This window comes from Rhododendron vialii, chromosome 1a, assembly GCF_030253575.1.
Source record: "Rhododendron vialii isolate Sample 1 chromosome 1a, ASM3025357v1".
In the NCBI taxonomy this organism is placed as follows: domain Eukaryota; kingdom Viridiplantae; phylum Streptophyta; class Magnoliopsida; order Ericales; family Ericaceae; genus Rhododendron; species Rhododendron vialii.
This window is the reverse complement of record NC_080557.1, coordinates 6099303-6243481: the sequence shown is the minus strand read 5'-3', so window position 1 is coordinate 6243481 and position 144179 is coordinate 6099303. Positions and strand designations below refer to the sequence as shown.

Sequence of the window (144179 nt, the reverse complement as noted above, 5' to 3'; positions counted from 1 at the left end):
AAGGCGGACACTTTGGTGAAATCACTTGGTTTCAACGATATCTACTATATACAGTAGGAAGTCAAGGTTCGGTGTCTTGGCCCTTTATTATGATGAAAGAAATGGCTGCCACTAGTCTCAGTACCATTAAGCCTCTTCCGTATACTTGATACCTGACGAAATTCCTTGAGGAGTTTGGGGTTTCCTTTGAAAATGAACTTGAAGGTCGTTAGCAAGATCCTATCAGCAGATCTTCCATCTACAACATGAATATCCCCAAGGTGAGGTCGCCTGGTATTGTGGTTAGATTTAATAGAGATTTCCTCAGGGGCTCTACAGAAGACAAGAGGAAACTGCATGCTATCTTAACTGACCACCGAGGCAAGGGGGGGGGGGGGGGGGGGGGTTTGGAGTTGGTAAAACTTACCTTGTCAATCCTTTCTCCATGGCTAAACTTAACTGGTGATTTGTTACGGAAAAAAAGAGTCTCTGAGCACAAGTCTTGAAAGAAAAATACGAGGGAGTTGGTCGCAACCATCATAAACCATCCACCATTTCGAGTAGTATGCCCAAAGGGGGCAATACTCTCCAGTCTCCATCCAGAGACCAAAATTCTATCCTCTTTTTTTGGAATAGCAGACTCATAACCTTGATCCTAATGTATTGAATGTAATTAGGAAGATACTCAATTTGGTAGAATCAATTAGGGATTTGATTAGGTAGAATCAATTAGGGATCAGTACCTAATCAATTAGGGATCAGTTAGGGATATGATTTTATTTTATTTTCTTTCCTTATTTTACCTTGTATTTGGTCTATATATTGTACCTCATTGTGAGAAGAATAAATATCAATCAAAGTATTTCGACATGGTATCAGAGCCAGGTTCCAAGAACCTGATTTCTTCTTTCTCTTTTTTTCTTGGTCTCTCGACCAAGTATCGTCTTTATCTTCTTCTTTTTTCAGAGCCAGGGAGCCTGTCTTTATTCTCTCTCGAACGATCTCTGTTTCTCAGAACTATATGAGAAATCCATCTTGTCTGACGAAGTACTCTCAGTTCTCAGCAATACTGAGACTGCCTTCTTCGGCCTTCTACAGACTCCGCCGACCACTCAGTCGAACTTCGGCAACCTTGCTTGAACCCCAGTCAGCAACGTCAGACCCTCATCTAAACCATATCAATTCCGGGTATCTATGTTGCATCCCTACCAGATCTGGTAATATTTGGTTTATTCCTATTTTTTGGTTTGCTCTCGTATTATGGGTGATAAGGATAAGAAAACCGAAACATCTGGCTCTAAGGACACTGTTAGGGATCTATTTCATCGTCGTTCTCTCACCTCAATTAAATTAAATGGAGCCAATTATTTGCCATGGTCACGTGCTGTGACTGTTTCTTTGCGAGCAAGTGGTGAGACTTCCTATATCACTGATGCCCCATCTGAAGATTCTGTTTGGATTCAAAATGATTCATATATTATGACTTTGCTTTGGAATAGTCTTGAACCTGATATTTTTAACAATGTTGCATGCCTTGACACATCCAAAGAAGTATGGGATACTTTACATGAGTTATATTCATCAGAACAGAATCTCTCTCGTATTTATCAGATTTATCAGAATATTTTCTCTTTCCAACAAGGAGATCGATCGGTTGATGAGTACTTTCCACCTTAAAAGGGATGTAGGATGAGTTAAATGTTTATCAACCTTTAACCACAGATTTAAAGGTTCAGCAGAAATACAGAGATGAATTTCGAGTTACCAAATTCTTGTCCGGACTGAATACAGAACTTGCTCCTCTCAGTCCCCAAATTCTTTCCGGCAAGGAAGTTCCTACTGTTGGTGAGCCTTTTGCTCGTATTCGAAGGGCTGCTCCTCAGTCTTCTGTTTTAGAGCATCCAACTCCATCTGCTCTAGCTGCTCCTACTACTGGTCTTATTCCATCTTCTGGGAATTTTAGCCACTCTAATCCTCCCCACAATCGTAGTGGTTCTTATGAACGTGGTGGTCGACGTGGCGGCCGTGGGGGGCGTGGTGGTCGTGGCACCAAGAAGTGTACACATTGCAATGCAACCAATCACACTGTTGAGTTATGTTGGAAGCTTCATGGCAAGCCGGCTTGGGCTAATCAGGCTACATTTGAGGGGGAGCCACCTGGGTTGGCTCCTCCAGATCAGATTACTATCTCTAGGCCTGAGTATGATTCCATGTTTCACAAAGCTAATGCATCTTCGACTTCCATTGCGACTCATGTCTCATCAGGTAATACTTGCCTTCACTCATCTTCTCGTACTGGCAGTGCTCCATGGATTCTCGATTCTGGCGCATCTGATCATATGACAGGTGATTGTCTTTTCTTATTGATGCCGTTACACCTTCCATTCTTTCTTATGTTACTATTGCGGATGGTACTAAAAATCGTGTACATGGCTTTGGTACTTATCGTGCCTCTGGCCTTATTTTTACTTATGTCTTATACTTACCATAATTTTCTTTTAATCTTCTTTCCATTCATAAACTTTCTCAAATTCACAATTGTTCTGTACTCTTCTATCCCTCTCATTGTGAATTTCAGGATCTCAAGACGCAGAGGATGATTGGTGGGGGGTATAAGAAGAATGGTCTGTACTACCTTCAGCCGTCCAATCCTTCCAAGTTATCTGCCTTCCACTCCATTACCACACCTTACCAGTGGCATTGTCGTCTTGGACACCCATCTTCTGCCAATCTTCGCAAGATAGTCCCTGATTTACCTAGTTTTTCTCCTTTTAATTGTGACACTTGTGAACTCAGTAAACATCGTAGGGTTTCTTTTCCTTTACGAGTTGAGTCACCTAGTTTAGAACCGTTTGCTTTAGTTCATTCGGATATTTGGGGACCATCTCGTACCACAAGTTTATGTGGTGCTCGCTATTTTGTTACGTTTATTGATGATTTCTCTCGTTTAACTTGGGTATATCTTCTCAAAGATCGGTCTCAATTATTTTCTGTGTTCTCTAATTTTTATGCTGAAATTGTCACTCAATTTTATGCCAAATTACGTATTTTGCGGACTAATAATGCCCAAGAATATATTTCTCATCAATTTACGCATTTTACTGAAACTCATGGCATTATTCATCAAACTACTTGTGTAACCACTCCTCAACAAAATGGGGTTGCTGAGCGGAAAAATGGATCGATTTTAGCAGTTGCCCGAGCTCTTAGGATTCACATGCATGTTCCAAAACATTTTTGGGGGTATGCAGTTCTTACAGCTAATTATCTTATAAATAGAATGCCATCTCGGGCTTTGAACGGCAAAACTCCTTACCAGATTCTCTTTCCTGACAAGGATCTTTTTTCTCTCCCCCCAAAACTTTTTGGTTGTGTTTCATTCGTACATAATTTCTCTCTAGGTCGTGATAAGCTTGATCCTCGTTCTTATAAATGTATATTTCTTGGTTACTCTCGAACACATAAAGGATACTGGTGTTATAGTCTCTTGCTACGTAAGCACTTTGTAAGTGCTGACGTGACATTGTTTGAGACCGTCCCATATTATTCCCCAGCAGGTGCACGGTTACAGCCACCCATGTTGGCTGAACTTGGTCTGTCACCTTGTCTTCCCGAGATTGCTCCTCGACCACCCATTACACCGATCCGTCCTCCCGAGACTGCTTCTCGACCACCCATAAAACAGGTCTATGTTCGTCGCTCTTCCGCCGCCGCACCACCCATTGCTCCTGCAGACCCAACTTCTTTACCCACATCATCTCCTTCACCGTCTAAGGATCCGGATCTTGACTTGCCTATTGCCGTTCGTAAGGGTACGCGTTCTTGCACTTTCCATCCTATTTCTCAGTTTGTGTCCTATGATCGTTTATCTCCATCTTTTCGCGCTTTTTCTGTGTCTCTATCTTCTGTTGTTGTTCCTAAGTCTTTTTTAGAGGCTCTTTCTCATCCTGGATGGCGATTCGCTATGGAAGAAGAGATGCATGCCTTGTCCATAAATCATACTTGGACCCTTGTTTCCAAGCCTATTGGAGCACATATTGTTGGTTGTCGTTGGGTGTTTAATGTCAAACAAAATCCTGATGGTACTCTTGATCGATTGAAAGCTCGTCTTGTGGCCAAAGGTTTCACCCAAACCTATGGACTTGATTATACTGAGACTTTTTCTCCAGTGGCCAAACTTAATTCTGTACGGATTGTTATCTCTCTTGCGGCAAATCTTGATTGGCCTCTCCACCAGCTTGATGTTAAGAATGCCTTTCTACATGGGGATCTGTCTAAGACTGTTTATATGGCACAACCACCCGATTTTGAGTCCAAGGGGGAGTGTGTGTGTCATCTCCACAAATCTATATATGGCCTCAAACAGTCTCCGCGGGCTTGGTTCAATAAGTTTAGTAATACTATTATTTCTCATGGTATGACTCGGAGTCAGGCTAATCATTCCGTGTTCTTTAAAAAGACCACTCGTGGTATTGTGATTCTTGTGGTCTATGTGGATGTTATCATCATCACTGGTAGTGATAGCATTGGGATTCAAACACTAATTCGCCATCTTGGTTCTAGCTTTCTTACCAAAGATCTAGGCAAGCTTCGATATTTCCTTGGCATTGAGGTGGCTCGTTCCAAAGTGGGTATCAGTTTATCACAAAGGAAGTACACTCTTGATCTCTTGAAAGATACAGGTTATATTGGGTCTAAACCTGTAGCTACTCCCATGGAGACTAACCTTAAGTTAATGCCTGAAGATGGTGAGCTGATTGACGACCCTGAGATGTATCGGAGCCTTGTGGGAAAACTTATTTATCTAACTATTACTCGACCCGATATCTCCTATGCAGTTAGCGTTGTTAGTCAATTTATGACTCGTCCTCGAGTTCCTCATATGGAGGCAGTTGTTCGTATCTTGAAGTATCTAAAAAATGCTCCCGGACATGGACTTCTCTACAAATCATCTGGACATCTTCGTATTGAAGGATATACAGATGCTGACTGGACAGGATCTCCTGCTGATCGTCGTTCTACTACTGGCTATTGCACCTTTATAGGAGGCAATCTTGTGACATGGAGAAGTAAGAAACAGTCAGTTGTAGCACGATCTAGTGCTGAGGCAGAGTATAGAGCAATGGCTCATACCGCTGGTGAGTGGACTTGGTTGTGCACACTTCTACAAGAGTTTGGGATCCTGGTACATGGTCCTACTCCTCTATATTGTGATAATCAAGTTGCTATCCACATTGCTAATAATCCAGTATTTCATGAGAGGACCAAACACATTGAAGTTGATTGTCATTTCATTCGGTCAAAGGTGGAATCTAAAGATATTAGCACTCCTTTTGTTCCTTCAGGTTCTCAACTGGCTGATATTTTCACCAAGGCACTTCCCAAGACTTCCATTGATACTATTTGTCACAAGCTGGGAGTACACGATGTTTATGCTCCAGCTTGAGGGGGAGTGTTGACTGTATTTAATGTATTGAATGTAATTAGGAAGATACTCAATTTGGTAGAATCAATTAGGGATTTGATTAGGTAGAATCAATTAGGGATCAGTACCTAATCAATTAGGGATCAGTTAGGGATTTGATTTGATTTTATTTTCTTTCCTTATTTTACCTTGTAGTCGGTCTATATATTGTACCTGATTGTGAGAAGAATAAATATCAATCAAAGTATTTCGACAAGTATGAACCCTGTTTGCCGGGATTTTCGCCTCCATAAACTCTCCACTTTCCTATGAAAATCCCACAAAAAAAAAAAAAGAAGAGTTTCAATAACATTCTCTCCTTTTTTCTTTCCTTCGCACGATTCCCTCACATATTTTGAGTGGTATCCAAATCCATTAGCTCCTGCTCTAGTCCTGTGCCTTGGATATCCCAGATGTAATGTTCCCAAAGACAGTTATTCCAATTCTTAATTACAACTCTAAGACCTTGTGCAAAAAAAAAAAAATCTTGCAACTTCTTCAACAGCTTAATCCCGGCTAGTGTTTCAGAACTTCTTTGAAAGTTGGATGCAGTAACCACACGTCAATAGACCGAAATGGTTTCACCTGTTTCGGACCCCAACTTCAGTCATCATCAAACAAAAATATGGGGCCAGTGATCTGATAAATTCCTTCGGAGACCCCATAACCAAGACTCTGCCCAATCTAGTCCAAATTTCATTTTCCTGCAAGTTGTACCATGTAAGTTTCCTCCCAAACAATGGAATACATTCTAATGCTACTAGTTACCCTTAATGTCCACGCCCACCTGTAAGTAGGGCTAAATCAGAACTGAAAATTTGAAACCGACCCAAAGCGCCAGCCGAAAAAATTGGTTTGTTTAGTTTTCTCGTGTCATCGAATCAGTATCGATCCAGTTTGGTTTTGGATTCTTTATATAAAAAAATCCTAAATTGGTTCAGTAATGAATTTAGTCGAAGTAAATTAGAAAAAAAAATAAAATTCCACAGCTCAGAATATAAGGTTGTGTGAGAACTGGCTCCTTGATTTCTTTTGTTAAACAATGTAGATAGTTTCTTTGGGTTTTGGGGGGTTGGGGTTTGTTAGTCCTTCTGTTGTATAGGGTTTGCCAGAGGTACGCCTCTGTATTTTTGTAGCTTCTTGCGCTTTTGGTGAAATGAATTTACTTGCCCAAAAAAAATTTAACAAAACCAAAACATGCAACACTAATGCTAATCTTCTTCCAGAAAAACCCATCAAAGGGAAGATCACCCACACGCAAGCGGAGAGATTTAAACTCTTACCTCCTAGTGAGATGCAAGAGATGGCCAACTGAGTTTGCTCCAATTGGTTACATAACTTTTTGAAAAAATTTTTGGACATGGCATTTTGAGCTTAATGCCAATTAAACCTTTGAATTATACAACATTTCATCAATTAAATTCACGCCGTCTGTTCCCGTCAATTGCTAAACGGAGGATGCTTACGTTAAAAGTTCTCTTTGAGGCATATCCAAAAACATAACATTACTGTAGATATTGCAATCGATTTATGCTATTACATAAAAACAGTCATATATAAGTGTGGATGCATACAATCTGATGCATTCAAACTTAATTCGGAAAGTAAAATATAAAGGGCCTACTTGTTAGACGGATTATTTGAATTGGTTGGATAGACTATTTATCTGGACTAATTAATCCGTTGTTTGGTAGACACACGTATCTGAACTATTTAATGTCGGGGACTAAATAGTGCCTCTGTGGCTGGACTATTTGTGGCCATCCACAACCATGCCTATAGTTATTTCCCTTCTCCATTTACAATTATATATCCCTCTGCGCTTTTAAACTTGTGTATCGTATGCAATTTTGAAGGGCAAACAAGTAACTTGTTATCTTTATTCATCATCCTCCCAATTTTATCGACCCATAAAAACTATCAATCGAACCAAAGTATAAAATCATCTCCTCTCGTTAATTAATCTCTCATTATATGGTATCCTCCTCGTACCCGCACTCTTCTCATTATATATATATATATATATATATATATATATATATATATATATATATATATATATATCGGTCCGTCTCCCGTAAGTACCACCTCATTTTAATAAAATGCGGACTTTCCTTTCCCGATCGAATTTCGATGATCCAAGCCGCTCAATGTGTTCAGAACGTGATTTTAAGGGTACCTACGAGAAATTAGCAAAAAAAATGACCGGGAAGGGCTTAATCCGAGCAGTTTTTGTTTGTTTTTTTATCGAACGGTTCAAACAAAAACTGCTCGGATGAAGCCCTTTCTGGTCTTTTTTTTTGCCGATTTCATATGGGTACCCTTAAAATCACGTTCTGAACACATTGAGCGGCTCAGATCATCGAAATTCAATCGGAAAATGGGAGAAATGAGGAGGTCCGCATTTTAACTAAAATAAGGACTCCCTCATTTGAGACTGACTATATATATGGGTGACTTAAAAATTCATTTTTATTGCCCTTTTCACTTATGAATTTATCCTGTTTTTTTCAGCAACTTATGATTTCATCCTTCTCATATTTTTAATATCACTATTGCCCTTTGAGTGTTGTTAATTGTATATATGGATACATTTTAAACCATATATATAAGCCTGATTTTAAACCATATATGTAATACAAGCTTTTCGATTTCATGGTAAATTATTTGTAGTATTTACCATGAAATATGTTTGTATGTTCTTATCATTTCATGATTAATTATTTGGATCATTTACCATGAAACTATGTCATGGTTAATTATTTGAACCATTTACCACGAAATATGTTTGTATGTTCCTATCATTTCATAGTTAATTATTTGGACCATTTACCATGAAACGATTTCATGGTTAATTATTTGGACTGTTTCCTATGAAACTAGTCCGGCGAAATCTGTTAGGCCGCTGCACGGACCAATTCATATAAAGATAGTTTGGGATGTGCAAATACATATGTTTACATCCCAAAATTCTTGTCTTATATATATAGACAATAATTTTGGGATGAAAATTACTTATGTTTACCTCCTAAAATTCTTGGCCTATATAGACAAGAATTTTGGGATGTAAATTACTTATGTTTACATTCTAAAATTCTTGTCTATATAGGTCAAGAATTTTGGGATGTAAATTACTTATGTTTATATCCTAAAATTATTGGCCTATATAGACAAGAATTTTGTGATGTAAATTACTTATGTTCGCATCCTAAAATTCTTGGCCTATATAGACAAGAATTTTGGGATGTAAACATAAGTATTTGCACATCCCAAACTATTCTTATATAAATTGGTCTGCACAGTATCCTAACAGATTTTGCCGGACTAGTTTCATGGTAAACGGTCCAAATAATTAACCATGAAATAGTTTCATGATAAATGGTCCAAATAATTAACCATGAAATGATAAGAACATACAAACATATTTCATGGTAAATACTACAAATAATTTACCATGAAATCGGAAAACCTGTATCTCATTTAATTGCAGAGATTGATATTCATCCCAATCCTTTTAATTTGGAAAATCATAAATGTATATATCTATATAGATATCATAATAAATGGGTAATAAGGGTAATTCACGCATTGAAAGAATGAAAACATAAGCATGCAAAGTGGGCGGGATGAATTCTTACATGACATGGATGAAAAGAATGATTATTTAAAATAACCGGGAAAGGCTTGATTTGAGCAGTTTTTTATTGAACCGTTCATTAAAATTCAATAAAAAACTGTTCGGATGAAGCCCTTTCCGGTTATTTTTTTTGTCAATTTCTCGCAAGCACCCTTAAAATCATGTTCTGAACACATTGAACGGCTCGGATCATTAAAATTTGATAGGGAACTATGAGATTAAGATTTAGGAGGGTTTTTTAGAGGTTTTTTTTTAATGAACGGTTCAATAAAAAATTGCTCAAATCAAGCCCTTCCCGGTTATTTTTTTGGCCAATTTCTCGCGAGCACTCTTAAAATCATGTTCTGAACACATTGAACGGCTCGGATAATCAAAATTCGATCGGAAACTTGAGGTTTTCTTTTTAGATGCGCATCTGTTATATAATGTATAAAAAAAAAATGTAGGACCGACAAACTTATACAAACTTAATTAATTTTTCGATATTTGTAAGATATAACCATTATAAAGAAAATTTGAGAACTGGAAGAGCGATATTGCTTCAACTTATCCGCAGTCTGTCCTTGTGATGTGTGGCTATGGATTCTTCTCAACTAACACAAGAGACTCCATTATTGCCTCTCTCTCTCTCCCCAATGAGAGTGAAATTTCAAGGAGGAGGGTCATGCATTATGCTTTTCACACTGCCATGCATTATGGACTTTTACTCTCCTTTCCTATGTGGAAGTTTGCTAATTGTATCTTTCTCTCTCTATGGTAATTAATTTCTAGGAAAAAGAAATGAGAAAAGTTCATTTACTGGACTCGAGTCTACTACACTTTGCTAACAACCCTCAAATTGTTACATCCAATTCATTTCACTTCTCCTTTTCTATCTTGTGAAACCCCTTTTTCATGAAATAGCAAAACTCCATTCGGTGAAACATCAGCATTCAGGCATATGAGCTGTTGTTTCTCTATACAACACAACTAATTCCTTTTCCACAGAGAAAAAAATGGCTGAAATATTTCTTGGTGCACTCATTGAGGTGGTATTTGAGAAGTTGGCATCGGGCGATCTATGGAACTTTGCACGTAAGGAGCGGATTCATACTCTGTTGACGAAATGGAGGAGGATGTTGGAACAAGTTCAGGCGGTGGTTGCAGATGCTGAGGAGAAACAAATCACGGACCGGGGTGTTAATTTGTGGCTCTCCGATCTTGAGGACTTGAGTTATGATATGGATGACGTACTGGACGAGTTCGCAACTGAAGCTTTGCGACGGAAGGTGATGGAAGGGCCTCGAGCTAGCACCAGTAAGGTACGTGCACTCATACCTAATTGCTGTACGAATCTCAATCCAAGCACTCTAGTGTCAGATTTTAGAATGAAGTCCAAGATGGATGAGATCACTACGAGGTTGCAAGACCTTTTTGATCGAAGAATGGTGCTTGGCTTGCAAAACATAGCTAAAGAGGGGTTTGATAGAGCACCACTAAGACGACTCACTTCATCTTTACCAATTGAACCTTGTCTCTATGGTAGGGATAATGATAAAAAGGTGATACTAAAGTTGCTCCTAAGTGATCAATCTAGTAGTAACAAAGTCGGGGTAGTCCCGATTGTGGGTATGGGTGGGGTCGGCAAGACCACCCTTTCTCAAATGGTCTACAACGACGAGATGGTGGACAAGCATTTTGAAATGAAAGCATGGGTCTGCGTATCTGAAGAGTTTGATATTATAGGAGTGACTAAAGCGATTATTGAGTCTGTCACTTCCAGGACTTGCAAGTTTAAAGCCTTGGATCAAGTTCAAGTTGAGCTAAAAAAGGCTTTGGCTGGGAAAAGGTTCTTGATCGTTCTTGATGATGTGTGGAACCAAAATCACAGTGATTGGAGCAGTTTAAAGAGCCCTTTCAATGATGGAGCCCTAGGAAGTAAAGTCATTGTAACAACACGCATTATGGATGTTGCATTTATGATTGCTGGGCCCAGTAAATATCACTTCCTAAAGGAACTATCCGAGGATGAGTGTTGGTTAGTGTTTGCGCAACATGCATTTGAGGATAGAAGTATGGATGCTAATCCAAATTTGGTTTCAATTGGTCGGAAAATTGTCAAAAAATGTAAAGGCTTGCCTTTGGCTGCTAGGACACTCGGTGGCCTTCTACGTTGTAAATTGAGAGAGGATGAATGGGAAGGAGTATTGAACAATAAAATATGGGAGTTACCAGAAGAGGAAAGTTATATTCTTCCAGCTTTGAAAGTAAGTTATTATCACCTTCCTTTGCATATAAAGAAATGTTTTGCATATTGTTCCATATTGCCGAAGGATTATGAATTTGAGGAGAATGAACTAGTTTTCTTGTGGATGGCTGAAGGCTTAATTCCGAAGCAAAAAGGGAAAAAGCAAATAGAAGATGTTGGTTGTGAGTACTTTCATGAACTATTATCGAGGTCATTTTTTCAACCATCAAGTAGTGGTGAACTATTTGTAATGCATGACCTCATCAATGATTTGGCTCAGTTTGTTGCCAGAAAAATTTGTTTTAGGTTAGAGGATAAACTGAAAGAGAGTGAGGGAGATGAAATTATAAATAAAGCTCGACATTCATCCTACACACGCGGTTATTGTGATGGCATGAAGAAGTTTGAGGCCTTTCAGAAAGCCAAATATTTGCGGACATTTTTACCATGTGGATCTAGATATCAAGGATTTGCCAACTTGACTAGCTATGTTCCCCTCCGTTTGTTGCCGGGTCTAAGACGTTTACGTGTGCTTAGTTTGAGAAGATATCGAATAGGTGAACTTTCAAATTCGATTGGGGATTTGAAACATGTGAGGTACCTTGACCTTTCATGTGCCTTGATTTTAACGTTACCAGAATCAATAAGCACTCTCTACAATCTACAAACGCTAATTTTGAGAGACTGTAAAAATCTCATGAAGTTGCCTACAAATACTAGTGACTTGATTAGTTTGCGTCATCTCGATATTACCGGTGCAGATTCCTTACAAGAAATGCCACCAAAAATAGGAAAATTGACAAGTCTTCGTACATTATCAAACTTCATTGTTGGCAATGGCAACGGGTCTACGATAACTGAGCTGGGCAACTTGATTCAGCTTAGAGGGACACTTTGCATCTCAGGGTTGGAGAATGTGACGGATGCTCTAGATGCCTGGAGGGCCAACTTGAAGGATAAACAAGGCTTAGATGCGCTACTGATGAAATGGAGTAACATCTCATATAATTCTCGCAATAGGAGTGTTGAATCAAAAGTGCTTGATATGCTGGAACCTCACAAGAAATTAAAGGAGCTTTCCATTAGTGGTTACGGTGGTCTCACATTCCCAACTTGGGTTGGAAATTCTTTGTTCTCCAATATGGTCTACTTGAAGTTCCAAAACTGTGAAAAATGCACTTCCTTGCCACCTTTGGGGCAGTTACCCTCGCTTGCAAAACTCTACATTCAAGGAATGAAGGCAGTAGGTAATGTTGGACTTGAGTTCTATGGCTTGGGTCACTCAAATCCTTTTCCAGCTCTAGAGATTTTAACCTTCAACGACATGCCCAAATGGAAAGACTGGACTCCTTATGGAGTTGAGGAGGGAGTTCAAGCATTTGCTCGCTTATCAAAGCTCTCCATTATAAGGTGTCCCAAGCTTTCGCATGAGTTGCCCAAAAATCTTCCTTGTTTAAGAAAACTGGATATTGAGGAGTGCCCGATGTTGGTGTTTGCGTGGGTTCCAACCTCTACAGAGCTGAATGAAGTGAGGAATACACTTCACTTGGATTCACTCATCTCCTTGCATCTAAACAATGTTTTGATTTCGGACTCCTGTAGTTTTGAAGTCTGTGGTCAAGCAGTGCTTAGAAACTCAAGGTATAGCCTCTTGAGTTCGTTGACTTCCTTGAAAGTGGAAAATATTCGGGGTCACACATGCCTACCCATTTGGTTCTTAGGGCTGACAGGACTCGTAGAATTATATCTCTCTGGTTTCGAAGAACTGACAACATTGTGGGAGAACGAGTTGAGACTACAAGGCCGTTTCCCTGCCCTCCGACGCCTTGCAATTCGAAATTGCCCCAAACTTATCTCCTTGTTTGCTGAAGGAGGAGAAGGAGACGACCTCAAATCTCTTCAAAAGCTTTCCATCTACCGCTGTCCATGCCTCTTCTCTTTCCCAACAACAGGTTTGCCGTCTACTCTGAGAGAGCTGCAGATTGAATTCTGTGATGGTCTGCTGTCCCCGCTTGATTTGACATTGCTGAATAATCTTGAGAAGCTGTATATTTCTTCCTGTCCATCGCTCACATACTTAAGTGCTGGAAGGGGGCTACCGCCTGCCCTCAAAGAACTGACGGTTCATCGTTGTACAAAGCTAAAGTCGCTAATAGCAGAGGGGATGAAGATCATTTCTCCATCTCTTGAATATATTGAGATCTGGGATTGTAAGAGTCTCAAAACACTACCAGATGTTATGCAAAATAATGGTCTCAAGAATCTCAGTCGACTGCAGATATGGAACTGTGAGAATCTAGAGTCCCTTCCGGAAGGATGGTTTCCCACAACCAATTTGACTGAATTTTATATCTTCGACTGCGAGAAAATCGAGCCCCTTCCAAACCACGCGTACAACAACAACAACAACCTCGCTTCTCTCAAAAAGCTAGGACTAAATAGTTCTCCTATGGCTACAGGACTCGCCTCTCACATTCTGGATGAAGGGAGTTCCTTCTGCTTCACAAACATCACTTCACTTGGCATCGCCAACGTCGACATCGGTAAGCTGTGTGGTTTGCACCGATTGTACTCTCTCAGAGAACTCTCCCTTTCTGATTGCGATGGGGTTTCCTTTCCAGAAGATGGGAAGTTGTCGTTTCCCTCCGCTCTGGTCGTTCTTCGCATCTGGAAATTCCCATATCTGGAGAAGCTATCTTTCAAGGACTTTGAAAATCTTGTCTCTCTTGAACAACTTCAAATTGATAACTGCCCCAAGCTCATGTCCATTTCAGAGCTAGGACAGCTTCCCTTGCTTTCGGATTTGGAGATCTGTTACTGCCCCAACCTTGCATTGTTTCCGGAGCATGGGCTGCCTCCCTCGCTTTTGTCTTTGGTGATCCGCGGGTGTCCGATACTGGAACAACGATGCGAAAAGGGTAAAGGCCAATATTGGCGCTCCATTGCACACATTCCTGAAGTCTGGATAGACCATAGATTTGTCTTTGACCCAAGCAGCTAATGGCCCAGGTTTGTTAACTTCCCCTTTGGCATGTTAGTTCAACTGATTTCGCTACATATTTGACCCACTGCACATGTACCACATGATATCTAGATGTTTCGCACCCTGTTTTCGGGATTCGGATCCTCTCCACAGATTTTCCTCCCACATCTACCCCATCTTTTCACCACAACTTGCCACCACATTAATGAATACAACCGACGGCCCATATTAGATCTCAGCCCAACTTGAATAAAATGACTTCGTTCCTTTTACTGTCTCCTAACGCAGCTAGCGTTTTCTCCGTTTGTTCTGAAAAATTAGGAGTTTTTTTTTGTTGTACTGTGATTTGATTCGATTTTTGTTTGTGATACTTTCCATATGGATTTGGATTTTTTTGAAACTTCACATAGTTACACTTTGCAGGTCCATTCTGAATCATGATTTTGATCTTCATCCCAATTGTTGGTTCTTCAAGAAGGAAGGTTGCATGGCACAGTGTTGCTGCTTAAACTATATGTTAAGACATCTATGTCATGGCAGCATTACAAGAGAGTAATGCTCTGTGGGTGGCGAATGCTTAAACAACTTTTAGTGGTGGAAATGCTCATTTTTTTGAATCCCTAGGTTTACGTTTTTGAAGTCTATCTAAATTAGTGGTAGAGTAAGTTGCTTATTTGTTTTGGTTTCTTAGATTTCTACAAGATGAGATGTTAAGAAGAGTGTCGAGGAACTTCAAGTCTTCAGATTGGCCTGTATGCTTACACATGAATCCAGTTAGTCCTTGAAGAAATGGAGTGTGTCTAATAGAGCATTTAGATTGGTAGGTTGTATGTCTGGTTTTATCAATTTTTGTGAGTTCCATAAAATTATGAAGGAAAATAGTACCAAATTTTAGTTTGATGGCAGTTATGGCTCGCGCTTTTTGTGCCACCAATACCGGTGCTTGGCTTGGGACATCTATAGCAAGTGAAGAAAATGCTTTCAGGGTCTACACATCACCGAGATCATCAGCTGCTATTCAAAAACAAGGAGAGGGATTTGAAAGCATTCCTTGGCATTTTCATGGTAAATGACTGATCAAGCATTGTGTGGTTGATACTGAATTAGCCTGGATAACAGATATTGTGCAGTACTTTTGTTTTGTATAGTGTAGTGCTTTTGTTTTATCTTTGATAAGCTTCAAGGCTATTCCCTTGGATTGACTGTTTCTTGGAAGGATTTCATAAATGAAAGGAATGACTTTTCACACGTGGGATGTGTTCTTTTTATCCAAAGCACAATCAATTCATTTCAAAGAAGCCAAACAACATCTACAGATATCCATACGAAAACAATGACAAGGGACACAACCAAACCATCCAACTAAAAATGAACAAGAAACTCAAAACAAGGAAGATGAATGTCCAAGACCAGGAATGACTTCACACTGCCAATAAAGGTCGGGATACGTGGAGTAGGAAATTCAGACAATCAACCCCTAAGGATAGATGAAATCCCAAGCCACCTACAACAATAATCTCCGATGGATATCAAACAGCAGGAGCATGATCAATTGCCTTGGACTGGTGTCCAAAAAGCACACCGGCTGTCTTCAGGCGAGGATGCAAAATGCTGTCAACCAAGGACGCGTACAAGTTCTCACACCGAAGCAGTGGAGGGAATCTCCTAGGCAAACCTACATACACTTGCACGACAGGCTAGTGGTTCGATCCCACAATAGCATTATTGTATATTTTTGCATGTGTCTTGATGATATCCTTCTTTTGCATGTGTCTTGAATCTGATTGCTAGTCCTGGAGTTCATAAATCTACCAGCAACTCATGCATTGATTCATTGAGTTCAATAATTCAACAATAGCTAATTCATCAGTAGCTAATAGAATTCTCCACCAAGAGTACATGGACACAAAAGCTATACATCGTAAGAACTATAGCCCAACTAAAGCTCTGCCAAAAAAGGGCTTTCTTTTCAATATTACGATGTTGTTATTTATTTATTACTCCCTTCATCTATTTTTAAGTGTCCAGTTATTATGAAAACATCATCATTACACATTTCACTTCAACTTTTACCTCCACTTTCTCTACTTACCCTGTATGGAGACAACATCATTACATTTTTACTCACTAACTTTTTAAAATAGAATAAACTTTTATGGGTAAAATAAAAAATGTATAATTTTTTACCCGCTAACTTTATAAAATGAACACTTATTAAGTGACAGCCCAAAATAAAGTACTTGACTCTAAAAAAGGGACGGAGGGAGTACAATATTCTTCAAATTTAAACCACATCTATCCTAAGTTTAATAATTCTCCATGGGTGTAGAGCCGCCAGTGGCTAACAGCCTAACACACATGCTCTATATTTAGGTTGCGTTCTTGTAAACTATAAGTCTTGCAACTTATTTCGGTATTTTTTTACTTTTCGTAACTTTTTATTTAGCTCTTCATCGTAATTTTTAGGGTTAATCATTTGGCTCGACGAGACGAATCGGAAAAATATAAAAATATGGAAGGATGTTGAACAAATAAGACAACTGTTTGATGGAGTACTTTTTTTCGTCTTTACCTTTTAGACAGCTCTTGTCGAGATGGGTGATTAACTCAAAAAATATCACACAAATCTAAGAAAAATTCAGAAAAGACGAATAAAACACACAAAATGAAGAAATAAATTAAGTTTACAAGAACAAGAAATAAATTAAGTTTACAAGAACCCAGAGTGGTGTGCGCAACAATGAATGGCTCTCGATTGTTGGTTGTCGAGATGAGATTCAAGCCGTCGGATGCACGATCCGATGGCTCGGAGGTGCGTAGCATGGTGCTGTACACCTCACTGCACGACACCAACCCGAAGTCCCATATATACAGTCATAGGAGGACAATAATTAAAATTTTCATACGCAACTTGGATGAGCAAGTGTTAGAATTAGAAATAAAAATTGGACAGACAAAACTTATAGGATAATCTATATTATAAAACAGAGCGGTTTTCCATCGAAAATGTCTATGCATACAAACAAAGCTACCTCTATAACCGTTCGATCGTACTTCCTGTTAACTTTGTATCCGTTGGATCGAATGCATATTTCCTAATTATAAACCTACAATCTATATCCTAATTACACATTTCCTAATAAATCCTTAAATATATCCCTTTCCTTAATTTTGTTCCCTTTTTCGAATCGGAGTAAATCAATTGACCCTATTCAACAATGTAAACATTTTGAAACGTTTCCAAAATGTTTCTTTGTTCCCTTTTCCAATTGATTTTCTATTTCCAATTGATTTTTACAACTCACTTCCACATCTCTCTCTCTCTCTCTCTCTCTCTCTGGTTCAAATACAGCACCTCTCGAAAGTTACCACAACCATTGCCACTAGCACCATCGTACACCTCCTCAATCCACAAACCATTGTCGTCGGCAACAACAGCCACAAGTCCATCATCGTCAGTCGTTTTCTCAATTAGGTTTCTTTCTTTATAGATTTTTTTTCTCGAGTTCTCTTACTTCTAAATAATTTCCTATTTGATTCCTACCAAATTTAATTTTTTGGGCGCTTTTGTAGTAATCTGCAAAGAGGGTTTGATTCACTTAAAAATACCCCAATGTAAGTTTTGATATGATAAGTTCAACCTTTTCTTATCGGGATTGCATTCTATTTTGAGTTGAGTTGTGTTGGTTTCATTAGGGATTTATTTTGACTATAGTATTTACTCATAGCAATATTCCTCTCTCATTTACCCGTCCGTGTTTACCAACGTTGGCTCCTCCACAACTGGAGCCGCAGACCGCAGCTCCGAATAAATAGTAACTACTGTGGTATCTATAACATTTTTTACTTATTCGCTGAATCTCACGTTCTCTCTATTTATCTCACTGTTTGTCTAATTTTGAGTTTTGTTTCATTTTCTTTTTAGCTTGGAAGACACTTTACTGATGGTGGGAAAGCTAGCTATTTCACTGTAAGTGTTTATTGTTCAATTAAAGAGGGTTAATAACTCTTACAAAAAGGTTATATCCTTACCCTTTTTTTGGTAGGCAAGTTTTACGACCTTTCTCTACGTTGATTTACCTTTGGCAGAGTACACAGATTTAGTGGTGGCGTTATCCGTGAGGTTTACGCCTAAGTTCTCTAACTCCCTCACTCAATCCCTCTTTGTGACAACGTTGTCCATGGAAAAATCACTCACACTAGATCGATCCATTTGTATACATCATACAATACCTCACTACCGCACTGTTATATACTCCATCAATTTTCTTAAACCTGGATCTAAATGCAAAATATAAAAGTAAAAATGTGACTTTTCGAATTTTTTACTACCCTTGAGACTTTTCGTTACCTTTAACTCATATCGTTGCACCGATTAAAAAAATGCTAAATACACATTTTATTCTTCGTCTACCAGAAACGAATGGAATCTCTTAGTTTGGTGACATTTGCTTATGTACTGCTTCTTGGATGGTACTCAGACACAATTCTTTTGCAAGTGTGTTGGGCTTTTCATGAATGAAAATAAGTTTTTCTTTGATAAAAAGTAAAAAACTACAATCATGGGTTGTATTGAGAATGGTCAGATATGTATTTGGATTCACATTACTCTCCAAAAGGACACGGTTTTCAAAAATAAAAAAGAAAATGGGAAAGGAGGCATCACAACCAACGACCTACAATCCAAATTTTATTTCTGTTTCGTTTTACTACCTGTTAGTATTCCCATGACATATTTGCTTATGTTTGAAGTATTTTTACTACAACTTTTAAACATTATTAAAGGGTGTTTTGAATTGATGTGTGCCATGATTATTTATATAGTTGATTAGATAAACTATGTTTAAAACATATTTAACTATTAGTCGGCTTGGTTGGCGTGGTGATCAGTAACATTCATTTAATATATGAAATTTTTTTCAAGTACTATTATGCATTATGTAGTCGCCATGAAAAGAGTCCATGCATGTTAACCCCAATACAATTTAGGAGCTATGTATATCATTTTGCGAGTGGGGTCTTGGCCTTCAAGAGGTTAGAGGGACAAATCTAAATAATTTGTTGAATATCAAATTCGAGGGCACGGGCATGCATTAGTCTTAAATACATTTTTTGATATTTCTAACACAAGCACTGTAAAAAATTTGAAGAAGTAGAAGACCGATATTGCTTCAACTTATCCGCAGTCCGTCCTTTGTGTAGTGTTGGTTGTGTGGCTATAGATTCTTCTCAACTAACACAGAAGAAGAGGTCACTCTATTATTGACTCTCTCTCTGTCTCTCCAATGAGAGAAATTTCAAGGAGGAGGGCCCTGCTGATCCATTATGCTTCTCTCTCCCATTGCTTTCATCTGTCGGGGCGAGACCGCACAACCGCTCTTTTGATGGAGTTGGGGTATTCTCCTTTTCCTGTCGCAACAATTCAATTTCATTTCACTTCTCATTTCCTATCTTTGTTACTAATTTTTTCCCACTATTCGTTGACTAATTAATAACGTAGTTATTTTTTACTTCTGTATCCTACTTTTTTTTTTTTTTGCAGCCGAGCCACTGTTGGACCCGACTCCGTAATCCAAACCTCGGAGGAGACTAGCTTAGCAACCCACCGCCATGGCTCTGCACTTAAATCATGATTTGTCTCCAAGGGGAATCGAACCTGCTATGTTGCAAGCGCAGGTTCGCCCTTACCTTGTTGACAACCCATAGGTGGGTTCCTGTATCCTACTTGTGTTCATCAATGTGTGAATGAGGTCAATTAGATTAGTTGAAGTTGATAGTAGGGGTGAAAGAAAAACCGACAAACCGAAAAAACCGACTGATCGGTTCAGTTTTCGGTCAGGGTAAGGGGGGTTTGGTCGGCTTCGGCTTGGACCTAATGAACCGATCAATTTTTTGTTCAGTCTTGGTTGCCTGGGAATTTCTTCGGACCAAACCGAACCAAACCAATATACCCCAGAAACATACCGATTTGTAATAATCAATCAAAGCCGTCCATCTTAAACCAAAAATAAATTAAAAAATCTCAGTCGTCCATCTCAATCTAAACCATCCATTTCAATCTTTACGCCGGACTGAAAAACTTGAAAAAACCCATTGGATTGAACCACCCCGAACCGATTTCGGTCCATTGTTTTTTTCGATCGGGGTCAGTTCCCAGCTACATTAATCCGAACCGATCAGTTCGGTTCTGAACACCCAAAAACCGAACCGAACAGAACCGACTAGTTTTCACCCCTACTTTTTGATAGTGCATATTTGAAATTCTTAGTAAAACGCACGTAAAGAAGGAAAATACACTATGGAAAATACACTATAATCAAAAGTTGCAAAAAGACAGCGAGAAACAGAGAGAGAGAGAGGGGGTTAATGTTGTACATGGGAGATAAATTATTCGCAACACCAGTGGGCTATAATATTGAAGGTGTCATTTATCGATGTTCCTCGTTATATTAGCGAAGTATCATTTCGATTCTCAATACAAAACTATGTTGCAAATTTCTAAAAGGTTGGACGGAGTTAGCACCATTTGAACACAAAATTTTAGTATAGTAATTAGACCAAAATGACTCTCTCCGTTAATACTTTGGAACCAGTGGTTAATTTAAGCCTAACACAGGGGATATTTAAGCCTAACAGTAACAAAACATTATTGTAGATATTTCGTTCAATTTGGGCAATTACGAAAATACTGTCATATAAAAGTGTCGATGCATACAATCTTGTGCATTCAAATTCTTTCCAAAACATAAGACATTAAATTGATTGTTAAATTCTTATTTTTTTGATGCATGCAGTCATAAGTGGACGGTTATTAAAAGATTAGGCGAGCAAGTGATAGAATTAAAAGAAATTTTGTATGGGCGAAGTTAATATAAGCGTAAATAATTTTTCAATGTTTTAAAAAATAAAAAACTGCTATTGTTCTAAAGAAATTTTGAGAAGCTCGCTCGCTCGAAGTTATCCGCTCTGTTTGTCGTTTGTGTGGCCTGGCCAATTCGCCTGGGAGGTCCTTCGTTAAATATGTGGCTATGGATTCAACCTAACATAGCCACATAGGGGATCCCGGGACCCTACAGTGAGCAAGCCACTACATGGGTGTAGTGATTATTCGGACTATCCGTTTCTCCAATCAATGGTTCAGATTTGTTGTTAACTTTTATAGATCAGAATTATCTTTTATTGATAAAGATAACAACTATATCTGAACCATTAATTGTTGAGACAAACGACTCGATTACTCCCTACATGGGTTGCTACAGGTCCCCGCTCGATCTATAACATAGGAGACTCCATTATTGACTCTCTAACTCCATTATTTTGATCCCACAACCACATATCTCATGGACTTGCGTATTCTCCTTTCCTACCTTGTGTGGAGTCCTGCTTGCTAAGGGTGCGTTCTTGTAACCGTACATTCTAAAATCTTATTTAGGTATTTTTTATTTTTTGTAATTTTTTGTTTAGTTTTTCGTTGTAATTTTTGGATTAATCATTCGTCTCGATGAGACAAATCGGAAAAGATTAAAAATGTGGACCGATATTGAAAAAATTCAAATAAAATGGCATTTTAGATAAATAAGACAGTTGTTTGTACTTTTTTAGTTTTTAGTAAATTGTTTTTATGCTTTCGGTCATAATTTTGTACTTTCTAGACTCCTCTCGTGAAGACGAACGATTAATCCCAAAAAGTAAGACGGAATTCTAAAAAAAAAAATTATGAAAATTCAAAATATCGAAAGAAGTCTTTGATTATAAGTTTACAAGAAAGAACGCAGCCTAAGTAGTTGTCTCTTTCTCTTTCACTGGTATTTTCAAGGAAGAAGAGGATGAAAACATTTTTTTACTGCACTTGCATGAGTCTACTTGAACTTCCTTAGCGACCCTGAAATTGATTATGTTGATCAATTCATTTCACTTCTCGTGGATAATAAGTGGATAGATATAGATAAATTAATAAGTTCATTGTCTCACATCATAAAAAGTAAAAACAGTAATAAAAAAAACATTACTATAGATATCTTAATTTGGAGAAAGTCTACAATACACCCCATTTAAAAGGGTATACCATATGCAACTATTTTTTGTTCATTCATAACATTTTAGCGTATTTCATAATTTTTATTCTAGAATTCATAACTTTTCAGCAGTACGATTTGTAACATTTTCATTATGATTCATAACATTTTGGTGTATCTCGTAATCTTTATACGATTCGTAACTTTTTAACAATACGATTCGTAACATTTTCTCTATAACTGATAACATTTTGGGGGTGCATATGATAAACACCCAAATAAGGGCCATGTATTATAGTCTTTCCCCTTAATTTGTAGATACTTTTGTTCAACTTATGCAATTCCAAAAAGGGGGCGAACGAATTACTAACTTCTACTCCTATATATAATTCTAGAAAACTGTTAAAAAAAAGGATCGTGTGAACTCATCCGCCCGAAAGTCCTTCCTTGTGTTACTTGTGTAGGTGTACATTTAGACTATACTTCTCAACTAACATGGAAGACTCCATTATTGACTTTCTCTCTCCTATGAGAAAATTTTCAAGGAGAAGGGCCCTCCATGATGCTTATGTGGAGTTCAACTACCAAAACTCCATTTGGTGAAGATCTATTAGCATTCACGCATTAGCAGTCTTTGGTTTCTCTGTACAACACAACTTCCTTTCCACAGAGCTAAAAGATGGCTGAAGTATTCCTTGGTGCTTTCGTTAACGTGCTAGTTGATAGGTTAGCATCCCGTGATCTGTGGAACTTTGCACGTAAGGAGCGGATTGATACTCAGCTGACGAAATGGAGCAGCATGTTGGAACAAGTTCAAGCGGTGGTTGCGGATGCTGAGGAGAAACAAATCACCGATCTGGAGACTAATTTGTGGCTCTCCGACCTTGAAGACTTGAGTTATGATATGGATGACGTACTGGATGAGTTCGCTACTGAAGCTTTGCGACGGAAGGTGATGGAAGAGCCTCGAGCTAGCACCAGCAAGGTACGTAAACTCATACCTAATTGCTGCACAAGTTTCAATCCAAGCACTCTTGTGTCTGATTTTAGAAGGAGGCCCAAGATGGATGAGATCACTGCGAGGTTGCAAGACCTTTTTGATCGAAGGATTAGGCTTGGCTTGAAAAACACTGCTGCAGGGGGGTCTAGTAATGCTTCACAAAGACAACCTACTTCATCTTTGATAATTGAACCTCGTTTATATGGTAGGGATTATGATAAAAAGACTATAATAGAGTTGCTCTTAAGCGATCAATCTGGTAGTAAAAAAGTTGATGTAGTCCCGATCGTGGGTGCGGGTGGGGTTGGCAAGACCACCCTTACTCAGATAGTTTACAACGATGAGATGGTGCACAAGCATTTTGAGATGAAAGCATGGGTCTGTGTATCAAATGTGTTTGACATTGTAGGAGTGGCTAAAGGGATTCTCGAGAGTATTACTGCCGAGACCTGTGATCTTGATGCCTTGGATCAAGTTCAAGATGAGCTACGAATGGCTTTGGCAAGGAAAAGGTTCTTGATCGTTCTTGATGATGTGTGGAACAAAAGCCACACTGACTGGAGCAGTTTAAAGAGTCCTTTCAATGATGGAGCCCTAGGAAGTAAAGTCATTGTAACAACACGCAATATGGAATTTATAATGGCTGGAACCAATAAATATCATTTTCTAACAGAACTATCCGAGGATGATTGTTGGTCAGTGTTTGCACAACATGCATTCGAGGATAGAAGTATGGATGCAAATCCAAATTTGGTTTCAATTGGTCGAAAAATTGTCAAAATATGTACAGGCTTGCCTTTGGTTGCTAGGACACTCGGTAGCCTTCTACGGTGTGAATTGACAGAGGATGAATGGGAAGGTGTATTGAACAATAAAATATGGGAGTTATCAGAAGAGGGTAGTAATATTATTACTGCGGCTTTGAGATTAAGTTACTATCACCTCCCTTCGCATTTGAAGAAGTGTTTTACATATTGTTCCATATTGCCGGCAGGTTATGAATTTGAGGAGAAGGAACTAGTTTTCTTGTGGATGGCAGAGGGCTTAATTCCGGAGCAAACAGGGCAAAAGCAAATGGAAGATCTTGGTTGTGAGTACTTCCGTGAATTGTTATCGAGGTCATTTTTTCAACCATCAAGTAATGGTGAACTATTTGTAATGCATGACCTCATTAGTGTTTTTGCTCAGTTTCTTGCAAGAAAAATTTGTTTTAGGCCGGAGGATAAACCAATGGGGAGTGAAAGTATCAATAAGGCTCGACATTCATCCTTTAGACGTGGGTATCGTGATGGCATAAAGAAGTTTGAGGCTTTTCGGAAAGCCAAAAATCTGCGGACATTTTTAACATGTGGATCTAGACATCAAGGATTTTCCAACTTGACTAGCAATGTACCCCTCCGTCTATTGCCGGGTCTCAGATGTTTACGTGTGCTTAGTTTGCGAAGCTATGGAATACGTGAACTTTCGAATTCAATTGGGGTTTTGAAACATGTGAGGTACCTTGACCTTTCATGTGCCTTGATTTTAACGTTACCAGAATCAATAAGCACTCTCTACAACCTACAAACGCTAATTTTGAGAGACTGTAAAAATCTCAAAAAGTTGCCTGCAAACACTAGTGACTTGATTTGTTTGCGTCATCTCGATGTTACGGGTGCAGATTCCTTAAAAGAAATGCCACCAAATATTGGAAAATTGACAAGTTTCCAAACATTATCAAACTTTATTGTTGGCAAGGGCAACGGCTCAACGATAGATGAGTTGGGCAACTTGATTCATCTTAGAGGGACACTTTGCATCTCAGGGTTGGAGAATGTGACGGATGCTCCAGGTGCGAGAAGGGCCAACTTGAAGGATAAACAAGGCTTAGATGTGTTATTGATGAAATGGAGGTACATCTCCAATAATTCTCGCAATGGAAGTGTTGAATCAAAAGTGCTTGACATGCTAGAACCTCATGAGAGGTTAAAAGAGCTTTCCATTAATGGTTATGGTGGCCTCACATTCCCTACTTGGGTCAAAAATTCGTTGTTCTCCAATATGGTATGCTTAAAGTTCCAAAATTGTGAAAAATGCACTTCGTTGCCATCTTTGGGGCAGCTACCCTCACTTGCAAAGCTCTACATTCAAGGTATGAAGGCAATAGATAATGTTGGACTTGAATTCTATGGGCTGGGTTGCTCAAATCCTTTTCCAGCTCTAGAAATTTTAACCTTTGAAGACATGCCCGAATGGAAAGACTGGACTCCTTTTGGAGAGGGAGGTGAAGCATTTGCTCTCCTTTCAAAGCTGTCTATTAAAAGATGTCCCAAGCTTTTGCATGTGTCGCCAAGAAATTTTCCACGGTTAAGAAAGCTGGATATTGAGGAGTGTCCGGTATTGGTGGTTGCATGGGGTCCAAACCCTACACAGCTGAATGACGTCGATGAAGTGAGGAACACGGTTCCCTTTGATTCATTCGTCTCATTAAATCTAAAAAATGTTTCGATTCCGGACTCCTATATTCCAAAATTCGGTGATCAAGTAGTGCTAAAAAACACAAGGCATAGCTTCTTGAGCTCGCTGACTTCCCTGAAAGTGGAAAATATTCGGGATCGCACATGCCTACCAAGTTGGTTCTTTCAAGGGCTTACTGGACTCCAAGAATTATATCTCTTTGGTTTTGAAGAACTCACAACATTGTGGAAGAATGAGGTGAGAATACAAGGCTGTCTCCCTGCCCTCCGACGTCTCACTATTGGATGTTGCCCCAAACTTAGTTCCTTGTTTGCAGAAGGAGAAGAAGGAGATGAGTTAATATCTCTTCAAGAGCTTTCCATCGACAGGTGTCCACATCTTAAATCTTTCCCAAAGACAGATTTGCCGTCTACGCTAAGAGAGCTGCGGATTAGATTCTGTGATGGTCTGGAGTCCCTACCTGATTTGACGTTGCTGAATAATCTTGAGGTGCTAGAGCTTTATCATTGTTCATCCCTCACATACTTAAGCTCTCCATGCAAAATGGTGCAGAGTGGCCAATCATGTCAACAAGGGCGGCTCGGATTGGATTTGAGCGCATGCAAACCGTCTATTACTCGGTGCAGATCTGAGCTGTCGATTGCCGAGATTAAAAGCTGGACACCATTCCCCATAAGTGGGCTACCGCGGACTCTCCGAGTACTGAATGTTGATAATTGTGCAAAGCTAGAGTCGCTACTAGCAGAGAAGGGGATGAAGATCAATTGCCCAGATCTTGAATTTATTTCTATCTCGTCTTGTAGGCGCCTCGAAACCCTACCAGATGTTATGCAGAATAACGGTCTCAGGAATCTCAGTCAACTGGTGATAAGATCCTGTGATAATCTGGAGTCTCTTCCGGAAGGATGGTTCCCCACAACCAATCTCACAGAATTTGATATCATCCGCTGCCAGAAACTCAAGCCCCTTCCAAACCACGCGTACAACAACAAGAACCTCGCTTCTCTCGAAAAGCTGGGACTATATAGTTCTCCTGCAGCTACTGGACTCGTCTCCCACATTCTGGACGAAAGAAATTCCTCCTACTTCACCAACCTCACTTCACTTACCATCGCCAATGTGGATATTCCCATTGGTGACGGTAAACTGTGTGGTTTGCAGAGTCTCAGAAAACTCAACCTTTATGATTGTGATTGGGTGTCGTTTCCAAAAGATGTGTTGCCTTCCTCTCTGGTCGTTCTGGACATCTGGATATTTCCAAAACTGAAGAAGCTATCTTTCAAGGACTTTGAAAACCTCGTCTCTCTTGAACAACTTTGCATTAAAAATTGCCCCAAGCTCAAGTCCATTTCAGAGCTAGGACCGCTTCCCTCACTTTCGGACTTGTTGATCTCTGACTGCCCCAAGCTCGCATCATTTCCGGAGCAAGGGCTGCCTCCCTCGCTTTTGTATTTGCAGATCAATGGGTGTCCGAAACTGAAACAACGATGTGAAAAGGGGAGAGGTCAATATTGGCGCTTCATTGCAGATGTTCCTCAAGTCATGATAGACGAGGATTGACCCAAGCAGTTAATGACCCAGGTGCGTTAACGCCTGCTTTGGCATGTTAGTTCAACTGATTTTGCTGCATAATTGACCCACTACACCTGTACCACATGACATCTTTATGCTTCACACTCAGTTTTCGTACAAATACGCTCTCTTTTTGGTCCTTATGTGTGCGAATTTTAGAACATCCTCCTTTGGATTGTGGAGTTAGAATTTTCCATTTTCAACTTGTTGAATGCCCTGCCCACTTACTTGGAATTACTAAATACTTGCGCATTATTGTTGCTAGGACATATTATAATCACACCATTATGCAACGATTTTTTGAAAAATGAAAACTTGTTGAGAGAAAATATAGAAACCGTAGAAATCATACCAACAACAAAGCAAACTTCTCCCATAACCATTCTTTTTTTTTTGAACTGCCCATAACCATTCTTGACTCAGAAGTTTAGTGTTGGAAGATTCCATTATTACATATGGATAAGCATGATTAATAAATATGTCCTTCAATTTGAACCTTTTTTACTGTCTACACAAGAAATTTTATTGGTGCCACCATTGATTTAGAGTAAACTTTTAGTGACTGATCAAGTTATTATGATTGATCAAGTTGTTCCTGTTAAGTGTTTGTTTTCATAATTCATAACAAGATTTGACAGGTTAATAGAGTTCTGCAATTTGATTTGGTCCGATGTTTTCAGTACTGCATTCATGAGGAGTGAAGATTCAAGAATGTGTTATGCTTCTTCATAAGAAGATTTTCTTGAGTAACCCTTTGCAACAAGAGGAAGAAAGATGGTATCAAATGCTCCAAACTTGTGGTGGTGTCATTTGTTTCTGCTCAAGTGTATTATATTTATTAACCTGGAAATTCCTCAATGTTTGTGTCTTTTATCCTGTGATTTCAAGCATGCCCTAGTGTGGTGTTGTTTTCATGGTCGCTTTTCCCATTCCAATCTTCCTCTTCCTTGGCTCTGTGGATGGATTCAGCACAAAGAGTCGGCCTTGTACTTATGAGAGCACCAGAATGTATTCATACAATGGCTCTGTTGAGGTATTCATACAAAAGCTGCTGATGTTGGTGCTGATCTTGTGTGCAAGGTTGAGCAAAACATCCCCGAGGATGACTCCAGTATCGAGTGGTATGATGCAATATGCTTTAGTGTCTGTTTGGTTAGCCAGAGAATGGTAGAAAGGGATGGCGATAGGAAAAACATTAACTTTTCATATGTTCTCTTAGCAAGAGAAAGACAGAAAAGTGCAGGAAAACAAAAATTCTGGTATAAATTACTTGTGCATCTAAAGATGTCTCTTTTTTCTTGCAAAAACAAAAGAACAATTAAATCTACTCATGTGAATCGGCAATGGTGTTTTAAATTTCAGATTTATCCCACTTTGGCACTTTCCCATGAATTTAATCCAAATCTTGTTTCAGTGCAAGTTGCTCAGATTTTGGATATGGAAGGTTACTTTCATGAAGGACCAATTTTCTTGAGACTTTCATGGTATCCAAACTTAGCTTTTCAAAAAATGTCCCATGCAAATGTTTTATGCTAGCGAATTGCATGCAAGAAAATAAATGATATCTTCTTTTTCCGTTCTGTCACTTCACTTACTACCATTTTCACTCTCCGTCATCTTTTTATTCCTAACAAAATTACGGAGGCTAGCTGATGATTTCTCAATTTGTTTCTTTCTTTTCATCCAGGTGATAGCTGACAACCTTGGTGATATTGCTGGTGTGGGATACGATCAAATCGCCTCTTGCAGAATCAACTTGTGCTGCTCTTGTTTTTGGCTCCATCTCCTCATTTGGGATCAATCATAACTGCAATGCTTTACCTCTGCTCATCAGTTCTGTAGGTATCCTTGTTTGTTTGCCCACCAAGTGAGTGTATATTTGTGTGATTGTGTGGGCTCACCCTAAGCATTTGTTTGTGAGTGTTTTTCTTCTTGAGAAATTTTATCCTAGTGATATGCTATTTGTACCCAAAAACCTCTAAAGACACACGCCCTTGCACAGTGTGTGCTTGCATAATGGGTATGTCTAGCAGCATTGTTGAAATGCAAAAGTTGCTTTAATTTGTTTAGTTTTCTCGTGTTATTGATCCGGCTTGGTTTTGGATTTTTTGTTAAAAGAAATACAAAAGATTCGGCTACGATTTCAGACAAAGTAAATTAACAGAATTGAACCAAAACATAAAACACTAATGCTCTTCTTTTTCATTTTTTAGTTTTACTACATATGTTGTTGTATGTTTTTCAATTCTGTGGGGAACTTGAATTTTAATTTTTATGTGTCTTCTTGTTGTCAATGCTATTGATTCAGTCTTTTTCAAATAAGTTTTGATGAATATATATATGTATTTGGGGTAAATTAACGGTTTTATATAACAAAACCAAACATTACAGGTGCAGAGGGGCATACCCCTGAGAAAAAGATGGACAATCAGTCCCATTACCAATCACTAATCAGACTCTACCAAAAGAAAAACAAAACAATTTTATCTCCGAGGACCAAACACCTGGTTTCCAATGGACCAAAGAAGAACAAATAAGCCTATTAAGGCCAGATTTCCAAACAGCTCGCCAAGAGCTGACAGGACCTAACATCATTCTCAATTCTAATCACCAACTGATGTTTATAAGAGTTAATCATCCTTTGGAAGGTCCTAGCATTCCTCTGTCTCCAAATATGATACATACAAGCAGCGAGAGACAACTTGAAGACCAAATGTTGGAAATTAGTACCACCTCTACAGAAACCAACCCACCTTATCTCTTCAGAGAGGGCAAGAATCTGTCTAGAAATCCCATTCTTCATCAGAAAAGAGGACCAGATAAAAGAAGAAAATGGGCAATCAAAAAATAAGTGCAAGTGAGACTCAGGCCCAACACAACAGAGAGGACAAAGAGGCAGATAAAAAAAAATACAAACAGAGAGGACAAATAGGGTCTGAAACAATTCTTCACTGGCATAATTTATCCCTAGACCACCGCCAACCAGTAGGACCAACAATAGAAGCAACTTTGGCATTTAAGGATCTTCCTGCATTAAACAGAACTCTGTCCACAAAAAGGTATTAGCCTCATTTCCAATCTCATACTTGATCCATTGCTGCACCAAAGGCCTAAGATGCAGAATTTTCCTAATAGACCAGGATACATTTTGAGGAAATTTCATGAACCAGAAACTGTGATTTTTGATAACATAATAGTGAATCCACTTCACCCAGAGAGTATCAGACTTTTTGGAGATAGCCTACACATACTTGACTATAGAAGCTTTGTTCCAATCTCTGAGCCTTCTAAAGCCCAAACCACCCTCATCCCTTGGCAAGCAGACATCTTCCCACTTCACTTTAGCCATGAGAGATTATTTGTAAAATGGCTCCGTTGAGTCTTGAGAACTTTCTCAATACCTTTCAGCACTTTTTAGGGTAAGATGAAAGTAGAGCTCCAGTAGACTTGGAGACTGAATAGTGTAGAGTCTATGAGTTGGATTCTGCCACCATAAGAAAGAAGTTTTTCTTCTTTTGATGAATTTTGATTATATGGAAACTATTTTCGGACAAAAGTTTAGAGTTGCTCATGCTATTTTATGCTAAAAATTTGGTTATTCAGACAATTGGTGAGTACTTAGTCGAGTCACATTCCTCTTTAGCATGTTGTGTGGTTCCATCCTTGATGACTCTATAATAGCTCCCATTTTCCCAGTATGGATCACCCGGTGGTTTTACGAAACCCTTACATTGCCACACTTTATGAGTTCAAGTTGCTTAACACTGCACTGTCAAGCTCTCTATAGTGAATTGACAACTGGTTTTCGAGAACAAATTCTCCCATGTAATTTCCCCGTGCGATCTTCTCAATTGATCAACACGAGGAGAATGGGACCTTACATGGTCCATATTGAATAGTTTGAGCTGTTCCTTTTAAAATGTACCGACGTTTATGCAATTCACATATTTAGGTCATGTGGAATTCCATAATAGTATATCTTTAATACAACAGGCGTTACCTCTTAGCTGCACGAAGCGGAAGCGGGAGCACGAGCGAAAGCATGGGAGCGGGAATAAGCAGAAGCTTCTATACTTGGGAGTGCCAAGAGGAGCATATATACTACTAAATATACTTTCATTTCTATTTTTTTTAATCAAAAAAATATGTTATACCCTATTCTCTGTTTAGCTTTAGGTTCAATTCTATTTAATGTCAGCCTTGTAAGAGCCCAAACTGAATAAATAAAGCTCAACCCCATTACAATAGCCCAAGTGCAATACAAAAGAAGAAAAGATGGACTCCGCGCTTTATATTGGGCCCAATTTTGTGAGAGGAAACAGAAGTCTTATGTTCCCTGTTCTGGCTTCAACAATTTCGATGAGTGAATGCCATTGTTTGTTGCAGAAATCATGCGCTGGAGGGATCTTTCTTCCAGTGTAAATTTAGCCTGTGAACTGTCGTGCTCTTCGCTTATGCCTGTACAAAGTTATAAAGGAGGTATGGTACTCCGAGCTCGGCAACTAAACCCCCCACACCTTTTTCACAATTGATTAGTGCACGAAACAGGTTGAAGCAATACGACATACAAAACTTTAAAACATAACGCCTGACACAACTGTGTTTGGAACTTCCTCCGGACACAGTTGTGTGTCCGGAATTGTGTTTTAAAATGCATTTGTTCCTGGACTTTTTGTTTCACGGGGAAAAAGAGAAGCTACTAAAGTGGTAAGCGCTATGTACTACCTTGCATTTGCAATGGTTCGGAGCTCACTAACAGCATCAAACAATACTGATTTAGACCGAATAAAAAAAGAGAGGAAGAGATAGAAGTAAGAAGTAGTTTCACTTGAGCCTTCTTTTTGACAGTAGGAATACTCCTTATCACATTATCAAAAGTCACAATTGCTGAAGATGCATAAGCTGAGGATGAATAATCAAAAGTTGACCTAAATAATGGAGCCCTTTTTATAATGGAGCATTAAAAACTTGATTAGTAAATAAATAGTTTACAGGAAATAAAAGGCAACAATACAGAACAAAGCTACCGAGGAATATTCAGATCTGCACTAGCACTACTCAAAAGATGTTGTCCGCCTGTAAACTGCATGAGTGACGTCCGAGCCCTCTTATCTAAACATGGCTTGATGAACATTCTTGCGCTGAACCTTTGAGATCCTACAAAGAGAGAACTTCATATTCTCCTCTCTGATATTGCGCAATAAAGTATTTATCAGCAAAGTGATCCTTAGTCTGCCCTCCTATGTGGATACATCATTTAAACATTACGAAGATACTATAATCAAAAGTTGAAAAAGACAACGAGAAACAGAGAGGGTTAATGGTGTAAATTGAATGAGAGATAAATTATTTGATAAAACTGGTTGGCTGATATTCAAGTTCATTTTATCGATGTTCTTCAAAATATTGGCGAAGCATCTTTTTGTGCCGTAAATTTTGAAAGAGGTTTGGGTATAGTACCTTGTAGCTGCAAGGGCGGACACATAATTGCAACTTGATTTTCTTCAGTTTTTTTCTCCAACACACATCTGGATATATATTGTTTGATCCGGAGATTAAATTAGTCTCTTTGGAGTGGGACTAATATTTATGGTAAAGGGACTATTTATGGCCACTCCAACCTTGTCCAGCAAACAATTATTCTGCATAAGTTAGTCCCCTTTGCCCATTATCCATTTACCCCTCCCCACCTTCAAACTTGTGCTTTGAAATGAATTTTGAAGAGCAAACAAGTAAGTTCTTACCTTTATATTACCATCCTCCCAATTCATCTAGCCATGCAAACTACCAACCAAACCAAATATATAATAGTCAGCGCTCTTTGATTAATCTCTCATTCTATGATATCCTCCTCTTATTTGCTCTTCTTATTCGATCCACAATGATAAGAGATTGACAAACGGACTCTATGTTTAGTGTTAATTTTTTTTGATGCATTCAATCATAGGAGGACAATAATTAAATTTTTCGAACACAAATTAGATGAGCAAGTGTTAGAATTACAAGAAATGCAGACGGACAAACTTATATAAACTTTTTTTTTATTTGATATTTTAAAAATAGCCACTATAAGAGCATCTTTATCAGGCAAGGCAAAATGTCTTTTAGGCTAATTCAGCGAGTCAAAGACACAAAATGGCCTCAAAATCAGCCTCAGTACTCTTACTCGCTTGTCTGCAAAATTTTACAATTGCTACAGTTCCTCGTCAAGGTTGACGAGACACTGTTCGGCCGCTACTAAATATTTTACTACATTTCGCAAATGCAAAGCCAGGTTGTCTCTCGTGCATCCCAAGTGCCAGATGCTCTCCTTTTACATTGAATTGGGGAGACTGAGTCCTCATAGACTCGGCTAAATAAAGAAGAAAAAAATTAGTTTATTGGCTTATTTTCGTCTTTATTAAGAGAAATTTTGATTTTGATAGTAATTTTTTAATTTTTTTAGATTCCTCTTGTCATGACAAAGTAATAATCCACAAAAAATGACAAAAAACTAACAAATGTGAAAAAAATTTGAATAAAGACAAATTTCTGGTGCTGTCATTGATCCAAAGTAAACTCGTAGTGTGCATGATCATGACTGATCAATTTGTTTCAGTTTAAAGTGTTCATTTTTTTCGTGTGTGTGTAATTCATTGCAAGATTTCATTATATATTTGCAATACTGCATTTAGGAGAAGTGGTGTTAAGCTTCTTTGTAAGACGATTTTCTCGAGTAATACTTTGCAACAAGAGGAAGAGAGACGGAATTCAATTTGCTTTCCAAACTTGTAATGTTTTCATTTTGCTCCTGCCCAAATTTTCAGTCATTGGAAATAATTCCTCAATCTTTGCATCTTTTATCCTGTGGGATGATTCAAGACATGCCCTAGTAAGAAGTTGTGAAACGAAAAGTGTAAGTCGGTTAAGAAGAAAAAAAAGAAAGAAAACAGGGGTTTTGTTAAGTCGGCAACAGGGGAGAAAAAGGGTTTTTAAAAGACAGCGGTTCGGAAGAAAAACAGAACGGAGAACGCGGGCGCACGCGTAACAGGGAGGAGAGAAGAGAGACGCAAGCGAGAAGAGAGGTTGCCGCCTCTAGTTTTGCATGTCAGATCTCAACTGAACGCCGATGGGTTCAACTCCGATGTCCAGCTAAATTCCTTTTCTAGGGTATAGATGAAGTTTGAACTCTGAATAACAATATTTATGCTTTGATCTTATGTTCTGTTATTCGAATTGTGGTTGTATGATTTGAGGATTTATATGTGATGTTAATTTTTCGTATTTGATCTTGTGTATGATTTTCTAGATTTCATGCACGTTTATGCAACGGTTCATAATTGTTTTGTGATAACCGGATAAGATGGGTTATGCTCTGTAAGACAAGCTGTGCTATTGGATGATTCGAGCTATAGAGACGAGTCGTACTAACAAGACGGTTTATGCTAGGCGGCGATACCCCATGCTATTCGGGGATTCATAAAAATCCTTCGGCGATACCGTGAGGGCCCGCGAACCCTAATGATATTTGGATTGATTTGAGTAATTAACATTTATTATTGCATAAATACTGTTACAAGGGGTCGAGTGGATTCGAAACCCTAGAAACTTTTCTCACTTGTTTCTGCAAAATCAAATTTCTTTTGTTTTCTTAGTTTAGAATTTAGAACCAAAACTTGAAACTCGTTTTTGAATTGAAGTAGAAATTGATTGAAACCGATTCAATAATGTACTCTTGTCCTTGTGGAATGATACTTAGACTTTTGCTGCTATTCTACAGAGTAGTTATAATAGTTGTGTTTTAATTAATAACTTTAATACGGTAATGACACAGTCAATATGTGTCTATTTTGTTGAGAATTTTTGTCCCAGTGAGATGCTATTTGTACCATAACAACTCTAAAGACACGCACATAGTTGCAGCGTGCGCACATAATGGTTTTGTCACTAGCATTGTTGATTTGATGTTTGTGTTATCGTAGAATTTTCATTGTTTATTCACAACCCTCTATTTTGTCGGTAATGGCGCTGCTGTAAAAACTGACAACCGTCAACTAGCCTAGATGGCGACATCTCGACAATTAGATAAACTGAAGGCCACGGTTGAATAACCGGAAAACAGTCTACTAACCTATCCATTCCGATATCCAAAGCTCGTGAGTAGAAATTTGGGTTCCCTATCCATATCTCCAGTCGTGATCCAGCTTTGTCTCACCTATTTGTCGCAGATGATCTCATTCTTTTCAGGAGGGCCGATGATGATTGTTGTCATGTGATGAAATCTACTGTTGAAATTTTTGCAAAGAATCAGGGCAAAAAATTAGTTATCTTGGCTGCCCTTTCCTTCTTGAAAGGCCCTCTAAGCTATTATTGATAAAATCAATAGTAGGCTCTCTGGCTAGGGAAAGCAAATCGCTTCCCTTGGCGCCTGATTGACTCTGATCGAGGCGGTTAACACGTCCATCCCGGCTCATGTTATGCAAACCATGTTTCTCCCTAAGTCAGTTTCCTGTATGTTAGATAGAATTAATAGAGATTTCCCCTGGGGCTTTACAGAAGACGAGGAAACTGCATGGTATCTTAACTGACCACCGTGGCCAAACCTAAACTTAACTGGTGATTTGCTACGGAAAAAGAGTCTCTCTGAGCACGAGTCCTAAAAGGAAAATACGAGGGAGCTGGTCGCAACCATCATAAACCATCTACCATTTCGAGAAGTATATTCAAGGAGAGCAATACTCTCCTTCTAGAGACCAAAATTCTTGTGAAAAGTGGTGCCAATACTTCCTTGTTTTGGGATATCGGCCAAAATTCTTGTGAAAAGTGGTGCCAACAATTCCTGAGTATGACTTCATGGTAAGCGAGGTGTGGGATGGCTACCAATGGATACTGTTCAATCTGCTTCAACTGTCAATCTTCTTCTAAGTTCTCTCTAAACCATATTTCCTTTTACACGCTGGCGCATTTGGCTGAACAGAAATCGCGGAGTGTTTGACAAAATTACTATCAATCGGGATAGCATTCGTAACCATATCATCGCAGCTGCACAGGAGTGGGAATCTACAGCATGCCAAATTAGTGGTTCAAATCGAGCTCACTATTGGTTTTTCATGGGTTGGAAGCCTCCAAAACCAAATTGGTTCATGTGAAATATAGACTGGTTCACGCGACCATAACACTGATGCAGCGGCTGGGGGTATTATACATGACCACCACGGCATTGTGTGGCTTTCTGTCGGAAAATAGGGGCAGCAACAAGTTCGGTAGCAGAATTATATATGGGGATTGCGACATGGTCTTCAGCTAGCTGCTAATTTAGGAGTTCATAATTTGGAAGTTAAATCAGACTCAAGAGTCATGATTTGCTTACGTTTGACTACATTTGCGGGTACTCATCATCTTAGCATCTTATTAAACGATTACAGGTACCTTTTTGAGGCTTTTTGATGTAATGGAAATGAACCATAGCTTTTGTGAAGGAAACTGTTGTGCAAATCGCTTTACCAAATCCAAATGGACTATGACATGTCTTTGATTTTATGCTTAGTTGTATTTCTTTTCACTCATGGGCAGATGCCGTGACAGTGACCTACCCAATACTTATGTACTCTTCCATTTTAGTTAATTAGATGCATCCCTTAAATCAAAAAAATAAAATAAAATGCCCACACCCTGTTTTTTCGATAAGAAGAAGAAAATTCAATAACTCGAGTAAAAGATACGACAAGCTAAAAATGAGAATCAGCTAAAAAAGGCTTTGACAGGGAAATAGTTATTGGTTGTTCTTGATGAGATGTGGAACAAAAACCACACTGACTGGAGCAGTTTAAGAGCCCTTTCAATGGAGCCCTAGGAAGTAAAGTCATTGTAACAACACGCATTAGGGATGTTGCATTTATGATTGCTGGACCCAATAAATATCACTTCCTAAAGGAACTATCTGAGGACGATTGTTGGTTAGTGTTTGCACAACATGCATTTGAGGATAGAAGTATGGATGCAAATCCAAATTTGGTTGGTCAAAAAATTATCGGAAACTGTAAAGGCTTGCCTTTGGCTGCTAGGACACTCGGTGGCCTCCTACGGTGTAAATTGACTGAGTATGAATGGGATGGAGTGTTGAACAGTAAAATATGGGAGTTATCAGAAGAGAGAAGTCATATCCTTCTGGCTTTGAGATTAAGTTACTATCACCTCCCTTCACATTTGAAGAAGTGTTTTGCATATTGTTCCATATTGCCAAAGGATGACGAGTTTGAGGAGAAAGAACTAGTTTTCTTGTGGATGGCAGAAGGCTTAATTCCAAAGAAAACTGGACAAAAGCAAATGGAAGATCTTGGGTGTGAGTACTTCAAAGAATTGTTATCGAGGTCATTTTTTCAACCATCATGTAGTAGTGAACTCTTTGTTATGCATGACCTCATTAATGATTTGACTCAATTTCTTGCAAGAAAACTTGTTTTAGGCTGGAGGATAAGTTGAAAGAGAGTGATGGAGATGAAAGTATCAACAAGGCTTGACATTCATCCTACACACGTGGCCTTCGCGATGGCATAAAGAAGTGTGAGGCCTTTCATAAAGCCCAAAAATTGGGGACTTCTTTACCATGTGGGTCTAGAAATCAAAGAGATTGCTACTTGACTAGTGACGTTCCACTCCGTTTGTTGCTGGGTCTTAGATGTTTACGTGTGCTTAGTTTGCAAAGATATTGAATAGGTGAACTTTCGAATTTAATTGGGGATTTGAAACATTTGAGGTACCTTGACCTTTCATGTGCCTGATTTTGACGTTACCGGAATCAATAGGTGTTCTTGATCTACAACCAACAAATGCTAATTTTGAGAGACTGTAAAAAACTCAAAATGTTGCCTGCAAACACTTGTGACTTGATTAGTTTGTGTCATCTCAACCTTATTGGTGTAGATTCCTTACAAGAAATGCCACAAAAAATGGGAAAATTGACAATTCTCCAAACTTTATCAAACTTTATTGTTGGCAATGGCAACGGGTCTAAGATAACTGAGCTTGGCAACTTGATTCAGCTTAGAGGGACACTTAGCGTATTAGGATTGGAGAATGTGGCGGATGCTCGAGATGTGAGGAAGGCAAACTTGAAGGATAAACAAGGCTTAGATGTGCTGTTGATGGAATGGAGTAACATTTGGGATAATTCTCGCAACGAAAGTGTTGAATCAAAAGTGCTTGATATGCTAGAACCTTACAAGAAGTTAAAATAGCTTTTCATTAAGGGTTATGGTGGCCTTACATTCCCAAATTGGATTGAGAATTCTTTGTTCTCCAACATGGTCTGCTTGAACTTCCAAAATTGTGAAAAATGCACTTTCTTGCCACCTTTGGGGCATTTACCCTCACTAAAAAAACTCTACATTCAAGGGATGTAGGCAGTGGATAATGTTGGACATGAGTTCTATGGGTTTGGTTGCTCAAATCCTTTTCCAGTTCTAAATATTTTAACCTTTGAAGACATGCCTGAATGGAAAGACTAGACTCCTTCTAGAGTTGAGGAGGGATCTCAAGCAGTTGGTCGCCTCTCAAGGCTCTCCATTAAAAAGCGTCCTAAGCTTTCACATGAGTTGCCTAAAAATCTTCCTTGTTTAATAGAGCTGGATATTGAGGAGTGCCCGGGGTTGGTGGTTGTTAGAAATCTGATCTTCAAGATGATGCAAGTGATGGCGTCGTTTCTTCAAACTTGGAATGGTAGAAGCATTCGAGTCATGTTAGGCGAACGCTTTCCTAAAGACAGTATTTGCCCCCACCAAAAGGTGTGCACCGGGTTACAGCAAATTCGCCTTCAAGATAAATCGAATTCGAACTCTAGGTTCATTCTGTTTGCGTTTGCACAAACGAAAACAGCAAAATATCCGCTAAGCAAATACAAAAGAACCAAGAACTGATACTCTATTTTGAGATACAACAGAATATCAGTTTGCTATTTCTAGGAAGAGAATGTGTAGAGAGATAGAGAGCATTTCAGTAAGGAATTTTTCGGTCCATTGAATGACTTTACAAATAGCCTATTTATAGACTTATAAGCACCCTTTTATGAAAGGTTGTTACTCTAGTAAACAACCATAAGAAATGGTCATGTCCTTTGAAGACACCAATTGGGAAAGATCATGTCTTTCAAAGACAATTAATAGAAAGGAACATGCCTGCTAGTAGACACCCTTTAAATAATTAATTAGGAAGGGTCATGCCTCTTGAAGGCACCCATGATTCACATCATTTTCTAACAATCACATATTTCCAAATGAACACATCCCAATTTAATTGGTGTTACAACTATTTACATAAAGTCACGACTCATGTAAAAAAGTGTAGCAACCTTTCACAAAATCCTCGTTTAGTACCTTTCCGAAAATTCCAAACTAAAATCCAATTTTATTTTGAAAAACTCCATCAGTGGTTGTGTGGGTTCCATGCCCTACAGAGCTGAATGAAGTGAGTACTTTGATTCACTCGTCTCCATGCATCTAAACAGTGTTTCAATTTCGGACTCCAAGTGTAGTTTTGAAGTCGGTGATCAAGCAGTACTGGAAAACTCAAGGCATAGCCTCTTTCGCTCGTTGACGTCCTTGAAAGTGGAAAATATTCTGGGTCACACATGCCTTCCTAGTTGGTTTTTTCATGGGCTGACGGGACTCCAAGAATTATCTCTCCATGGTTTGAATGAACTCACAAATGTGTGGGAGAATGAGGTGAGACTACAGCACCGTCTCCCTGCCCTCCGAAGTCTCAATATTGCAGGTTGCCCCAAACTTATTTCTTTGTTTGCAGAAGGAGATGATCTGAAATCTCTTCAAAAGCTTTCCATCTCCAGGTGTCCACACCTCATCTTTTTCCCTGTCTTGCCGTCTACCCTGAAAGAGCTGCGAATTAATCACTGTGATGGGCTGGTGTCTCTACCTGATTTGACGTTGCTGAATAATCTTGAGAAGCTCTCTCTTTCTTTTTGTACATCACTTACTGTTGGAAATCTGGTCTTCAAAATGATGAAAGTGATTGCTTTCTTCTCTTCAAACTTGGAACGGTAGAAGCATTCGAGTCACGTTGGATAACGCTTTCCTAAAGACAGTATTTGCCCCCACCAGAAGGTGTGCACCGGGTTACAGCAAATCCGCCTTCAAGATAAATCGAATCCGAACTCTAGATTCTTTCTGTTTGCGTTTGCACAAACGAAGACAGACAGAATATCCGCTAGCAAATATAAAAGAACCAAGAACTGATACTTTACTTTGAGAAATAACAGAATATCAGTTTGTCAATTCTAGGGAGAGAACGGGTAGAGAGAAAGAGAGCAATTCAGTATGGAATTTTCGATCCCCGAATGACTTTACAAATGGTCTATTTATAGACTTATAGGTACCCTTATGTGAAAGGTTGTGCCTTTAGAAGAAACACACAGTAGAATAGTCATGTCTTTTAAAGACACTAGTTAGGAAAAGGTCATGTCTATTGAAGACATTTAATTAGAAGGAACATGCCTCTTGGTAGGCACCCTTTCACGAAACATTTAATTATAAGGGCCATGCCTCTTGGAGACACCCCCACGTTTCACATCCTTTCCCAAACGAACACACCCCAAGTTAATGGGTGTAACAACCAATTCCATAAAGTCACAACTCATGTGAAAAGTTGTAGCAACCTTTCACAAAATCCTCATTTAGTACCTTTCCGAAAATTCCAAACTAAAATCTAATTTTATTTTGAAAAAACTCCAACAATCCCCCACCATTTTCGAAATAATGAAAAAGAGTTCTTGGTTCTCTCAGAAGGCTTGTGCATATATGAATAGTGTCTCACGACTTCAACCATCCACTTAGTGAACCATGTCAAAGCTAGTCAGGGCAGCATAGTAGACGTATCTTTGAACTAGTTGTCCTCTAGTGACTAACCGGACATGTCTCACACACAATCCTTCAAGTAATGCAGATATCCCAATCGGTTGACCCGTGAACTGGCCTTGAGTCTATATCTTGATTTCATGAGCGCTTTAAGGTCTAGCCCCCTTGACCTATAGAAAGCGGCACCACTTCCACGCTCACATAGGTAGATTCTTACCAGTGCCCTTGTAACAACAGCACCTAATAGATTCTAGCCCCGGTTGCTAGAATCTCAACAATTAGAGTTTTAATTGCTCTTGCTTCTATATACAAGTTTGAGATACACCAAATGGATGTTAAGACTGCATTCCTTAATGGTGAGTTAGATGAGGAAATCTATATGAAGCAACCAGAGGGGTTTGTTGTGCAAGGTTATGAGCACAAAGTTTGCAAGCTTATAAAGTCTCTTTACGGACTTAAGCAAGCACCTGAGCAATGGCATGAGAAGTTTGACAAAGTGATTGTGTCAAATGGTTTTACAATACACCAATCTGACAAGTGCGTGTATAGTAAATTTAATGGCAAACGAGGAGTCATTATCTGTTTGTACGTAGACGATATGCTTATTTTTGGTACAGACCAAGGGAGCATTCAGAGTACAAAAGATTTTCTTTCTACTAATTTTAGTATGAAAGATATGGGTATTGCTGATGTAATATTGGGTATACGAATTAAAAGAAGTGGTGGTCACTTGATTCTATCCCAGGAACATTACATTGAGAAGATTTTAAAGAAGTTTAATCACTTTGAAAGCAAACCGGTGTCTACTCCGTATGACTCTCAATCACCATTGGATTTTAATGAGGGGAGAGCTGTGTCACAACTAGAGTATTCTAGAGTGATTGGCAGCTTGATGTATGCCATGACAAGCACAAGACCTGACATTGCATATGCGGTGGGGAGACTTAGTAGGTATACTAATAATCCTGGGCATGTGCATTGGCATGCAGTATATAGAGTGCTGCGGTACCTCAAAGGGACTATAGATTATGGAATAGTCTATAGTGGATATCCTTCGGTTCTAGAAGGATACACTGATGCTAGTTGGATTACTGAGCGGAATGATCACTCGTCAACGAGTGGTTGGGTGTTTACACTTGGTGGAGGGTCAATCTCCTGGGGATCTAAGAAGCAAACGTTGATAACAGACTCGACCATGGCAGCCGAGTTTGTAGCATTAGCTTCTGGTAGTAAGGAGGCAGAATGGCTGAGAAATCTGTTGCTGGAAATTCCAGTGTGGCCTAAGCCTATGCCACCTGTATCGCTGCATTGTGATAGTCAAGCTACGTTGTCACGAGCTTATAACCAAGTGTACAATGGAAAGTCCAGGCATATTGGACTAAGGCATAGCTATGTGAGACAATTGATTGTTGATGGGGTGATAACCATTGATTTTGTTAAGTCAAGTCAAAACTTGGCGGATCCTTTTACGAAAGGCCTTGCAAGGGATTTGGTGTTGAAAACATCAAAGGGAATGGGACTTTTGCCCAATTAGCTTAATCACTCCTGGTGGAAACTCAACTCAACCGGTTGATACTCTCAATCTCTTGAGTTCAATGAGAAACTACACCATATGTCGTGATTGGAAACACTTTAAAGCTATTTTACACATTCCAAGGTAAAGTGTTTTGTACCTATAATGTGAATACAAAGGAGGTTGAACTACTTAGTTCTTAATAGATTGTTTTGTGCTAATGTTATAGGAGCACGGATAGCAATCTACCTATATGAATGTGGAGGTGGTGCCGCTTCCTATAGGTCACAGGGGCTAGACCTTAGAGCGTTCATGAAATCAAGATAAAAGACCCAAGGCCAGTTCACGGGTCAACCGATTGGGATATCTGCATTATTTGGAGGATTATGTGTGAGACACGTCCGGTTGGTCGACAGAGGACAACTAGTTCAAAGACACGTCTACTATGCTGCCCTGACCAGCTTTGATATGTTTTCACTAAGTGAATAGTTGAAGTCGCAAGACACTATTTATGTATGCATAAACCTTGTAATAAGAACCGAGAATATTTCATCTGTATTTCGAAAATGGTGGGGGATTGTTAGAGATTTTCAAAATAAAAGAGTCGTCGGTTTTAGTTTTGTAAAATTCCTTTGTTTCCTTAGAATGCTTGTTTTTCCTCTTTGTGAGCTTTGTCCCACATTGGTAAGCTGAGAGATGTTGGAGTGGTATATATTAGGAAACATTCCTAATGTAAGTAACTAATGATCTAGTGTGGTGCAGCCCTTTGGTGCTTTGCACCATACCGGCAGAGCCGGTACACACTCACACACGCACGCGCACGCGCGCGGCGTGGGCAGTGTGGCGTGGGCTGTGGTGCATTGTGGCGCTTTAGCGGCGCACTTTGCACTTAGCGCTAGGCGCCTTATTGGCGCCATTTCTTATTGCGAGTTGGCAGTAAGGTGGCGCTGACGTGGATGACACGTGTCACACGCGTGGCAGGTGAGTCACTCGGAGCGGTTCCGATCGGGTGCGACTCATGCGTACGGGTGCACCGGTCTGTGGAGTTACAATCGCAGCCGTCAGTTGCGAATGGGCTCGATCCAACGGATTGGATCAAATCCGATTGGGTGTGGGTGAAACAGCACACCAGTTCGGTGTGACTGGGTGTGACTGATCGATCTAGACCGTAGGATCTGATCCAACGGTCAGATTAGAACGGATGCATACCCATTCTCAATGGGTGCGTAGTGGCCTATAAATAGACCACTACTTAGCAGAATCCAGTGCTAGATACACACATATAATCCGAATTTCTCCCACATCTCTCTCTATATTTTCTAGCATTCATTCTGCATTCTGTTTTGCTGCAGAAAACAGAACGCAGTGGTTCTCGGTTCTGATTTCTATTCAGCAGGTATTCTGTCCGTTTCGTTAGTGCAAACGAAAACGGAAAGAACTTCAGTTCGGGCTTCGATTTATCTTGAAGGCAGGTTTGCTGTAACCCTTTGCATACCGGAATTGGTGGGGGCAAATACTGTCTTTAGGAAAGCGACATAGTCGTGACTCGAAGCGTTTTTCAGTATTTGTGGAGATTTCGTCAAACAGTTCAGATTGCAGCGGCCAATTTTTCCAACAATCATCCTTTGTTTACACATTACAAGTATCAAGCACTCTACCTTGGGATGAATAAAATAACATTTTGAGTGCTTACAATCACGACGTGTGGTGTAGTTTCTCATTGAACTCAAGAGATTGAGAACATCAACCGGTTGAGTTGAGTTTCCACCAAGAGTGATCAAATTAAACGGGCAAAAGTCTCATCCCCTTTGATGTCTTCCACATCAAATCTCTTGCAAGAATAATAAAAGTATTACTGTGAAAGCAATATTTTCCATAGCTATGTCACCATAGTTTATGACGTGATTCACTTGTCCGGACTACCACCACAGTCATAACTATCAACCCTCTTTCTTGAGTGACTTACTGAGAAATATATCCGTGACAAAATACTATGTCACCCCATCTCATTATAAAATCCTCACTTTATTTCAAGAGAGAAATCCCCTACAAAAATAGACTTACTGTTTATCCATGGTATTTATGCTTCAATTATATCAGGCGCCTTTGTATCCATCATAATTAATGGATACCAATTACAAGCATATAAACCAACTCCACCAAATATACTCATTTGGATTTAATTAACTTGTGGGCCATAATTGTTTGGAACAACTATGCAACCAAGATAATAGGAATTTGTCATTCCATTCCATATCTTTGTTTAATCTCCAATATACACAGGAGAACATGTGACCGATAGGCCACATAATCAACATTCCTTCCAATGAAAATAACATTTCATTTAATCTCCACTTTTAGGAAAAGTTAGGACTCTTCTTTTAAATCCAAACACCACACCGCTTTATTTAGCCTCCAATGGTTACACCATTAAGGTTAAATCCAAAAGCCACACCTTTCAGGTAATATCACTGGTTAAATCCTTAACCTTCACATAAAATACATTAATATGTATACGTCAAAGTGTATTTTGGTAAAGGGCAAGAGAAGAGTCCCGTCCGTTTTATTTCCTCATAAAAACAAACTCATCCATGTAATGAATTCAAAACACATACCATTTTGATTACCTTATGCACAGAACATGCATATAAACTTACGAACTTATGATGGTATGTTCAATTTGGAAATGTCATCCAAATCAAAGATATGAAAATTACATATCTAGCATTTGCGTAAAGCAAAACATTTGAGATAAGCCACCAATTTGGTTAACCACCAACCACGTGTTCAACAATACTGTAACCTTGTACTTTCCTAACACGATTCCATCAAGGCCGTCAAATACCGCACATCAAGAGTCACATAACACATTTTTGTGTTACCGAAACACTACCATGACACAAATACCATGTCAGGCATCACCTTTGACCGGCCACATAAACCATTGGCTATATAAAGTGATTTCTGACACTAAATATGGCAAAAGATTTCATCAATCAAACCTTTTTTATGCTCATAAAAGAAACATTTTAGAAACATGATCATTCCATAAAAGCAAGTGTCAAGAAATCTCACTTGGTAGAGAGATGCTCCACATATAGAGAATAATAATAAACCGACGCACTTGTTCCGAAACGGCATCTAAGTGAGAAGTTTCATTGACCCGTTGCCTACCAATAACTAGCAGTTACATGCGAATAGTTGCTACTATTCAACTCCAACAGTCTAACTTTTGTGCACCAAAGACCACAAAATAAACCATATAACTTAACACTCGTACCTTGTTCTCTCGTATTATTATTCTCTCCATCTGGTACATGAAATGCAACAAAATTCATTGCAAACCATTTTGGTTATAAGTAGCCGTGTAAATTCACGTATCTCTCTCCACTTTCCCTTCTCTACTGTCTCCATCTCCAGCGAACAAACTCCAATAATTGAATCTTATCAAAGGGAACCAAACTAAGAAATAAGTTCTCCTTACCAACCAATAAAATACATTTAAATGTAATAAGGCATTATTGGAGAAGGACGAAAACAAGGAATTATATCACATGTATATTACATGCCAGGTAAAAATGGTATATTAAGTACCATGAAAATAAGCATCTAGAATTATCTCCAGCAATACCCATATCAAAAGATATGACCAACTCCATAATCGAGAATTACTAAACATCCTTTATTAAAGCACAAGAGTACACAACATACATCTCCAAAATTAAAAGAATTGTAGATAAAACCTACTTAGCATGTGGAAACATAAATCAAAATCAATATGATAACACATATTATAACACCCTAATCAACCGAAAAATTGATCTTCTTTAAAGATCCAGGACAAGGAACGCTCTTGCGCGCTGTGCGAATAATTATCGGCCCTTTGTGACCAAAAACATCATGACATTTCTTTCGCACCATTTCCCTTGTCCGCAAATGACACAAAGGAGTCGAAGTATAAGCACACTCGCTCACTCCTTCAAATGCTGGCGGAGGAGACAGTTCACGGTTGACACCGTCTGGCGAACCTCCCATTGCCGCAGTAGACTCATCGGAATTCTCCATAATTTCCAATGGAGCCATCTCGTTTGGACTATGAATATCATCATACGCGGATGAATCTTTTCCAATTTCCTGAGACCCATGTTCCGATATTTCCTTAACTGGATTAGCCGCAACATTTTGGATCATAAAAGAGTCCTCTTCATCAGATGAGATATCAATCATCACCGGTTGATTCTCATCCAAGAGGCCTCGCCTTGCAAAGACCTCTTTCCATTCTTTAAACCAAAGAATATTATCAGGACTTGGATGTGAAGAATCTCCCAAAACAATGTTAAACGGTGGAAGAAAAGAAGCTGAAAGACGTATGATGTTCAAAAGGATTTCAGAAGGCATTTCGACTAAAATAATGTGCTTCAAAAAAAATAATAACACAACCGAGAAACCGAAGAAATTAAATAGATAACGAAGTGGTCTGATATAGTATGCTTTCTTCGGACTGTTATAGAATGCTTTGTTTTTTAGACAGATTGAAGCAACAGTGCTTTGTTTAAATAGGAAAAAACAACCGTTTCGAAAAGTTGCCAAGGTAGTTATAGCAAACACAAAGCCACCGATTAAGAACGCAACGGTTCAACCAAACTACTACCTCCAACCGGTGCTCACTTCAAAAAATAGTTAAATAACGGTCGAAGCCACCGTTTCACATGAACCGGTTAATCATGTACCAATTAAGCACTTCAAAGAATAATTGCAATGACATAGATAGCCACAAACTATGAGTTCATAAGAGGACAAATATTCAAACTCAAAATTATGCTCAAAAATTAAAGTCTAACACACTTTATTCTATTGACACACATGCATCCATGTGTACTGCAGCCAACGTATTATAAACAATAGAGAACTTGTCCAGTACTACCCCATAGACTTGGGTCTAAATGATTTAAAGCCATTTCCGAAACACAAACTCGAATATGTTATAACTTAAGCACTAGATTTTGTATATTGCATTAGGCAAATTCAATCCAGTGCCGTAACCGTCCACACCCATCCGTTTCACCCGAACGGGTACATAGACCAGCACCATCATGGATTGTCCGATCACAATCGATAGCAGCAATTGGATCATTCTAACCAGCGCAACATTTTGAGAGTATCAAAAAGAACCCGTGTGACTTACCCGTCACACATTCGCCCGCGACGTCCATCTTAGTGACACGTCACTACCAAGTCTCCAGGTTATTGGATGAGCCAAAACCACAAAGTCTAATTGCCTTGTTTTAAAACGTGCCCACATAAATGTGTAAATATGAGTTTGCATTTTAAAACTATATTCTGTAGCCATGAGATAAAAGAATTAATGGCGTACCTTTTTACTTGAGACTATATATGATGAGAGGCAACTTACTCAAAACCACAGCACCATAAATTGATTAGATTACCCTTTTCCAATCACATCTATCCATCTACGTTTTAAGGACCCATATCGTAATCCATCCACTTTCATCTTTGGAAATACTGTCTTTAGATTGTTGGAAATCTGGTCTTCAAAATGATGAAAGTGATTGCTTTCTTCTCTTCAAACTTGGAACGGTAGAAGCATTCGAGTCACGTTGGATAACGCTTTCCTAAAGACAGTATTTGCCCCCACCAGAAGGTGTGCACCGGGTTACAGCAAATCCGCCTTCAAGATAAATCGAATCCGAACTCTAGGTTCTTTCTGTTTGCGTTTGCACAAACGAAGACAGACAGAATATCCGCTAGCAAATATAAAAGAACCAAGAACTGATACTTTACTTTGAGAAATAACAGAATATCAGTTTGTCAATTCTAGGGAGAGAACGGGTAGAGAGAAAGAGAGCAATTCAGTATGGAATTTTCGATCCCCGAATGACTTTACAAATGGTCTATTTATAGACTTATAGGTACCCTTATGTGAAAGGTTGTGCCTTTAGAAGAAACACACAGTAGAATAGTCATGTCTTTTAAAGACACTAGTTAGGAAAAGGTCATGTCTATTGAAGACATTTAATTAGAAGGAACATGCCTCTTGGTAGGCACCCTTTCACGAAACATTTAATTATAAGGGCCATGCCTCTTGGAGACACCCCCACGTTTCACATCCTTTCCCAAACGAACACACCCCAAGTTAATGGGTGTAACAACCAATTACATAAAGTCACAACTCATGTGAAAAGTTGTAGCAACCTTTTACAAAATCCTCATTTAGTACCTTTCCGAAAATTCCAAACTAAAATCTAATTTTATTTTGAAAAAAACTCCAACACTTACGTACTTAAGTGCCGGAAGGGGGCTACCGCCCGCTCTCAAAGAACTGAAGGTTATACGGGGTGAAGAGCTAAAGTCACTAATAGCAGAGGAGGGGAATAAGATCAATTGTCCATCTCTTGAATCTATTAAGATCTTGAGTTGTAAGGCGTCTCAAAACCCTACCAGATGTTATGCAAAATAGTCTCAGGAATCTAAGTCGACTGAAGATAAGTGTCTGTAAGGATCTGGAGTCCCTTCCGGAAGGATGGTTCCCCACAACCAATTTTACGGAATTTCGTATCTTCGACAGCGAGAAACTCGAGCCCCTTCCAAACCACGCGTACAACAACAACAATTGCGCTTCTCTCGAAAAGCTGGATCTAAGAAGTAGTTCCCCTCTGGCTACTGGACTCCTCTCCCACATTCTGGATGAAGGAAGTTTCTCCTACTTCACCTACCTTACTTCACTTTCCATCTTTGATGTCCACATTGGTAAGCTGTGTGGTTTGCACCGATTGTACTCCCTCAGAGAACTCTCCCTTGTGAAATGTGATTGGGTGTCCTTTCCGGAAGATGGGATGTTTTCGTTTCCCTCCTCTCTGGTCTTTTTGGCCATCCGGAAATTCTCAAATCTGGAGAAGCTATCTTTCAAGGACTTTGAAAACCTTGTCTCTCTTGAAAAACTTCATATCCGTTCTTGCCCCGAGCTCACGTCCATTTCAGAGCTAGGACGGCTTCCCTCGCTTTTGGATTTGGTGATCTCTGGCTGCCCCAACCTCGCATCGTTTCTGGAGCAAAAGCTGCCTCTCTCGCTTTTGTATTTGTCGATCGAAGAGTGTCCGATGCTGAAACGACGATGTGTAAAGGGGAAAGGCAAATATTGGGGCTTCATTGCACACATTCCTGAAGTCATGATTGACAAAAGATTCGTCTTTGACCCAAGCAGCTAAAGGCCCAGGTTTGTTAACTTCCTCTTTGGCATGTTGCTTCAACTGATTTCGCTACATCATCAACCAACTGCACATGTACCACTTGATATCTAATATGTTTCACACCCAGTTTTCCGTCGTTACATGCGGTAAATTATAAGAGCATCTCCAATCCTTACCCCTTTTTTTCACCCTAATTTGGATTGAAATTTAAGTCAAAAGCTTGATTTTGGTTAGGTATCTCTAATGCTAAACAAATATTTGTACTCAAATCTTTTATTGAATGACACATTTGTAATTAATGAGTGACACACTTGTAATTAATAAGAGTGAAAATAGGCTTCGAAAAAAGATGGGTATGGGTTTGAGTCCCCCCAAATTATTTGGGTAATGAAATGGGTAGAACTCAAAATGTGTAGGCAAATGAGGATAACATTGGAGATGAGTTTTTAAGTTTTTTACTCAAATTTTGGGTATGGATAATAAAATGAGTGAGGATTGGATCGAGATGCTCTAAGATCCTCTTTCATCGTCGATTAAGTGTTTCAAGAAATATTACACCACCACACAGATTCACAGCTTGACGTTACGAGGATAGGAAAAGAGCGTTTTCGTACAAACGGGAATTCAGGGATTGTAAAATGTTGCAAACACTTTTCATGCAATTCTTTTTCGGGAAAGGAATTTCATATATGGTGGTGCAATGAACACTAAATTGATCTTATTGCTTTACTGAGCAAAAATAAAACATATATTCTGGTCACCTCGCCAAGAAGGTAGAAGAAGTCTTCATTGGCGTATCTGCTTTACTAGCACATAATTGTTGCTTCGACATATTATAATCAAGTTTTTATGCAAAGGTTTTGAAAGATGAAAACTTGTCGGGAGAAAGTTGAGAAGTGTGTGTTTGTACTTATGTATGGGGAAATATTAGTTCTAAAAGTGCATGTAGAAACCTGATCTGATAGATACCAATTATCTATACTACTTCTTTTAAATGTACGAAGATGTTTTCTCCTTTTTGCTTTTCACAAATGCCCCTACCACTTGCACCTAATACCTGTCCTATCATACATCTCTTCCAATAGACATCATACTACTTTCTCTTTTTCAAAAATACCCCTCAAAAAACCCTCAAATAATAACCCAACCAATTGGAAACAATACATGCTGCCTCCTACACCCCCGGCCACCGCATCCTGCCTTTCCGAAATTCCGATGCCTTTCAGAAACGACGGAAAACCCGATACGCCACATTCCAACGGTTGCATCTCTCAAAAAACATATTCCCCTGCCGTGGTCTTCTCTACGAACCGTGTTCTCTTCAAGCATACAACAACTGTTGCATCTCACACAACTCTCCCAGACCATTTGAAGAGCCTCACGAATGTCCTTCTTCCTCTCGACTGTGCGACAGTCGAGTTTTTCCTTGAATTAGCCTCTCGATTCTCCTCCATTCTCATCTCAAGACTGAATTATGGGGAAGAAATTGCCAGTCATCCAGCCGATTGATTTCGAAATTAAAAGTTCAATTCGTTAGGATCCACCGGTAAGTTTCCAAAAAAATGTGTATTGCTCTCCCTCTCTCTCTCATGGTGAATCTACGTTGAAGCTTTTCTTGCTGGTATGTTTACTATCATGCTCAGGAGTTCGATAAATACTTATTGCACTTAAGGTGTTTGATGAATTACTCTTGTTGCACATCCATTTATTCCACCAAATGATACTTCATGGAATATAGAGAGTGGATGTTTGAAACAAGGAATGTACAGAGTGGATATCCAACTTGGGAAAAAAATGGAACTAATATAGTAAATGGAATATACGGTTAATGTTTGTGATGCTTATAGGGATACCGGGCTTATATATTGTAACAATTGCAGAGAAAATTTAGCCAATCATATTGAACCTTTGCTTAGCCTATGTCGATATCTAATTTTCCGAAGGATACTGGCCCGTTCAATGTCAAATTAGAGGGTAACTTTTCATCACTTAAATTCTTTTACGAAGATTTCTCTCTTGCTGGTGCTTTAACTCAAGGATCTAAAACGAAGTTGAGTTTGATAATTCATCTTCCCATTTATTTGTTTGATTTCTGGAAAGAGTATGGTTCAATTAGTTTTAGTTACGGATACCCTTTGTAACTGAATTGAAGGCGGCCTATTTTGTGAACCACTAAATAGAATTCCACGCATTTGTACTATCTAACTATTTTGCCTTTGTCCTAGATATGTGTAATCCTTCCACTGAGGAGACAATTCTACTACCTTAGGGACTCCTTAAGGTATAAAGCTACAATGTTTACAATCCCCTCTAGGCAGCAGAATCTTTGACATGTTGAAAATGAAAATGATTTTCTAAGTAAGTGTTTTAATACAGAGAATTATGAGTTTTATTGGCGGGGATTCAGTCTTCAGGAATTCGCAGATCAATGTTTTGGAAACAAAACTGATTATGGAAAAGGCAGGTAGATGCCTATCGATTATGGGTCCACTAAACACAATTATGTCTACGTTTCATCAATTTGCATAAGGTATACAATGCTGTATATTTGGAAATTGGCACATGAATATTGTAGGGCTTTTTATTGTTTGAAAAGGAAGGCAACAAAAAATGTTCTTTGTCTTTCTTGCCATGCTTGTTAGACATATATATAACTCCATCCATAGATCCATGGCCTAAACACAATCTATGTGCTCAATGTAGGCATAAGGGAGGCTCAAACCATTCTAGATTTTGAGAATTGACAATTTATTCATGGTATAGGGTCGGAGTTTTCATGATCTAGAGAGAATGTGGACCTCTATTCACCCCACACTCAGACAGCAAACTCTTCCAAATCCAATTAGAATAAGAGCAGTGGAAGAAAATATGGACGGTTCTAAACATTGTGATGCACGAGATCTTAAATGAGGTAAAAAAACAATTATGTGATGTGATTCCTAGGAGTGGTTACTAGCATGCACACTTAGGTGTGAATTTTGTCACAGCCTTATGCATAGGGTAATGCTTTACAAACATAAATTAAATTCGACGGTTTCTGTCTGGATGAGTTGTCACCGTGTCAGTAACATGGTCAATTTCGTCAAATTTCAAATGGTAACATTCATTTAGATATGCATAACACTCCTTAAAATTAGAATAGGCGGTTTACTCATCTCATTTTTTAGTTGAAGTGAAATTACCAAATGTTCCACAACCATTCAGTTAGGCGACCAAAATCACCATTCAGTGGTGTGCTGTGCTCGCTATGTACCTTCAATGGTTTAGTATAACTCTAGGATGAATGCCTTGTGGTTGGCTCTTCCAAGGTATACTTTCATGCTTCCTTTTTCAGTCATAGTACAACCTTGTTGCAATGGCATGAGACCATACCCAGTCACTTCTTTGAGCTCAAATGGCCCTGGTTATTCTTTTAGTTTCCCCTCCTCGCTGCTAGAATGGCTTTTCTTTGGACTTCAGAAGAACAACAATGAGATTCTACTATTTTAATTTGAGGGAGATGCTCAGCCTACTCACTGCTCTATCCTTTCTCTTTTCTCCAGTGTAATGGATAAATTTTGAGCTCTTAGCATGTTGGCATATACTCTATAGCCTTCAATTACAGACAAGTGGATCCTTTGTGGTAAATGATCGTCGTTTTCATTTATCTATTCACAAGTGAATTGAGGATGAATGATCATGAACAGATGTGTATTTATTTATTTATTTATTGTTTTGTTACTTTCTATTGGTTTTTTCGAATCTTCTTGATATCTTGTACTGGTTTAGGAGAAAAAGATTATCATTTTTTGCACTTGTCCAAAATGTTGAGGTATATATATGAACATCGATCAACTTGCATCAAAATACTATATGAACAACTATGTTAGCTTCCATTGTGACCTTTGTTACTAAATACTCCTATATATACTTGACTCATTTTCTTTTTTCATCTTTAAAGCATCACCAGTACCACGTATGGATAAGCTATGTATGGTTATGGGAAAGGGTTGCAGGTATTGAAACCCTAACAATGAATTATCTGAACTTTGTGACTGTTTTAATTTATTTTTTAATCATGTTATGATTCACGATATTCATGAATAGTTTTATGCGTTGCAGGTTTGTCTTTTATTTTCTATTTTCTGAGGGGCCGTAATAGTGCGACGCACAAACCGCCAAAAGGTTTCTAACATGGGGTGACTTGGGTTATTGGGTACAGGTTGCACTATTTTGGTCTTGGGGTATCTGTTGTGGAAAGTGATGTCCTATTTGTTGATGTATTTTTGTTTCTTATTCTCCTATTGTCATGAATGAACCCATCTTTTTTGACAAACACACCCCCCCCAAAAAAAAAAAACCTTTCGTTTCAAGGAATACAGCTATTTTTTGGGGGGAATATAGCAACTCTAAAAAAGTATGAAGTGTCCAAATTGTCATCCAAAATAAGAGTGAATTTTATACGTACCAGTGACATTTGTGAAGGCAAGGACAAGTCAAATTCTAAAGAAGAAAAAATTTCACTGAAGTTGAAGAATTCCACGTGCAAAGCACATGCACTTTTACTAGTACCAACAATAAACCAAACTTCTCCCATGACCATTCTTGAATCACAAGTTTACATCATATTGATAAGCAAGATTTAATACGTATGTTGTAACATTTGAAGCTTTCTAATGTTTATATGAGAAAAACTGCTGGTGCTGTCATTGATCCAAAGTAAACTTGTAGTGTGTGTGATCATGACTTATCAATTTGTTACAGTTGAGTGTTCTTTTTTGTGCGTGAGTGTAATTCATTACCAGATTTCATTCCATATTTGCAATACTGCTTCTATATTTGCAATACTGCATTTAGGAGGAGTGGTGTTAAGCTTCTTTGTAAGACGATTTTCTCGAGTAATACTTTGCAACAAGAGGAAGAGAGACGGAATTCAATTTGCTTTCCAAACTTGTAATGTTTTCATTTTGCTCCTGCCCAAATTTACTTGTCATTGGAAATAATTCCTCAATCTTTGCATCTTTTATCCTGTGATTCACGACATGCCCTAGTAAGAAGTTGTTTTCATGTTTGCATTTCGTGTTTTAATCTTCATTCTCCATAGTTTTGTAGATGGATTCAGCACAAAGAGCTGGCATTGTACTTATGACAGAACCAGAATGGTCCTTCTGTACATCTGGGAATCCGAAAATCGGGAGAAGCTATCTTTCAAGGACTTTGAAAATCTCGTATCTCTTGAACGACTCGGAATCAAATATTGCCCCAAGTCATGCCCATTTCAGAGCTAGGATGGCTTCCCTAGCTTTCGAATTTTGGGGATCTATTCCTGCCCCAACCTTGCATCGTTTCCAGAGCAAGGGCTGCCTCCCTCGCTTTTGTATTTCCGAAGCAAGGGTTGCCTCCCTTGCATCGTTGGCTCTTTATTGCTCACATTCCTGAAGTCACGATAGACGATAGATTCGTCTTTGACCAAAGTATCTAATGGCCCAGGTACGTTAACACCCCCTTTGGCATGCTAGTTGAACTGATTTCACACCCAGTTTACGTACAAATACGATCTCTTTTCAGTCCTTACTTGCCGAAATTAGTTACATTCTCCTTTCTATTATCGGCAGGGGCAGAGGTATTAACTTCCATAGGAGAGAAGTTTCGACTCCTAAAAAGGTAAGAGACGTTCGGTGTTATCTGTTATGGTATATAAGATCACGGCTGCACTTAGGATGGGCTTTCCCTCTCTTTTACGCCAGTGGAGATCTCACTTTCGAAAGGAAGGCCTTTTTGAATCTGTAACAGGTTTCAGCCTTGGTTGGTCTTCTATGGTCCTGTTTGGCAGAGTAGCGCAAAAGCGCGCTGCTGATGTTGGTGCTGATATTGTTGGCACGGTTGAGCAGAACATCCCTGAGGATGATCTCAGAATCAAACGGTATGGTGGAATTTGCTTTATGATCTGTTTGGTTAGCATGAGAATGCTAGAAAGGAATGAAAAGAGAAAAAGTAATGACTTTTCATATGTTTTCTTAGCAAGAGAATGATAGAAATCTGCGTGAAAACGAAAATACCGGTACAAATCACTTGATCTTTCTCTTTTCGGGCAAAAACACAAGCACATTTGAATTTGCTATTGAAATTCGGTATCCACGTTTTAAATTGCACATCTGCCCTTCTTTTCCATCAACTTGCATGCCTGAAGTGACTATATTTTCTCGAGACTTTCATGGTATATATCCAAACCGTAAAATGTGAGACGTTACTTTTAAGAAGTCTCCCACAAATGTTTCATGCTAGTAAAATGCACGCAAGAAAATCAATTTCATTCCTTTATCCATTCTTGTCACTTCACTTTTTGTCACTCTTCATTATCCTCTTTTTCTCAATTAGTTTCTTCTATTACTTGCAGGTGATAGCTGACATTGTTGGTGAAATTGCTGGTATGGGAAACGATCTAGTTGGCTTTTATGCAGAACCAACATGTGCTGCTCTTGTTTTTGGCTCCAACTCCTCATTTGGGATCAATCATAACTGCAATGCTGTATCGTTGTTTGTTTGGCCATCACGACCGTGCATGTAAGTCCTTTGCGTGAGCAGGCCCACCCATCATAAATATTTGTGTATGTGTGTATTTTGTTGACAATCTTTGTCCCTGTGAGATGCTGTTGGAGATTTTTTTAAAATGAAATAAAAGATTGCGGGAGGTTATTTGTGAAAATGTGCGACACCTTTTCACATGGGGTATGACTTTATATGAATAGGTATAACACCTATTAACTTAGGGTGTGATTATTAGAATGAGGTGTGATTGTTAGGAAGGGATGTGATACAGGAGGTGCTTCTAAGAGGCATGACCCTTCCTAATTAATTATTTTCATGAAAGAGTGCCTACTAAAAGGCATGTTCCTTTCTCTTGATTATTTGTCTTCAAAAGACATACCCTTTCTAATGTGTATTTACTAAAGACACATCCTTTCATGTAAGGGTGCCTATAAGTCTATAAATAGGCCAATGGTTAAGTCATTCGATACACCAAAAAAAAATATCTAGAAACTCTCCCTCTCTCTGACTCGTTGTTTTCTACGCTGTTATTTTGTTATTCTGTAGAAACGGAATTAACAGTCCTTGGTTGAATTGATTCTCTTAGGCTCGGTATTCTGTCTGTCCTTCATTTGTGCGGACGCAGGCAGAAGATCATTGATTGGGCTTCGTTTTATCCTCAGAACAGATTCGCTGTAACTCGGTGCACACCAATTGGTGGGGGCGAATACTATTTTTGGAAAGCGACGTCGTAACGTGACTTGAAGCGGTTTCCATCAGATTGTTCAAGTTGCAGAAGGCTTTAGATTTTGAAGGTTCCAGTTTTTGCACCAACAATCGAAAACAGTATTCCTACCATGGTTTCAAAATCGTTGCGAGCGTTGACTCAGGATTTCGTGAAATTGGATAAGTTTGATGGTGGTAACTTCAGGCGTTGGCAAAAGAAGATGCATTTTTTGCTTACGACTCTCAAAGTCGTGTATGTTCTCACCAACCCCTTCCTTGAGGAGGCTGAAGATGAAACATTGGAGGAGGCTCGTGTGAGGAAGAAGTTCGAGAGTGATGACTACATTTGCAAGGGTCATATTCTAAATGCACTTTCGGACGCTCTGTTCGATGTGTATTCAAATACGGAGACTGCAAAGGAGTTGTGGGATTCCTTGAAAGGGAGGTATTTGACTGAAGATGCAACAAATAAGAAATTTCTGGTTAGTCAATTTATGAACTACAAAATGATAGATAACAAGTCTTTGGTTGATCAGTTGCATGAAATTCAGCATATCTTAAATCAGTTTAAGGTTAAGAACATGAACATGGATGAATCGATCATAGTGTCGTCTGTGATTGATAAACTTCCTCCCTCCTGGAAACAGTATAAGAAAACTCTTAAACACAAAACTGAGGATCATACGCTGGAACAATTGGCTGTCCATCTTCGGGTGGAGGAAGAGTCAAAGCATCAAGAAAAGGAGGAACTTGGAGATAATATCTCTAAGATCCATGTAGTGGAGGGAGTAAAGAGCACCAACAAGGGTAAAGATAAACAGAAGCAGAAAGTACGGAAGGGCGATGACCGCAGCGATGAACCAAAAGAGAAAAAGCCAAAAATTGTATGTTGGCGTTGCAGTTAGCTAGGGCACTTCAAGAAAGACTGCAAGTCCAACAAGAAGAATGATTCAGGGGCATCGGGTTCAAAGAATAACTTTGTGGCTGTCATATCCGAGATTAATGTTCTCGAGGATGCTAGTAACTGGTGGATCAACTCAGGGGCAACAAAGCATGTGTGCAATGATAAGAGGTTCTTCACCGACTATGAATCGGTTGAAGATGGTACAGTTCTTTACATGGGTAATTCATCAACTGCTCTTATCAAAGGCAAAGGAAAAGTGGACTTAGAGTTCACTTCTGGGAAGATTCCGACTCTGACTGATGTTTACTATGTACCAGAAGTTAGGAAAAACCTTGTATCTGGAAGCCTGCTTAATAAGCATGGTTTCAAGTTAGTGTTTGAGTCAGACAAGTTTGTTCTGTCTAAGAGTGGTACTTTTGTTGGGAAGGGCTATTTGTACGAGGGCATGTTCAAACTTAACATTAATAACACAATTGCTATTTCTGCTTACTTGATTGACTCTCTTTCTTTGTGGCATAATCGGTTGGGGCATGTTAATACTAGGAAAATGGATTCTATGGTTAAATTAGATTTGATACCTAACTATGATGTTGCTATGGTTGATAAATGCAAAGTGTGTTCGCTTACTAAAATAACCAGAGTTCCATTTCCTAAAATTGAAAGAATAACTACTCTGTTAGAACTTGTTCATAGTGATGTATGTGACATGCATAGCACTCCAACTAGAGGAGGTTAGGAATATTTTGTAACTTTCATAGATGACTATTCCAAATATTGCTATGTGTATCTATTGCATTCAAAAGATAAAGTTTTTGAGAAGTTTATTGCTTTTAAAACCGAAGTTGAAAATCAATGTGGAACAAAGATAAAACGTTTAAGGTCTGATAGGGGTGGTGAATACCATTTCCCTGATTACTGTGAATCAGTTGGGATCATTCATGAGAAAACTGCACCATATACTCCACAGCAAAATGGAGTCGCTGAAAGAAAGAATCGGACTTTGACTGAGATGGTTAATGCTATGCTTAGCAATTCAGGATTAAGTAGTGGTATGTGGGGCGAAGCCATACTTACCGCTGCTTATATTTTGAATAGGGTGCCTCTCAGAAAGTCTAATATAACTCCTTATGAGTTATGGAAAAGAAAGAAACCGAATCTAAGTTATTTCAGAATTTGGGGATGTAGAGCGATTGTTAGATTGCCGAAACCCAAAAGGAAGAAGTTGGGTGAAAAAGGAATTGAATGCATATTCATTGGTTATGCTTTACATAGTAAAGCATATCGGTTTCTGGTTTCTGAGCCAAATGATTCAGTTGGAGTAAACACCATTATTGAATCACGTGATGCAGTATTTTATGAGAATAGGTTCGTATCTATTCCAAAGGTGCCTAATCAAGAGAATGAGCCAGACTCTGTGGAGTCTGACATAGAGGCGGAACCTACGGAACATGATAGATTTAGGAGAAGCAAAAGGGCTCGAGTTGCTAAGTCATTTGGTCCTGACTTCATAGTTTATCTAGTTGAAGGAACTAGAAAGATTGCAGATAATCATTTCATGATTTCGCTTCATGTGGAATCGGATCCCTTGACCATCGGGAAGGCTATGAAATCACAAGATTATGCTTTCTGGAAAGAAGTAATCTAGGATGAAATGGATTCTATTATGGGTAATAATACCTGGGTTCTTGCTGATTTGCCTCCGGGTTCCAAAGCCATTGGCTGCAAATGGATTTTCAAGAAGAAAATGGGGTCGATGGTACAATCGACAAGTTCAAGGCACGGTTGGTTGCCAAGGGCTTTACGCAAAAAGAAGGTATTGATTATTTCGATACTTATGCTCCGGTGGCAAGGATCTCTACAATTAGAGTACTAATTGCGTTGACTTCCATTTATAAACTTGAGATTCACCAAATGGATGTTAAGACTGCATTCCTAAATGGTGAGTTGGATGAAGAGATTTATATGGAGCAACCGGAGGGTTTCGTTGTGCAAGGTCAAGAACACAAAGTATGCAAACTTGTTAAGTCTCTTTACGGACTTAAACAAGCACTTAAACAGTGGCATGAAAAGTTTGATAAGGTGATTGTATCAAACGGGTTTAGGATACACCAGTCTGATAAATGTGTATATAGTAAATTTAGTGGTAATCGAGGTGTAATCATGTGTTTGTACGTGGATGATATGCTTATCTTTGGGACTGATCTAGAAAGCATTCAAAGTACAAAGGATATCCTTTCATCTAGTTTTAGTATGAAGGATATGGGTGTTGCTGTTGTAATTCTGAGAATCAGAATTAAGAGACAAAGAGGAAATTTAATCCTTAGTCAGTCTCATTACATTGAGAAAGTTCTAAAGAAGTTTAATCACTTTGATTGCACGTCGATTTCTATACCATTTGATCCACATGTTAAGTTGTATCCTAATATTGGTAGAGCAATTTCACAACTAGAATATTCTAGAGTGATAGGAAGCTTGATGTATGCCATGACTTGCACGAGACCAGATATTGCATACGCTGTGGGGAAACTAAGTAGGTACACACATAATCCGAGTGATGTCCATTGGCACGCAGTTAATCGGGTATTGAGGTATCTAAAGAAAACTATAGACTATGGGATAGTTTATCGTGGTTATCCTTCGGTTCTAGAAGGATATATTGATGCTAGTTGGATAGCCGAGAATGAAGATCATTTGTCAACAAGTGGATGGGTCTTCACACTTGGTGGAAGAGCAGTTTCTTGGGGATCTAAGAAACAAAGTCTCATTACAGACTCAACTATGGCAGCTGAGTTTGTAGCACTAGCAACAGGGAGCAAAGAGGCAGAGTGGCTAAGAAGTATGTTATGGGAGATACCCATATGGCCAAAACATATGCCACCTATATCTTTGCATTGTGATAGTCAGTCGACTCTATCACGGGCTTATAGCCAGGTGTATAATGGAAAGTCCAGGCATATAGGACTTCGACATAGCTATGAGAGGAACTTGATTACAGATGGGGTGATAACCATTGATTATGTAAAATCAAGTCAAAACTTGGCTGATCCTTTAACAAAAGGTCTTGCAAGGGATTGATGTGGAGAACATCACAAGGGATGGGACTCAAGCCCATTGGAATCTAATCACTCTTGGTGGAGACTCGACTCAACGCTTGAATAACTTCAAGTCTCGGGTTCAATGAGCAAAGTATACCATAAGTTGTGGTTGCAAGCATTTTCCGATTTTATCCATCCCATGGTAAAATGCTTGGTACCTGTAATGTAAACATGGAGGTTAAGCTACTTAGCTTTTAATAGGCTTCTAACGGTTTGTTAGGTTTCAAGTGTTGTAGTTACATGGGCACTTTCAAAGTCTACCTATATGAGTGTGAAGGTGGTGCTGCCTTCTATGGGTTCAAGGGCTAGAACTCTAGAGCGCTCATGAAATTCAGGATAAAGACACACGGCCAAACCACGTGTCGGCAAATTTGAATACCTGAGTCAGGCAAGATGCGTGCGTGAGACATGTCCGGTTAGTCATTTAAGGATCGCTAGTTCAAAGACAAGTCTACTATGCTTTCCGACTTACTTTGATGTGTTTTCACTAGGTGAATGGTTCAAGTCGTGAGACACTTTCATTGATGCACAAGTCTTTTCAAAGGAACCAAGAAAGCTTTTTCTTTATTTCGAAAATGGTGGAGGATTGTTGGAGATTTTTTAAAAATAAAATAAAAGATTGCGGGAGGTTATTTGTGAAAATGTGCGACACCTTTTCACATGGGGTATGACTTTATATGAATATGTATAACACCTATTAACTTAGGGTGTGATTATTAGAATGGGGTGTGATTGTTAGGAAGGGATGTGATACATGGGGGTGCTTCTAAGAGGCATGACACTTCCTAATTAATTATTTTCATGAAAGGGTGCCTACTAAAAGGCATGATCATTTCTCTTGATTATTTGTCTTCAAAAGACATATCATTTCTAATGTGTATTTACTAAAGACACATCCTTTCATGTAAGAGTGCCTATAAGTCTATAAATAGGCCAATGGTTAAGTCATTTGATACACCAAAAAAAAAATCCAGAAACTCTCCCTCTCTCTGACTCGTTGTTTTTTACGCTGTTATTTCATTATTCTGCAGAAATAGAATTAACAGTCCTTGGTTGAATTGATTCTCTTAGGCTCGGTATTCTGTCTGTCCTTCGTTTGTGCGGACGCAGGCAGAAGATCATTGATCGGGCTTCGTTTTATCCTCAGAACAGATTCGCTGTAACCCGGTGCACACCAATTGGTGGGGGCGAATACTGTTTTCGAAAAGCGACGTCGTAACGTGACTCGAAGCGGTTTCCATCAGATTGTTCAAGTTGCAGAAGGCTTTAGATTTTGAAGGTTCCAGTTTTTGCACCAACAGATGCTATTTGTACCAAAACAACTCAAAAGACACGCACATACTTGCAGTGTGTGCGCATAATGGGATTGTCACGGTTAGTGTTTCGGCTCCGAAGTGACTTAAGGACTGAGCGGGCGTGCCAAGACTTGTCGCGTCCAACATAAAGGACTGAGTAGCCCCTTTTCTTACTTCGAATCTGTGAGGGCGATAGTGTTGCAACCTAAGGGCTGGATTGCAGTGAAGGTCCGTGGTTTTGCCCTACGAGCGAGGACTTAATAATTTCCTAACCGTGTAGGAAAAGAAGTAACAACATAAGAATAACTTTATTATATCGTAATAATAAAGTTGGGGATACAACAGAGATAGGGATAACTTTGTTATGTCGTAATAACAAAATTGGGGTACAAGAGAGATAGAAATGAGGGAGAAATGAGATAGTTGCTTCGCTAGGAAGGCTTTGGTTTTAAGCGTTGAGCTTGATTGGTGTGGGAACCTTTTTTTCTTCTTGTCTTCTAGTATTTATAGGCCAAGAATCTTCAATTTTTCCTGCATGCAAGAGCCTTGTTGTCCTTCTCTCGTGGCGCCATGTGTTCGTGTAACCTCTACTTCATGGGATGATGGGTAGTTATCAAAGGTAGTGGGCCATTTTGACAAGTCAAATAGCCTTTAAAAAATAAATAACTACTTGCCCACCTCTTGATCATACGAAAAATGGAGATCATGGGCCTATTCTCCAACTTTCCAAGTGTCCACAGCTTGCCATGTGTCCAAACATCCCATGAGGTCAAATGGTTTCCCAACTTTTCTCGGTCATGGGCAGTTAATAGAAGTTAGTGGGCTTCTCCCACTTCCTTTTTTTTTTCTGGGCATCAGGGAATAATGGACCATTTGACTTGTCAAATGGCCATGTGGCAATCATCTACGTTTTCTTGTACCAGGCTTCTCATGATGCAAAACAAAACACGATAATGGGCCTTGCAAACCAATTAATATGTACAAGGCCTTGTTCCCATAATAAATTAATTGGGCCTCGTTTTCATATTTACAAAATATGATCCAGGAACCATAAACTCGATCTCTCGATCGAAATGGGTTGAAATTAATTGGGCCCAGTCAACATTACTTTGGCCCATTAATTTCAACTCAATATTACTTCATTTTGCAGCCCAATTTAATTAAATAATAATTAAATGGTCGTCCAACGCTTGCCCAGGATTGGATGCCAAAAACGGGTGTAAACAGTTAGATAAACGGAAACAGTCTACTGTCCATTGCAATCTCCAATGCTTGTGAGGAGAAATTTGGGACCCCTATCTGTATCTCCAGTCGTGATCCAGCTTTGTCTCACCTATTTGTTGCAAATGACCTCATTCTTTTCGGGAGAGCCAATGATGATTGTTGTCATGTGATGAAATCTGTCGTTGAAAAATTCGCAAAGAACCGGGGCAAAAAATCATTTTGAGAAATCGAAAGTGCTCTTTCCAAATAATGTGCCAGAAGGGAGGCAGGATCATTTGTGTAATATTTTAAGCATTCCGAAAACCAACCACCTGGGTAGTTATCTTGGCTGCCCTTTCCTTCATGATAGGCCTTCTAACCATTCCTTCCAAGCTATTATTGATAGAATCAATAGTAGGCTCTCTCTGGCCTGGGAAAGCAAATCGCTTCCCTTGGCGTCTGATTGACTCTGATTGAGGCAGTTAACACGGCCATCCCAGCTCATGTTATGCAAACCATGGTTCTCCCCAAGTCAATTTCCTCTGGGGCTCTACAGAGACCACTGCGGCCAAACCTAAATGCCGGGCGGGGGGGGGGGGGGGGGGTGGGGGTGGGTGGGGGGTTTGACCTTGTCAATCCTTGGCAAAACTTAACTGGTGATTTGTTAAGAAAAAGAGTCTCTCTGAGCATGAGTCTTGTATGAGGAAGTTGGTCGCAGGCTCGCAGCTGTCATGAACCATCTACCATTTAGAGAAGTATGCTCAAGGGGAGCAATACTCTTCCTTCTAAGGACCAAAATTCTTGCGAAAAGTGGTGGTAACATTTCCAATGTTTTCGGATGGCTAGGATGTTGGCCAATTCGGTGTTTCGTGGAGGGTCCTCTCTTCCTCCGTGAGTATGATTTCATGGTGTGCGAGTTGTGTGATGGCTAACAATAGGATTTTTCTCGGATCGCGATCAACCTCCCTCCGGAGATTCATCCAAAAAAAAAAAAAATTGTTGAAGGTCACCATCTGATGTGGAAGCACCCCACTTTCGGAGGCTTTACATCTCGTTCGGCTTTTGCAGCAATGTGTAATGGGGATGTGCATGCCCGTGTGTGATGGACAACTTGCACTCTTACGTTTTGAGAGATTGCCCGTGTGGGATATTCATGGTATCCCAAGGGACACGCAGGATTTTTTCGCATCCGAAACTCTTCATCAGGTCAAAGCAAACTTTCAATCTTCTTCTAAGTTCTCTCTAACCAACACTTGGGCGACCATATTTCCTTTTGCGTGCTGGTGCATTTGGCTTAACAGAAATCGCGGAGTCTTCGACAAAATTACTATCAATCGGGATAGCATTCGTAACCTTATCATCGCAGCTGCACATGAATGGGGAATCTATAGCATGCCAAATCAGCGGTTCAAGTCGAGCTTACTATTGGTTTTTCACGGGTTGGAAGCCTCCGAAACCAAATTAGTTCATGTTAACTACAGGCTGGTTCACGCGACCATAACACTGATGCAGCGGCTGGGGGTATTAACATGACCACCACGGCAAATGGGTGGCGGGTTTTTGTCGGAAAATAGGGGCAGCAACAAGTCTAGGAGCAGAATTATATATGGGGACTGCGACATGGTCTTCAGCTAGCTGCTCATTTAGGAATTCATAATTTGGAATTTGAATCAGACTCAAGAGTCATGATTTGCTTACGTTCGACTACATTTGCGGGTACTCATCATCTTAGCATCTTATCAAACGATTACAGGTACCTTTTTGAGGCTTTTTGATGTAATGGAAGTGAACCATAGCTTTCGTGAAGGAAACTGTTGTGCGGATCGCCTTACCAAATCTAAATGGACTATGAGGACTACGTGTCTTTGATTTTATGCCCAATTGTATTTCTTTTCACTCAAGGGCAGATGCCGAGATGGTGACCTACCCAATACTTATGTACTCTTCTATTTTAGTTAATTAGATGCATCATGCATCCCTTAAACCAAAAAAAAAAATGTTCACACCTTGTTTTTCGATAAGAAGAAGAAAATTCAATAACTTGAGTAAAAGATATGTCAAGCTAAAAAATGAGAATGAGCAAAATAGCATCATTGTCAAAGAGCTATATCCCAACTAGATTGGCTCATAGCACTCGACAAATCACGTGCTCCCCGAATCTCCGCACAAAGTTGGTAAGGTACCAACTGAAGAAAAGAAACAAAATAGCATCATTGTCCGAATCACGTGCTCCCTTAGAATAACGGGGCCTTAGTGGTATCCAAATGCATTAGGTCCTCCTCTAGTCCTCTGCCTAGGATATCTCAGAAATAATGTTCCAAAATACTGAGTTATTTCCAATTCTTAATTACAACTCCAAGACCTTGCAACTTCTTCAACAGCTTAATCCCGACCGGCCCGTCCATCCAGAACTCTCGGCCCGGCCCGTCCATCCAGAACTCTGCTTTCCCAAAAATGTTTCTCAAGTACCCCTTCAAAAGTTGGATGTAGTAATAATGGCATATCCACCAACTCCATGGTATCAATGAATTCATTAAGGTTCTCAACTAATGCAAATAAGTAGTAGGTGATATGATTCAGAAAGAGAAAAAGAGACGATTTCGCTACACTCGCATCCGTGCTCGTCCTTACACACTTTATGTGACCTACCGCTAAACACAAACAAGATATACCATTATCCACGTGAGTTATAAAGATTCCAGTAACAAGTTATTGTGAAGAATACCGCGACATAGGAAGATTAGTTTTTTTTTTTTCTTCTTTTAAATTCTGTCGTCGCATCCTCTAGGGGATTTGTGATTTTCACTTGTGCTTATTCCATTCGTTTGGCCTATCTGGGTCTCTACTGGTTATTCTTTAACTGACATTATCCCTGAATCGTGTTTTGTACATATTTTGAGTCTGCTTTGCATTACTCTATACAGTTACGCGCTTGCCTCTACACACTTTATGTGACCTACCACTAAACCAAAACAAGATATACAATTATCCATGTGAGAGGTATAAAGATTCTAGTAACAAGTTATTGCAAAGAATATGGCGACATAGGAAGATGAGTGTTTTTTTTTTTTTTTCTAATTTTGTTGTTGCGTCCTCTAGGGGATTTGTGGATTTCACTTGTGCTTATTCCATTGATTTGGCTGATCCGGGTCTGTACCACCTATTTTTTGCCTCACATTGTTCCCAAATCGTGCTTTATATTTTGAGTCTGCTTTGCAATACGTGCATCTAGATATAGGTGTTTGAGCCTTCTTTTTGAAACAGAGATGCCTTCACACAAAAGGGATTAATAAGAGAAAGTAAGAGATAGAGAATAGTTTCACTTCAATAATTGAGGTCTCTTTTCGACGGTAGAAAGATTTACATATCACATTATCGAAAGTTACTAAAGCTGAAGGTGCATAAGTTAGAGGATGATAATCAAAATTTAATCTTCAACAATGGAGCCCTTTTCTTTTTAACAGTAGGAATTTACCATGCTGTAATCAAAAGTTGAAAAAGACAATGTGAAAGAGAGACGGTTAAATATGGGAGGAAATGTATTAGCAATTTGCAACGATGGTAGGCTATATAGAAGCGTCATTTACTCGATGTTTCCTCAAAGTCTTTGTGAAGTGTCATTTCGATTCTCAATATAAAATTGTGTTGTGAAGTTCTAAAAATGCCTTTACGACGGAGTTAGCTACGAAGACCATTTGAAGACATACTTCAAACTTCAGTGAATAAATAATCCCCCCCTTGCAGAAGTGCCAAAATACCCACCGTCCGGAGGAATAATAATGTAGCTATTTCTATTAAGGGTTTGTGCCGATCAAAAAATTATTATTAAGGACTTATTTGTTAGTTGGACTATTTGGTTGCATCGACTATTTTCTTGAATTGGTTAATCATGAATTTTTTAATCTGATGTTTTGGTTTGAATGCACACACATCCAAACAAGAGCGATATTGCTTCAACTTATCCGCAGTCCGTACTTTGTGTAGTGTTGGTTGTGTGGCTATAGAGATTCTTCTCAACCAACACAGGAGAGGACACTCCATTATTGACTCTCTCTCTCTCTCTCTCCGATGAGAAAGAAATTTCAAAGAGGGCACTGATACATCAATAATTCTAGTGACATATCCAAACTCACATCTAAACACATACCTACACACACTCTCTCTCTCCAATGAGAAAGAAATTTCAAAGAGGGCACTGATACATCAATAATTCTAGTGACACATCTAAACTCACGCCTAAACACATACCTACACTCACATGAGTGGTGAGCCCCGTATATATTAGTATGTGTGGAACCCACCACTCCTGTGAGCGGTGGGTGTGAGTTTTGGTGTTGTACTAGCATTCATACATTATGCTTCTCTCTCTCTCATTGCTTTCGTTTGTCGGTGCAAGACCCCACAACCACTATTAAAAGTTGAACTTGGTAGTCCATATGGGAAAATCTTCGGCGGATGATTTTGTGACTCTCCTTTTTGTTTTTATTAGATAGAATTTACTAAAATACCTTTGCACTTTTATGGTGTTGGTTTCTTCTCACTTTTTAAATGCAAGGGCATTTTAGTAAATTTACCTTAAGAAAAACAAAAAGGGGAGTGACATTAACAAATAGAAAGAGTTGCAAAATCAGCTGTCAAATCTTATAAAACGCACATACAGTAAATGAACAAAGATCAAGTGGAGTCACGGATGAAAAATATTAAGCAGATCCATTTGTGGGCCGCACCCAGCCTCCAAACAGAGATTTACCGGCCGGTCTTAAAAATGTGTGTAAAATTTCCATTAAGGATTAATCATGATTTAATTTACGTCTAAGTCTAGTTACCTCTATGAAGTTACATTAATACCCTTACACATCAAAACAGAAACGAACGGCAACAACTTCATTCAAACGTCGCCCCACCTCATTCCACTTCGCGCGAACTTCACTCTCTCTGCTTGCTGGCGATTTCCTAGGGTTTGTTCACGATTTCCTGGTAAACACACACACACACTCTCTCTCTCTCTCTCTCTCTCTCTCTCTCTCTCTCTCTCTCTCTCGCTCTGTCTCTGTCTGTTTGTTTGTCTGTCTCTCTCTCTAGCTTATTGCATGACATCGATTTTTGTAGAAATCGATTTTTGAAAGCTAATACAAAAAAGCTTATTCTGATTCGCTTTCATTGTTCTATTTTGTTATCCACTTGTTGTTGCTGCTGCGATATAATCTCTGATCTGTATTCCAGGAGAGTTAATTGGGCCCCTATGTTGATGATCTACTAGTCTTTGATTCGATCTGGCTAATTTACGCCATTTAACTAGTGCCTCTGAAACTAATAGTCAAGAAAATTGAATTTCTATACAAAAATCGTTTATCCAAAACACTGTCAATTCTATCATCTTTACATTAGAAACTGTGAATTTTTCAATATTAAATTTGCAAACACTATTTTTTTATATTTTACGAACACTGTCAATTTATATTTTTAAACGCAGACACTGTCAATTTTATCATTTTCACATTTCCAAAAACACTATCATTTGACTGATATGCTTTTGTTTTCCACTTGTTTTTGAAGAACAATATGGAGGATCCTGCTGTATTGTTGTGCAGACGGGCCGATAAAAGTGTTGCTATCATTTTGTCACAGAATTTGGATTTTGAGTCATTGGTTAGCAAGTTGTCTCACAAATGGAAGGATTTGACTCAAGGTTGCTTTGAAATATCTTATACCCTAGATGGTCATCCAAACTGTGATGTTGACTGTGACGAGGATTTGATTGCTTTACGTACTTTAGCAAAGAAGTTTAGAATTGGTCGTATTGATGTTTTTGTTCATGACTTGACTGGATCTAATACTAGTTTGAATGCTGGAGAGTGTGGTGAAAGATCTAGTTCTAGTTTGAATGTAGGAGGGTTTGGTGAGTTGATATCTGAAATTGACAATGGTTCTGAGATGACATTGTCGTTATATGATCAAGAAAGGAATCAGTTGAAGTCAGATGCTTGGCGCATTGCGATTAAGGGAGTTGATCAGGTGTTTGTTGGTGGTGCTGTTGGTTTCCGCGACTCTTTAAGCAAGTATTCGTTATTTCATGGCTTTCAATACATTTATGTTAAGAATGATGCTGAGACTGTGAAAGCACGTTGTCGTACATTGCATTGCACATGGTTTGTGAAGGCCAAGGTAGAGAAGCCAAGTGGACTGTTTAGGATAAAAGAGTTGATGAATGAGCATTCTTGTGGGGCTGCATCGTTGTCGACTAGTAGTTCTCGTAGTAGTTCTGGTTTGATAGGCAGAATATTTTCAGAAGCTATTCGGTTGAGTCCGTTGAAACGTCCAGTGGATGTTAGGAAGGAGTTGAAGAAAGACTATGGGGTAGATGTGACTTATCGAAGAGCATGGATGGGTGTTGAGAAGGCTAGAAGTTTTGTGTATGGGGATTATACAAAATCATTTAAGGAATTAACATGGTTTGTGAAATCCTTCAAGGCTTCAAATCCTGATAGCGCATGCGATTTAGAGAGCGATGAGGCCCGGCGTTTCAAGAGATTGTTTGTTGGGTTTGCAGCTTGCAACCACGGGTTTAAATTCTGTCTACCTCTTCTGTTTCTTGATGGAACTTTTTTGAAGGGAACTCAAAAAGGATGTTTGCTTGCTGCTTGTGCTAAAGATGGCAACCGAGGTAACACTTCTATCTATCTTTTGTACATGTAGTAAATTTGTATTTTCTGCGTGTTTTTATTGTTCTGGTTGCTATAAGAGAGAGCTTTATTTGTATATGCTGCATATTTGTATCTTCTACCTATCTGCTATTTATTTATGATCTTGTATGAAGTAGTGAACTACATTATTCCTGCCTTATGAGTTGCAATAACACCTATGGCTTCCCAATAGTTTGAGACCTTGACCTGAAAGAGAAGTCCCACACATTTCAATTATTAAGCTCGGAATCAGTCCAACAGAAAACTAGTAGCAAATAATTAGTCCTTAGTTGAATACTAAGAATGCTTTGACATTCACAAGTTTGATCTAATAAAAAATGCAGTGCTCCCTGTTATTCAAAATCACATATATTTGCACGTTTTTCAATGGACCCATTCCACCTCATTGGAAAGCATGTGATACACGTTACTTCAAGGCATCAGTATCGTAATTAGGGATACTCACAGCATAATCTGATATTGTGATCTTTATAGATTTTCAACTACTATGTCTAAAGAAGTCACTTCATCCTGAAAAAAACTTTTGACAATGATACATCATACATCACATCAACATAATGATAATGTTAGAGTCATGGTAAACTTAGTGACCTAACTTGCCCACCTAGATTGGTGACCCCACTTCCAGAAAGTGAATTGGCGAATTTAGTGAAAATTTGAGTTAAATAGCTCTATTTATGTCAAATCCACTAACTCAGAATGAGTTTTACTTCAACAAATAGCTTTATTGCCTTATTCAAAGATTTCCTATATCCATGCACGAGAGGCGCAAAACGGATATTGCTTTGTTGATGGTAACTCCTGAATATTGGTCTTTCTTTGGTCTTATTTAAACACATATCTTTATTGCCTTATTTAAACACATATCTGACATTTCATTGGTCTTTATTTTTGGTTCTTGATGGTAACTGCTGAATATTGCTTTGTTGTATGGATGATTTTGGTTACCATACATTACTGAGTAAGAAGGTTTGTGTGAGTGGAAATTCTGAGTGGAAAGAAAGGGTGCCATCACGAAGAATGTAAACTCGATTCAGGACCAAAATTCAATAGGTTTTGGAACCAATTTAAAGAATAGGTCCCGGCGATGGGTTAGGCTGATATTGCTTGAAAACTGGCCTCTTGGCACCCTTCCATGTTACTGCCATGTGGAGAGTTTTAATTTTTAATAAAGGGCACTGTTAGAACGTTCTATTCGTGACATGTCATTGGAAAAATATCCCGTAAAGCTCAACATGTTGTTTAGCCCATATGTTGATGTGGAATAGCTTAACAAGTATGTTTTGATTTGAGTTTACTGCCTTTACTTACATAACCTACTCAGTTCAGGATACAGGGGATGTGAACAAACCTTAATCCTTACATAACCTACTCAGTTTAGGATACAGGGGATGCGAACAAACCATAATCCCTAACATGGTAACTTCAAATTTCATAATTTTGTTTCACAAAACTCTGAAGGACGAACCAAAAAGAAATAGAATAAATGCAGATTATTTACCGTTTCAATTCCAAAGTTGTCTGGTGTATTGTGGAGAACTGTTTCATTCTCCTCCACGGTAATTATAAGTGGCTATACCAAAGTCACAGTTAGTAACATGAAGATATCAGCAACTGAAAGCTAATTTCTTGTGGGAAGCAAAATGACGTATTGTAGGACTACATGACGAGAACAAGTCATCAAGACCAAACTGATTTTTTCAGATTCATTGTAACACTTTAAATTATGATCTTGTATGACGTAGTGAACTACATTAATCATTTCTCAACTTAAATTGATTTCAGAATAATTTTCTGGAATCTTTGAGATTGTCCTCGTTACCTTTTGTTTCTCCAGCACTTTTATATAAAATGCAGAAACTTAAAGTTAAGCAAAGCTTTGCCCAATTGTGTTGTCCATATTTTCATTGGTTTAATGCTTTATCTGCTATTTTTTTACTCCCCCTTTTGTATTAATTGTAGGTCTATATCCCATTTGTGTCGCTGTTGTCGATTCAGAAAATTCAGAAAATTGGCACTGGTTTATGTTGAAGTTGAGAGATTTTCTGGATTTTGATAAGGAAGTAGTGTTTATATCTGATCGCCATGAAGGGTTGTTACGAGCCGTAGCATCTGTTTTCCCGTCTTCACCCCATTCTTATTGTCTACTTCATCTTAAAGCCAATTTAAGAAAACATATGGGGGGGTTAGACACAAAAAAGAAGAAACATATTGTGGCCTTATTCCATAGGTGTGCTTGTGCAGCGAATGTACAAGAGTGTGACAAGCTTTTGAGTAAACTCAAGCAAGATGGTGGAGTAAAAATTACTGAATTTCTGTCAAGATTAGAAAATGAGCATTGGTGTCATCCTTATTTCCCAGGAAAAAGATATGGTGAGTTGACTTCCAATCTTGTTGAGTGCTTTAATAATTGGATAAAAAAGGAGCGTCGATTGCCAATAACTCAACTTGTTGATAAGATTAGATTGAAGTTAATGGACCAAATGTGTGATAGGAGGGAGTTGGCAACAAAGTGGAAAGCTGTTATTTGTCCAAAATGGGACAAGAAACTGGTTGAGTTGTTTGGTCTATCGAAGACATGGAATGTAGTTAGGTCAAATGGAGATTTATATGAAGTGCAGTCTGATCCGCCAGTTGGTGTTGACATTGCGCGTCGTAGTTGTTCTTGTGGAGATTGGCAGCTAAATATGTTCCCGTGCGTTCATGGTGTTTGTGCATTGAAGAAAAGTAAGAAGGACTTAAATGATTACATGGAACGTTGCTTCTTCTCTGAATCTTATCGTGAGGCGTATTCGAAATGCATCAATCCTATACCTAGGATTTGGCAGAATGTTGATCTTGATGCTGCTGATGATATTCTTCTTCCTCCATTGTGCAAGAGACCTCCCGGACGACCTCGGACAGAAAGGATACCATTAACAGGAGCAAAGACCAGAAAAGTTACTTGCAGCAGGTGCGGACAGGTTGGTACACATAATAGGGGAACTTGTAAAGAGCCTTTGGAGAGTTTATACTAGAGGTATAAAGTGCAGCAGGTGTGAGAAGATTGCTAGGCACAATAGGACAACTTGCACAAAGAAAAGTTATTTTTTCATTGTCTTGTTTGGACTTGGTTTTAGGAGTGATGATGCTGTCGACTATTTTTTAGAAGTGCTTAATAAATGTGTTTTTTCATTACTGTGGTTATGTACCACTGATGAATTGAGATTGTCTTGTTGGCATATTTCTGGAACAAAATTACACTCTTCAATTTTAAGATGTTGAAATGGCATGGCAAGATAGTGCAATTTTTGGGAATTGGCATTTCCATGATTATGATTAATGGGTTCCCGGAACTAGTCATTACTGTCATGAAACTTCTCAGAAATAGAGTGTTGCTTTAGAATTAAAGTGACTATTGTGTTGAATTGTGAAGTTCTAAAACACAGGATCCCATTGCCCTCTTGTAATAAACTGACTATGGTTTGTATATCGTAAAAAAACTTTAATATTTTGTCAACTTTAAATGATAGTGTTTGAGTAGTTTAAAATTGACAGTGTTCATGTTTGAGTAGTTTAAATTTTGTCAAATTCAAAAGCAGATTTGTCATCAACAGAACCACGCAGACCGAAATAGCTAACAATATTAATTTTATAATATTTTAAGTAATAAAAACTTTCTCAATTTTATATATTATTTTTATTTAAACACTGTCGATTTTGTCAATTGCTTTAAAATAGTGAACAATGTTATGCCAACACTGTCAATTTTGTCAACTTTTAAACACAAATAATATTTGCGTAGTGTAAAATTGACAGTGTTGTCATAATAAAAAATGACAGTAATTGAAAATGTAAAATCGATAGTGTTCACAGTTAATTAATTTTATTAATTTCGTTTCCAAATACTATCAATTGTGTCAACTTTTAAACACAAACAATTTTGCACAGTGTAAAATTCACAGTGTTGGAATAACAAAAAAATTACAGTGTTTGAAATGTAAAATTGACATTGTTTGGAGTTTATTTTATTATTAATTTCATTTCCAAACACTGTCAATTTATAATTCCAAGCACTGTCAATTTTGACTACTTTAAAATATCTAACAATGTCATGTGTAAAAATGACAGTGTTTGGAAATGAAAAATTGATTGTATTTAGAAATCGAATTAATAAAATTGACATTGAAAATTTACACCGTCAATTTTGTCAACTTTAAACATAAATAATATTTGCGTAGTGTTAAATTGACAATGGTGACATAACAAAAAATGACAGTGTATGCATAATTTAAAACTCACAGTGTTTGTGTAAGTTTAAAATTGACAGTGTTTGCATAGTTAGATAGTTTCGAGAAGCGATACAAATGCTATACTATATCATATGTCCTATATTATTTTAAGTAATAAAAAAACTTTTCTCAATTTTATATATTATTTTTAAACACTGTCGATTTTGTCAACCGCTTTAAAATAGCGAACAATGTTATGTCAACACTGTCAATTTTGTCAACTTTTAAACAAAAAATATTTGCGTAGTGTAAAATTGACAGTGTTGTCATAACAAAAAATGACAGTAATTGAAAATGTAAAATCGACAGTGTTCAGAGTTAATTTTATTAATTTTGTTTCCAAATAGCGAACAATGTTATGTCAACATTGTCAATTTTGTCAAATTTTAAACACAAATAATATTTGCGTAGTGTAAAATTGACAGTGTTGTCATAACAAAAAATGACAGTAATTGAAAATGTAAAATCAACAGTGTTCAGAGTTAATTTTATTAATTTTGTTTCCAAATACTGTCAATTTTGTCAACTTTCAAACACAAACAATGTTTGCATATTGTAAAATTCATAGTGTTGGAATAAAAAAAATACAGTGTTTCAAATGTAAAATTGACATTGTTTGGAGTTTATTTTATTATTAATTTTATTTCCAAACACTGTCAAATTTATAATTTCAAGCACTGTCAATTTTGTCAAATTTTAAAATAGCTAACAATGTTATGCGTAAAAATGACAGTCTTGGAATAACAAAAAATGAATTGACAGTGTTTAGAAATAGAATTAATAAAATTTTGTTTCCAAACACTATCAATTTTATAATTCCCAACACTGTCAATTTTGTCAAACTTTAAAATAGCTAACAATGTTATGCGTAAAAATGACAGTGTTGGCATAACAAAAAATGCATTGACCGTGTTTAGAAATAGAATTAATAAAATTTCATTTCAAACACTGTCAATTTTATAATTCCCAGCACTGTCAATTTTGGCAAACTTTAAAATAACTAACAATGTTATGCGTAAAAATGACAGTATTGGCATAATAAAAAATGAATTGACAGTGTTTAGAAATAGAATTAATAAAATTTCATTTTCAAACACTGTCAATTTTATAATTCTCAGCACTATCAATTTTGTCAAACTTTAAACACAATTAATATTTGCAGTGTTAAATTGACAATGATGGCATAACAAAAAATGACAGTGTATGTGTAGTTTAAAACTCACAGTGTTTGTGGTTTAAAATTGACAGTGTTGGCATAACAAAAAATGACAGTATTTCAAATGTAAAATTAACATTGTTTCGAGTAGAATTTATTTCAAATTCACAGTGTTGGCATAACAAAAAAATGACAGTGTTTCAAATGTAAAATTGACATTGTTTGGAATTGATTTTATTCTAATTTCATTTCCAAACACTGTCAATTTTATAATTCCAAGCACTGTCAATTTTGTCAAACTTTAAAATAGCTAACAATGTTATGCGTAAAAATGACAGTGTTGGCATAACAAAAAATGACAGTGTTTCAAATGTAAAATTAACATTTTTTAGAGTTGATTTTTTTAATTTCATTTCCAAACACTGTCAATTTTATAATTCTAAGCACTGTCAATTTTGCCAAACTTTAAAATAGCTAACAATGTTATGCGTAAAAATGACAGTGTTGGTATTAAAAAAATGACAGTGTCTGAAAAGTAAAATGAACATTGTTTCGAGTAGATTTTATTTCAAATTCACAGTGTTGGCATACCAAATAAAATGACAGTGTTTCAAATGTTAAATTGACATTGTTTGAAGTTGATTTATTAATTTCATTTCCAAACACTGTCAATTTTATAATTTCAAGCACTGTCAATTTTGTCAAACTTTAAAATAGCTAACAATGTTATGCATAAAAATGATAGTGTTGGCATAACAAAAAATGAATTGACAGTGTTTAGAAATAGAATTAACAAAATTTCATTTCCAAACACTGTCAATTTTATAATTCCCAGCACTGTCAATTTTGTAAAACTTTAAAATAGCTAATAATGTTATGCGTAAAAATGACAGTAATTTCATTTCCAGACACTGTCAATTTATAATTCCAAACACTGTCAATTTTGACTACTTTAAAATAGCTAACAATGTTATCTGTAAAAATGACAGTGCTGGCATAACAAAAAATGACAGTGTTCCAAATGTAAAATTGACATTGTTTGGAGTTGATTTTATTAATTTCATTTCCAAACACCGTCAATTTTATAATTCCCAGTACTGTCAATTTTGTCAACTTTAAAATAACTAACAATGTTATGCGTAAAAATGACAGTATTGGCATAACAAAAAATGAATTGACAGTGTTTAGAAATAGAATTAATAAAATTTCATTTCCAAACACTGTCAATTTTATAATTCCCAGCACTGTCAAATTTGTCAAACTTTAAAATAGCTAACAATGTTATGCATAAAAATGACAGTGTTGGTATAACAAAAAATGCATTGACAGTGTTTAGAAATAGAATTAATAAAATTTCATTTCCAAACACTGTCAATTTTGTCAAACTTTAAAATAGCTAACAATGTTATGCGTAAAAATGACAGTGCTGGCATAACAAAAAATAAATTGACAATGTTTTAAATGTAAAATTCGCATTGTTTTGAGTTGATTTTTTTAATTTCATTTCCAAGCACTGTCAATTTTATAATTTCAAGCACTGTCAATTTGTCAAACTTTAAAATAGCTAACAATGTGTGCGTAAAAATGACAGTGTCGGCATAACAGAAAATGAATTGACAGTGTTTAGAAATATTATTAATAAAATTTACATTGTAGTAAATTCTACACCGTCAATTTTGTCAATTTTTAAACACAATTAATATTTGCAGTGCGAAATTGACAATGATGGCATAACAAAAAATGACAGTGTATGCGTAGTTAACTCACAGTGTTTGTGTGGTTTAAAATTGACACTGTTGGCATAACAAAAATTTGGTAGTGTATGCGTAGTTTCGAGAAACGATACAAATACTATTCTAAATCATATATCCTACATAACAATATGAAAAAATTTTGTAAATTTTATCATATGTCCTACATAACAATAGTTTTAAACACAGAAACTGTCAATTTTATCATTTTTACCTTTCCAAAAGCACTATAAATTTTTTATATTTTCAAGAACTGTCAATTTTGTCAATTGCTTTAAAATAGCTAACAATGTTATGCCAACAATGTCAATTTTGTCAACTTTTAAACACAATGTTTGCATTATGTAAAATTGATAGTGTTGAAATAACAAAAAACAAAAAACTCTGTGCGTAGTTTAAAGTTGACAGTGTTTGGATAGTGTCAAATTGACAGTGTTGACATAACAGATTTCAGTCTAGTAGTGAACTACACCCCATTCAATCTCAAAATCCATACCCCTGAAAGCATGCCTCCAACCACTCTAATCCTTAACAGTCCACCAAACCAGCAGAGAAAAAGAACAATAAAAAAATAAGTGCTTGTGGTCTTCCACACCACCATGACAGAACGGAACCTATCTTTAGCGGATATTCTCCCTAGAAGAGCTACCCACAAAATAGAAGACAACATGGGCACATGCTTGTTAAACCAGACCACAGGAAACCACACCACTTCAGAGTGATCGGTTCTAATTGCCAACCAAGCTGACATAGCACTATATTGACCATTAGGATTCAGATTCCAAAAACATGGTCCTCTGTCCATCATGGGGATAATAAGATTTTCCTCAAGGTCCAGGAAGAGTCAGCTGGGAGAACACAAGAATGGTAACTAAAATAGAAATTTCCAAGGCAAGAGAACACAAGAATGAAAATTTTCACAAAGCAAAATTTCCAACGCAACAAATCAACCAGAAAGCAAGAGAACACAAGAATGGTAACTAAAATGTAGGGCTTTCCCAAATAGTTAAAGCTGCCAACAAGAGAAGTAAATCCATGATGTCAAACTGGTTACAATACAAAATTACAAAACAGTTAGAGCTGTCACTTCCACAAAACAAGATGTGTTCTGTCAATTCCATTAGTTTTAACAGATCAACCAGCAACTTAACAAAATCCTTCCAACACAGTAGACAGAATTTTGATATTCAACAAACACCTTCAGTTTCTTGAAAGAGAAATACAAACTGCACAACTTGTTTTCTGTAAATTCAACCTTCAGACAGGCATTAACAAGCATAAAGAGCAAAAGAAGATGCTTGTTTCAACTTAGAAGTGCTCGACTTGCTTTGATCACTCAAAAAAGCAAGTATCATCTCGGCTCTTGTTTTCCTACACTCCTCAATACTTATTACCTTGCTCCGTTCTTGGTTCATCGAATAATGCTTCATCAAGAAGATAACGACGACCCCACAATCAACACTGTAACAAAAAAATTGTGCCATGAGATCTTATTGTTGGAGAGAGAGAGAGAGAGAGAGAGAGAGAGAGAGAGAGAGTCACGATGATTGCGAATGAGTAGATCAAGGAAACTGATAAATGATTACGAATGATCATTTGTACCATTACAGCTATAATGAAAATTAAATTTGAGGGAGAAACTGAGCAACATTCCATATGACTTACTAGCAAATAGGAGTAATAGAAAGAAAAAAAGATGTTCTCTATAGGATATCATTGTCCGAGCAGCTGACCAATTGAGATAAACAAAACATTAAACACAAAAGGGCATATTTTGGTTCATTGATGTTCCTTATGCAAGTCAAGCAGGGTAACCCAACTTCTTTCCCAAGCACAAGCTCTCAGCTTAATCCCCTCCCATAAAAATCTCAGCTAAGTGAAACCCCAACCCAAGCTCAGAAAGTCATAAAGGGCTTTAAAACAAGCATGTAGAAGTCGTAGGATAAACAGGGATCGAAAAGTTCACCCTTGGAAAAGGGAAGGCAGTTTCCCTTAATTACTATGTTTGAGCAGGAAGGAAATTATGAAGGAAGGGAGGTGACGAAAACTCATCACAAGAACGAAACATGGTTGATCCTTCTGTTGTCCATCACTTTATACCTTATCCCACCCTCATGGTCTTACCACGATGCAAGGACAAAAGAAACATCTTAAGAGTTGAGTAGGTAGGAAAAAGAAAGAGGCCTCCTGCTTTGGTTAGAAAGAATAACTGGTATTATTCTGCAGATTGCAGATTGCGGGTGGGGGGGGGTGGAGATTACGAAGCAATTATTGCATTAATAGCTCTGCAGGTTTTCTATTCCATACCTCCAGCGTATTTCATCTTCAGGAACTTTAGGAGTCTAAGTTAGAAAGTGATGCTATTGCAGAAAAGTAAATTTCATTCCCAAGTGTTCTATATTAACTTCATACAAGGGTCTAAAAAAAACTGAACAAATTTTAAAGACTAAGCCAGAGGCCATAGAAGATAAACACGTTAGTAGTAGTAGAATTGAAATAGCTCATGTCAGGTTCCAATTGCATTCTACATTAAAATTGTAACATCACAACTCAGAACTGGTCGAACAGAAATATATACATTTATGTATATACGTGCATATAGTGTAACTAGTCCTTACCATATCAAGAGGAGACATGTCTTCCAAGCTGCAAACAGCATGTACTCCAAGCTCCAGTAACAGAGGGAATGCTCCGAGACACTGGAAACTCTCAGTACATCCCGCATCTAAGTAGATAGTTGCGCCTTCAATGTGCTCTGATATCTGAACAAGATAAAGAAAAGTTTTCAAATAGCCCCAAAAAAAAAGTGAAACTTCAGAAAGCATAAACGTAAATAAGAGAAGAACGCCAATCCCTCAACCACCACAGATTGATTCACGTATACATTGACAATTGGAAAAGAGCCCAAGCGTCTACGGAACGACAGTAGTTATATTTTCCTACAAAGTTACCTGCTGGTGCTGCCCAATAGAAGAGAATTGATATAGCCATAGCATGCAACCTTTCTTGTATTGTTTTTGTTTGAAATACCACTACTGCTTCCCACATCAAAAAAAAAACTATTTATATCAACACAATGGGCAGGGACAGACATTTATCCTAAGGGCTGCCTTGGAACCTCCTTGATTTTGGAAGAACTGAAGAACTAATTGTACGTTGTGCGGGGTAAGCCTCTAGACAACTCACATAGACCCACATCAACAGATACGATTATGGTGATTGCGAATGAGAAGTAATAAGCACCGTGAAGTCACAAGAAAGAGAGAGAAAGACAATAATCACACATGAGACGAGAATATACGGTTAAGTGTTAACTACCATCCATAGGCAGTCAAAATGGCAGAAGGTTTTACTATCAGTGGAGAATCAATGCTCCAAAGAACAATAACGCAGTTTTCTAAGGAGAACAAAACCCTACTTTCCTCTCCTTCCAAGTCTAATTTCACCAATTAGGGGTTCCCAATGTAAATGTTCTTGTATTTGCATCATACGACTCTACAATTTTAACAACCACCTCATCGAACTTTCTACAATGTTCACTCTTCACCTTCTCCTCAATAAATGCATTGATCAAATGCCAAAAAGGTGTTTTTTTCAGCGAATCCTTGAGCGCAGGAGTGATAGGAAACCCTTTCATTAATCTAATCATCACTTGCATGTTACATCTATTAAAAGCGATGTGTTGTGACTCTTCAGTCGCTTGTGTCTCTTGAGTCTCAACCACAATTCTTGGTCTCTTTCTAAGAGGTTGTGACCGAGGAGCAGCTTGTTCTATGTTGATTCCTTGATTTTTTGGCGATCTAACCCGAAGGTCATATTGAGATTGAGCATGTCTTTCATGTGAAGCCTTTGGGACAGAAGATGAAGTAACTTCAATTGGTTTTCTTCCCGCCAATTTTTTCGTCTTTAACTTCTTTGGCGGATTTGAGATTGTGTCAGCTTCTATAATTCTTTTAGATACTTCCTCATCACTTGTTTGTTCTTCTGTATCTTCTTCATCACTTATGGAATCTAACAGCTTCGCTTTCCCTTTTCCTCGAACTACTGCATACAAAAACAACAAGAAAATGCTTGTAACATATGTTTCCAAATGTAAAATTTTCAGTGCATGAGAATGTAAAATTGCTGTAACATTGTCAATTCAAATGAGAAAATCTAAAACTGTCAATTTACAGTGTTTTCAAAATAGAAATGTAAACTTTTGACATTACTCTAACACTGTCAATTTCCTGCAGTCTAGAACATAGACAACAAGTGGGAAGAACTACAAAACCTAATGTATGCTTTTAAACATGAAATGTGGTTTAAAGGGTTACAAGGCACAAAATACTGCCACACAACTTTAAAACAATTGAAAGAGAATATTTCAGTCCCTTAAGAATGCATTGGCAGTTGCCAAGAAATGCAGATACCCATATTGCAACAATACCAATATATGTTAAACCTAGGTAGAGTTTGACTTGAACTAACTTGCATGTCCACACAACCCATCTCGTAATAGAGAAATTTTTTAACCATCCTGACCATACGGATCAAACTTCGGCAACATATTATCAAGAATCCTTTGCAATTTTTTCGTCGTACTGAAAATCCCAGGACCGTTACATCTCTGACTTTATATGTTAGAGAACATATTTTCCTAAATATCCTTGGCAAACAACAAGTGGGAGGAACTATAAAACCTAATTTATGCTTTTAAACATGAAATGTGATCCAAAGGGTTACAATGCACAAAAATACTGCCACTTTGAAAGAGAATTTTTTAGTCCTTAGAAACTGATGGTTTTAAGTTTGAGTTGTATTGTAGAAAGTCCCATAGATTGCTATGTGGCAATGCGAGCAATACTAGCCAAAGAAATATGGAATCGCACCGGGTAGTGATTTCATGAGTAGCTGTCTGCTAAATGCTTAACCGATTTTACTAGGGTTGATGAGAATTAGAGTTGGTGTAAATTCCTGTGACAATGGGGGAAAAAAAACTCATTCATTTCAACATCTCCTCAGTCCTCACTATTGAGAGGAGGATGTGTAAATATAGGATTCTGTTTGTAGCATTGTTCTTCCATTATTGCAGCTTACCTTCTGTTACCATCCTCCATCCATTTTTTGTTAGGCAACGTCTTCTTTTTCGGAAAAATACTAAACCTAATAAATCTGAATCAATCAATTTCATTCTAAGAACCGAATAAATCTCTAGCAAAATCAATGCAAAACCACGGTTCGTACAGTAATACACACAAAATTAAAAAACACATACCTTTTCTCCCCATTACAAGACGATGAAGACGTATTTGGAGTCGGAGGAGAAGTCGAAGGGAGGAGTCTGAGGAGAAGTCGGAGGAAGCGAAGACGATGACGGAGGGAGGAGTCGGACGGTGACACGCGAAAGAGCCGCCGGCCTCAACGACGTCGGAATCGTAAAACACGCAGCAGAGGTGGGTGCGGGAGGCGAAGAGGGGAGAGCTTATTTGAAAAGGCGTATTTCTTTTTTTGATAAGAAAAGGGGGTATTTCGGGTAGGGAAATTAAGGGCCATCCTTACTGGTTCTTTTAGGATTTGGGCTGGACTGCGAGGGAAGTAGGCCAAAAAAGGTAGACCGGCCCGTAATTTTCAGGCCTCCAAACAGAGGTAGAAAACTACGATCTAGAAAAATACAAAGGTGACCTAGTAGAGTGCGTTCCAGCGGACTCTACAAATTCAAAATCTTATCATTCTTTATCAGAATCAATTTAAGAACAAATATGATCAAAAAATAAAAATTAAGAACAAATTGACCCCCTTTCTTTTCCATATTACGTTGTTGTCCTTCATTTATTACAGTATTCTTCAAATTTCAACCACATCTCGCCTGAGTTTAATTAATAAAAGTTCACTCTGTCCTAAGTCCTGACCGACCAGATTATATTCAACTACAAAAGACTGAATTGAATTGAATTGAATACATTCACCTACTCCCTTGACAAGACTGAATTGAATTGAACACATTCACCTACTCTATTCACCTACTCCCTTGACAAGACTGAATTAAATTGAATACATTCACCTACTTCCCTGCTCACAAATCAATTCACTTAATTGAAGTCATTCATACCACTTGCTCTGCCTTATCAAGGAGTAGTATGTACGTTTTGCTTCAGAAGAATATTCTCTTCGTCCCAAATTAAATGTCAATTTTTTATATCCGTATCAATTTTTATTTTTTATATTTTTCAATATAAATCTCAAAAAATATACAATATAGATCTTGTTTGATAGTTCTGGTTTAATTCTATTATACAAAGTTTTTAAAATTATGAAAAACATTATAAATTGAAAGACATAAATGATGAAAAATCACACGAATTTCAAAAATTGTTTTCATCAGAAAGTATCAAAACTAACATAATACGTAAAGTATTTATATATAAAAAAAGAAAAAAAATGTACTCTCTCCATCCCTTTTTAAGTGTCCTGCTATGTAACTCCAACTTATTAAAAAAACATCATCGTTATATCTTTCGCATCAACTTTTTCCTCCACTTTCCCTACTTACCCATCATCATTACACTTTTACTCACTAACTTTTCAAAATAAAATCTACTTTTAGGGACAAAATAGACAATACACTAACTTTTACCTCCCTAATTTTACAAAATGGACACTTATTAAGGGACAGCCCAAAATGAAATACTGAACACAAAAAAGAGGACGGAGAGAGTATTAGGAGGGTTATATCATTCATTGGCCACATTAAAAATTTCTCAGATATAGTGCATCATTATACTTAATAGCCCTAATATTAGCGAAATAAGAAAGAAATATCAAGTTAACTTAGTAGCGTGATTTCTGTTTAAGATTCTTTAATCGAGTATATAGATAATTTATTTTCATAAATCGACTTAATTCTCGTTCCCGAAACTTTTAGAATTATCAAATATGACATAAACATTAATATACTTAAACGAGTTTTTAAAATATTTTCAGAGATTTAAAAATGGGGGAAAAAAAAGGAAATATAGATGAGAAAAACAAAACACAAACGGAAGCGCGTGTGTTCCGAGGAGCGGCGTTACGGTCATCGCTCCCAAGGACCCAGCATCTGTTCAAATCAGACGGCTTTTATCAAAGGAAACTTGACGCCGTTTACTTCCTTCTCAATCGTATCGGTGTCTCCCTCGTTCAGACGTAGTAAGATTATTGGAAGCGAATTTGTTTGCCAAGATCTACTCCGTTTCTGTGGATTCAATCAACTAGACGCCGTTTACTTCCTTCTCTTTTTGTTTTTATTTTATTTTTCGGTATCGGAAAGGAGCTAGTCTTATCTACTACTAGTATTGGGTAATGGTTATACACTTTGCTTAGTGGCCTAAAATCCACTGATTTTTGATACACTTAATAATTTCAAGATAATAATATTTGGAAGAGGTAGTTAATGATATCCGATCGAGCTGATTTTTAATTCACTTGTTCTACTCGACGAATTCTACGAAATGAATATTTTCGATCATCGGAACAAGACTGGAGCGGCAGCGCTTTACCCCGCACAGCATACTGCGCAGCATAGCCCTCAGTCCAACATCCCAAGTCCTATTTCACGTGCCGTAAATTTGGAAGAGGTTTGGTTTGAATATAGCTTGTAGGCTTGTAGCTGGATGGACACGTGATTGCAGTGTTAGGTGAGAGATCATTTTTAAAGGTTTTCCACATATAGCCAAAACAGTAACAAAAACATTATTGTAGATATTTCGTTCAATTTCGGCAATTACAAAGAATTCTGTATTATAAAAATGTAGATGCATACAATCTTGTGTATTTAAAATTTTTCCAAAACATAAAACATTAAATTTTGCGTTGGATTTTTATTGATGAATGTAATCATAAGTGGACGCTTATTAAAATATTCATAAATAAATTAAGCGAGCAAGTGATAGAATTAAAAGAAATATTGGATCGATGAAGTTATATGAGCGTAAACAATTTTTCAATGTTTTTTTTTTAAAAAATTCTACTATTGTTCTAAATAAATTTTGAGGAGCTCGCTCGAATTTATCTACTGTCATTCGTTAATGCGTGGCTATGGATTTAGCCTAGCTAATAGAGGAGACTCCATTATTCACTCTCTCTCTCCGTTGAGAGGAGGGCCTCCGTTATTGTCTCTCTCTCTCTCCATTGCTTTCTTCATTAAAGGGAAATTTATAAAAATGGTCCCTCTAGTTTGCATGAGTTCTCATTTTCGTCCCTCTACTATTAATTGTATCAATTTTAACCCTATAGTTTTCATTCCATCTCAATTTCGTCCTTCTCCCTAACGCCATCCATGAAACAAACGGAATTGAAGGGCAAAATTGTCATTTTCTCTCACAGAGGGACCAAATTGAAATTTTATGCAAACCAGAGGGATTATTTTTAAAATTTTACATTTTACTTTCATTTTTTGCAAATAAAATAAAAAAGACCATAAGTAATGTATTTGACAACTGAATTATTTTTTATTGGGTAATCAAACTATATTGGAAAATTTATATTTCATTACACATTACAAAAATATTAGAAAATGTACAAATCAATCCCTTAGCTAATGTCTTTGTATCATGTTCTTATAATCTTCTTATTTTTTCACCCAATAAAAAAAATGTTTAAAATCCGTGTTTATTTGTTATATGAGTGATCTTATGAGTAAGTCCCAAAATAAATACACTTATACCCATATTTTAATGTATTTGATCTCTTAATATTTAATAGTGTTTCATTGCTTAATTAAACACAATTACAAGATTTCTAAATACTATTGAACAACTTTTTCTTTTTAATCATGTGACAAAAAAAATAACGATAGTGAAAATTCAATTGAAAAAAAAATACAAGACCAAGACAATTAACATAAGGGTCGTTTTTCGAATTTTCTCATATTTTTTGTGATGTATATAATAAAAACTTTACAAAATTTCAACGTATATTTTATTATTCAATATAAAGTGAGATGAGAAATATATTATATATGATGTATTTTAAATTTATTTACAAAAACAAAAGTAAAAAACAAAATTATAGAAATAGTCCCTCTAGTTTGCATAAAATCTCAATTTAGTCCCTCTGTGAGGAGAAATGACAATTTTGTCCTCCAATTCCGTTTGTTTCATTAACGCCGTAAGCGAGAGGGACGAAATTGAGACAGAATGCAAATTATAGGACTAAAAGTAACACAATTGATACTAGAGGGACGAAAATGAAAATTCATGCAAACTAGAGGGACCATTTATAAAAATTTCCCTTCATTAAATTATTCAATGCAAGACCCCACAACCACCAATCTCCCATGGACGGATGGACCTGCGTATTCTCCTTTTCCTACCCTGTGCATGTGGAGTCTTGCTTGCTAGTGGTCTCTTTCTCTTTCTTTTTCTCTTTTATTGGTATTTTCTAGGAAAAAAAGATGAATCAATTTCCTTTCTCGAAAGTTGTTTGCCCAATCACAAAGTCTAGGTATACCACATGAAATGCGGTGACGTTTCATTGCACATTTATTGGGGCCTATTTCAGGTTTCATAAAAATACAAAAAAATATTTATAAATTTCAAAATAATATTTCATGGGATCTTGTAAAAAATCAACTTCAACAGATATTGATACGTATGTTTTTTGAATTTGTAGGAGTGAAACTACTTAGTTTCGCAGTTTTTGCTTCTATAAATTCAAACAGTATGTCTATCGATATCTGTTGGAGCAAATTTTTTACAAGGCTTCATAAAAATTATTTTAAAATTTATGAAAATTTTTCTATATTTTTGTGGGGTCTGGAGTGGATCCCAATAGACGTGCGGTGGACGGTCACCGCACCACATAGGCAGTGAAATTACCAAACTATTCTTTATTTTGTTAGTACTCATCCACTTTCTCACATATAGAAGGGTATTATTGTAATTTCAAATCGAAAAAAAAAAAACAAAAGTAAAGTACCAATGACTAAAAGTGAAGTGCCAAATTTAATTTCTTTTCTTTTACTTTTACTGCATTTGAGTCTACTTGAACTTCCTTCGTTGACCCTAAAATCGATTGCATTCATTTCATTTTGCTTCTCTGGGATAATAAATGAATGATATTGATAGATAAGTACGTGACAGTAATAATAGGAGAGAATACTATTGGGGATTGTGCTAATCGAGGGAGTGGTTCTGAGAAACCAAAGTTAACAAAGTCTAACAACAGATAATTTAGGTAAATGATATTGGCACTCTAAAAATTGATGCAGGCACTCCAAAATCAGTGTAATTCCAAAGCCAATTTCCTTTGTTTTTTGGAATGCCTCCATCAATTTTTGGAGTGCTAATATCATTTTCCATAATTTATTTACTACAATGGTAGGGCATATTGAAGTGTAATTTTATCGATGTTCCTCAAAGTATTAGCAGTGCCAATTTTCTTCCCAATGCGCCAATCAACAAAAAAAATTTGCTTCCCTATACAAAAATTGTGTCGCAGACGTCTAAACACCTTTATGTTAATTGGATGTTAATTGGACAATTCGGACGGAATTAGCTATGATGACCATTAGACACAGAATTTTATATTGGAGAGCAAAATGGCACTTTGTTGATACTTTGGGGCTAATGGTTAGTGTAAGCCACTGGGGAGAGATTATGTTAATTTACTCCTATAACTGGATCGATATGAGGAAATTAAAGAAATTGAACTTCGTGTCAAAGTTTTTATTGATGCACAGGATTATTGACGTTTTTCAAAATAAAAATTAGTTGGGCAAGTGACAAAAACGATCGTGCGAACTCATCCGCCCGCAAGTCCTTAATTTCTTGTGTAGGCGTACATTCAGACTATTCTTCTCAATTAACATTGGAGACTCCATTATTGACTTTCTCTCTCCCCATGAGAAAAATTTCAAAGAGAAGGGCCCTCCGTTATGCTCATGTGGAGTTTTGCTAAGTAATAGTGATTTTCACACTTTCTAAATTAATCACTCCACTTTTATTTTTAGCGTCTGAAGTTACAAATGAAGAGAGGAAATTACAAAAATGATATTTCTTGATTGATTTTCGGATTCCCCTTCCTTGATAATGCATATTAGGAAATTTTATAGTAAAAAGCAAGAACAGTAAATGAACAATGATATAGTGGAGTCACGGACAAAGAAAAAAGGCAGATTCCTCTTTTGGGGGGGGGGTGGGGGCCACACTCATCAGCCTCCACTTTCCAGATAGCAAAACTTCATTTGGTTAGGAGTAATATCTATCAGCATTCACGCATAGCACCCTTTGGTTTTTCTGTGCAACACAACTTCCTTTTCCACAGAGCAAAAAATGGCTGAAATATTCCTTGGTGCTTTCGTTAACGTGCTAGTTGATAGGTTAGCATCCGGTGATCTGTGGAACTTCGCACGTAAGGAGCGGATTGATACTCAGCTGATGAAATGGAGCAGCATGTTGGAACAAGTTCAGGCGGTGGTTGCGGATGCTGAGGAGAAACAAATCACCGATCGGGAGACTAATTTGTGGCTCTCTGATCTTGAAGACTTGAGTTATGATATGGATGACGTACTGGATGAGTTCGCTACCGAAGCTTTGCGACGGAAGGTGATGGAAGAGCCTCGAGCTAGCACCAGCAAGGTACGTAAACTCATACCTAATTGCTGCACAAGTCTCAATCCAAGCACTCTTGTGTCTGATTTTAAAATGAAGTCCAAGATGGATGAGATCACTATGAGGTTGCAAGACCTTTTTGATCGAAGAATGGTGCTTGGCTTGCAAAGCATAGGTATGTCTGATAGAGCTCCACAAAGACAACCCACTTCGTCTTTGACAATGGAATCTTATGTGTATGGTAGGGGTTTAGATAAAGAGAGGATAATAATGGAGTTGCTCATGAGTGATCAATCTAGTAGTAACAAAGTTGGTGTCGTCCCCATTGTTGGTATGGGTGGGGTCGGCAAGACCACCCTTGCTCGCATGGTCTACAACGACGAGATGGCGGATGAACATTTTGAGATGAAAGCATGGGTCTGTGTATCAGAAGTGTTCGACATTGTAGGAGTGACTACAGCGATTCTCGAGAGTTTTACTTTCCTGACCTTTGATCTTGTTGCCTTTGATCAAGTTCAAGCTCAGCTACGAAAGGCTTTGGCTGGGAAAAGGTTCTTGATTGTTCTTGATGATGTCTGGCACATAAACCCCACTGACTGGAGCAGTTTAAAGAGCCCTTTCAATGATGGAGCCCTAGGAAGTAAAGTCATTGTAACAACACGTAGTAGGGATGTTGCAAATACAATGGCTGGAGCCAATAGATATCATCATTTTCTAACACTACTATCAGTGGATGATTGTTGGTCATTATTTGCACAACATGCATTTGATGATAGAAGTATGGATGCAAATCAAAATTTGGTTTCAATTGGTCGAAAAATTATCAAAAAATGTGGGGGCTTGCCTTTGGCTGCTAGAACACTTGGTGGCGTTCTACGGTTTAAATTGACAGAGTATGAATGGGAAGAAGTATTGAACAATAAAATATGGGACTTATTAGAATACGTAAGTAATAGTATTCCAGCTTTGAGATTATGTTACCATTACCTTCCTTCGCATTTGAAGAAGTGTTTTACATATTGTTCAATATTGCCAAAAGATTATGAATTTGAGAAGAAGGAACTAGTTTTCTTGTGGATGGCAGAAGGCTTAGTTCCGAAGCAAACAGGGCAAATGCAAATGGAAGATCTTGGTTGTGAGTACTTCCATGAACTGTTATCGAGGTCATTTTTTCAACCATCAAGTAGTGGACTATTTGTTATGCCTGACCTGATCAATGATTTGGCTCAGTTTCTTGCAAGCAAAAATTGTTTTAGGTTGGAGGATAAATTGGAAGAAAGTGAGGGAGATGTACGTATCAGTAATGCGCGACATTCATCCTACACACGCGGGTATCGTGATGGCATAAAAAAGTTTGAGGCCTTTCAGAAAGCCAAAAATTTGCGGACATTTTTACCACTTGGATCTAGATATCAAGGATTTTCCAACTTGACTAGCAATGTTCCCCTTCATTTGTTGCCGGGTCTTAGACGTTTGCGTGTACTTAGTTTGCGAAGATATCGAATAGGTGAACTTTCAAATTCGATTGGGGATTTGAAACATGTGAGGTACCTTGACCTTTCATGTGCCTTGATTTTAATGTTACCAGAATCAATAGGCACTTTCTACAACCTACAAACTCTAATTTTGAGAGACTGTAAAAATCTCAAGAAGTTGCCTACCAACACTAGTGACTTGATTAGTTTGCGTCATCTCGATGTTTCTGGTGCAGATTCCTTACAAGAAATGCCACCAAAAATGGGAAAATTGATAAGTCTCCAAACTTTATCAAACTTTATTGTTGGCAATGGCAACGAGTCTGCAATAACTGAGCTGGGCAACTTGATTCAGCTTAGAGGGACACTTAACATATCAGGGTTGGAGAATGTGGCGGATGCTCAAGATGCGAGGAAGGCAAACTTGAAGGATAAACAAGGCTTAGATGTGCTATTGATGGAATGGAGTGACATCTCGGATAATTCTCGCAACGAAAGTGTTGAATCAAAAGTGCTTGATATGCTAGAACCTCACAAGAACTTAAAAGAGCTTTCCATTAAGGGTTACGGTGGCCTCACATTCCCAAATTGGGTTGAGAATTCTTTATTCTCCAACATGGTCTACTTGAAGTTCCAAAATTGTGAAAAATGCACTTCCTTGCCACCTTTGGGGCAGTTACCCATGCTTGCAGAACTCTACATTCAAGGAATGAAGGCAATAGGTATTGTTGGACTTGAGTTCTATGGCTTGGGTCGCTCAAGTCCTTTTCCATCTCTAGAGATTTTAACCTTCAATGACATGCCCAATTGGAAAGACTGGACTCCTTTTGGAGTCGAGGAAGGAGCTCAAGCATTTGCTTGCCTATCAAAGCTCTCCATTATAAGGTGTCCCAAGCTTTTGCATGAGTTGCCTAGGAATCTTCCTCGTTTAAAAAAGCTGAATATTGAAGAGTGTCCGGTGTTGGTGGTTGCATGGGGTCCAAACCCTACACAGCTGAACGAAGTGAGGAATATGCTTCCCTTTGATTCACTTAACTCCTTACATCTAAAAGATGTTTTGACCCCCGACTCCTTCTGTATTCCAAAATTTGGCAATCAAATAGTGCTGAAAAACACAAGGCATAGCCTCTTGAGCTCGTTGACTTTCTTGAAAGTGGAAAATATTCGGGGTCACACATGCCTACCAAGTTGGTTCTTTCAAGGATTGACGGGACTCCTAGAATTATATCTCTCTGGTTTCGAAGAACTCACATTATTGTGGAAGAATGAGGTGAGACTACAAGGCCGTCTCCCTGCGCTCCGACGTCTCACTATTGGAGGTTGCCCCAAACTTAGTTCCTTGTTTGCAGAAGGAGAAGAAGAAGAAGATGACCTCAAATCTCTTCAGGAGCTTTCCATCTACAGGTGTCCACGTCTTAAATCGTTCCCAAAGACAGGTTTGCCGTCAACGCTAAGAGAGCTGCGGATTAGATTCTGTGATGGTCTGGAGTCCCTACCTGATTTGAGGTTGCTGGATAATCTTGAGGAGTTGGAGCTTTATTCTTGTTCATCTCTTAGGTACTTAAGCTTTCCCTGCAAAGCGGTGCAGAGCGACCGATCATCACAGCATGGACAGCGCCTTAGATTGAATTTGAGCACATATAAATCTGAACAGTCCATTACTCGATCAAAATCTGAGTCGTCGATCGCCGAGATGAATGGCCGATCCGGCCGTTTTGCACCCGCTTTGCAAGAGGATGCTCGGCAACATCCCCCATTACCCATAAGTGGGCTACCGCCGACTCTCCGAGTACTGGATGTTGATAATTGTGCAAAGCTAGAATCACTACTAGCAGAGGAGGGGATGAAGATCAATTGTCCAGATCTTGTATCTATTTCTATCACGTCTTGTAGGCGCCTCAAAACCCTACCAGATGTTGAAAATAATGGTCTCAGGAATCTCAGTCACCTGGTGATAAGATCCTGTGATAATCTGGAGTCTCTTCCGGAAGGATGGTTCCCCACAACCAATCTCACAGAATTTGATATCATCCGCTGCCAGAAACTCAAGCCCCTTCCAAACCACGCGTACAACAACAACCACCTCGCTTCTCTTGAAAAGCTGGGACTATATAGTTCTCCTGCAGCTACTGGACTCGTCTCCCACATTCTGGATGAAAGAAATTCCTCCTACTTCACCAACCTCACTTCACTTACCATCGCCAATGTGGATATTCCCATTGGCGATGGTAAACTGTGTGGTTTGCACAGTCTCAGAAAACTCAACCTTTATGATTGTGATTGGGTGTCGTTTCCAAAAGATGTGTTGCCCTCCTCTCTGGTCGTTCTGGACATCTGGATATTCCCAAAACTGAAGAAGCTATCTTTCAAGGACTTCGAAAACCTCGTCTCTCTTGAACAACTTTGCATTGAGAATTGTTCCAAGCTCAAGTCCATTTCAGAGCTAGGACCGCTTGCCTCGCTTTCGGACTTGTTGATCTCTGACTGCCCCAAGCTCGTATCGTTTCCGGAGCAAGGGCTGCCTCCCTCGCTTTTGTATTTGCAGATCAATGGGTGTCCGAAGCTGAAACAACGATGTGAAAAGCGGAAAGGTCAATATTGGCGCTTCATTGCAGATGTTCCTCAAGTCATGATAGACGAGGATTGACCCAAGCAGCTAATGACCCAGGTGCGTTAACGCCCACTTTGGCATGTTAGTTCAATTGATTTTGCTGCATAATTGACCCACTACACCTGTACCACATGATATCTTTATGCTTCACACTCAGTTTTCGTACAAATAAGCTCTCTTTTTGGTCCTTATGTATGCCAATTTTAGAACATCCTCCTTTGGATTGTGGAGTTAGAATTTTCCATTTTTGACTTGTTCAATGCCCTGCCCACTTACTTGGAATTACTAATCACTTATGCATAATTGTTGCTTGGACATATCACAATCACACCATTATGCAACGATTTTTGAAAAATGAAAGTGTTGGTACTTTTGTTTCAGGAAATACTAGTTCTAAAAGTGCATGTAGAAATCATACCAATAATAAAGCAAACTTCTCCCACAACCATTCTTGACTCAGAAGTTTAGTGTTGGAAGATTCCATTATTACATATTGATAAGCGTGATTAATAAATATGTCCTTCAATATGAATCTTTTTTAATGTCTGTACGAGAAATTTTATTGGTGCCGCCATTGATTCAGAGTAAACTTTTAGTGACTGATCAAGTTGTTCTAGTTAAGTGTTTGTTTTCAAAATTCATTACAAGATTTGATAGGTTAATTAGAGTTCTGAACTTCGATTTGGTTCGATGTTTTCAGTACTGCATTCATGAGCAGTGAAGATTCAAGAATGCGTTATGCTTCTTCGTAAGAAGATGTTCTTGAGTAACACTTTGCAACAAGAGGAAGACAGATGGTATCAAATGCTCCAAACTTGTGGTGTTGTGATTTGTTTCTGCTCAAGTGTATTATATTTATTAGCCCGGAAATTCCTCAAAGGTCGTGTCTTTTATCCTGTGATTTCAAGCATGCCCTAGTGTGGTATTGTTTTCATGCTCGCTTTTCTCATTATAATCTTCGTCTTCCTTGGCTCTGTGGATGGATTTAGCACAAAGAGTCGGCCTTGTACTTATGACAGCACCAGAATGTATTCAAACAAATGCTGCTGATGTTGGTGCTGATCTTGTGTGCAAGGTTGAGCAGAACATCCCAGAGGATGACTCCAGTATCTAGTGGTATGATGATGCAATATGCTTTAGTGTCTGTTTGGTTAGCAACAAAATGATAGAAAGGGATGGCAATAGGAAAAACATTATTTATAACTTTTCATACATTCTCTAAGCAAGAGAAAGATAGAAAAGTGCAAGAAAACAAAAATTCCGGTATAAATCAGTTGGGCATGTAAAGATGTCTATCTTTTTTCTTGCAAAGACAAAAAGAACATTTAAATTTACTCATGCGAATCGGCAATGGCATTTTACATTTTAGATTTATCCCAATTTCCCATCAATTTGCTCCAAAGCATGTTTCAGTGCAAGTTGCTCAGATTTTGGTTATGGAAGGTCACTTTCATAATGGACCAATATTCTTGAGACTTTCAGCGTTTCAAAAAATGTCCCGTACAAATGTTTTATGCTAGCTAATTGCATGCAAGAAATAAAAATCTTATCTTCTTTTTCCATTCTGTCACTTCACTTACTACCATTTTCACTCTTCGTTATCTTTTTCTTCCTAATCAAATTACAGATCGAGGCTGATGGTTTCTCAATTTGTTTCTTTCTTTTCATCCAGGTGATAGATGACAATGTTGGTGATATTTCTGGTTTGGGATGTGATCAGATTGCCTCTTGTGCAGAATCAACTTGTGCTGCTCTTGTTTTTGGCACCATCTCCTCATTTGGGATTAATCATAACTTCAATGCTTTACCTTAGCTCATCAGTTCTATAGGTATCCTTGTTTGTTTGCCCACCATGTAAGTGTATTAAGTATTTGTGTGAGTGAGTGTATTAAGCATTTGTTTGTGAGTATTTTTCTTCTTGAGAATTTTTATCCTAGTGATGTTATTTGTACCCAAAAACCTCTAAAGACACACGCACTTGCACAGTGTGTGCTTGCATAATGAGTATGTCTGTAGCAGCATTGTTGAAATGAAAAAAGTTGGTTTGTTTAGTTTTCTCGTGTTATCGATCCGGTTTGGTTTTGGATTTTTTTTAAAAACAACTACAAAAGATTCGGCTATGATTTTGGACAAAGTAAATTAACAGAACAGAACCAAAACATAAAACACTAATGCTGGTCTTTTTTCATTTTTTAGTTTTATTACATATGTTGTTTATGTTTTTCAATTTTGAGGGGAACTTGAATTTTCATTTTTGTGTCTTCTTGTTGTTAATGCTATTGATTCAGTCTTTATCAAATTAGTTTTGATAAATTAAAATTTTTTTGGGGGTAAATTAATGATTTTATAGAACAAAACCAACCATTACAGGTGCAGAGGGCTGGGGCATACCCCAGAGAAAAAAATGGACACTCTGTCCCCATTACCAACCAGACTCTTCCAAAAGAAAAATAAAACAAGTTAAATCTCCTAGGACCAAACACCTGGTTTCCAATAGACCAAGAAGAACAAATAAGCCTATTAAGGTCAGATTTCCAAACAGCTCGCCAAGAGCTGACTAATGACCTAACATCATTATCAATTCTGATCACCAACTGATGTTCAGAAGAGTTGATCCTTTGGAAGATCCTAGCATTCCTCTCTCTCCAGATATGATATGTATGATACATACAAGCAGCGAGAGACAACTTGAAGACCAAATGTTGAAAAGTAGTACCACCTCTACAGAAACCAACCCACTTTATCGAAACACAGAAGATAGGAGCACTAGTATCTATGATTACAGAGTTGGTAAATACCCGTCAAGAGGATTCAAGTAACTGGTGCACAAAACTCACTCCATCGAAACACGAGAAAGTTCAAGAAATTGCTCATGCTCTTGGCCTTAAGGTTTTGTTCTCATCTGATACCCTGTTTGAGGTTCACGACGATGTCAACCATGTTGTGGATCTTAATAAATTAGAATATACTTGCTTGGGGTGGAAAACTACCGGTCTACCTTGCCGCCATGCTATTGCTGTATTCAATTCCACTCGGAGGACTGTATATGATTACTGCTCAAAATATTTCACAGTAGATAGTTATCGATCAACGTACTCTGAGTCCATAAATCCTGTGCCTTGTGGAAAGTCTGCTGAAGAAGAAGAGGAAGAAGGGACTGAGTCAGACAATGTGCATGTGCTTCCTCCTTGTCCATCCAGATCACCGAATCAACCCAAGACAAAGAGGCGAAAAAGGAAGGACCGGCGAAAAGGGTAGTCTTTTGCAGTAGGTGCAAGGAATCAGGGCATAATAAAGCTTCTTGCAAGGCTGCCTTGTAGCTTCTGTGCTTCCTCTAGTTTGACATTCTGTATATTTTTGTAGAATTACAAGTGAAATATATAGCTATAGACAGTGAAGTAGTTCATTTACCCAGCTACCCTTTTCCTTTTCCCTGGATAAGTCTTTGTATTGTAGTTTATCTTTGTCCTGAATTTACTTGTTGGATTTCAAGCATTTGTTGGTTTTCAATCCAATCCTAATATTAATCGGATTGAGTATTGGATTGGACTAGTTGCCCACATGGGAGGTATGCTAATATTAATCCAATCCTTCTAATCCGATAAGATGATATATCTTGCGAGATTGTATATTATTCCGCTATTAGCTCCGTCATACAAACGCCTTGCAACGAGCAAAATTTGCAATAGCCGGTGGCTTTCACGGTATTTGATAAAAATAAGGAGAAAATATTATTTCTGGGTGAGGCGGGAAACCGCCTCCCATTGTGGGCCCCACCGCGTATTCGTTGCGGTAATCTGAACCGTTTATCTTATAGAGCTCACAAAATAATATATTCACTCAAAAGATCAGATTTATCGAACATTCATAGGTATATCAAAAATTGAATTTTGGTTTACAAAATAAAGGCCTAGATTTTGTCAATAGTTTAAAGTTAAAATGTGCATGACCATCCGTTTTATAAATAAAATTCAATTTTTGATATACCTAGGAATGTTGGATAAAGTTGATTTTTTTTGCGTGAATTCACTATTTTGCGAGCTCTACAAGATGAACGATTCAGATTACCTCAATGAATGCACAGCAGGGTCCACAAATGGCGGTGGCAGACGCAACTCATCCGGACGTAACTCACTCACAAATTATTAGGGTCATGCTAAGTAGATCCTTTCCATTTCTGTCGGGATATGAGATCTCGAGCCTATTAAAAAAGGTGATCAACAGTTGTCAACGGGTCATTACAAAATCCTTATGTCAAAGCTAAAGCGCTTTAGGAGGTTTTAGGACTCAATAATGATAGTCTGAAGGTTTCTACTCTTTTGTTTGATGTAACATTACTCAATAGGAGTGCAAAGAGACAGTATACAAGTCACTCCAAGGTCTTGGATTTGTGAGACATTATTCTGGCACATGTTGACAAATTGCTAAAAATAGCAGCTACCTGTGTTGCTGGTACTACATTGACAATCATATGAATCCATTTCTTTCACAACAGTGTGTCTTCCAAAAGTCAATATTACGAATGAAAGAAAAGATTAAACGTGGAAGATACTTTTGACGGTACCCAAAAAAAAGGAAAAAGTTAACCGTAGCGAAGTATTTCGATGAGTTGCAAAATTCCAAATGGGTTGTAAACGCTTCAACAATTTTAGCACAAGAAAATAACCAAAATTAGCAACAGAACAACAGGTTCCTATATCCTGTAAAGCATGACCACAGATCGAAACCACCATTGACCAAGAGTTCAACAGAAGACGGTGTGGTTCCAACAATACTATCTTTGCATATCCCCTAGCAGATATTGCATTTGCTGCCAAGGTGATGGATCTAATTCTTTTTGGTCCGGAAACAGCTTCCACCGCCACCTCTGAAAATAAAATAAAAAAAAGGAAGAATATGTTGTCATGAAAATTCACATGACCACAGTTAATTGTAGATATAGCAAAACCATTTTGCATTAGTTTATTTCGTTCTTTTCCTAATAGGTAAGCTAAAGAGATGTGAGTAGCAGGAATGCGACCTAAAGCACACCTAGGTTTCTCCCTTAATTCTTCCATTGACAAGAATATCCCAGAATAAGTTCATTGAATGCTTGCAAACAGACAATTGATATGATTATCAGAGGACAGCTAATAAAATCTAGGCTACCACAATAGTTAGTCCAAGAACAAGTATATGAAGGAACAGGCCAACTGCAACAATTATCCATGAGAGACGAACACATCCTCCTTCATAAAATAACACAAATTAGCTTCCCAAGTTGAGCAGTCTCAAACACCGGAGGATTTCCAAATGGAGCAGAATCAAGCAGAATCAAAAGTTGTGGTACTGTCATCCTGAGAAGTTGTAATTTCAGTCTCCCCCACCTCCAGCAATTTTGCAGGCAACAAGACCCTAAAAACAGCATAGCGATGATTTAAGCTTTTTTGGCCTTGCAGTCTTCGAACGCTTCCCAATGCACCATCATTTGGATTTGGGAAGGCATAAAATATGCGCCTAACTCTTTGATGCACGAGCGCCATTGCACACATTGTGCAAGGCTCCCAAACAACAAAGATGTCATAACCCGTACATAAATAAGGTCTGGCTGAATCTGAAGTAAAACCACTGATATGGGAATCCAGTGTATTATCATCCTCGCCAGTGTTAGGAACTGTCTTCTGTCTTTTTGCTGGTGAACCCATTGACGAGGACTGGGTATGGTCCTTTTGAGTTTGGTTACCCCCTTGATGTTCAATACAAGGGAAAAGATGCCTGTCCCAGGCAACAGAATATTCAATGGCTACAATAGCAGCATGTCGTAAAGGGTGGCAATAACTAGTATGCACTAGTTTCTCAGGCCACTGCCAAGGGTATAGACAAGCAACACCAGTAAACGACTGCCTGACTTCATGAGATGAATAGCTTGAAAGAGAAGTTTTACAGGTTTCCACTCTACTAGCAATGGGTTGGGAAGTATAAGCTTCTCGCTATTTAAAGAAGCATGTTTCCACACCTGTCTGATTTATTAGGGGGTTCTGAGTGCACACTACTTCATCACATGCTTGCGCAATCACCTGCTTAGTTGAAGGATCCACAATTACAGCGGCATTAACAAGCTGGCCATCACCAGAATTCACCATATCAACTCCAAGTTTCATGAAATTGAGAACCGAACAGGAGTCCTCTTCACTAAATCCCGTAATGCCATCAATACTATAAGTTGGTGGGTGGTATGAAGTTGGCCACAGCTTGCATTGTTCTTCCCATTCCTTTTTTGACAATGCAGCATATTTGCAAACCTTTGTGATGAAAGCACTCAACTGGTATGAATTGATAAGCTCTAATATAACATTTGGAATGCTGCCCAGCTGATATCCATTTTCAGACGCTAGACACAAGATCACTGACAACTGGGTATTCCCTCCTTCAAGCCTCTCTTTGTGAACACGCTTTACATGGCGGAGATGTTCTAGTGGAGCAATTTGGTTTAACTTCCTTACAAGAGTATTTGCATGTTTTGGGTCGACCACGGCAGCATAGACATTCACTGTGGGTTGTGAGTGAGCTCGAATACGAGGCTTCTCTGGGATATGAATAATTTCCCACTCCCTCTTATTCATCGGTGCCATCATTTCTAAAGTCCTGCCGGCAGAAACAAATCAGTAGTCAGAGGCAGCAAATCAGCGGTCACTGGTGAGTTGAGAGGTGGTTTGACGGGGAACTCCGCAATTAGCATGCATAAATTATAATGGGTCACCAAGAGCAGAGCAGTGTAGAGACAGGAAAGGTGAGTGTGAATTCAGAGGGTTGATGAGTTTGCTCCTCCAGATTTCTGACTAACACCGTGGTGGACAGCAAAGTGGGCATAAGACCACAAATTTGGTCGCATGGGGTATAAGGATGAAAGACGAATTGAATCCACCGCTACATGTCAAACATTTGCTGGGTCATACCAACGTATCGCAGCACATTCTGACCAACAATAGAATTATAGAACTAATGAGGGATAGAACTAACGAGGGAGGAAGAAATGACCGAACCCCAAAGAAAGTCGGAGGTGATTTATTTGGGACCGAATACACTCACCAACTTCTCAACAATAAGAGTTTTTCAACCTATGGATGTTACTAGTAGCAAACACCAATTCCAAAGCAGCAAAAGTACATGTAATGGAAGCTAAGAGGCAAACTGTCAAACACGTAAAATGCATCCACATTCGAACAAGATTTACATGGCCCATGAGCAAATTATACAAAGACACTGATGGACCAAACCCCAAGGTATGGAAATTGCGATTGACACATATTATCGAGCACTTGAAATGCATAAAAAAAAAAAACCACACAAGGAAAACAAACGAAGAAGTAGAGAGAAATGCACAGGCCGAATCCCACCAAAGAACCCTAGAAAGAGGGGGAAAAAGTATAATATTCAAACAAAACACGCTTGAGATAGCACAGGGACGAGTCTGAGTCTTTCTTCACAACAGGAGGAACTTTGGCAAAGTGAAATCAAAACGAACCCATGTAGCTTTTGATTTTCTTGAATTGTGAACATTTGTTAGGGGAAAAATACAGATGGAGGGTTTTAGTTCTTACCGACATGATTTCGAAATGGGATTTTAATGACTGTTTAATGGCAGTGGTTGTGGAATCTCAATAAAGCCAAACCTGCTAAATCTGGGATGGAGGTTTGCCTGTCTCTAAATTCTTTGACTCCAAAATTATTCGAAATGTGAGTAAACTGACTTGAACATCCGATTATAAAAAAAAAGGTTCTTGGAAATTCATGTCATCGATAAATATTCGAACTTTGGTAGGGAACAAAATTGATGGAGGATTTCTTACCGAGATGTATTTTCTAGAGATTCCTCCGAGAAATTTGGAAGTGGGAATTTGTGGGTAATGGTCGCCGAGTTCGGGATCGAATCTAACTAACGCCAAACGTGCAAAACCTCTGACTCAAGCTCTCTCTGATCATTAACATAAGCATGGCCTGAATACTGAAAACAAATAATAACAGTAAGTAATATAATAAGCCATGCAATTCTAAAAGATTGCTACAGTAAAGAACTTGACATTGAAGATGGTTAGTTGTTCAACCAACGTTTAACACTTAGATTCTTTCTTGCATAAAAAAACATAGACGTTGCAAGAAGATCGTAGACGTGATAATGTACGCACGTGTGATTTTTGTGTGTGTGACAAAAATGAAAAGTTGTATTGATGCAAGTTTTAACGATATCAGTGGGTTTACTGCCTCAAAAGTTGTCTTGATTTTGTGTCAACAAAACAAAGGAGCAATTCGACGTATGTAAAACAAAGCATGTAGAGACTTGTGCCATTCACTTCGATTAAGGTAATCCAACCCAACTCTCAAAAATTGGGAAGACTATACAAGTGGTTTGATTTTGTTGGGCTTTCAAAAATTTCTTTTGTTCCCCAAGGGTCGACCAAGCCAACGGGCTTGTGGGACTTACCTCCGGCTGGCTTTTATGGGAAGTTAGAATAACAGGTTAATTAGAAAATTGAAGTGTATAATCTTTCATCGATCTCTTATATGATACTACTACCAAACTGCCAAAAGAAAGTGATAATAGAGGGAAACTTGTCTTTCACCTAGGGCACAGGCTTTCTGTAAAATCATGGCTACCTCAAGTAACTGTGAGGTCGTTCAAGTTCTATACGGAAAGATCAGATTATGTTGATAACACTTTGTTTTTCTTTGATAGGCTACGTTGATCACACTTTATTTAGGGTTGAAGCCGTTATCAATTTGTTCTTCAAGTAGATTATTAATTATTTCACACTGTAAAATAAATTTACAATTGAAGCTGGCATCTAGATATTGATGGTTGTGATTCTCATCAATCTTTTGTTGTCAATTAAATCTCTTAATTTGTAGATGTCGTATGATAATGTTCTAATCTTGAAAAAATCGAGAATATCGTTTCTCTTTTACCAGCCCTACGTGGCATCAAAGTTTTCACTTTAGTTAATATTGGGCCTTCTTTTCAAAAAAGAAGTTGCATTTCCACTAACGGGAATAAGAGAGGAAGTAACATAGAGAAAATACTACAGTTTAACTTCAATAATGAAGCCTTCTTTTTGAGGGCACGAAGCCTATTTAATCACATAATCAAAAGTTGATCTTCAATAATGGAACCCTTCTTTTTAATTAAGAGTAGGAAGATGCTGTAATCAAAAGTTGAAATGGACAAGAAACAATGTTAATGTCGTATATGGGACATACTGATGGTCTAATATTGAAGTGTCGTTTTATTGATGCACTAGCGAGTTTCTTGTGCCTTTAGGCACTTTCAACATAAATTTTATATCTCTTAATAATTCCTGTGTATGAACACATTTGCCTCCAAATTCACTTTTCCATTTTCACAAAGTATCAAAACCAATTTAAGAGAGAGAGAGATTGAGATAGAAAAATGTGAGATTAAGTTTTCCTTTTTTGTTTTTTCCTAATGGTACGATCATAAATTTTAAAGGAAGTGATCTAACAGTTGTAGAAGTTGCTTTCGTTTATATGCCTAGACATTTTTAACAGAAACTGCTCTGTTTTATAATATAGAATATAGATGTTCTTCAAACCATTAGTGAATTACTATCATTTTGATTCTCGATACGAAATTGTGTCACAAAGTTCTAAAAATACCCGAAGTTGGACGGAGTCTTTGAAGACTATTTAAACACACATTTAAACTTTGGTGACTAAACAGACACAAACTTTATATTAGAGACCAAAATGACTCTCCGTAAATACTTTGGATTGGGGCTTATGGTTAATTAATTTAAGCTGACAAAATCTCATATACGTATTCAGAGGTATTATGGTTCAGATCAAAAATAAAAACAGAGATCTATTTTGATCGTGGAATCTTGTCATGCTACTATATTCTCATTCAAACTACCAACCAAACCAAATATACAATAATGAACGCTCTTTAATTAATCTCTCATTCTACCATATCCCTCCTCTTATTCGCTTTTCTAACTTGATCCCCAAAGCTAAGCGATTGACAAATGAGCTCTATATTTACTGTTAAAACTTTTTTGATGCATACGATCATAGGAGGACAGGACAATAATTAGAATTTCCGAACACAAATTAGACGAGCAAGTGTTAGAATTACAAAATAATGCGGACGGACAAACTTATATAAACTTAAGCAATTTTTGTTCGATACTTTTAAAATAACCACTATAAAGAAGTTTTGCCATCCCTAAACGGACTGCTCACAGGAATCTCGGCCGTCGGATTGATCTCAATCCCGGTCAGGAAATTGTGCTGTAGATACAAGGTCTGTATGTTCGCGGCCAGCAACCGTTTTTTTTATTTTTCCTTCTTCTCCTGAACGGCGAAAAAGGAGATTTTATTAATCGATTGCAAAGATTACAACCTTCCTGGTGTGGCCATAGATTCAGCACATTCTTCTCAACCAACATATAGGAGACTCCATTATGAATAATTTTCCCTCCATTATTGACTAAATTTCGAGGAGGGCACTGCATTATGCTTTTCTCTTTTGCTTTTTTGCAACCACCAATCTCCCGGCCGGCCGGACTTGCGTATTCTCCTTTTCCTACCTTGTAGTATTTTTCTAGGAAAAAGTAGATAGAAAACATTTCTTTTACTTGTAATTTTTATACTAGTAAAATGCAAGTTGATGCAACCACTACTTGCAGGTAACAAAAGGAATGTGGAGTCACGCTGTCACGGACAAAGAAAAGCAGATTCCTTAATTTGGTGAAAAACGTGTCAGGTTAACAAGTATAGCAGCCATTGGTTTCTCCATACAACACAATTTCCTTCTCCCCTGACCAAAAAAATGGCTTAAATTTTTTCCAAAACATAAAACATTTTGCGTTGGATTTTTATTGATGCATACAATCAAAAGCAGACGGTTATTAAAATATTCAAAAATAAATTAGGCGAGCAAGGGATAGAATATTTAAAAGAAATGTTGGATGGACAAAGTTATATGAGCATAAATAATTTTCCAATGTTAAAAAAAGAAACTACTATTGTTCAAAATAAATATTGAGAAGCTCGCTCAAACTTATCCTCTGTCCTTCGTTAATGTGTGGCTATAGTTAATTCCTTATTTTAGAACACTGGCAACAATTGTCTACCATATTGAACTGCCATTTTATCGAATGTTCCTCAAAGTATTAGCTAGCGGTGCCAATTTTCTTCCCAATACGCCAATCAACAAAAAGTTTTGCTTCCCAATACAAAAATTGCATCACAGACTTCTAAAAATACCCTTTATGTTTGAAGGACAATTCAGACAGAATTAGCCATTAAACACACATTTGAAACTTCGGTGACTAAAAATACACACAATTTTCATAATGGAGAGCAAAATGGCACTTAGTTGCTACTTTGGGGCTTATCATGGTTAGTGTAAGCCATTGGGTATATATATGCCCCATCAGTAGCTTAATACGTACAACTGATACAACAATTCGGTAGAGATTATGTGAATTTACTCCTATAACTGGATATCTAAGGAAATAAAAGAAATTGAACTTAGTGTCAATTTTTTTATTGATGCACGACGATTAATTATTGACGTTTTCAAAATAAAAGTTAGATGGGCAAGTGACAAGTGTCCAAATTTTAGAACAAAAACTATATGGCGGGCGAAAAAAATAACTTCTACTCCTATATATAATTCTAGAAAATTGTAAAAAATACGATCGCACAAATTCATCCGTCCAAAAGGTCCTTCCTTGTGTAGGTATGTACATTGAGACTATTCTTCTCAACTAACATAGGAGACTCCATTATTGACTCTCTCTCCCATGAGAAAAATTTCAAGGAGAAGGGCCCTCCATTATGCTTATTTGGAGTTTCGCAAAGTGAGAGTGATTTTTGCACTTCCTTTTTACTAATCACCCCCCTTTTTGTCTTTAGCGTGTGAAGTTACAAAGGAAGAGACTCCCCTTTCTTATTACAAACTTCCTCACAATCCAAATGGGCTTTAAATGTGTACGTGCATGATGTCAAGCAGATTCCTCTTGGGGGGCTACACTCATCAGCCTCCACTTTCCAACTAGCAAAAAACCCTTTGGTGAATATCTATCAGCATTCACGCGTAGAAGCCTTCGGTTTCTCTGTGCAACACAACTTCCTTTTCCACAGAGCAAAAAAATGGCTGAAATATTCCTTGGTGCTTTCGTTAACGTGCTAGTTGAGAAGTTAGCATCCGGTGATCTGTGGAACTTTGCACGTAAGGAGCGGATTGATACTCTGCTGAGGAAATGGAGCAGCATGTTGGAACAAGTTCAGGTGGTGGTTGCGGATGCTGAAGAGAAACAAATCACTGACGGGGAGACTAGTTTGTGGCTCTCCGATCTTGAAGACTTGAGTTATGATATGGATGACGTACTGGACGAGTTCGCTACTGAAGCTTTGCGGCGGAAAGTGATGTTGGAAGAGCCTCGAGCTAGCACCAGCAAGGTACGTAAACTCATACCTAATTGCTGCACAAGTTTCAATCCAAGCACTCTTGTGTCTGATTTTAGAATGAGGCCCAAGATGGACGAGATGGACGAGATCACTACGAGGTTGCAAGACCTTTTTAATCGGAGAATGGGGCTTGGCTTGAAAAACATTGCTGCAGGGGGGTCTAGTCAAGCTTCACAAAGACAACCCACTTCGCCTTTGATAATTGAGCCTTGTTTGTATGGTAGGGATAATGATAAAAAGGCGATAATAGAGTTGCTTATGAGTGATCAATCTGGTAGTAACAAAGTTGGCGTAGTCCCGATTGTGGGTATGGGTGGGGTCGGCAAGACCACCCTTGCTCAGATGGTCTACAACGATGAGATAGTGGACAAGCATTTTGAGATGAAAGCATGGGTCTGTGTATCAGAAGTGTTCGACATTGTAGGAGTGACAAAAGCTATTCTTGAGTTTGTCACTAAAAGGCCATGCGAGTTTAAAGCCTTGGCTCAAGTTCAAGATGTGCTAAAAAAGGAATTGGCTGGGAAAAAGTTCTTGATTGTTCTTGATGATGTGTGGAACAAAAACCATGGTGACTGGAGCAGTTTAAAGAGTCCTTTCAATGATGGGGCCCCGGGAAGTAAAGTCATTGTAACAACACGCAATAGTGATGTTGCATTTATAATGGCTGGACCCAATAAATATCACTCCCTAAAGGAACTATCCGAGGATGAGTGTTGGTCTGTGTTTGCACAACATGCATTTGAGGGTAGAACTATGGATGCAAATCCAAATTTGGTCTCAATTGGTCAAAAAATTACGAAAAAATGTAAAGGCTTGCCTTTGGCTGCTAGGACACTTGGTGGCCTTCTACGGTGTAAATTGACTGAGGATGAATGGGAAGGAGTATTGAATAGTAAAATATGGGAGTTATCAGAAGAGAGAAGTCATATCCTTCCGACTTTGAGATTAAGTTACTATCACCTCCCTTCGCATTTGAAGAAGTGTTTTGCATATTGTTCCATATTGCCGAAGGACTACGAATTTGAGAAGGAGGAACTAGTTTACTTGTGGATGGCAGAAGGCTTAATTGCAAAGCAAACAGGACAAAGGGAAATGGAAGATCTTGGGTGCGAGTACTTCCAAGAATTGGTATCGAGGTCATTTTTTCAACCATCACGTAGTAGTGAACTCTTTGTTATGCATGACCTCATCAATGATTTGGCTCAATTTTTTGCAAGAAAAACTTGTTTTAGGCTGGAGGATAAGTTGAAAGAGAGTGATAAAGATGAAAGTATCAATAAGGCTCGACATTCATCCTACACACGCGGCCTTCGCGATGGCATAAAGAAGTTTGAGGCCTTTCATAAAGCCAAAAACTTGCGGACTTTTTTACCATGTGGGTCTAGAAATCAAAGAGATTGCTACTTGATTAGTGACGTTCCCCTCCGTCTGTTGCCGGGTCTTAGACGTTTACGTGTGCTTAGTTTGCAAAGATATCGAATTGGTGAACTTTCGAATTCAATTGGGGATTTGAAACATGTGAGGTACCTTGACCTTTCATGTGCCTTGATTTTAATGCTACCGGAATCAATTGGCACTCTCTACAACCTACAAACACTAATTTTGAGAGATTGTAAAAATCTCAACAAGTTGCCTGCAAACACTAGTGACTTGATTAGTTTACGTCATCTAGACATTACTGGTGCAAACTCCTTACAAGAATTGCCACCCAAAATAGGAAAATTGACAAGTCTCCAAACTTTATCAAACTTCATTGTGGGCGATGGAAACGGGTCTACGATAGTTGAGTTGGGCAACTTGATTCATCTTAGTGGAACACTTAGCATATCTGGGTTGGAGAATGTGGCAGATGCTCTAGATGCGAGGAGGGCCAACTTGAAAGATAAGCAAAGCTTAAATGTGTTGTCGATGGAGTGGAGTAACATCTCGAATAATTCTCGCAATGGAAATGTTGAATCAAGAGTGATTGATATGCTAGAACCTCACAAGAAGTTAAAAGAGCTTTTCATTAATGGTTACGGTGGCTTCACATTTCCAAATTGGGTTGGGAATTCTTTGTTCTCTAACATTGTCTGCATGAAGTTCCAAAATTGTGAAAAATGCACTTCCTTGCCACCTTTGGGGCAGTTACCCTTGCTTGCAAAACTCTACATTCAAGGTATGAAGGCAGTAGGTAATGTTGGACTTGAGTTCTATGGATTGGGTTGCCTAAATCCTTTTCCAGCTCTAGAGATTTTAACCTTCGACGATATGCCCGATTGGAAAGAGTGGACTCCTTTTGGAGTCAAGGAGGGAGCTCAAGCATTTGCTCGCCTATCAGAGCTCTCCATTAAAAGATGCCCCAAGCTTTCGCATGAGTTGCCAAGAAATCTTCCTCGGTTAAGAAATCTGTATATTGAGGAGTGCCCAGTGTTGGTGGTTGCGTGGATCGCTAGCCCTACGGAGCTGAAAGAAGTGAGAAATACGCTTCAATTTGATTCACTCATGTCCTTGCATCTAAAAGATGTTTCGATTGCCAACTCCTTGGGTAGTTCAGAAGTTGGTGATCAAGTAGCGCTAAAAAACTCAAGCCATAGCCTCTTGAGCTCGCTGACTTCCCTGAAAATGAAAAATATTCAGGGTCACACATGCCTACCTAATTGGGTTTTTCAAGGGCTGACGGGAATCCAAGAATTATCTCTCTGCGGTTTCGAAGAACTCACAACATTGTGCGACGACGAGGTGAGACTACAAAACCGTCTCCCTGCCCTCCGACGTCTCACTATTGAAGGTTGCCCCCAACTTATTTCCTTGTTTGCCGAAGGAGATGACCTCAAATCTCTTCAAGAGCTTTACATCTCACGGTGTCCACGCCTCATCTCTTTCCCTGTCTTGCCGTCTATGCTGAAAAAGCTGTGGATTTATGGGTGTGATGGGCTGGTGTCCCTGGCTGATTTGACGTTGCTGAATAATCTTGAGAAGCTGTATATTGATTCCTGTCCATCCCTCCCGTACTTAAGGTCCGGAAGTGGGCTCCCGCCCGCTCTCAAAGAACTGACGGTTAATAGGTGTGCAGAGCTAAAGTCGCTAATAGCAGAGGAGGGAATTAAGATCAATTGTCCATCTCTTGAATTTGTTGAGATCAGTTATTGTGATCGCCTCAAAACCCTACCAGATGTCATGCAAAATAATAATGGTCTCAAGAATCTCAGTCAACTGGTGATATATGGGTGTGGTAATCTGGAGTCCCTTCCGGAAGGATGGTTTCCCACAACCAATTTTAGGAAATTCGATATCTCTACCTGCGAGAAACTCGAGCCCCTTCCAAACCACGCGTACAACGACAGCCACCTCGCTTCTGTTGAAACGCTGAACCTACATGGTTTTCCTGCGGGTACAGGACTCCTCTCCCACGTTCTGGATGAAGGAAGTTCCTCCAACTTCATCAACCTCACTTCACTTGAAATCAACAACATCGACATCGGTAAGCTGCGCGGTTTGCACCGATTGTACTCTCTCAGAGAACTCTCCCTTTGGAGTTGTGATGGGGTGTCGTTTCCAGAAGATGGGATGTTGTCGTTTCCCTCCTCTCTGGTCGAACTGGGCATCCGGAGTTTCCCGAATCTGGAGAAGCTATCTTTCAAGGACTTTGAAAACCTCGTCTCTCTTGAAAAACTTCATATCGGTTATTGCCCCAAGCTCACGTCCATTTCAGAGCAAAGACTGCCTCCCTCGCTTTCGGAATTGCGGATCTTTGATTGCCCCAACCTCGCATCATTTCTGGAGCAAGGGCTGCCTCCCTCGCTTTCGGGTTTGTCGATCTGTCGCTGCCCCAAGCTCGCATCGTTTCCAGAGCAAGGGCTGCCTCCCTCGCTTTTGTATTTGTGTATTGATCAATGTCCGATACTGAAACAACGATGTGAAAAGAGGAAAGGCCAATATTGGCGCTTCATTGCACACATTCCTGAAGTCTGGATTCTTTGACCCAAGCAGCTAATGGCCAGGTTTGTTAACTTCTTCCCCTTTGGCATGTTAGTTCCACTGATCTCGCTACATCATCGACCCACTGCACATGTACCACATGATATCTATATGTTTCACACTGTTCATGATTCTACTTCTTTTTTTTCTGCTACGGAATTACATATTTGGTGGTGCAATGAACACCAAATTGAGATTATTGGTTCACTGAGAAAAAATGGAACATTAATTCTGGTCACCTTGCCAAGAACGTAGAAGAAGTCTTCATTGGTACTGTATCTACTTTAGGCCAATATTGTATTTGCCCAATCACTCGGAATTACAAATTACTAGCACATAATTCTTGCTTCGACATATTATAATCAAGCTGTTATGCAACAATTTTGAAAGATGAAAACTTGTCCAGAGAAAATCGAGAAGTGTGTGTTTGAACATATGTACAAGGAAAAATTTGTTCTAAAAGTGCATGTATTCCTGATAGATATACCGACAATAAACCTAACTTATCCCATAACCATTCTTGAATTACAAGTTTACATAATATTGATAAGCAAGATTTAATACGTATGTTGTAACATTTGAAGCTTTTTAATGTGTATGCGAGAAAAATTTCTGGTGCCGTTGTTGATCTAGACTAAACATGTAGTGTGTGAGATCAAGCTGTTATGACTGATCAAGTTGTTACAGTTAAGTGTTTTTTCTTTTGGTATTTCATTACCAGATTTTGTTCTGTTTTTTCACTGCTGCACTTATGAGAAGCAGAGTTATGCTTCTTTGTAAGACAATTTTCTTGATTAATACTTTGCAACAAGAGGAAGAGAGACGGGATTCAATGCTTCCAAACTTAATGTTTTCATTTTGTTTCTTCGAACTTGTCAATGGAGATTCCTCAATGTTCATGTCCTTTATCACGCCCAAAAGTTGTTTTCATGGTTGCTTTTCCCGCATTAATCCTCGTTTTCCATGGTTTGTAGATGGATTCATCAGAGAGTCAGACTTGTACTTATGACAGCACCAGAATGTGCAAGCCTGCTCTTTCCAGTGCTGTCTTCAGCACAATATCTTTCTTGTTGGGTGCTGTCACTTCAGAGGTTCCCAGCTAGATACCTATTCAAATTCCAGAACCACCTTAAGAGGTAAGAAAGGTTGTTGGGAAGTCTCTTATCAAGGCGTCTTAGATCTGGTGCAGTTGTGGGTTTCCTTCTTGCTGAAAATGGTCTTTGGTTTTGCATATATGTAGTATGGTGATGATTGGAAGCGCTAAGTGTCAATAACAGCTCTTCCTTGTACAGATTGTTCAGATTTTATAGTGAGATTTTAAAAGAGTGGGTGAATTTTCATTGGAGAGAAGAGTTTTCACTCCGAAAAATGCAAGAGTATGTTGGTGTTATTGTGTATAAGATCATGGCTGGCACTTAGGAGGGGTTTCCCTCTTCTTTAAGCCCAGTGGTGATCACACTTTTGAAAGGAAGGGCTCTTTGAATCTGTAACTGATTTTGGCCTTGGTGGCTTTTCTATGGTCCTGTTTTTGGCAGAGGAAGTGGAGGTATTCGTGCAAAAGCTGCTGATGTTGGTGCCGATATTATTGACAAGGTTGAGAGGAACATCCCCGATGATGATCCTAGAATCGAGCGGTATGATGCAATATGCTTTAGGGACTGTTTTAAAAAGTCTCCCACAAATGTTTCATGCAAGTAAAATGCATGCAAGAAAATAAGTTTCATTCCTTTATCCATTCTTGTCACATCAATTTTTGTCACTCTTCATTATCTTCTTCTTCTTAATTACTAGTTTCTTCTATTTCTTGCAGGTGTTAGCTGACATTGTTGGTGAAATTGCTGGTATGGGATACGATCTGGTTGGCTTTTACGCGGACTTAACATGTGCTGCTCTTGTTTTTGGCTCCATCTCCTCATTTGGGATCAATCACAACTACAATGCTTTATCCTTTGCTCATTAGTTCTATAGGTATCGTTGTTTGTTTGCCTAGTGAGTGCGTGTAAGTATTTGTGCATGTGTATTTTGTTGAGAACTTTTGTCCCAGTGAGATGCTATTTGTACCAAAATAACTCTAAAGACACGCACATACTTGCAGTGTGTGCATTTTTGACTTGAGTTTCGTGTGATCATTGAATTTTCATTGTTGATTCACACCCCTCCTTTCTCAGTAGCTAGGGGCGTTGCTATAAAAACTGACAACAGTCAACTAGCCTAGATGGCGACATCTCAGCAATTAGATAAACGGAAGGCCAGGGTTAGATAAACGGAAAACAGTCTACTAACCTATCCACTGTGATATCCAAAGCTTGTCTCACCAATTTGTCGTGGATGACCTCATTCTTTCCAGGAGAGCCGATGATGATTGTTGTCATGTGATGAAATCTAATGTTGAAATCTTCGCAAAGAATCAGGGCAAAAAATCAGTTTGAGAAATCTAAAGTGCTCTTTTCAAATAATGTGCCTGAAGGGAGGCTGGATCATTTGTGCAATATAAGCATTCCGAAAACCAACCACCTGGATAGTTATCCTGTCTGCCCTTTCCTTCATGATAGGCCCTCTAACCATTCCTTCCAATTAAGCTATTATTGATAAAACCAATAGAAGGCTCTGTCTGGCTTGGGAAAGCAAATCGCTTCCCATGGCACCTGTTTGGCTCTGATCGTGGCAGTTAACATGGTCATCCTGGTTCATTTTATGCAAACCATGTTTCTACCGAAGTCTGTTTCTTGTATGCTGGATAGAATTAATAGAGATTTCCTCTGGGGCTCTATAGAAGACGAGGAAACTGCATGCAATTAGCTGACCACCGCAGCCAATCCTCGAAAACGGGGGGGGGGGGGGGGGGGGGGGGGGGGGGGTGTGGTGTGGGGGGTGAGGGGCTCGTGGTGGGGAGTTAGGAAAACTGGAGAAAAACTGACCCTGTCAATCCTTTCTCCATGGATTAACTTAACTGGTGATTTGTTACGGAAAAAGAGAAAGGAAAACATGAGGTAGTATGCTCATGGGGGGGCAATACTCTCTCTCCAGAGACCAAAATTCTATCCTCTTTCTTTGGAATAGCAGACTAATAACCTTGATCTCATTGAGTAGGAACCCTGTTTGCCAGGATTTTCGCCTCCATAAACTCTCCACTTTCCTACGAAGATCCCACAAAGATTCAATTACATTCTCTCCTTTTTTCTTTCCTTTGCACAATTCCTTCACGTCTTTTGAGTGGTATCCAAATCCATTAGCTCCTGCTCTAGTCCTGTGCCTTGGATATCCCAGATGTAATGTTCCCAAAGACAGTTATTCCAATTCTTAATTACAACTCTAAGACCTTGTGCAAAAAAAAAAAAAATCTTGCAACTTCTTCAACAGCTTAATCCCGGCTAGTGTTTCAGAACTTCTTTGAAAGTTGGATGTAGTAACCACACGTCAATAGACCGAAATGGTTTCACCTGTTTTGGACCCCAACTTCAGTCATCATCAAACAAAAATATGGGGCCAGTGATCTGATAAATACCTTCGGAGACCCCATAACCAAGACTCTGCCCAATCTAGTCCAAATTTCATTTTCCTGCAAGTTGTACCTGTAAGTTTCCTCCCAAACAATGGAATACATTCTAATGCTACTAGTTACCCTTAATGTCCACGCCCACCTGTAAGTAGTGTTGGAGTTTTTCAAAATAAATTGAATTTTAGTTTGGAATTTTTGGAAAGGTGCTGAGTGAGATTTTTGTGAAAGGTTTCTACTCATTTTTCACATGAGTTGTGACTTTATGTAATTGGTTATTGCACCCATTAAATTTGGGTGTGTTCATTTGGGAAAGGATGTGAAACATGGGGGTGTCACCAAGAGGCACGGCCCTTATAATTAAATGTTTCATGAAAGGGTGCCTACCAAGAGGCATGTTTCCTTCTAATTAAATGTCTTCAATAGACATGACCTTTCCTAACTAATGTCTTTAAAAGACATGACTATTCTAATGTGTGTTTCTTCTAAAGACACAACATTTCACATTAGGGTGCCTATAAGTCTATAAATAGGCCATTTGTAAAGTCATTCGAAGGACCGGAAAATTCTATACTGAATTGTTCTCTATCTTTCTACACATTCTCTTCCTAGAAATAGCAAACTGATATTCTGTTATATCTTAAAAAATAGTATCAGTTCTTGGTTCTTTTGTATTTGCTTAGCGGATATTCTGTCTGTCTTCGTTTGTGCAAACGCAGATAGAAAGAACCTAGAGTTCGGATTCGATTTATCTTGAAGGCGGATTTGCTGTAACCCGGTGCACACTTTTTGGTGGGGGCAAATATTGTCTTTAGGAAAGCGTTCTCTTAACGTGACTCGAATGCTTCCATCGTTCCATGTTCCCACAGACGATGCCATCACTTTCATCAATTTTGAAGACCGTATATCCAACAATCTAAAGACAATATTTTTGCAAAGATGAAAGTGGATTGATTATGGTATGGGTCCTTAAGACGAAGATGGATAGCTGCAATTGGAGACTTAAAAGTCAAAAGGGTTAATAATAATTAACTCCTGGGGCTGTGTTTTTCAATGAGCCGTAAACTCTTACTAGTTTTCCTCAAGGTGAAAGGTACACTATAATCTCATTTTTGTCATGCCTCTAGACTATAGTTTTTTGGATTGCAAACTCATAGTTATTTAATCAGTACGTGGGAAAATTGTCAAGGAAGACAATTTTGGCATTGTGATTATGGTTCAACTAATAATCCAATGATTGGGCGGTGATGTGTCACTGACAAAGAAACCGCGGGGCATATGTGTGACGGGGAAGTCATACAGGTTAATGCTCCGGTTGGATGATTCGATCGCTGTTGTCGATCGTGATCGGACAATCCATGGTATTGGTGCCAGTCCATGTATCCGTTTGGGTGAAATGAGTGGTTGTGGACTGTTTCGACACTGATTTGAATTAGTTTAATGCAATATGCAAAATTAGTTCGCATGAATGCATGTGTGTCGCGATGATTAAGTATGTTGACTTTGAGTTTGTCCTCTTTTGCACTCATTGTATTTATATACATATATTTGGGGCCATATATGTTGTTGCTATGATTTTTGAAGTGCTTTAGTTAATTAGTATTTGATCTACCGATTCATGTGAAAAGGTGGCTTCGACCGTTATTTGAAGTGAGCATCGTTTGGAGGTGTTCCCTTGGTTGTTGCTTTGGAACGTTAGTTTTTAACGGTGGCTTTGTGTTTGCTATAACTACCTTGGCAACTTTTCGGAATGATTGTTTTTCCCTATTTAAATAGAGCATTGTTGCTTCAATCTGTCTAAAGAACAAAGCATTCTGTAACAGTCCGAAGAAAGCATACTATATCAAACCACTTCATTATGTAGCAGGCCGAGCAAAATGGCTCGGGCCATTTCCGAACATAATCGATAATTCCGCTCGGCTCTATGTTGTCTTTCTCCCAATGTTCGAAATAACAACCGATTGCCGAGGGTCCTGTAGCCGAGGGTCCCCCGGACGTGAACTTTTGTGAACGCTCCCTTCTGAGTACCCCGTGGATGGGGAACATGATCATTCATACGGCTGCCGAGGTTGAACGGCACGCTCGGTATCAAGCATGTTGTTCCTAACGAATCAGCTCGTCTGTGTTCAAACGATGACGATGATGGTGATGTCATCCGAACGGTTATAAGGATAACGATGGGGGCACGTGAGGGTGCCAGCTCATCTAGGAAAACGGTTGCAAAACCCTAATCGTGATGTAAAAGTGACGTCAGCCGACGCGTGTCAAGCGGAGGTGTGACCTTGGAGATCAAGTTAAGGGTTCTCTATAAATATCCCATTATGCCTCTTGGAGAAGGTATGCACAACAAAAACCCTAGCTCCTACTTTCTAAGTTCTTCCTAGAAAAGAAATTGATTCTTGCACCGGAGGGCCATCCCGGGGAACCTCCGGTGTGGTCCTTAGTCGTGCTTCGTTTTGCAGGACAGAGCTGTCAGAAGCAAAATCCCAAGACCCATATCCATTGAGCGTGAACCACCGTAAACGGAGCCCCCACAATTTGGTGAACCCGACGTGAACCTACTTTTCTCAGATCCACGGCGGCTCCTCCACCTCAACCACCTCTTCTGACCCTAAAAATTCTTTACCCCTCCAGACCCCCACCCTTCTCTTCCCAACAAAATGGGCGGAGCACCTCCCCCTCCTCCCCCTTTTCAACCCATCAGTTCCTCTTTGCACATCACTTCCGAAACTGGTATCAACGCCGCCTCTCCATCTCACCCTCCTGGATTTACTCCACCAGGCGTGAGCTCCTCCATCCAACGACCGGTAGGCTTAAGTGAAGAAGATGCTCTAGCATACGTACAGATGCTAGAGCAGCAACAAGAGCAAACAAACGCTGATGTAGCCATTCTGAGAATGGAGATCGAAAAGATTAAGGCCAAAGAATATCCGATAGCCTCCCGCTCTGAATCTCACGGACGGCGCCGGAGAGGAAACCTGCCTCCTCCTCCTCCTCCAATCAGTGGTGATACAAGGCCACATAGAATATCCGTCCACGACCGCTTGGACCCACCATTGACGGACCACCGCGCTGGGGATAGCGCTCGCTTTAGGCAGCAACTTTCCCCAGTTCATAAACGTCTCGGAAATGGTGCGGGATTGAAAGGGCGGCGAGAAGGGAGCCCACATACGGTTTTCTCTAGTTCATCGGCTGGAGACGAATACTCCAAGGGCTCCCAAAGCTATGATACCGTGGAATTTTAGGACAACGATCAGGCTCTTATTCCCTACAAATCCGAACGGCAAAGAAGCCGAACGCCGAGAAGAAACGGGAAAAGTCCACAAAGCCATCAAAGGCATAATGAAGTCCCTCGGGAAAAGGCCTACGAAGGACGAGCAACAAATTCAGTGAGCACTCGGAAGCTGAACCGAGAAAGAAGCGTAAGTATAGTCGTTCGGCAAGACGATCGCCCTAGCCAACGAAGGGTCTACCGCACTGAAAATCTTCCGGAAGAAGACTACAAAAGGGTCCCCACCGAGAAACGAGAGAGGGGATCTCAACGTCGGCAGGATGAAAATGAAGGAAAACTACCGGAACAAAACTACCGAGCATCAAAGAAATCCCGGAACGCTCGGGAAGGCCTTCCCTCGCGGCCGACCCACGAGTATCAATTGAAAAAACTGACGGAATCACCCTTCTCGGCAAGGATCCAAGCCACATTACCGAAGCCAGGTCTCCACCTCCCAAAATTCCAGAAGTTTGACCCTAGCACAACCGAGGCATACACCCACCTCATCAGTTACAGAAGCACCATCTCATGCGTCACTGACGACGACGCCATTATGTGCAAAGCATTCCCCTCGAGTCTAGGGCGCCTCGGTTTGCTTTGGTTCAACCAATTGGAGGCTGGATCTATCCATAGTTTCAAAGAACTTGAAAGGGCTTTTAACTATCGATTCATCACTAGCAACAAGCAAGCCAAGGAGGAAGATGCCTTGGCCCAGATGAAGAAAAGGCCTGGCGAAACGCTTCGGAAGTATGCCGAGCGTTATTGGCAGTTGTTTAATGAAATACCTGGTGTTGATCAATACTGGGCTGCAAGAAACTTCAAAAATGGGCTGGAAACAGGAAGCAAGATCCTAGATGAGCTGGCAATCCGGGCACCTCATGGAATGAACGAGCTAATGAGGACAGTCGAACAATTTTGCTCCTACGAAGAGTTCCTCGCCGAGCGAGAACTCCAAGGCGGACAAAACTCTGCTGTCCCTCAGAGCCTTCATGTCCCCACACCCCAAATTGCACCCCCAAAGCCAGTGGTCCCAATTCAACCAAAGAAGCAAGTCAACACAGTCAAAATGGCGGACAAAAAGGGTCCCAAAGCCCATGATTATGTAGCCGAAACCACCGTTTTTAAAGAGCCGATCTATTTCCTCCTCCGCACAATAGAGAGGGAACCCTTCTTCGTCTGGCCGAACCCTCCGAAGATGAACACCGAAGAAGGCAATAATAACAGTCGGAAGAGATGTTCGTACCACAACGAGCTCGGCCACTACACCACGGCCTGCGCTCCCTATAAAGCACTTTTGGAAAATCTGGCGGCACAAGGACTCCTTGATGATCATATCGACTGGACAAAAACACCGAGGAGAGCGCCGAACGCCGGTGGACCGAACCCCATACCACGCCCAGTCGGAGTAATCAACGTCATTCATGGCTCAACAACAAAGGAGGCAGCAAAACAACTCCGTCAGGAGCTTGTCAAGGCTGAAAAAGTTGCCCAAATTTTTTCCATCAACCGCGCTCCTAAGAGAGCCAAATTCCTTGAGCGCCCTTGGTCAATCACTTTCACCGAGCAAGATCTTCAGCGTGTCCAAACACCCCATAATGACGCCCTGGTGGTCACAATCCAAATCTCCACTCACTCCGTCAAAAGGGTGCTTATTGATCAAGGGAGCTCGGCTGAGGTTATGTACCTGTCACTTTTTAAAGAGCTCAAAATCCCAGAATCGTGCCTTCTCCCGGCGGAGGTTCCTTTAATTGGATTCAGTGGCACTCCAGTTTGGCCCCTCGGAAGGATTGCCCTCCCTGTTGTAACGGGCTCGGTTGCTTCCAATCTTGAGTTCGTCGTTGTTGATGCACCCAGCCCATACAACGCAATCCTTGGAAGAAATTGGCTCCATTCCATAAAAGCCGTAGCTTCAACCTACCACCAGGCGGTCAAGTACATAGGCGCTAACGGCAAACAGGAAAATCTGTTCGGTGATCAATTGCAGGCAAGACAATGTTATGTCTCAGCCATTGGAAAGTCATCAAGCTCCAAAGGAGTTCATTGGGTCGAAGTACCAGATAAACCAGTCCTTGAAGACGTCGGATCTCTTCCCCAAGAGAAATCCATTGAAGATCTTGTCAAATTCCCACTCAATGAGGATGCTTCACGGTATTTCATGCTCGGCGCCGAACTGCCCCATGACGAGAGTGAAGAAACTTTGAGGTTCCTCAAGAGCAACATTGAAGTCTTTGCTTGGTCACCGTACGATATGCCAGGCATTGACCCAAAGCTCATCCAGCACTCACTCAACGTTTCAAAATCAGCAAAGCCTGTGATTCAAAAGCCTCGACGGTCTGCCACTATTCATGCTGAAGCAGTAAACGAAGAAGTGGACAAACTCCTGGAGGCTGGTGCAATCAGAGAAGTGCAGTACCCCACTTGGCTGGCAAACCCTGTGGTGGTAAAGAAGAAGAGCGGGAAATGGAGAGTCTGCGTGGACTACACCAACTTGAATGAAGCTTGCCCTAAGGACTGCCTCCCCCTTCCAAAAATTGATCAATTGGTAGATGCAACAGCCGGCCACGCTCGGCTAAGTTTCTTGGATGCTTATAGAGGTTACCACCAGATAGCCATGGACCCCGACGATATGGAAAAGACGGCTTTCATCACCCCCAAGGGTCTTTTCTGCTACCTCGTCATGCCGTTCGGCCTGAAGAATGCTGGGGCCACATTCCAAAGAATGGTCTACCTATTGTTCGGAATTCTGATCGGTGAGATCATGGAAGCTTATATTGACGATATGGTCGTGAAAAGCCTCAAAGCCGAGAACCACCTTTCTCATCTTGCCGAGGTCTTTGCAATACTGAAGAAGCACAAGCTACGGCTTAACGCTGACAAATGCGCCTTCGGAGTTAGCTCCGGAAAGTTTCTCGGCTATTTGGTCACTCGGCGAGGTATTGAAGCAGATCCGAACCAGATCTCAGCTATTCAGCAGTTAAAACCACCATCAACTCCTCGGGAAATTCAGAAGTTAACAGGGATGGCAGCGGCCCTTAATAGGTTTATTAGCCGCTCATCGGATAAGTGCCACGTCTTTTTCCAAACTCTCAAAAAGCAGAGCCGACGAAGCTTCAAGTGGACGGAAGATTGTGAAGCGGCGCTAGCCGAGCTCAAGACTTATCTTTGTTCGGCTCCCCTTCTTGTCAAACCAAAAGCCTTTGAAAATCTGCATCTCTACTTAGCTGTCTCCCCTCATGCTGTAAGTTCGGCACTCGTCCGACGGGAAGGCCTTGAGGACCAACCAATTTACTTTACCAGCCGAACCTTACTCCCAGCACAGACTAGATATCTGCCTTTGGAGAAGCTTCTTCTAGCATTGGTTACGGCAGCTCGGAAATTGCTCCCCTATTTCCAAGAACACCCCATCATAGTCCTCACGGAATTTCCACTTAAGAATCTTCTGAGAAAGGCCGACTTATCAAGCAGAGTTTCTCAGTGGGCCGTCGAATTAGCAAATTTTGATATCCACTTTGAGCCTCGAACTGCAATCAAGGCCCAAGTATTAGCAGACTTCATTGCTGAATTCACCCCAGGAAGCCCAGATGAAGAAGCATTGGTCAAGCCTAATTACGGGATGCTAGAGCAACAAGAGGCTCGGAAAACTTGGAAACTCTTCAGCGGAGACGTTTGGAAGTTACACGTTGATGGGGCTTCAAACAGCAACGGCGCAGGGGCAGGGGTTGTCCTTATAAACCCCTGTGGTGTTCTTCATGAAAATGCTATCACAATCAACTTCCAAGCCACTAACAATGAGGCTGAATATGAAGCACTGTTAGCAGGACTCCGAGCCGCGACAAGTTTACAAGTTGAAGACTTACAAGTTTTCTGTGACTCTCAATTGATCGTCAACCAAATAACAGGGGACTACGAAGCTCGGGACCCTAGGATGATAAAGTATCAGGCTACGGCTCTTGAACTAATCAAAGGGTTCAAGGGATTCCAAATTGAGCAGATCAACAGAGAGAACAACGCTCATGCCGACGCTCTCGCAAGTTTGGCCTCGGCAAGTAAGGCGTCAGAATACAGACATATCAGCCTCGGCGAGATAGACCAACCGAGCTTCGAAGTCACCGATGAAGTTTTCAATATTTCCCTCGGCCCAAGTTGGATGGATGAAATTGTTTCATTCCTCAAAGATGACACGCTACCCTCGGACAAAAAGGAGGCCCACCGTATACGCAGTAAAGCAGCCTACTATTGGGTCTCTGAGCACGGCCAACTCTACAGAAAAAGCTTCACTGGGCCGTATCTAAGAGTGGTTCATCCAACCGAGGTCCCAATTATTTTGACCGAACTTCACTCTGGAAGTTGCGGTTGTCATTCTGGCGGGAGGTCACTCTGTCAAAGAGCTCTCAGTCAAGGATACTTCTGGAAAGGAATGAAGAAGGATTGTGAAGAAGTGGTCAGGAAGTGCAAACCTTGTCAGCTTTTTTCTCCTATACCAAGGCAGCCAGCTCAATCCCTCAAACCTATCACTAGCCCTTGGCCCTTTGCTCAATGGGGACTGGACATAGTTGGCAAACTCCCAACTGCCCCTGGGGGCTTCAAGTTTTTGATCACTGCAACAGACTACTTCTCAAAATGGGTGGAAGCTGAGCCATTAGTAACAACGACCGAAGCTGACGTTCGGCGATTCGTATGGAGGAACATCGTTACGAGGTTCGGCGTTCCCTATGCCATTGTTTCGGATAATGGCTCCCAATTAGTCGGAAAGGAGTTAACTGGACTCTGTGCTGAGTTCGGAATTAGATTCTTCAATTCAACACCATCTTACCCCCAGGGCAACGGCCAAGCCGAAGCCACAAACAAGACCGTCTGCGCCGGCATCAAGCGTCGGCTGGAATCTAAACGAGGTAAATGGGCCGAAGAGCTGCCTCGGGTCCTTTGGGCCTATCGTTCCACTCCAAGACGTTCCACTGGCCAAACCCCCTTTGCAATGGCCTTCGGAATGGAAGCTGTCATTCCGCTAGAATCAAGGTTCCCAACCCTGCGCACTGAAACCTTTGATCCAGAAACCAACAATGATGCAGTGGCAACCGAGCTTATTTTAGCCGAAGAGAAACGGGACGATGCCCAGCTCAAATTAGCTAACTATCAGCAGGAAGTCGCTCGGGGCTACAATCGGAGCGTAAGACTTAAAAAATTCCGAACCGACGACTGGGTATGGAGGAAGGTTGTCCGAGCCAATCAGAAGACTAAATTCAAACCGAATTGGGAAGGACCCTACAGGGTGATTAAAGAGGTCGGCAATGGCTCGTACAAGTTAGAAGACAAAGAAGGAAGGGAAATTGAGAACCCCTGGAATGCTCTGAACCTCAGGAAGGCTTATCTTTGAAGTCTCTCCTCGGTCTCAATACTAGCTCTCAAGTCCATTACTTTCCTTTTCCAACATATTGTACTTGTCTTGGCCATCTTTTGTTTTAATGGAAAGACTCGCTACTTCTGAAGCATTAGTGTTCCCTACATTTGATTACAAAGGTTCAAACTTTGCTAAGCTCGGTATTCCAACAATAGAAGCTACGTTCGGAACTCTTTAACTACAATTATGGTTCGGACAATTTGATTTCCAGCCACAACTAGTTCATAAATAATGGTTCGGCTACGTTCATACTTTGACTTGAACTAATTGCCACTTAAAACATTTACTTAGCATATTACGTTGGCACAAGGCTGGCATTTGAAGCCGAGCCATATACCAACGTAGGGGCTGTTACAAGTAAATCATAACATATGGGACCACTTGACGTTCAAAACAATAGATGAACTCAAGAATTTGCTCTCGGCACGGCTAAGTTCACAATTTGTTTTGAACTAAACAGCCTCATTCATCAATTACTACACCTATTACTTTGGCATAAGACTGGCATATTGAGCCGAGCCTTACACCAAAGCAGGGGCTATCATAAGTAATTATCAAAACATTGAAAACGAGCCTATGTTGTTTAAACACTCGGCAAAAAAAAAAAAAAAAAAACTCAAAAAATATTTCCAAGGCATAAAGAAATATTCAGTACAATAACAAAAGTTGAGAATTTCTTCCAAGTCATTAGAACAGAAACTTGAAATTCAAAAACTGATATCAAAAGGGCTCGGCTTAGCAAACTGTTCAAAACCAACCCTACTAAAACTATTACACCTGGTATGGCTTGTACCAAATGTTCGGTGCCATCCAGTCCAAAGAGACAAAGTTTAGAACACTCAAAAAGAAAAACAAAAACCTAAAGAAAATCCTAAATCGGGGCTTCTCCAGCTACTTCACCACCGTCGGCCTTCTCCTGACTAGTCAGAGGCGCTTCAGTCATTTCTTCATCATCTTCAGGAGGCAATGGCTGGCACTCCTCTTCCGTGTAAGGAAGCTCCAGATCAGGCACGATCGGTTCAGGTAGTTGCTTGAGGAAACCAGACTCGGGCTGAATTGCCATTACTCCAGCCATCGCGTCGGCACCAGCAGCATACCCTAGCTTATAAAAGTCGGGTAGCCGGGCTTCGAGCTCATCATTTACCATTTTATGAGCTACTTGTGTATACTCAAAGGCAGCACGTTGAATACCAGCTTCGTAGCCTCGGGCGTCGGCAGCCTTCAGTTTCTCCTTCTCCTCCAACTTCAGTCTTTTTGCGTCGGCTTCGGCAGTCTCGGCGGCAATCTTCGCTTCGGCAAGCTCCTTCTTAAGCCTCACTGCTTCAGCCTCCGCCTCCTTTACCTGCTGCTCGGAGATCCTAAACTTGGTCCTCCAAGAATCTCGGTCAGACCTATATCTCTCTTGTTCGGCTGAAACCTTTGAAGCTTTATCATACGCCTTCAGCGCAGCTTGGCCAGCCTAGCAGAAAATAAAAAAAAAGAGAGCAGGAGAACAAAATGAGAAGTAAAAAGAAAGAAGAAGGAAAAAGAAGGAAGAAAAGATTAGAAACAAACCTGAACGAGATGAGAACACATCTCACCCAGCCCCGGGAGAAGTTCGGTAGGAACTTGATCATAATCCCTCGGCAAAGCTAGCCCTCTCAACAGCGTGATGGCAAGGTTCGGCTCTTCTTTGACAGAGTCGTCCTGCAGCAGAACCCTGCCATCTGCCATTGTGTATGAAGGGCTGAATTGCCGACGGACGGCAGCCTCGGTGGCTGGGTCAGTCAGATCGATGTGGGGTTCAGCAAGATTCCCCTGATCCTTTGGTGGAGGGGCCTGGACTGTGTCCTGAGGAACGGGCTGAGAGGCATCTGGCAGAACAACGTTCTCCGACGTCTTCTGTCTCTTCTCTTTCTGTTGTGGTTGCTCCGAAGAGCTTCGGCTTCGGCCAGGATTGGCCGTTTTTGTTGGGATCACCGGCCTTGGAATATTTCTCCTCGACATGTCTTCAGAAAAAGGTTGCAGAAGTTCGGTAGATCCGAGCGGAGTAAGCCACTCCTCAGCTGTGAACCCGATCTTCGGCAGCCTAACTCCTCCTTGCTGTTTTTTCTTTCGGACTCCCTCGACAGTGGAAGTCCCCTTTTTCTTCTTAGCAGCTTCGGCAGGCAAAGCACCAGTTGTCTTCTTCTTGCTCGGTGCGGCCTCTTGCCCTTTTTCTTTCCTCCTCAGTACACCCTTGTATGAGGGTGTATAGTCGAGCAGCGTTGGAGCGTGTCGGCAAGCTTGGGCGAGGAGCGTGTCACAGGCCTTCTCCCGAGAATTGGTGTTGAGCACCTTGGAAATTGGGCCGAGCTCTGAAAAAGAAGGGGAGATATGAAATTAATACCATCAGCAGCAAAAACACAAAAGCAAAACATAAGCTACAAGAATAGAACTTGTTCGGTATCATCACCTCTCGTATCAGCCACCTTTGGAACGGGGTACCGACGGAGTCCGTCGCCGAACTCAAAGTTTCCGTGCACTTCGAGATAAAAATCAGCCCATTTGTCGGTGTCCGAGAGTCCTTCTATCAGGGGAGTCTTTTTTGGTCTGGTCGTGAGGTACCTACGGCCGGATTTGCCATGCCGAGACATGGTGTAAGTGAAGAAGAGGTCCGTCGGCCTGAAGTCTAAATCTTGGCTCTCAATCAAAGCAATTACCGACTGATGATCCGGTAACTGTTGATTGTGAGTTGATGGGGGGCCAGGCTAAACTTCCAAAGTATCTCCCTAAGGAAGGGATGGAGGGGGAACCGAAGCCCGGCCTCACAAATTGCCATTAGCGGCACAGTAATGTGTTCGGGACGATGATCCCTGTGATCTTTGATATCGGTACTCCTAACTCTATGAATCAGGACGTCATCCGGTATATTATATTTTGTTCGGAAGGCCGCATACTCCCCCGGACTGCCACTAAAATAGTGAGCATAAGGGCATAGCAAGCCCTTATCGAAGAGATCGGCGTCGCTCGTGGCCGACGTCGAAGCTTCGGCTCCAGACTTAAGCCTTGACTTGGCTTCTTGTCCCACCTGAGGCTCGGTTTCAGACTGGGTTTCTGGGGAGAAGCTTATCTCAGGGTCGGTTAAGAAGTCGTCGGCGGCGTATTCGTAGTCTCGCTCGGCGTTGGAATCGTCGGTTACAGGAGAAGTCGCCGACATTCTTGTTGAAGCTGAGGTAATTGCTCGGCTATTCCTCAACCTACGGAGCTCAAGAAGCTCGCTGATGAATTGACGATCGGATTCGGTTTCCGAGCAATCCGAGTCTGAAGACACCTCGATGACCTCGTGAGCCAGACCTAGGAAAAGAACAAAGGGGTATTAAGCAGTTGAAATCTGCGTCGGCAAACAGAATTGTTTTGAAGTTCGGTTCGTCTTATTGGCTCACGAGTCGCAGGCTATTCCATAATGGGTTCGGTACTTCTATAACAACTCCCTATGTTCAGTAAACTTAGGGGATTAGGGACCGTTCGGTTATTTTGTCCCCCATTAGAAGAAATCGTTCGGCAAATTCCAAACGTTCTATTGGGGCTCGGAAGAACAGATTGAGTTCAGGGATGAACACCATCGTTCTTCCCAGAACTCTACTGTTCACACAGTACAAAAATCTCCAAAAACCACCCCAGAAAACCCAAAATGTACGCATTAAAAGCAAGGGAAAGAGTGAGGCAATGATAATGGATGACATACCTGAAGATTTTTGCTAGAATGGGGCTTGAAGTTGAAGATACTGGATCTGAGTTGAGTTCTGGAACGGGTTTGTAGAGAGAGAAGCTCTGGACGCTAGAGAGAGAGAGAGTGCAGAAGAAGTTTCTCTCTCCTTCTTCGCTGCTATTTATAAACGGAGCGAGGCTTTTCGAATCTCCCGCCCATCATTTCATCGCCGAACTCTTCGCCAACCGCTGAAAGACACGTGGCAGTAGCAAGCATCGCCCGTAACAGCCGTCTCCTCATCTGCTGAGACGTCCCTTCGACTGACATGCCTGTTGAGGGCTTCGATAGCTGTCACCAAATATGAAGTGCAAACCGAACTGTCTTGGGCCCGAGCTCGGCCAAGTCTTAAATCAACCCATGCCAAATAAAGAGCTTCGGCACGGGTTGAGGGGCTATTGTAGCAGGCCGAGCAAAATGGCTCGGGCCATTTCCGAACATAATCGATAATTCCGCTCGGCTCTATGTTGTCTTTCTCCCAATGTTCGAAATAACAACCGATTGCCGAGGGTCCTGTAGCCGAGGGTCCCCCGGACGTGAACTTTTGTGAACGCTCCCTTCTGAGTACCCCGTGGATGGGGAACATGATCATTCATACGGCTGCCGAGGTTGAACGGCACGCTCGGTATCAAGCATGTTGTTCCTAACGAATCAGCTCGTCTGTGTTCAAACGATGACGATGATGGTGATGTCATCCGAACGGTTATAAGGATAACGATGGGGGCACGTGAGGGTGCCAGCTCATCTAGGAAAACGGTTGCAAAACCCTAATCGTGATGTAAAAGTGACGTCAGCCGACGCGTGTCAAGCGGAAGTGTGACCTTGGAGATCAAGTTAAGGGTTCTCTATAAATATCCCATTATGCCTCTTGGAGAAGGTATGCACAACAAAAACCCTAGCTCCTACTTTCTAAGTTCTTCCTAGAAAAGAAATTGATTCTTGCACCGGAGGGCCATCCCGGGGAACCTCCGGTGTTGTCACGCCCTCGAATTTTAACATAATTATAAATGATTTTCATACTAAAATACTCACAAATATCCGTACTGTACCCAAAAGATCACTGTGTTCCCATTCCCTCAATTAAGCTTCCAAGTCCATAATGTTCCAACATATTACAACATTGGCTCGACGGCCCCAGATTATCATAAGTAGCGAAGTTCGAAAAAGAATTAGTGGTTACAATATTTCGAGTCAAAAGAATTACAATTTTAGTTACAAATACATCTTTCAAAATAAATTTACAAAGATGAATAGGCAACTCCTTCGGTTAACTTTCAAAAATAATGTCCACACTCCAAGCACGCCAAGCAATGCAAGCTATGGTTCCGGGTTAGCACCTGAAAATAATATAAGGCTTGAGCTACACTAGCCCAGTAGAAAAGTCTACGCAAACTCTATATGCAAATGAGATGAAAGATGTCGATGAAACATAGACTTTCGAATAACAAAGGGAGCATGGATGAGACACAAGTACTATATTAGAAATTTAGAACGTAAACGAACACTTCACTCTTGACAGTTAACCTATCTTTGTCCTTCGAATTCATTTTTACTCATCTTTCGATCTTCACGCATCCACCTCATATGGTTACGTTACAACCGCTTAGTATCTCATAAGTTCCCTATGGATCCTTGATGGGCACGCAAGAAATCTTTCACATCGTCACCTTATGATATCAATCAAAAGACATTCCGGGCATTAGGACCCCGTATACCCAATTTACATTCCGGGTGATCATGACCCCGTACATCCAATTCTCATTCCGGGTTCTCGGGACCCCGTACATCCGATTCTCATTCCGGGTTCTTAAGACCCCGTACATCTGATTCTCATGTTTTATTCTCAGCTTCAGGTTTCAAAGATATCAACATTCACAATACGTGCTTCACGTTACATCGAATAGCTATCTTTTATATCATTGTGTTCTTCACATGTTCGTAAACCGTCATTAATTCCCCTTTAAGCAATCTACTAACCTTTTACTTCAAGTTAAACCCATGACCCACGCATCAACTACTCACTGCGGTTTTCAGTTCAAATTAGGCGGTAGCATATCACATTATATTCGTAATCCATTAAAGTCAATCCGTTGATCCTAGTTTCCGTGATAATTAACTCAATAAGTTCATTCAAGTCCATCGGGCATGTTTTTAGGTATGAAATATGTATTATTCTCCAAACACTAGAAATGATGCGTAAACGAACCCAATAGAGTCAATGAAAAGCTTCGACACGCGAGTTGAAGGATATAGGAAAGCAGCTGAAAGATACTGCAGCAGCTCAAGGAAGCAGCTGAAAGCAGCTCAAACTCCTAGTCTCCTACCGGTAGGTAGGCAAGTCCTACCGGTAGAACTTGAAGACAGAAAGGCCAACATTTCGGTAGAACCTAGACCTACCGGTAGGTGAACAAGTCCTACCGGTAGAAACTCCAATTCACGCAACCTACCGGTAGGCAAGCAAGTCCTACCGGTAGAACTTGGAAACAGAAAGGTCAACATTCGAATTTGTGCTTGACCTACCGGTAGGTATGGAATTCCTACCGGTAGAAGTTCGATACGTTGAGCAGCTTTTGAGCTGCTGCTGTACGTTTGAGCTGGTTACGAAGAAATTTCTCAATTGTTCTACCGGTAGGGAAAAGGCTCCTACCGGTAGGGAATCGATTTTCTGGTAAAGTAACAACGTTCTACCGGTAGAAAGGACAGGCCTACCGGTAGGAATCTAGGAAAAACAGACAATTCTAACAGCAACTACGAATTTTCAATCCAAACTTAAACACGACATTACAAGCACGATTCATGCACCAAATCACCCATAAAACATATAAAGAGAGGTAGAATTCCCTACCTCGAGTATCCAAGCCGAAACCAAAGAGATTATGCAAGCCCTAGCTTCCGGAATCCCAACCGAGCTAAATACACCGAACCGAGCTCTATCCAATGCGATACGAGCCCGATTACACAAGTAGAAAATGGAGTTGAGGTTGATAGTTTTGGGTTTTGAGTTTAGAGGCGAGTTTTTGGGTGAGAGAGTGAGAGAGATGAAGAGAGCCGGGAGAGGAGAGAGAGAACCGAGAGATGGAGAGGGAGGAGAGAAATGAATTTTCTCTCCTGGCACACACACATATACACACATGCACTATATTACACTAACACTCACATTTTTCATACTCTTGCACATTAACCCGCAACCACAAATTCCACACTAAACCATCACTTATCCCTTTATAAAATATTAAAATTAAAATAAGGAAATTTACGGGTCTCTACATTCTACCCTCCTTAAAGAAATTTCGTCCCGAAATTTGCCAAACCAGGTCCAACGCTACCAAGTATCATATTGATACGCAAAATCACAACAACTTACATATACAATGGTTCAATAATCATGAAAGTGCTATGTCATACTCACATCAATCAACTAAAACGAAGGTGGATATCTCCTTCGAACTTCGTCCCCCTTTCCCCATGTAAACTCATATTAATCGTATCGTATTGCCTCTCAAAACTTGGCTACACAAATCTAGGATACGTGTCGGATTCTCACCTTAGGACACGTCGGCTTTTAACTCAATTTTGGACCTCTCTAACACATGCAATAGACTCGTTTCATACTTCTTCAATACCTATGTATTAAAATGCATCAAGAATACCCGATAGTCCAATTGACTTCCCGAGACTTCCATCTGGAATGGGCGGTGATCAATCGCCTCTTCCAACTGGATTTCGTCGGTTGTCGCCTGGGTATCCGAAAGACACGCACCGTATCCGATACATAACGTATTCTTCAAACTATAAAAGCTCCTCCTTTTTCTGCCTCAACGAAACTAACCTCAACGCGGCAATAATTTACGAAATACGTCCTCCCACTTCGAATGACAAAGGGGTATCAACAACGGTCAACATCATCCTTCGGTTATCTCAAACGAAACAATGAGCTTCAAGACTCAGACAACACTGATCAAGGACTCAAAGAATGGAGACGAGGCATCCGGAATCCAAGGAACACATGAAATCTTTAAATTCGCTAAACAACCAACTCAACGTACCGAGGAACATAGAAATAACCGATCGTAACCTTCTCATTACTCTACAAGCCAAATGAGTTGGTGAACAATCTCTTGCAAATGATAGATTTCAATACTGAGGACAAACACATAGCAACAGGACAGCTCACTAAGTAAACGAACTGATGCAAGATCGACAATGTGTCCAATACCAAGGATAAGCAAAACTTCTAACAGAGTGAAATTGAGCAATATAGAATGAGTTTTATACTTTCAGAGTCGAGGGACTACCACGAAGGCTACAAATCTGAACATCACAGAGACCAACTACAACAAGTGAATTTGAATCGAACAATAACTATAAATCAATATCAACCAATAGGTCACCAAAAAAAAAAAAAATTTGTCTCCAATAAGTGAGTGTTAAGACACAAGAACTTGAATAGAGTAGCAGTTTTCAATAAATAGACCAGAGGCTGCAATGACGGAATTTAGACCAATCGATAAAGTCTAAATGAGCAAGCCGATATGAAGCAAAAGTAAGTTCAAATCTCGTAACTTCAACGTTGAGGAGTCACAACAAACTGTAATGCTAAAGTAGGCAAAAATGGCAAGTCCGCATCTAATGGCACCAATGAATTTGTATAATATGGAATATGGAAAATCTTTAAAGCGGCCACAAACTCAATGCACCAACTCATAATAAACCCAAGAATCTAGGAAAAGAAACTTCATCTGCCCCACTAGTCCACGAGTCTAGGAAACTAGTACATACGCCTTGGCAAACGAGTATCCTGATACCAATGATAAGCACAATATAAAAGATAGCGCCAAAACTAACGAATGATGCGCAACCATACTTAGACTAATACCGAAAGGTGCATAACTCTTGATAATCTAGAACGAAATAGTATAGAACAAACTATATACCTCCAAGGCTGAGGACTATATCAGATTTTTTTTTTTTTTTTTAAACGCTCGAGAGAGGCCACAATCACAACAAGATTTGAATTTGACAACACAAAAGGATGCGATGTCGTTGAAGACATCACTACTAACTTAGCTTTAATAGATAGGGGCTGTAACAACAGAGATCAAGTGAATAGCTACTGCAAACTAAGAAACTTGTAACCATAGCAATAGAATTTCAATTCGACTAACGATATTTTATACCACGAATCGTAACATAAGGGGTAGAATGAGAATAATAGACGAGAAGTACTCATAGATTTCAACAATAGTTACTTCAAAATCAATAGTAGGTACACCACATGGTACTTCATGACAAGGATTCGTGTAGCACAGAGTAGCACCTGAAAGGATCGTGTGGTAATAGATGCAGATGTCAAAATCTATTCAAGCTAATGAACAAACGACTTCATGGATAGCAAGCCCAGATACAATTTTCAATCAAGGTTCAACTAAACCATAGAGAGAAGAGCGGGAAAAGAAAAACTCGGATGAAGACACGCTCGACATATAGCAAGCAACACTGGCATAACCAATCTTTTCTCAAGACAAGACCAAACCTCACCTCACGTGAGACACTGAGATCACAGACAAAACGATAACCTGAAACAACCAACTCATTGTCTCGGCTAATACTATCTGGAGGTGTTACTCAACAAATAAGAATGGTCTAGGAATCCTTGGTGTTCAAATTCAAGTAAAAGAAAAGATGCAAACCACGGAAAGATGATATGTTCCCAAATTAAAAGAATCCTAGCAAAGGATTAAACGAGAGAGGAGAAATTACCCCACACATCTGGTGTCTCTGGAGTTTGAGAAATGGTAAAACTCGCTCCTCGCTCAGCGCGTGACCCTTGACCCGAAGTAGACTGGAATTGGGAGTGATGTCGAACTAGACTCTGCCCTGGTCTCACTGAACTAGGCCCACTATGCTCTCCTACTTTTTGAGGGCATCTTCTCGCAAGATGATCAGGTGCACCGCAAATGAAACATGTCTTCTGTTGTTGTGAACACTGAGCACGAAAGTGACCTAACTGACCACACCGATGGCACACTATTTGCGGTTTGACAAAAGCTCCATGACTTCCCGAAGAAGTAGGCGGCCCCAAACTCTGTTGAACATGCAATGATCGATGTGGTTCTCGCTGTCGCTTTCTCCCTTGGCTCTCAGAACTTCTCGAAGGTAAACTTGCACTAGAGGTCGGTTGCTTAGTTTCCCACACTTTTGGTTCTCCCTGCGCACCCACTGGATTCTCAACACTCCTTGCACATTCAACAATCTCGGAAAACCTTCCAATGCGCTGGCTCACAACCAACAACTTAATGGATGGGTGTAATCCCTTCTCAAAACGCCTACACTTTCTTTCTTCTGATGCCACTAATTCCGGAGCAAAACGGGACAGAGACTGAAATTTCGTAGCATATTCGGAGACGGTCATATTACCTTGTTCTAGTTTCTCAAATTGTTCTCTAAGTTGCTCGCGATACGTTTCTGGAAAATATTGATTCTCGAAGAGTTCTTCAAACTCAGCCCAAGTCAAGTTCTCTGCATCAGGTTCATTTATTCGATTAACCGCCCTTGCCATTCTCCTAGCGTCTCTTCTTGCTCCTAAAACCGATTCCCACCACTCATTCGCCTCGCCAGTAAGTTGAATGGCCACAATGCTCACTCGTAGGTCATCTTCAGTAATCCTAAGAGCGTTAAAGATTTTACGAACTTGTGCAAGCCAATGGTCAGCCACAAGAGGATCGCTACTCTCCCCATCAAACTCTGGTGGTTTCATACGATGGAATGCCCTCATTGCTTCCATGGCACGGTCATTCGTGTTAGCCCTAAGTGCTGGGTTCAGAAGATTCGACTCTGCGAGTGCCGCTATAATCTCCCTAGCAAGGTTATTCTCACGTCTCGGAGGCATCGCGCTACAAGGATTGAAAACATAACACAATCAACGACAACAACTATCAACAATAACAACCACGACTCCACCGTGTGACTAAACGTCCGACTTTCCCAACACAAGCCAACCATGCTTTGACAATCTACATTATCGTAAATGCAATGTGATGCCAATGTACTGACTCCTTAATGCAAGCACACATATCATGTAAAAAATTTGCTATGATTTTGAACCCATGAGACTAAAGTCTCCCCACGGTCTCAAAGTATTCAAACCTAGACGCTCTGATACCAAGTTGTCACGCCCTCGAATTTTAACATAATTATAAATGATTTTCATACTAAAATACTCACAAATATCCGTACTGTACCCAAAAGATCACTGTGTTCCCATTCCCTCAATTAAGCTTCCAAGTCCATAATGTTCCAACATATTACAACATTGGCTCGACGGCCCCAGATTATCATAAGTAGCGAAGTTCGAAAAAGAATTAGTGGTTACAATATTTCGAGTCAAAAGAATTACAATTTTAGTTACAAATACATCTTTCAAAATAAATTTACAAAGATGAATAGGCAACTCCTTCGGTTAACTTTCAAAAATAATGTCCACACTCCAAGCACGCCAAGCAATGCAAGCTATGGTTCCGGGTTAGCACCTGAAAATAATATAAGGCTTGAGCTACACTAGCCCAGTAGAAAAGTCTACGCAAACTCTATATGCAAATGAGATGAAAGATGTCGATGAAACATAGACTTTCGAATAACAAAGGGAGCATGGATGAGACACAAGTACTATATTAGAAATTTAGAACGTAAACGAACACTTCACTCTTGACAGTTAACCTATCTTTGTCCTTCGAATTCATTTTTACTCATCTTTCGATCTTCACGCATCCACCTCATATGGTTACGTTACAACCGCTTAGTATCTCATAAGTTCCCTATGGATCCTTGATGGGCACGCAAGAAATCTTTCACATCGTCACCTTATGATATCAATCAAAAGACATTCCGGGCATTAGGACCCCGTATACCCAATTTACATTCCGGGTGATCATGACCCCGTACATCCAATTCTCATTCCGGGTTCTCGGGACCCCGTACATCCGATTCTCATTCCGGGTTCTTAAGACCCCGTACATCTGATTCTCATGTTTTATTCTCAGCTTCAGGTTTCAAAGATATCAACATTCACAATACGTGCTTCACGTTACATCGAATAGCTATCTTTTATATCATTGTGTTCTTCACATGTTCGTAAACCGTCATTAATTCCCCTTTAAGCAATCTACTAACCTTTTACTTCAAGTTAAACCCATGACCCACGCATCAACTACTCACTGCGGTTTTCAGTTCAAATTAGGCGGTAGCATATCACATTATATTCGTAATCCATTAAAGTCAATCCGTTGATCCTAGTTTCCGTGATAATTAACTCAATAAGTTCATTCAAGTCCATCGGGCATGTTTTTAGGTATGAAATATGTATTATTCTCCAAACACTAGAAATGATGCGTAAACGAACCCAATAGAGTCAATGAAAAGCTTCGACACGCGAGTTGAAGGATATAGGAAAGCAGCTGAAAGATACTGCAGCAGCTCAAGGAAGCAGCTGAAAGCAGCTCAAACTCCTAGTCTCCTACCGGTAGGTAGGCAAGTCCTACCGGTAGAACTTGAAGACAGAAAGGCCAACATTTCGGTAGAACCTAGACCTACCGGTAGGTGAACAAGTCCTACCGGTAGAAACTCCAATTCACGCAACCTACCGGTAGGCAAGCAAGTCCTACCGGTAGAACTTGGAAACAGAAAGGTCAACATTCGAATTTGTGCTTGACCTACCGGTAGGTATGGAATTCCTACCGGTAGAAGTTCGATACGTTGAGCAGCTTTTGAGCTGCTGCTGTACGTTTGAGCTGGTTACGAAGAAATTTCTCAATTGTTCTACCGGTAGGGAAAAGGCTCCTACCGGTAGGGAATCGATTTTCTGGTAAAGTAACAACGTTCTACCGGTAGAAAGGACAGGCCTACCGGTAGGAATCTAGGAAAAACAGACAATTCTAACAGCAACTACGAATTTTCAATCCAAACTTAAACACGACATTACAAGCACGATTCATGCACCAAATCACCCATAAAACATATAAAGAGAGGTAGAATTCCCTACCTCGAGTATCCAAGCCGAAACCAAAGAGATTATGCAAGCCCTAGCTTCCGGAATCCCAACCGAGCTAAATACACCGAACCGAGCTCTATCCAATGCGATACGAGCCCGATTACACAAGTAGAAAATGGAGTTGAGGTTGATAGTTTTGGGTTTTGAGTTTAGAGGCGAGTTTTTGGGTGAGAGAGTGAGAGAGATGAAGAGAGCCGGGAGAGGAGAGAGAGAACCGAGAGATGGAGAGGGAGGAGAGAAATGAATTTTCTCTCCTGGCACACACACATATACACACATGCACTATATTACACTAACACTCACATTTTTCATACTCTTGCACATTAACCCGCAACCACAAATTCCACACTAAACCATCACTTATCCCTTTATAAAATATTAAAATTAAAATAAGGAAATTTACGGGTCTCTACAGGTGTGGTCCTTAGTCGTGCTTCGTTTTGCAGGACAGAGCTGTCAGAAGCAAAATCCCAAGACCCATATCCATTGAGCGTGAACCACCGTAAACGGAGCCCCCACACATTATCCATTTTCTTCGGTGTCTCGGTTGTGTTACAATTTTGAAGAACATTCATTTTGTCAAAATGCCTTCTGAAATCCCTTTGAAAATCATACGCCTTTCGGCTCCATTTCTTCCACCGTTTAACATTATTTTGGGAGATTCATCGCATCTAAGTCCCGATGATATTCTTTGGTTTAAAGAATGGAAAGAGGTCTTTGCAAGGCGAGGCCTCTTATTAGATGAGAATCAACCGGTGATGATTGATATCTCTTCTGATGAAGAGGACTCTTTTGTGGTAGAACATTCAGTCCAAAACACTGCAACTAATTCATTAAAGGAAATATCGGAACATCAATCTCAAGAAATTGGAAAGGTTTCATCTGCATATGATGACTTTCATAGTCCAAATGAGATAGCTCCATTGGGAATTATGGAGGATTCCGATGAGTCTACTGCAGCGATAGGAGGTTTGCCTGACAGTGTCAACTGTGAATTGTCCCCTCCGCCAACATTTGAAGGAGTGAGCGAGTGTGTTTCGACTCCTTTGCGTCAATTGCGGACGATTGAAATGGCACGAAAGAAATGTCATGAAGTTTTTGGTCTCAAAGGGCCAATAATTAGGCGAACGGCGCGCAAGAGTGCTCCTTGTCTTGGATCTTTAAAGAAGATCAAATTTTCGGTTGATTAGGGCGTTGAAATATGTGTGATAGTTTATGTATCCACATGCTAAATAGGTTTGATCCACGTTTCTTTTATTTGGAGGTGTATGCATGTTGTGTACTCTTGTGCTTAAATAAATGATGTTACGTTGGCAATTGAGATTCGTTATTTGGTGTATGCATAATTTTGAGTCCATGGTTATGGAGTTGATTATATTTTTGATTTGGGTGTGACTAGAATAATAATTTCATAATTTTGGACACTTGGTGGTTAATTTACTGCATTGTCTCTTAAAACGATTCAGTTGGCTCTTACCCGCCACACTGAATTGTGTCTGACGTTTGAATAGGCATGCAGTAGGGATGCTCTTATTGGCTTTAGTATTGCTAATGTTGTTGTGAATGTGAGGATGACACATGGGTAGACAAATGGTTTTGTCTCCGTTTCAAAACATATTTGTTAACAGTTGGAAACGGTAGTCGAAAACGGTGTGATTGTCTGAACAATCACTGCTACTTTTTATGTAGTTATCAATCGATAACTAACTATTTGAGTTCGTTGTGGTTCAGAACTTTGATAGTTTTGGGACTGATTATTCGTGAAGTATTAATTAGAATTCATCCAATTGTTGCATTACTCCTTTAATATCCATGGAGATATTGTTGCAATGCATGTATCAGATCTTTGATGAGATCTGGTGGAATAGTATACTTCTCCAAGTTATTTTAGTTCATGTGAATCGGTGACTTCTATTTATATTTTACCAATATTTAAATTGTTGCACCGTTTGAATGGTTTCGGTTTTGGACCATTATGGAGGAGTTAATTGCCATGCATGGTGACTGTGCATGCAGCGGTTTTATTTAAAATGTTTCGTTTATATGCATGGGTATAAGGTTTTATTCATGGAAAGTTTCGGATAGATTTTTATAGCCAAGGTTTATGTGGCCTGTCAAAGGTGATGCATGACATGGTATTTGTGTCATGGTAGTGTTTCGGTAACATGGAAATGTGTTATGTGGCTCTTGATGAGCGATGTTTGTCGGCCTTGATAGAATCGTGTTGGGAAAGTACAAGGTTACAGTACTGTTGGACACGTGGTCGGTGGTTAACCAAATCAGTGGCTATTTAAATTATCTTGAATGTTTTGCTTTATGCAAATTGCTAGATATAGAGTATTCTGAAATCCTAGTTTTGGAAGCCATTTCCAAAACTGAACATACCATCATAATTTATATGCATGTTGTTTGCATAAGGTAATCAAAATGGTGGGTGTTGTGAATTCGTTATATAAATGAGTTTGCTTTTATGAGGAAACAAAAATGGACGGGACTCTTCTCTTGCTCTTTACCAAAATACACTTTGATATATACATGTAAACATGTATATATGTGGAGGTTAAGGATTTAACTAGGGGGTGTAACCCAAAAGGTGTGGCTCTTGGTCTCAGACTTAATTGTGTGACCATTGGAGGATAACCAAGGGATGTGGTGTTTGGATTAAAATGAAGAGTCATGTTTATTCCAAGAAGTATGAAATATGATTTTCATTGGAAGGAATGTTGATTATGTGGCCTTTCGGTCAGATGTTCTCCTATGTATATTGGAGGTTAAAGAAGATATGGAGTGGAATGACAAATTCCTATTATCTTGGTTGCATAGTTGTTCCAAACAATTATGGCCCACAAGTTAATAAAATCCAAATTAGTTTATTTGGTGGAGTTGATTTATATGCTTGTAATTGGTATCCATTAGTTATGATGGATACAAAGGCGCCTGATTTAATTGAAGCATAAAAATCATGGATAAATATTAAGTCAATTTTGTGGGGGGTTCTCTCTTGAAATAAAGTGAGAATTTTACAATGAGATGGGGTGACATGGTATTTTGACATGAATATATTTCTCAATAAATCACTTAAGAGAGTTGATAGTTATGACTGTGGTGGTAGTCCGAACAAGTTAATCACGTCATAAACTATGGTGATATAGCTATGAAAAATATTGTTTTCACAGCAATGGTTTTATTTATTCTTGCAAGAGATTTGGTGTGGAAGACATCAAAGGGGATGAGACTTTTGCCCAATTAATTTGATCACTCTTGGTGGAAACTCAACTCAACCGATTGATGCTCTCAATTTCTTGAGTTCAATGAGAAACTACACCATATGTCGTGATTGTAAGCACTCAAATGTTATTTTATTCATCCCAAGGTAGAGTGCTTGATACTTGTAATGTGTAAACAAAGGAGGATGAGCTACTTAGCTCTTAATAGATTTTAGGTGCTGTTGTTACAGAGGCACTGGTAAGAATCTACCTATGTGAGCGTGGAGGTGGTGCCGCTTTCTATAGGTCAAGGGGGCTAGACCTTAAAGCGCTCATGAAATCAAGATATAGACTCAAGGCCAGTTCACGGGTCAACCGATTGAGATATCTGCATTGCTTGAAGGATTGTGTGTGAGACATGTCTGGTTGGTCACTATAGGACAACTAGTTCAAAGATACGTCTACTATGATGCCCTGACTAACTTTGACATGGTTCACTAAGTGGATGGTTGAAGTCGTGAGACACCATTCATGTATGCACAACTCTTCCAAGAGAACCAAGAACTCTTATATTCATTATTTCGAAAATGGCGGGGGATTGTTGGAGTTTTTCAAAATAAATTGAATTTTAGTTTGGAATTTTTGGAAAGGTGTTGAGTGAGATTTTTGTGAAAGGTTTCTACACATTTTTTGTCACGCCCTCGATTTTCAACATAATAAAGTAATACATTTCAATAAAAGAGAAACCTCGCATATCATATACGTTACCCAAATGAGTTTCCCACCTGTTTAATTTACAAACAAGTCCTTAAGTTTAGATAATTACAACTTTAGTCAAAAGAAAATTCAGTAATAATTAGTTACAAAACCACCTTTAACAAAATGAGATCTTCACAAAGATGACGAAATAACCAGTGAAGTCAGCTTCCAAAAGCCTTTTACTGTCAAGCACACAATGCATGCAATCTATTGCCGGGCATCAGAACCTGAAAAGAAAGATTTGGTTGAGCTACACTAGCCCAGTAGAAAATTCTAAACTCAAGCTATATGCAATTTGAATGAACCATGCACCGAGAATGAATGAGTACTGACAGATACGCCTATACCACAAATGACTACCAACAAGCTGCGAATTATCGCCTAAGAGTCCTAGACTTCACATCAATGTCACTAGCCGTTTACTTCTTTAGCTAGTTACATTATTAAACTCATGTCATCTCACACTTATCTATAATCAAATCAAAACATCTTATTATTCTCCGTATGATAGTACAATCTTTCTCGTGTCCACATTGATCTTCATTAAATCCCTTAATTGCAAAACCTTTCTTTTCCTTTAATCCGGTATTTCCCATCAAATAATCACTAGGGTCACCTCGGGTCTAGTTCCCTCGAGCGCAGGGTCACCCCGAGTCTTTTCCCTCAATAACAATAATCGGGTGGGGTCACCTTGGGTCTAGTTCCCTCGAGCGCAGGGTCACCCCAAGTCTTTTCCTCCAATAATATGAATCAGTTGGGTCACCTCGGGTCTAGTTCCCTCGAGCGCAGGGTCACCCCGAGTCTTTTCCCTCAATAACGACCACTTGGGTCACCTTTCACACTTTTCACAATCGACATCATTTCATAATCAATTTCATCATCCCTTTAACGGTTATACCACTGAATTTTAATTAGTCAATATGTGACTCCACAAATATACATGTTCATGCCTCCTCTTTTGTTTACATACCCGCATCTTACATGACGTACTAAGCCCATACATAAATTCCTACAATACTCTGTCCATTAGTTATTCACTTTCATTCCGCTTCCCATTTCACAAACATCCATTCATTCAATTAAATCCAAAGACCATTTAATCAATCGCATAGTATTATAAGACCAACAATCTACCATATCGCATATACTCAAATACACACGTCCTCACCGTACCCCTAAGTACACCCCCGTACCTTCGCATACCACATATCAACCCACGACTAGACTCTACGATGCCCGATTATCTAGTTTCTATACTCGGAGTCTGTAAAAGCATGCACTGTGGGAATCTAAGAATCTTACGAGTTAAGAGAGAAAACGGATTGCAAAACTACTCATCAAATCCCTAGACATGTTCACTCTAGTCCATTGAATGCCACTCTAAGTGAGGAACGAGTAATACTCACCAAAACACTTGGAATGATGCGTAAACAAACTCATAAGAGTCAAAGAAAAACTTCGACATACGAGTTGAAGGATATAGGAAAGCAGCTGAAAGATACTGCAGCAGCTCAAATAAGCAGGTGAAAGCAGGTGAAACTTCTAGTCTCCTACCGGTAGGCAAGCAAGTCCTACCGGTAGAACTTGAAAACAGAAAAGCTAACATTCCGGTAAAACCTAGACCTACCGGTAGGTGAACAAGTCCTACCGGTAGAAACTCCAATTCACGCAACCTACCGGTAGGCAAGCAAGTCCTACCGGTAGAACTTGGAAACAGAAAGGTCGACATTCAAATTCGAGCGTGACCTACCGGTAGGCAAGAAATTCCTACCGGTAGAAGTTCGATACGTTGAGCAGCTTTTGAGCTGCTGCTGTACGTTTGAGCTGGTTACGAAGGAATTTCTCAATCGTTCTACCGGTAGGTGAAGAGTTCCTACCGGTAGGGAATCGATTTTCTGGTAAAGTAACAACGTTCTACCGGTAGAAGGGACGGGCCTACCGGTAGGAAACCAGGAAAAACAGACAATTCTGACAGCAACTACGAATTTTCAATCCAAACTTAAATACGACATTACAAGCACGATTCATGTACCAAATCACTCACAAAACATATAAAGAGAGGTAGAATTTCCTACCTCGAAGTCGGAGCACGAAACCCAAGAAGTTACAAGCCCTAGCTTTCCGAAAACCTCAAAATCAACCGAATCTCCTCCTCCGAGCTAGACCCAACTGAATACACGCTCAAGACCACGTACGGAGGGTGGAATGGAGGTCAATCTTCATGAGTTTTGAGAGTGGAGGTTGATTGGAGTTGATTTTGAGTGGGAGTGGAGGAGAGCCGAGAGAGGGATATGTGAGAGTTAGAGAGAGAGCCGAGAGATAGAAATGAGAAAGAGGAAAGCATTCCTCTGGGAATAATAGAGGTGGGGGAAATAATCCCATGCCCTCACACCACACACTCACACATGCACCTCTCATCTATTTACCTTTATATCCTTCCACAAATACGTCATTCCATATATCCACACCGTTTATCTCGACAAGCCGCACAATTATATAAAAAAAAAATATAGGCCTAAAATACGGGTCTTTACACCCTACCCTCCTTAAAGAAATTTCGTCCTCGAAATTAGATAAGGCAAGCCTAATCATGCCAAGCATCACATCAACATACTCCAACTGTAACACTATCCATTATACAACAATTCAATAACCATCGAAGTCTACGTCTAGATTCATATCAAGCAGACCACAACAAACACACGTATATCTTTCGAACTTCGTACCCCCATTTCCACGTAACCATGCACTAACAACATCAGCTTACCTTTCAACAATGGACTACGCGAGTCTAAGGTACGCATCGGTTTCTCATCATAGGACACTTGAACTTCTAATTCAATTTCGGACCTTTCTAACACATGCAATGGATTTATTTCATACCTCCTCAATCTCCGTATACAGAATGCGTCATATATTTTGAAAAAGTTAGGCGGCAACGTCAAACGGTTCACAGTTTCTAAACTTTTCTTTATTATACAAATCCTATACACAATTATCTATCTCACCATGGAGATCTTACCTCCTAAGTATAATCAGATAATCCATTTGACTTCCCGAGACTTCCATCTAGAATGGGCGGTGATCAAGCGCCTCTTCCAAGTGGATTTCACCGGTTGTCGCCTGGGTATCCCAAAACACGCACATAGTGTCCGACACTTAGACTATCCTTCTTACGGTGAACGCTTCCTTTCTGCCAGAACGAGACAAACCCCAACGCAAGTACGCTTTACGAAATTCATGACTTCCCTTCTTCAAATAACATTGGGTGACGTCGACGGTCAACACAATCCTTTGGTCGGCCCTCCGCAGTGAGCAATCTTTGACGATCTTTACCTTTCTCTTTTCGGTCATTCTCCCTCGAGCTTCCAAATATCGTTGGCGAATCAAATCAATTGTTTTAGCGGGTCCATAACACAAGCCAATTCTTCTAAAAGTCGCACCAAATTTTCACTCTAGGTTGGGTCATTCTATATTACGAGAAGGATTCGGTTTGTCATCTCAAACGAAACGAATAAGCTACAAAACTCAAGCAACGTTAGTCAAGAATTAGAAGAATGGTAACGAGGCATCCGAAATTCAAAGAACACGTGGAGTCTTCAGGGCGGTTTGGCAACAATTCAAAATACCTTTTTATGATAACCCAAGAAATTTGAAATGACTGATCATAACTCTCTTATTGCTCTACAAGTCAGAGGAGTCAACGGATAACGTTTTTTTTTTTTTTTTTTTTTTTTTTTTTTTTTTTTTTTTTTTTTAAAAGAAAGATTTGGTTGAGCTACACTAGCCCAGTAGAAAATTCTAAACTCAAGCTATATGCAATTTGAATGAACCATGCACCGAGAATGAATGAGTACTGACAGATACGCCTATACCACAAATGACTACCAACAAGCTGCGAATTATCGCCTAAGAGTCCTAGACTTCACATCAATGTCACTAGCCGTTTACTTCTTTAGCTAGTTACATTATTAAACTCATGTCATCTCACACTTATCTATAATCAAATCAAAACATCTTATTATTCTCCGTATGATAGTACAATCTTTCTCGTGTCCACATTGATCTTCATTAAATCCCTTAATTGCAAAACCTTTCTTTTCCTTTAATCCGGTATTTCCCATCAAATAATCACTAGGGTCACCTCGGGTCTAGTTCCCTCGAGCGCAGGGTCACCCCGAGTCTTTTCCCTCAATAACAATAATCGGGTGGGGTCACCTTGGGTCTAGTTCCCTCGAGCGCAGGGTCACCCCAAGTCTTTTCCTCCAATAATATGAATCAGTTGGGTCACCTCGGGTCTAGTTCCCTCGAGCGCAGGGTCACCCCGAGTCTTTTCCCTCAATAACGACCACTTGGGTCACCTTTCACACTTTTCACAATCGACATCATTTCATAATCAATTTCATCATCCCTTTAACGGTTATACCACTGAATTTTAATTAGTCAATATGTGACTCCACAAATATACATGTTCATGCCTCCTCTTTTGTTTACATACCCGCATCTTACATGACGTACTAAGCCCATACATAAATTCCTACAATACTCTGTCCATTAGTTATTCACTTTCATTCCGCTTCCCATTTCACAAACATCCATTCATTCAATTAAATCCAAAGACCATTTAATCAATCGCATAGTATTATAAGACCAACAATCTACCATATCGCATATACTCAAATACACACGTCCTCACCGTACCCCTAAGTACACCCCCGTACCTTCGCATACCACATATCAACCCACGACTAGACTCTACGATGCCCGATTATCTAGTTTCTATACTCGGAGTCTGTAAAAGCATGCACTGTGGGAATCTAAGAATCTTACGAGTTAAGAGAGAAAACGGATTGCAAAACTACTCATCAAATCCCTAGACATGTTCACTCTAGTCCATTGAATGCCACTCTAAGTGAGGAACGAGTAATACTCACCAAAACACTTGGAATGATGCGTAAACAAACTCATAAGAGTCAAAGAAAAACTTCGACATACGAGTTGAAGGATATAGGAAAGCAGCTGAAAGATACTGCAGCAGCTCAAATAAGCAGGTGAAAGCAGGTGAAACTTCTAGTCTCCTACCGGTAGGCAAGCAAGTCCTACCGGTAGAACTTGAAAACAGAAAGGCTAACATTCCGGTAAAACCTAGACCTACCGGTAGGTGAACAAGTCCTACCGGTAGAAACTCCAATTCACGCAACCTACCGGTAGGCAAGCAAGTCCTACCGGTAGAACTTGGAAACAGAAAGGTCGACATTCAAATTCGAGCGTGACCTACCGGTAGGCAAGAAATTCCTACCGGTAGAAGTTCGATACGTTGAGCAGCTTTTGAGCTGCTGCTGTACGTTTGAGCTGGTTACGAAGGAATTTCTCAATCGTTCTACCGGTAGGTGAAGAGTTCCTACCGGTAGGGAATCGATTTTCTGGTAAAGTAACAACGTTCTACCGGTAGAAGGGACGGGCCTACCGGTAGGAAACCAGGAAAAACAGACAATTCTGACAGCAACTACGAATTTTCAATCCAAACTTAAATACGACATTACAAGCACGATTCATGTACCAAATCACTCACAAAACATATAAAGAGAGGTAGAATTTCCTACCTCGAAGTCGGAGCACGAAACCCAAGAAGTTACAAGCCCTAGCTTTCCGAAAACCTCAAAATCAACCGAATCTCC

General features: G+C 39.4%; 9 protein-coding genes and 1 pseudogene across 11 annotated transcripts; 9 read left to right on the top strand and 1 right to left on the bottom strand.

Moving 5' to 3' along the window:
• Positions 1-1239: 1239 nt before the first annotated feature.
• On the top strand, positions 1240-2688 carry LOC131327037 (uncharacterized). The gene is made up of 3 exons (XM_058360006.1): positions 1240-1530; positions 1668-2325; positions 2558-2688. Exons 1-3 carry the CDS (start codon positions 1240-1242, stop codon positions 2593-2595), a joined length of 987 nt encoding a protein of 328 aa, XP_058215989.1. The 3' UTR covers positions 2596-2688.
• Positions 2689-9750: 7062 nt separating this feature from the next.
• LOC131327020 (putative disease resistance RPP13-like protein 1) lies at positions 9751-14308 on the top strand. The gene has a single exon (XM_058359986.1). It carries the CDS (start codon positions 10076-10078, stop codon positions 14306-14308), a length of 4233 nt encoding a protein of 1410 aa, XP_058215969.1. The 5' UTR covers positions 9751-10075.
• A 5148-nt stretch (positions 14309-19456) lies between these two features.
• Positions 19457-29403, top strand: LOC131299695 (putative disease resistance RPP13-like protein 1). 2 transcript variants are annotated; one of them, XM_058325276.1, is made up of 4 exons: positions 19457-19685; positions 23032-27343; positions 28015-28455; positions 29022-29403. In XM_058325276.1, the coding sequence occupies exons 1-2, from the start codon at positions 19576-19578 to the stop codon at positions 27320-27322; spliced, it is 4401 nt and encodes a 1466-aa protein (XP_058181259.1). In that variant the 5' UTR covers positions 19457-19575; the 3' UTR covers positions 27323-27343; positions 28015-28455; positions 29022-29403. The 2 variants fall into 2 exon arrangements, with proteins under 2 accessions (XP_058181259.1, XP_058181263.1); XM_058325280.1 differs by lacking the exon at positions 19457-19685 and having other exon boundaries at positions 21778-27343.
• Positions 29404-37210: 7807 nt separating this feature from the next.
• Positions 37211-37833, top strand: LOC131327015 (putative disease resistance RPP13-like protein 1). The gene is made up of 2 exons (XM_058359972.1): positions 37211-37683; positions 37779-37833. Exons 1-2 carry the CDS (start codon positions 37211-37213, stop codon positions 37831-37833), a joined length of 528 nt encoding a protein of 175 aa, XP_058215955.1.
• An 11180-nt stretch (positions 37834-49013) lies between these two features.
• Positions 49014-111377, top strand: LOC131299803 (putative disease resistance protein RGA1). Of its 2 annotated transcripts, none has more exons than XM_058325378.1 (2): positions 49014-49925; positions 110891-111377. In XM_058325378.1, exon 1 carries the CDS (start codon positions 49159-49161, stop codon positions 49915-49917), a length of 759 nt encoding a protein of 252 aa, XP_058181361.1. In that variant the 5' UTR covers positions 49014-49158; the 3' UTR covers positions 49918-49925; positions 110891-111377. The 2 variants fall into 2 exon arrangements, with proteins under 2 accessions (XP_058181361.1, XP_058181364.1); XM_058325381.1 differs by lacking the exon at positions 110891-111377 and adding an exon at positions 54983-55095.
• LOC131299775 (uncharacterized) lies at positions 69188-73411 on the top strand. The gene is made up of 2 exons (XM_058325355.1): positions 69188-70293; positions 72296-73411. Exons 1-2 carry the CDS (start codon positions 69192-69194, stop codon positions 73348-73350), a joined length of 2157 nt encoding a protein of 718 aa, XP_058181338.1. The 5' UTR covers positions 69188-69191; the 3' UTR covers positions 73351-73411.
• LOC131299706 (putative disease resistance RPP13-like protein 1) lies at positions 88729-95218 on the top strand. Its single transcript, XM_058325287.1, has 4 exons — positions 88729-93224; positions 93868-93964; positions 94157-94283; positions 94840-95218. The coding sequence occupies exon 1, from the start codon at positions 88803-88805 to the stop codon at positions 93201-93203; it is 4401 nt and encodes a 1466-aa protein (XP_058181270.1). The 5' UTR covers positions 88729-88802; the 3' UTR covers positions 93204-93224; positions 93868-93964; positions 94157-94283; positions 94840-95218.
• LOC131327001 (uncharacterized) lies at positions 95943-96425 on the top strand. Its single transcript, XM_058359946.1, has one exon. The coding sequence runs from the start codon at positions 95943-95945 to the stop codon at positions 96423-96425; it is 483 nt and encodes a 160-aa protein (XP_058215929.1).
• Positions 97703-101155, bottom strand: LOC131299784 (tRNA-specific adenosine deaminase TAD3-like; annotated as a pseudogene).
• On the top strand, positions 105196-109627 carry LOC131299744 (putative disease resistance RPP13-like protein 1). The gene has a single exon (XM_058325327.1). It carries the CDS (start codon positions 105321-105323, stop codon positions 109599-109601), a length of 4281 nt encoding a protein of 1426 aa, XP_058181310.1. The 5' UTR covers positions 105196-105320; the 3' UTR covers positions 109602-109627.
• Positions 111378-144179: the final 32802 nt, after the last annotated feature.

What these genes read in the sequence shown, in the direction of transcription:
- LOC131299775 (XM_058325355.1), top strand. Translation starts at nt 69,192, where the DNA reads ATGGAGGATCCTGCTGTATTGTTGTGCAGACGGGCCGATAAAAGTGTT. An exon ending in TGCTAAAGATGGCAACCGAG is followed by an intron (nt 70,294 to 72,295) that starts GTAACACTTCTA and finishes TATTAATTGTAG; the next exon opens with GTCTATATCCCATTTGTGTC.
- LOC131299803 (XM_058325378.1), top strand. Translation starts at nt 49,159, where the DNA reads ATGCAAAATAGTCTCAGGAATCTAAGTCGACTGAAGATAAGTGTCTGT.
- LOC131299706 (XM_058325287.1), top strand. Translation starts at nt 88,803, where the DNA reads ATGGCTGAAATATTCCTTGGTGCTTTCGTTAACGTGCTAGTTGATAGG.
- LOC131299695 (XM_058325276.1), top strand. Translation starts at nt 19,576, where the DNA reads ATGAGAGAAATTTCAAGGAGGAGGGCCCTGCTGATCCATTATGCTTCT. An exon ending in GCTCTTTTGATGGAGTTGGG is followed by an intron (nt 19,686 to 23,031) that starts GTATTCTCCTTT and finishes GCTAGTTGATAG; the next exon opens with GTTAGCATCCCGTGATCTGT.
- LOC131327020 (XM_058359986.1), top strand. Translation starts at nt 10,076, where the DNA reads ATGGCTGAAATATTTCTTGGTGCACTCATTGAGGTGGTATTTGAGAAG.
- LOC131299744 (XM_058325327.1), top strand. Translation starts at nt 105,321, where the DNA reads ATGGCTGAAATATTCCTTGGTGCTTTCGTTAACGTGCTAGTTGAGAAG.
- LOC131327015 (XM_058359972.1), top strand. Translation starts at nt 37,211, where the DNA reads ATGATTGCTGGACCCAATAAATATCACTTCCTAAAGGAACTATCTGAG. An exon ending in TTCAAAGAATTGTTATCGAG is followed by an intron (nt 37,684 to 37,778) that starts GTCATTTTTTCA and finishes AACTTGTTTTAG; the next exon opens with GCTGGAGGATAAGTTGAAAG.
- LOC131327001 (XM_058359946.1), top strand. Translation starts at nt 95,943, where the DNA reads ATGATTACAGAGTTGGTAAATACCCGTCAAGAGGATTCAAGTAACTGG.
- LOC131327037 (XM_058360006.1), top strand. Translation starts at nt 1,240, where the DNA reads ATGGGTGATAAGGATAAGAAAACCGAAACATCTGGCTCTAAGGACACT. An exon ending in GCCTTGACACATCCAAAGAA is followed by an intron (nt 1,531 to 1,667) that starts GTATGGGATACT and finishes AAAGGGATGTAG; the next exon opens with GATGAGTTAAATGTTTATCA. An exon ending in CGCATCTGATCATATGACAG is followed by an intron (nt 2,326 to 2,557) that starts GTGATTGTCTTT and finishes TGTGAATTTCAG; the next exon opens with GATCTCAAGACGCAGAGGAT.